The following is a 115,979-nucleotide window of genomic DNA, read 5'->3' on the forward strand; positions in this document are numbered from 1 at the left end:
TGCAAATAAGTCTACAAAAATCAGATATTTTTAAAATTTTGATTTTTCAAGAATTAAAAGACTAATACTTTTTGTGCTTTGTCATTTAAAATTATGTAAAAATTAAAATATTTTTCAACTTTATTAAATTAACTAATACAAAGTGATAATAATTGTTAATAATGATTATTTTTGCATAAAATTATCTTGATAAATTATTTTTATAACACTGTGCAGAAAACTTTTGATTCCCAAAAAGAAAAATTAACTTTAGGAGTAAAATTAATCTTAGTAAAATTTTGAGTGCTTTCTTGACTCAACCATTAGAATCATATTTTCTAGATTGTAACCTACCTAACGTCTCCACATGAAAGGAAATGTTATGTTTGTTCAGGGAAAGAATATTTTTTGTTTCTTCTTCTGGGAAAGTATGTTTTTGTGTCCAATTGTTTAGCTTAAAACATCACCGACTCTATTTGATGAGCATATTTAAGGTCTATTTCCCGACTCATTATGATTGCATGTCAATACGTTAAAATCTGACCAAATACAAACTATACATATAGTCTTTGAATCACAGGTTTAATTTATTCTTCAAAAATAGAGTATCAAAATAAATGGTCACAGCTGTAATGAGTTACTAATTTACCAAATCAAATACATAGCTGTCGACCATTCTGCATTTTGCAGAAGCTTTCTGCATTTTTACTTATTTTAGCTATTTTTCCGCTTTTACATCTTCTGCATTTTACCCGTCCGCCCGATAGCTAGTATTTTCTTTAAGTCAGACTATATTGACTATACCCCACAGCAATGCTGAATGCGAAAGGGTGTTTTCTGTAGTAAAAAAAAATGGGACTCAGTTCCGCTCATTGATGTCTGATGAGACTCTCAAAAAACTTTTAATAATTAAGTCTAAAGAAGGTAGACTTTGTTTTGAAAGAGACTTTTCAAAAGCATTTTTAGTAAAAGGAAAAGGTGCTACTAAAGCATCTTCGCAAAAAAAAATTTTTTTGATGTAATTCTTTTTCCATAATTTCTATTGAGTTTATATATAGTGCATACTATTATAGTGTAATTGAACTAATGTTAATATTAGTCTTAAAATATATATTTTCCTATAATCAAGAATTAATAAATGAATATTGTACCCTCAAGTAGCTGGTCAAAAATTTTTAAATTTTTTTTTCTTTCCTTTTCTTGTTTTAAGGAAAAGGGGAGTATTTTTTAAAATAAATTTATAAGCATGCAGTTGCGAATCTTCTGCATTTTTTTTTCTTTTTGTCTATCTTCTGCATTTTTGTAACTAAAGGTTGGCAGCTATGCAAGTAACTTTCACCTAATGATTTGGCTCGGAAAGCGAAGGGAATACTTTCTCTGAAATGGATGAAACATTCTCAAACTGGTTCACCATTTTAGTTGTCTCATTAGTGATTGTACTCAAACTGGTTCACTATTTTAGTTGTCTGATTAGTGATTGTACTACATTTAAAAACCATTTCGAGACTTTTAGTTATAGGAGGTGAAAATATGACTAAATTAATGAGTTAGTGATTTTTTCCAATGCAAAAATGATACCTGCAGTATAGCTGGTCGGCTCTCTGTTTTTTTTTTTTTTTCAGTATTTGTTGCATACCTCCTAAACGACTGTGGAATTTCCGTAATTTCATAAATTTTGTTTGTTTTGTTAAATACGCCCAGCGTTCTCCTAGGCATTTTTTCCAGCGTGGCTACCCACCCTGTCTACCCTTTTAGAGAGTAAAATGCACCTTTCTTGCCTTTTTTGTATAAACTTTTTTTAATAATATATATATTTTAAATAAATATGTGTTTTTTGCTGAAACTGGATTATTTATTATGCTTCACTTTATTATTATTAAATTTTTAATTGTATTTAAAAATTTCACTTTTAAACATAAAATTTTAATTTTGCTGAAGCTTATATTCTTTTTCTTTTCTATAGATAAGTGTGTACAGTTTACTGAGATGGCACATAAGTAGCAATTTAAAAATCAATAAGCTCTTAGTTTGAACACGTCAAAATAAATCGCACTCATGTGCAGAGCGTCCTTTTAAAAGAATGGTTAATTTTTTCAGAAGAAAGAAAACGGTTCTTTGAACACTGTCTGGCAAGTTTTTTATTTATCGGGATTATTTTACCGAAACAAGATCGTTCTTTCTACCATAAAATTTTTATATCATATATATTTATATTTGGATCTAACTCAAAGTACATTACTTTTTTTATACTGAAGTATAGTTGATAGCAGCAAGAAATACGCATTTGTTTTAAGCAAATATGTACTATCGCTCTTTTCAGATAAGAGTTTTTCACCTTTTCGATCTTATGTAAAAGTAGTTTTATTATAGACAATTTGTTGAGCTGTTTTGTAGAGAGGTTAATAATTTTAGTCTTTTTTTTTCCTTCTACCCTGGCTTCTTTAAAAAATTTAAGCAGATACTATTTGTTTCAATAGAAATTTTATATATCTCCAGATATGCCAACTGCTCCGGACCCGACAAAATAATTAAAAAAATGGTAAATCATTACAAAGTAAATTTTGCAAATATTTGACTATATTTGCTTGCCCATCTTTCTTCGATCTTCTTATCCGTAGTAAGTAACTTATTGTTTTTGTCTCGTACTGCACATTGCGAATTTCGTTTATTTCCTTTTATTTGTTTCACTTTCTGATAGAAAGTACTTATTTGTCCTTTTTGCGCTGCATCTTGAGCCTCAGTGGCAAGGTCTGTGAAATATTTCCTTTTGTCCTTTCTGGCTGACTTTTTTACTTCTCTATCAATTTGACTATACTGCTGTCTATACCGATTAAATAATCTTTCAGACTTTGTAGTTTCCATCTGTATTTTCTTTTTCCTTCTGCTTTCAATTAGTATTAATGTTTCTCCCGTAATCCATTCTTTGCTTTTCTTTCCTTTCTTTTTACCCAACACTTTTTCTGCTACGTCGCAATAAATGTTTTTGATATGTTCCCAAGTCTCTTCAACTTTTTCTTTTACCTCATTTTCTGATTGCTTAGTGTTGCCATGATTTTCTTCTTCCTTTAACAGCTCAAATCTGTTTTTCAACTCGATTGAAAATTCTTGTCTGCACTCTTTGGCTTTTAACTTAGCAATGTCATAGCTTATTCTTTTATGTCCCGTCTTCTTTGGTGATTTTCTTAATTTTAGTTTTAATATTGCAAGAATCAAGTAGTGATCTGATCCAACATCGGCACCTCTCATCGCTCTTACGTCTCTTAGTGAGCTCCTGAACTTGTTATTAATTGCAATATGATCTATTTGATTCTTTGTTCTTCCGTCTGGTGAGGTCCATGTACATTTATGTATCTCTCTATGCTTGAATCTACTCCCACCTATGTTTAAACTATTTAGTTCGCACAGGGAAACAAACAGTTCTCCATTTTCGTTCCTCTCGCCCGGTGATTCGTTTCCCATGGAGGTTTCATCATCACTAATCCGTTTTCCAACCTTAGCATTAAGGTCTCCCATAAGAATTATCATGTCATGTTTTGGAACTCGATTTAAAACACATTGTAGTTGATCATAAAATGTCTCCTTTTCCTCCTCATCAGCATCATTCGTTGGTGCATACACAAATAGTTGTTTACAAGCTATTGTTAGAGCAGTACTATTATATGGCGCAGAAACCTGAAAACAGACTAAGATCGAAATACAAAAATTAGAAACCTTTCAAAACAAATGTTTAAGATTTATTTTTAAAATTTTCTGGCCTTACAAAGTATCAAATCAAAATCTATTAAAGAAAGCTAAAATAAAAACAATCGAAGATGAAATTAAAAAACGAAGATGGAGCTGGCTCGGACATATCCTTAGAATGCCCAAAGAAAAAATTTCATCTGTTGCGCTTACATGGGCCCCTGATGGTAAGAGAACAAGAGGAAGACCCAGACTTACCATCCAGCGCATGTTTTTGGGCGAATTAAAAGAATGTGGAATATCTGGCTGGGAGGAAGCAAGATCTATTGCTAAAGACAGGAGGCGTTGGAGGGATATGCTAGAGGCCTTAAGTGCCCAAGGCACGTAGAGGATAAGTAAGTAAGTAAATTAAATTTATTAAACCAAGAATCACAATTGAAAAACTACCACTTTAAAATATATATTTGCTGTTCGGAGCAAGTTGGCATTTCTGTATCTCATGAAAACAGCATCAAGAAAAAAAAATCTTTCGTGCTTTACTTTTGTACTTTACTTTTAAAAAAAATCTACCGAAGCTCAGTTGTGGAACAATTTACAACCTTTCTCGTGATTATATTAGTTGACTCATAAAACTTATTCGCTATCGCAACGCTCGAAAGCGCCATCTGGGGGAGAAGACCGGTTCCATTTCTTGACCATATCTTCTTCCCTCTTCTCAGTTCTTAATATTTTTCATATTTAATTGTCAAAAGTAATTTTTTTTTTAACTTTCAGGACACTTTCTTTTAGAACTATGTTCAATGTAGTTTTCCATCCCCTCTGCAGAGGATGAAATTTGTGATGGCATGTCTTCGGATCATCCTCAGGGATGTTTCCCAGACCGTCGCCAATATCTTATTGAGCAACTCTAGTGCGACGTAAATGAACTACTACAATGTAGTTTTCAATTCCATTTAGTCTTTTAATCTATTTGAAAATCAAGACAGAAACTAACATATTTCCTTCTTCTATGACTCTCCACAATGGTGAAAGCATGCGAAGTGTAGCCATAGGGAGAGAGTTCTGCTGTACGCCACTTGTAGCCCATTTCGATCGCCAATTGTAAACAGTAGTTACTTCAATAATATATAACAATTAGGACTGGGCTATAAATCGATATATCGCGATATATCGATTTAACGCCTGTATCGGCTGTCCGACACAGCGAATTTCGTTCCAGGCGATGCATCAGAAATTTGATTTAAGCCGTCGAGTAAAGAAGACGAACGATATAGCGATACACGAAACGCAAGGATCTCTTACGTTCCGATGCCAACTCGCACTGGGGACGACGATGTACGTATCGTTATATTGAAACGGCCTCGGTGGATGAGCGGTAGAATTAGAATCAGTTTTGAGAACATATATCGTGATCTTACGTGTTCGTTTCCGCAGCTCTTAGTTTTTTATTCTTCTTTGTCGCGACTTGATATCGTTTCTTGTAGATTATTTTCAGTGGAACTGATCGCCGTCGTTACCTTGTTCTGAACGTAATCTATCAATGAAAAGAATATATAAAGAAGTGTTTCTTAATTATTTAAGTAAATGTTTTTTGAAACAAAACTTTCTTTTTTATTTTTAAATGTGAAAATTAATTTTGATATTATATGTTTAAGTATTATTTTACATTATTGAATTTATTACAAACGGAAATCTAATTTAAGGTGCCCATAAGGAATTAAATTAAAAAGTAATTAAATTTGCTAGGCTATTTTTTACTTTATTTTAATTAACAAAAACTTTTTGGATAAAATAATAATTTAATGGGTTTTTATTACTGATTTTAAATTTATTAATCTTTAGTTGCTTTTATTTTTATAAATAAAATTATAATAAAACTTATTTTTCCTCTTTTGGATTTGGACATAAGTCAATCAACTTTGTTTATTCAAAAAAATTAGTAATGTTTGCGATTGCCACTTCTTTTTTTAAAATCATTTAGCACTTCGTTTTATTGAAGAGTATAATCGTGTTTTTTTAATTTTCTTTCAATATTGTCAGTTGAATATATTATGGAATATCATAATTCTTTTGTTTTTATTTTTAAGAAATTAAACCTTACTTTGTTTTTTCGTTCAGAATTCGGTAATTATTCAATTTAACTTCATTATTTATGTGAAATATTAATGATAAAAAATAGTGTTGTTTTAAGAGTATTTTTTGTTGTTGTTTATTTAGCACTTTGTTTCAAGCATACAAATAATTTTCAACGAACTTATTTTTTAAATTTTCCTTCTGTGTTGTTAGGTAAATATATTGATAAATTTCAATTTTATTTATTTTTTTATTATTTATTTTTAAACTAAGAAATCTCTCGTTATTTGCGCGATCATTTTTAGAAAATATAACATTAATATCTTTCTTAAGCAAAACATATACATCAAATTCATAAATTGATTTAAATCAATCTGAGTATGAAGTTTTGATAGAAATCCGACTTTCTGCGCCTTACAAGCAAATGAATTTCAAAAATACTATATCGCGATACATCGCTATATCGCGATGCAAAACTGACGATGCATCACGATATAAAATTTCTTATATCGCCCAGTCCTAATAACAATACTATTTTGTGGCAAATGACCAAATTAAAACATTTAAAATTTTCAAAAGCTCAATGAAAGAACCTAGTACAAATCTTATGAAAAATAATTATGTGTTAAATTGCTTAAAAATTCAATATGCCGTAGTTAAAAAAAAATTCTGATCAAAAGTTCTCATTGGCGCAAAGTCGAAAATTGTTGCCGGAAATACGAAGCCTCTAACATAAATAGTAACTCGCAATTCTCTAGTACCGTCACGATATTAACCAATGTGCACCACGTGGAGGTTGTCGGATCGGATTTTGCACAGATTATAACCCAAATTAGAGCTGATTGTTTAAGTAAAAAGATACTTGGATGTATACAAATGTATATAGTTATACAAATGAACATAACTAATCATCAATTATTTTGAATATTATTTACATTTTGTTGGGAAGATCAATTCGTTGCATCATGGATACGTTCTATTAAATAGTTTCGTAGAAGGGTACTTGGTGTTATCTCTATACTGTGCATATCCTAAAAACCACATAACACTCGCTATGTTTAAGCAAAGTACCCAATGTCCAATCCTGCTCGCTTCTATACCACTTTTCACCATAGTGACCATTGACTATGTCTCTTATGTTTGAGGCTCCGTATCTTGGAAACTATCCATTTTTGGACTTTGTGTCAATGGAAACTTTTGTTCAGAATGTTTTGATCTACAACATATCAATTTTCGGTTAATTTGACAAGAGAATTAATTTCCATAACATTTTTATGAAATCCTTTCTCTCGACAACTTTTGAATTTTTCTAGACCACAGAAACCCATTTATTAGGAAATAAAAACTCGCATTACTTATAATCCATCCTCCAGATCCAGAGGTTTTCTAAAAGGCGGTTTTTAGCCGCACGCAACAGTAGTGAAAAACTCATTCTTAAATTATTTTAGGGCTACCACGAACTATTAAAAGAAAAAGAAAATTTTTTTTAAATATTTCATTTTGTTTCGTTAATTAAGCACAGCTGTCAACTTGCATAGCAGTTGTGAATTAATTTTTCTAATTGGTAACAACGCTAGCGTTTTGGCATATTAGAATCTCAGGTTTAAAATAATTTTTTAAACTACCACGATGAATCAATAATTTAAATATATATATAAATAATAATTCTCGCTTTGTTATCTGTTGATATGTACTCTCTCTATCTAGACATGAACTCATGAATTATCCTCTGTTCAGGAAATATTCCACACTCCCAGCAAGGGTCATGGCTGAAAGCTCTTATACAGCAAGATGAAAAACTGGTAGGAAAACATTTTATTATAGCATTTTTTCCGAGAAAAATAAAATATCTGTAACTACTAAGATTTCTTTAAGATTTTAACATATATATATATATCTACTTCTTTTCTATAAATATTGTTGAATAGTTTAAAACAGTGATTCTCAACCTTTTTTTTGTTGCGGCACACTTTTAACGATATTTTTACTAGTTATTAAATGTTAGCTTGTTTTCTATAATTATTAACTGTTATTTTTTTGTGATTTCTTGTTAACTAGTTTTTTTGCTAATTATTAATTGTTAGCATAATTTTTGTTAGTTAGCCTTTGTTAATTTGTTTTTTATATATTTGTTTTTTTAGTTATCCTTTGTTTATTAATTGCATAGCTCACTTTAATGATTAGCTCTTAGAACATTTTTTGAAATTGTGAGTCATATACAATTTAAACACTTCCATCTTATTTTAAGCTCGTCAGAGACAATACAATCGCAGAACAAGATGTTCACGCGGTTAAAGCGTGAAAAAATTATAAAAAGTATATGTATTATAAAATTATAAAAAGTATATATATATATATATATATCTGCACTTTTCTTTAATTTAAACTTTAGTCATGATAAAATAATATATTATAATTTTTAATGTATCATTTCGAATATTTGGCGGCACATTTTAAGAATTTGGCGGCCCACAAAAGTGCCGCGGCACAGTTGTTGAGAATCACTGGTTTAAAAAAAGAATAAGTTCCTCCCAAAAACTAGCAATAACTGAAATGGTTTTACTACCAGCCTTTTCTCTTTTCCGTCTCGCTTTCACCGCTGGCAAAGGCCAGTATTTGGCCTCATGAGCCCAGCTGGTTCTCGTTCAATACGGCTGTTGGAGAAGAATCCATAGAAAAGTAAGTAGCAAATTCGTATCGCAACATTTATACTGTGAAGATCGGGACCACATCAGTTCGCTTCACAAGAAATAATGATCACTACAGCAGCGACGCCACACACTTCCTCATCGTAAGAGTCTGACTATAAGTACAAACTTACGTCATCCAGAGATTCCGTTATTTCTCTTGTTTCTTATTAATTAATAACAGTACCTCAGTCGCCCAAGGACTCTACAACATAATGAAGAAGTGGAGTGCCCGCTCCGCCTGCAGAGACTTCGAATCTTCTCTCAGCCTATGTCTATTGTTGTTTAATTTTGCCTATCAATGTCTTAATTTTGTTTTTCAAAAATTCTTCCATATATAATTGTTTTTCTACCACGTTGTAAAATCATTTTCAATGACAGTTCAAGTTGGCAGGTATGCTTATATGTAAGACATAGTCAAAGAAAGTGATAAAGGCTAGTTATCTCATCTAATTAAGTCCCGCAGTGGACTGATCGTTAAGACACGGTTCCCAGCAGATCACCGAAGTCAAGCATCACTGGCTGCGGTCAGTGTGCGGGTGGGTGACCACTTGGATCAATTTGCGTAGGGACCGAGGGTGTGCGGTATTGGTCCTCGTTAAACTGTGCTACCGTAAAGTGCTCGACTTCGCGCGTAGGTCGTCGGGCTACCGAAGCAGGGGTGCCATCCCCACCGCAGAGGATCAAAATTGTGATGGCATGTCTTTGGATCATCCTCCGGGATGTTTCCCAGACCGTCGCCAATAGCACATTGTGCAACTCTAGTGCTATTTAAATTAACAATAACAACAACAACATCATCTAATTAAAAGTAGAAATGAAATAATTTTGATACCAATTCTATTTTTTTCTCTTGGAAAATGTCAGACTTATTACAATTGGTGCTAGCAAATATCTACAAAGGTCAAAACTGCCAACCACCATGATTTTTGGAAAATATATTATAGAATGGTAGTTAATTGTAAACTAAAAGTTTGATAATCGCTGGAGCATTTACCACATCTTTTGCCAGTGTGAACTTGACTACATCCAGCGCCTGACTAAGGCAGGGTCATACGGGGCAATTGCCCTGTACCCCCACGTCAGAGGGAAATCGAATGGTAAGTTTCTTTTACGTTTCCTTCTTTAAAGGACTTTTTTTTTTAAACAAAATATCAGTACAGTGTAAAATCCGTTTTATGTTAGCTTCTTCATTAATCTATCGTATGAACACAAAAAATCTATATTTCGTAGATCCATAAATCCATTGCTTTCCACAGGGCGGAATTCAGCTAAAATTTCTCAATTATGATGGACAAATTTGACCAAACAAAAGCCTGTATTTTAACATATCGCTCATGGGCTGCAATAGCGGCGGCACAACTCAAAAAAATCAAGTTTTGAGATAAGCGGGTTTAAAGTTTTCATTGCTAAGCATAAGAAATGCTTTTGTTAACTTACACGAAGATTACCTTCAAGTTGAATTATGAGTTTTGCGAGTACTGCCGCTGAAAGAATGTGTATTTTCATATTTACACCTGATCTTAGTTCAAAACGCGTGTTTTTTTAGCTGTGCCACTATTTCAGCCCATGAACGATATCGCAAAATGCGATGTGTTTACAAAAATATGGACTTCTGATTGGCTTAATTGAGCTATCGTAATTGCGAAAATTTAATTGAATTTCGCCCTAATGTCGGCAAGGATATGTATTTTTCGCAGCTAGATGACAGTTCGTAGTTAAGTTAAAAATCAGTTATCGGATTTTATACTCCTTTAACTCAGTTAATTAACACATTGAATATCACGCTTATTTAACATGGCTTGCCCGTCTGGCCACATGGTAAATAACTTCAAACTTAATTTGCAAATTTGACAGATTTTGCTAGTTTTTTAAAAGGTATAACATGACATGATTACCATAAAGTGGTGAATTATATAAGCCTACGAATTGTTTAGAAATAATGGTGGAAAAAAATCTACCAAATTGATTTATTAAACCAAGAATTACAATTAATAAACTACCACTTGAAAATATTTATTCGCTGTCCGGAGCAAATTGGCATCTCTGTGTATATAAATAAAACTATTTTTGTGTTTCTATCTTGCATTAATTCCTTCAAACCATTTTAGTAACGATAATAATAAAAAAATATTAAAAATTTACTCAAATTATGTGTTTCTAATAATCTTGGCTTCGCCGGTCACCGGTGACCCCCATGGCATTCAAAGCGTTAAAAGAAAATAATAACTTAGTTAAAATAACATCGCTTTAGATTTTCTAATTATACATTTAAATAGCATTTTTTTCAAATTTTGGCTCATCAGATGTTTTATATATTTTTAATGATGAACATAGAATTGTCAGGAAATCAATAAAATGGACAGAACGATATTTCGCCTGACCATTGAAGAGGAGGGGGCTTTATAGCTATTTTTTATTTTAAGCAATTTTTCCACCTCTACATATCAAAGACTGAAAGTATGATATAAATAGCAACTTTATTCCCCTTAAATCGCGGCCACTCTTTAAAGAGTAGGCGTAATTATCCTTATTCTACAAATTATATTATTTCATTCGCTACCACTTTATTAAAATCGTTACAGAAAGCGGAGAAGTTGGTATCCCTGCTGTTTATTCTTAACTGAAACGATCCGTAATTCAACATTAAATGATATAAAATATTTAAATTTAAAGGTGGTACAGAAAATTCTTTTGTTTTATATTTTTTTACTCAAGAGTATTATTAAAAGCATATTTAGTGTATTCGAGAATTCGACAACTCTGAAATCATACAAATTATAGATTTTCACAATGTCTCCTAAAGCAAAAACTTCTATATTTATTAAAAAAAAAACGTGTCGTATCAATTTTGTATCCGGAAACAAGCAGGAAAAAAAATAGTGCTTGGAGTCCCTCCACGCGGAAGAAGTTAAACTTCGCAACCTGCGACGTTAATTGTAGAAGAATCAGCAGTCGTTGAAGGATCACTAGTTCTATTCAACGACTCTTTCTTCTGCTCCGCTCGTTTCCGTGCTCTGTAATCTCCGTAATATTGCGCATTTTTCCCTCGTGGACCTCTTGAACCAGTGGAAGTGCTTGTGGTTGCCCTTGAAAATGTATTTGTATTATTAATGTATGTGAATGCGTCATAATGTAATTTCAGAAGAGAAAACCTAACAAACAATTGATATTTATACCTTGACATAACCTTAAATCTGTCGCATTGTCCGTGGGATTGTTATCACTCATTTTTTACAATTGTTATCCACTAAATTTGAAAATAAAAAATACTACCCTATTAAATTATATGTGTATCAAAACAAACTAAAAAAATATTTATAGAAAAACAATTCGCGATCGCAACGAACAATAGGGGGCGTTGTTGTATGAGACTAATACCTGCGATTTCTATATGAACAGTCATTCAGTTACTCTAGAGACGTCGTTAATGTAGCACGTAGCATTGCAACGTTCCTTCTTTATTGTGGCTAATTAAATTTAAAAAAGAAAAATGCTTGATATTCTTTCTTATGCAAACGAAAACAAAATGGTATCTCTTTTTATTAGAGAAGGAATATCCAAAACACATCGGAAAAATATTTGTACATTAACAGAAAAAAATATGTATATTCTTATAAGAGTTAAAACCTAATGCCCGAGAAATAGTTTTACTAAATTTAATGATATAACATGAAAGGCCCATTTAAACTTTACATTCTATAGTTTTAAGAATCATATTACTTCAAAAATTAAAATGTACAAAAAGTATACATAAGCCTCATAATTTTATGAAATTTAATTTTGTGAACAAAGTTTTTTGACAACAATTTTTATCAAAAAATTTCAAGTTTCAATAAAAATTATTATTTAGAAACTAAGAAACGTAAAATAAAGAATGCTGACGAAACAAAAGCAAAAAAACAATTCTTTTTTGTCGCCATTTTTAGTGCTACAAAAATTCGTCTTTGGGATTTGCCAAAAACAAAACAAGATGCAATTTTATTTTTTCAGGAGGGAAATATTTTACCGAAAAAACGAAAATGTACCAATTCCCACAACATAAAACTTTATCTTGGTAAACGTACGTTTTGGAAATGTTATTTCATTTGGAATCTTATTTATCAGAGTTCATATGGCGATATGATTGTTTTGAATCTATGCTAAACTCTATATCGGCTCATTTTCCACCGAAATCCGATTGATTATTTTGATTTTAAATAAAGTGTTTTATTTTATGAATTGTCGTAAAAATTTTAAGTGTAGATTAGCGGCACTTAAAAACCGCCAAATCTGTAGCGGCGGTGGAGTTAATACGTAAGTACCGAATTTTTATTCCATACTTTTCTGAATCATATTACTTCAAACATTGGAATATACAAGAAGTATACATAAACACATAATGTTATATCATTTATTTTTCAAAAAAAGTATTTTGAGAACAATTTTTATCAAAAAATTATAAACTAAAAAACGGAAAATAAAGAATTCTTAGGATAAAAAAACGATTTTAAGAATTCTTTACATTGAAATAAAAACTTTCATATTGTTTCTTTTTTTATTATTCTTACAGTTCTTAATCAGACGTAAAAAACCATTCTGTAGAGAACCATCATCAAATGAAAAAAAAATATTTACAAGCAAATTTTTTATTGTAAAAATCATTGCACTTACCTGATTTATATTTCCCGGAAAATTCCAAAATGATAAGTTCCTTGTTTGAAAACTTTATTCTCAAATAATAGATACATAGTTTATCCCTTCATTACTTTTAGATAACATACTACACAGCAAAATTTTATAATATATATGAATTTGAATATGTAGCTAAAAACAGAATAGCTGAATTCTAGTTGAACTTATTCTTTCAAAACTAAAAAATACTTACCAAGAAAACGATTAAAATTAATTAAGAATCAGCACAAATGGCACTATTTCAAGTAACTTGGATAATTTTTTATTGTGATTTTTCGAATTATATGGATACAGAAATATATACTATTCTATAACGAAGAAGAATATGCTATAACTATTACAATTCTGTATGTTCTGAATTCATATTTATTCACTGGAATGACGAAAGCAATGTTGACTTCACTTTAATTCGTAATGAATTGAAGACAGAAGAAATGCATTTTACCTTTATACACACATCTGTAACAGTATCCGAAATCGGAAGTCATCAGTTGCAAGTTTGTTGATAAAAGAAATTAAAAATTATTGAGGAATTTTTCTTCAAATGTTTGGCGTGTTCTGTTCCTGAAAGATTTATTAATATTCTGGAGATTTTTTTCAAGTTCTTCGGCCTTTTCCTTAGGGAAATTTTGTTTCTTATTTGCTGCTAAAAAATGGCGTCTGATTCTGTCAATGATTTCGATGGAACTAGATGAAAACGTGATAAATTAATGTCTGATATTTACAGTCGAGCGTTGCGATCGCGAATACTTTTATTATTTTTATGCAAGTGAGAACCAAAACAATATGGAAATGAATGAGGGAAAACTAGATCATACCACGTGATTTCCCGGTCAATAAAAATGTAGCGTTAAACGTTTAACGCTTCCTTGTTGGAAGTCGCATAAGAAGTATAACTTCTAAATTTTATTACCCGATTTTTCTCTTTGCCGTTGTATGAGCAGCCATGCAAATGAGTGATGGACTTCGATTTGTTAGACTTGCTGAAGTTTTGATACCATGCTATCGTCCGATTGCATGATTCTTAGAAAATCTAATATGATAGAAGAAATTATGCCAAAGAAGCTAAACAACATTTTATATGACATAAAATATTTAAATTTAAAGGTGGTAGGGAAAATTCTTTTATTTTATATATTTTTTTACTCAATAGTATTAATAAAAGCATATTATGTGTATTCGAGAGTTCGACAACTCTGAAGTTATGCAAATTATCGATTTTTCACAATGTCTTCTAAAGCAAGAACTTCTATATTATTTAAAAAAAATCCGGAATTTGTATTTGTATCCGGAAACAAGTAGTAAAAAAAATTTTTATACCCGATTTTTCTCTTTGCCGTTGTATGAGCAGCCATGCAAATATGTGGACATCGATTTGGGAGACTAGCTGTAGTTTTGATACCATGCTTTCGTCTGAATGCATATTTTTTAAAATTTCTGCGAAAAATGGAAATTTAGTAGTATATTAGTAACAAAATAATATTTTGTATAATATAAAATACTTAAATTAAAAGGTGGTAAAAAAAAATTCTTTTATTTTGTACTTTTTTATTCAATAGTATCAACACAAGCCCATTTAGTGTATCCGAGAATTCGGCAACTCTGAAGTTATACAAATTATCAATTTTCACAGTGTCTTCTGGAGCAAAAACTTCTACATAAAAAAAACGTGTATCATTTTTGTATCCGGAAGTAAAAACAATTATATTACCAGATTTTTCTCTTTGCCGTTGTAGGAGCAGACATGCAAATGTGTGGACTTCGACTTGTGCAATCGTCTGAATGCAGACTGTGTACGTCTGACCTGTGTACGTCTGAATGCAGGCTTCGTAAAATTTCTGCATAGGAAGACAACTAACAAGCATTAGCAAGTCCTAGTCCTAGTGTTTAGATTTTACTGGGCACCTGGGCCGCGAAGCGGCCCCTATCCCATTCATCTGGAATTTTTGAACAGTTTTGGTTGAGCAATGAGGTAAGCAGGCAATGGAGTTGCTTTTATGAATGTTTCAAGCTCTTTGCTTGAATAACTAAAAAGGAATCAAAAATAAATTGAGCAGCTTGCTCTAAACTGTGTTTGTTTGATTTTGGAGTTGTTCAGAATTGTATCAGCATGAGTAAACGTTATTTTCAGAAAGGTTGATAAAATTATTTGTTTTGATAGTTATGATATGAGGCGTCGGAGGTGAAATGTGCAGCTATTGGTCTGTAGTTTTTATCTTTGATACAATTTTCAAATTTAAAGATTTCATTAAAATTTGCTGTTTTACATTCTATGGCTTTATCGAAAAAATCTGCGTTTAGCTTGTATATATGCTGTGATAGAGTTGTTATTTTTAGGTCTGCATGTATATTGGTATTCCGGATGAACCATCTTGCACAGGTTATTTTTCTAAGGATCTTGTTTTGGCATTGGTTTAATTTCTTCAGTAGATGTTGAGGTATCGTTGTCCTGGCAGGTGAGGCATAGGTAAGTATTGGGCGGCTCATTGCTGTATATAGTAGCTTCTTCAGTTTAAGTGACATATTCTGATTATATATTAACCCTTTCGCGCCGACTGTCACAAATACGTGACAGCATGAAACTGTATCAATCAGGATAAAAAGATAAAACTGGTAATCAAAGTAATTCTTTAGCAGTTTATTTGTGGGCGGAGTTATAATTGTTTGATTTATTTAAATCACCATTACTTTGTTCAAAATAAAACTATTTAGTTATACTTTGAACTAACATTGATTATATATATGATTAAACTAACAATAATTAAAGAAAAAGCAAAGTAAGTCTGTCAAATTAGCAACGACTGCATTTAAGTTACCGCTTTTTATTTAATTACAACTTGTTTCTGATTTTGTACGAATGCTTTTCTGAATCACCCGTCCCCAAAGGGTTAATGGTTGTATGGCTATTATTGCTGCATTTGCTTTATCTATTGTGCTTTTGATGTGATCATTCCAGGTGAGTTTGCTATTGATTATAAGGCCAAGATAATTTGCTTTTTTAACTATTGGTATTGGTATGTTGAACATTTTTGGTTGAAGTTGTGGAAGTATTTTAATTCTTCTTTTTTGTATAATTAATATTTGTGATTTTCCAGCATTTACTGCAGTTTTCCATTTTAAGCACCAGTCTTCTATTTCGTCTATATGGTCCTGTAGTTTTTGAAGAGCATGATTTGGGTTTCTGGATTTAATAATAATACCGGTATCGTCTGCGTAATAGGCTGTTATAATCGGCTTTGTTTATAGGAAAATCATAAGTGTATAATATGTATAATATCGGTCCCAGAATGCTGCCCTGTGGTACTCCGGCTGTGATGTTTCTCTTTGTGGATTTTTTGTTTTTGATGGTGATTTCAAATGTTCTATTACAAAGATAGCAGGATAGGAGTTTGATTATACCGGGTGGAAAATTCAGCTGTATGAGTTTATATATTGTACCAGTGTGCCATACTTTATCAAATGCTTTGGATATGTCGATCATCAGGAAGGCTATTGTTTCTTTATTTATGATTGCTCTGCCAGTATAGTCTATTATTCGAAGTAACTGTTTGGTGGTATCTAGTTTTTGTCGGAATCCATACTGTTCGTCGGGGAGGGCTGTAAGAAGTGGTTTTATTCTATTGTAGATGATTTTTTCGTATATTTTTCCAAGTATGTTAAGTAGACTGATTGGGCGATAACTCTCAGGGCAGCTTGGGTTCTTATTTTTCTTGAGAAATAGAATGACTGATGCGTTTTTCCAGATTTGTGGGTAGTAATTATGAACAAGGCAGACATTAAAAATATGCGTGATTTTGCAGATGTAGTTGTTTGGTAATAGTTTTATCATCTTATTCTTTATCCCGTCCTCACCTGGAGCTTTATTGTTTTTCAGTTTTTGTATGATGCAGCTAACTTCTTGATTATTGGTTGAATTTATTGTTTCTGGGATGAGGTGTTCAGTTTGAAAATTATCAACTTCTTCTGTGATGATATTGTGATGATTTTGGTCAGAGTTGATATTTGGTGAAAATTGATTTTGAAGTGAATCTGCGAATATTTCGATTTTTTCTGATATAAGCTGTGCCTGATGGTCCATTTATTGGTTTGTCTATTTGAGGAGTTGTTTTCAGTTTCTTGGCCATTTTCCATATAGAGTTGTCGGTAGTGCAGAGGGAGGCGATTTTTGCCTGCCACAGTTGTTTTTTATATTTTTTACTGTGTTTTTTAATCTGGTTATTGAGTTGTTTTATTGCGTCCAGGTGTGCTGGGTCGTAAGTTCTTTGGTACCATTTCCTGTGCGAGTTCCTTAATCTTATTATATTCTTTATTTCAGGTGGTAATCAGTAATGATGGGCAATATACTTGGTTTCTGTGGAAGCGTTTTTAAAAGCATCTGTTATTTCATTCTGGATTTGCTGTATATAGTTTTCTATTGCAGTTTCATTTTCCAAGGATGGTAGGTCTGTTCCATTGATTGTAAGAGTATTTTGAAAATGGTTCCAGTCAGTTTTATAATATGGTTTCTCAGATTGTTCTATGATTTCTCCAACGAGCAGTTGAACTGGCAGATGATCTGATGACAAATGGTTATGAGCGCAGGCGAGCATAGGAACATGCATGTTTGTTATTGCGAAGTCTAGTATGTCCGGACTATGGTTAATCCGATTTGGAATGTAAGTTGGAGTTGTTGGTGCTACTACTGTTAATTGATATTTGCTTATAAGATCTTTCAATTTTGAACCACTGTGATTGAAGTTGTTGCAGCCCCATATTGGATGTTTGGAATTAAAGTCACCTGCTACTATTGTATCTAGGGTGGCTGGAAATAGGAGGTTCATATCATTATCTGTTAATTTATTTTTTGGAGAATTATAAATTCCTGTGATTTTGATGTTCTTGTTTCTGTAGCTTAATAAAATAGAAATTTGCTCATATCCATTATCATCTTTTGAGTTATATTCTGTTGTTAATAAATTGGTTTTTGCTAGAAGTGCTACGCCGCCCCCTCTGTACCTTCTATCACATCTGTAGATTGTATAGTTGGCTATTTTAAGATTTTGGGTTGCATTTAGATGAGTTTCTGTTATTATGAATATATCAGGATTGTGTTCTATTATAAAGTTTTTTAGTTCATGCTGTTTTTCGATTATACCATTAGCGTTCCAAAAATAAATATTGATGGTTGGTTTCAGTGTTGATCTTAGTATTCTGAATCTATTGCTTCTTGTTCTTCTAAGTAAACTGCTTTTTGGATTTTCTTGAACATGTTAAAGCTTTCGTTGCTTTGTAAAAAGTTCACAAAGAGCTTGAGCTCTGATAGTAGTGATTTTGCTTCCTTGATGATGGTTATGTCTGTTTGTAGATTATTGCTGGTATTTGGTTGATATGCTGATTTTACGATTTTTGCATAGCTGTTTGTGCTGCCAGGAGTAATTCTGTTGTTTTGATTGTTGAAGCTGTTGATCTTGAGAGTCGGATATTTTGGGCACTGTTTGTAGTTGGCCGGATGTGGCCCACCACAGTTGGCACATGTAGCTGGAGTATCTTTGGTTTTCTGACAGAGATGAGTTAGGTGCTCCTGACCGCACTTCAAACATTTAGGTGTATGTCTGCAGCTGGCCTGGACGTGGTTATATTGTTGACATCTATGACACTGTGTGAGTCCTCGGCGCCCTTTGTAACTCGTTACTGAGACAACAAGATCCATGAATCGGGTTAGGTAGAAGATATCTTTATTTTGTTCCGTTTTGTCTAATGTGATAATATGTAGAGGTAATTTTGTCCTGCCTTGCTCAGTAAACTTTGTCATCTGCGTAACTTTTTTCGGAGTGAATCCATATAATATGAGGTTTTGCTTCACTTGTTCTTCCGTAATTTCTACCGGAATACTTTTAATGACAACTCTGATTGGCTTTTCTTCATTTAATTGGAAAGTATGGTATTTTATCTGTAAGTCATCTAGTATATCTATGGCACGACGTCTCATATCAATTTCGAAAAAATGTAATTTTAAATATTCTCCTGTGTGTTTACCTTCAAAACTGGTTATTTGCTGGTCTTGAAGCTTCTTCTTTAGGTTTAGCCATTGTACGCTGTTATCTTTTATTATTATCGGTGGAATCTTGGGTTTGCTTGCTCTCTGGTATTGAAAATCTGTTGTTTCTTCCATTGCTTCTTCAATGACGTCATTAGGCTGGTTCAGTTGGTTTCTCCTAGGTTCGGATGTAGCGGGTGGTTCCCCATGCTGGCATTCCTTAGAGGTGGTCGCTATTGATGTCTGCCCTATGGTGGCTCCATCTTGAGCTGCTGTGGTGTTGGCTTGTTGTTTTTGAATTGGAATAAAATTTTTTGCATTGGGAAATTTTTTGTTGGTGGGTTCATCTTCCTCCGAACTGGATGATCTGGTTCTTTTTGTAACTGCTTGTTGTTTTCCTTCGTCACTGATTGTTTTTTTGTTGGTTGTTATTCGTATTGGCTTTTGTTGATGATTTCCTTCGATTTTTGTTTTTCTTTACTGGAGTGGCTATGGATATCGTGGGACTGCTTGGGATTATTATTTCTGACTCTGCATTCAGTTTGTTGATTTTTTGTAGATGTCTATTTTCTTTTTTAATTCATCATTTTCTGCTTGGATCTTATCCATACTTTCTTGCAGTGTGGTGATCTTAGTTTCAAAAACTGTTTTGATGTCATTTATTTGCTGAGATAGAGTTTTGTTGAGTTCGGTTTGTTGTTGAAGTTGTTGCTTTAGTATATCCATAGTGTCCATTACCCAGCTGGGAACAGCACTTTCACTGATTTGAATTGTATTAGACATTATAGTGTTATTGTATGCACAGAAATAATTATAAAGTTTATAAAGTAAATTTATCTGCACTTACTTAAAAATTATAACCTGCAAATAAAATTGTGGTTCAGCATAAACTTTATGCTGACAAGAAAACAAAATTGTCTTAGTGCAACTCGCACTATGAAGCTCTATTTGGTGCCGTGGCCAGGATAAATAAAAGTTTCAGAATGCACAAATGTTTGCAAATAATCACAAATAATCAGCTTTTGTATTCATAAATCACACTATTAATTTATTTCAAGTTTTCGTGAGACTCCCACTATAATTGTTGACGTAAGCACTATTGAAACTGAAATTTGCAATCCAAATCGTAAACACAAATTGTAGAACTTAGCGTGATACGCCCCAATGGCGGTAGTAAACAAATAAGTCTGTTTTCAAATAGGCATCACATTTTGTGGCACAAAACTTTGTCGCTGCAATATCTGGACACAACAATCGTTGTTGTAGATCAAATATAACTTTATCAATTCACTAAGAAAGAAATCATACCTGTAGAATCGTTTTCAGGATCACTTTGTACGAATCGGAAAGCATTAGCAAGAAAAAATAATATGTTATATAATATAAAATATTTAAATTAAAAGGTGGTAAAAATAATTCTTTTATTTCATACTTTTTTATTCAATAGTATCAAAGTGGGGAATAGTATAAGCCTTCGAATTATTTGGAAATAGTGGTAGATAAAAATCTTCTAAATTCATTTTGTTAAACCAGGAATCACAATTGATAAACTACCACTTTGAAAAATATATTTGCTGTCCGGAGCAAGTTGGCATCTCTGGAAGTATATCTAATTTTTTTCTAAATTAATCAGCATTTTTCATAAACTTCAACTCATACCTGCCAACTTTTAATCCCTTCCATTATCATTTTTAAAAGTTGTATTAAAATGGAATTCAAACTTCAATTTTAAGCAAACAAATATGTTGTATTTGAGAAAACTTAAGTAGACAACCATGATAGTAACGCATATTAATATATGGGCTTAATTTTTGTAAGAATAGTGTTGATCAAAATCATTTGAAAATTAAGTTTATAAAAGAAAAAATAGCATATATTTACCACCACTTTAAATATGAAAATAAAATCTTCCGGAAAATCCGGAAGAGTTGGCAGATATGACACGTCTTCTAAAGCATAAATTTTTATAATATTAAAGAAAAAACGTGTCGCATCATATTTGAATCACAAAATATGAGTACCTTGTGTTATTCCCTTCGCAAAACCAAGATTTTGATCTGAATTAAAAAAAAAGAATTTCAATTACATTTTCCCCTAATGTTTCCTTTTAGAAATTTTTAAACAGAAAGAACTAAAAAAACTGAATCTTCTAATTAAATATTGGAAACACCTTTGCCCAAAATCATAAATTCATAAGACACACAGTAAAAGATCTTGCCAAGTCACCATCATAAAGTAGACACTGTCGCAATCTCTATTTACTATGCTCACCTCAACAATTGCAAAAATAGAGAAATAAATAATAAAAAAAATTGTTATAAGGAATGTTTTTCTCGGGTGTCCTCTCAGCTGTTGAAAGTTATCAACGTTTTCATAGAGGTCGCCACTGGTTACAATATGTTGAGGAACAACATTTTTCTCTCTCGATATTAATGATCGCATCCTGCATTGTATCATCTCTTACTAAAGATTTGTTAACTCGAGGCATAATCTGTTTCCGGATTATTTTCGCGATAATCTAGTTGCGGAAATTCAGATTATTGCGAAAAAACATGGTGCATGTGGTGTAAGTTAATTATTTTTCTACATTATTTTCGTTCTATTTATGATTTCTGTTTATATACCTTTGAAAAATTGCAAAGAATGGTAATGATGAATGGCAACACAGTTTTTAAGTTTTTTGTGATATATTTTTCCCGTTGCTAGTAAAATAATTTTAACTTTTTTAAATAATCCTCCATGCTAAGACCATTTGGGATTGTAGCTAATTATTTTTTTTCAATGATAGTGAACTAACGCAGAATTTTTGGAAACAAGTAAAAATTTTTGAAGAAAAAAAGCATTTATAGAATTTGAACTTTCAGTCTATGTGACCTTATATGTATCTGTTTAAGTTACTTGTGTTTAGTGGTGCAAAAAATCTTTTAATTCAAACTTATTAGAATAAATTTACATTATCCTTGCTATCCGCGAGATAAAACATTTTCTGAAACTACGGAAAATCAGTAATATTTGAAGTCTCTGTTCATGTAACTGACGGAGCTTTAACCATTAACTTTAGGGTACTGCATTAGAGTGGCCACAGTCCGGGAAAATTAAAAAGTGGTGGCAAATGTCGTAGATAAGGTTTTAGTAAATCTTTTCTTTATATTTGTAATCTTTCAAGTCGATTTCAGACATTCAGTTGGTTAGATGTAACACAAATATTTAATTATACAAAAATAATGATAACAGAAATATTTAAATTACAAATATTTTTGATCGATAGAAAGTATAGAATAGTTAAATATTTTATTTCTCCGTTGTTTTGCTAACAGTTTATAAATTTTTCTGAAAAGGGGCTATTATGCAATGTTCACAGCATCCGGTAGAAAATAAAAAAGTGGTATCAAATTTACTCAAAAACAGACCTGTTAACTTTTGCTTTTTCCGAGGAATTATTTAACAAGTGATAGTGAAAAATTAATTGTAATGCAAATTATAAATAGAATTAACATTTTTCAATTGCATTGGCTTACACTCATTTTCTTTTCTATAACTTACTCTTATAGATTAAATTGACTTTTTAGCATTTAGTGGTTGTAAAAATTTTATTAAATTGAATATATAAATTCAAGAATTACAACAATTCCTTACGAAATAAAAATGAAGTTAAATATAAAAATGAAATTAAATATGAAACTGAAGTACTATGAACTATCTGCAGTTCTTGACAACTATGTTTAAATTTACAAACAAAAGTTTTAATTTACTTTAATGCTAATAAATACTTAATTTTTGATTCATTTCAACTTAAAACTAAGCGTTGCAATTTTGGAGTTAAATATTATTACTTAAAATTGTTTATATTCCGTGGTAGTCAAAATAGCTCGTTTCATTCAGTTGTAGTTGCTGTAGTTCATTCACGTCGCACTAGAGCTGCTCAATGGGCTATTGGCGACAGTCAGGGAAGCATCCCTGAGGATGATTCGAAGACATGCCATCACAATTTTGATCCTCTGCAGAGGCGATGGCACCCCCGCTTCGGTCGCTCGACGTGCGTGAAGTCGAGCACTTTACAGTAGAACAGTTTGATGAAGACCAATACCGTACACCCTCGGTACCTTCGCAGTTTGATCCAGGAGGTCACCCACCCGCACTCTAACAGCAGTCAGTGATACTTGACTGAGGTGATCTGTTGGGAACCGTGTCTTAACGATCAGTCCACTGCGGGACCGTTTCATTCAGAAATAGGAGGAAAATATCATACTTTTCCAGTACTATTTTATTTTTAATAAGATGCTGTGATCATTGCATTGGTGGCCCATGTCCGAATAAACTGATTTCAAGAATATAATGACTAATAACGCACTTATTTATTTCTTAAAGTTTATCTTGAAAAAAAAAACTAAGCATTCAGGCTTACTATAATTTAGTAATAAAATATACTGCCTATATATTGCATAAACCTATATATTGCAGCATTTGAAACTCGAGTTGCAGTAAACACCAGAAAACATCTAATTGGTATGAATTTGAATTCCTTAGTCATCTATATAGTTTTTACATCACTACAAACTGTTTTGTATTGGCAACAGTGGTCGTTTCCTATTTAAAACTAATAGAAAAGCTCTTGCACTAGTGTTAACACTCTTCGGTGCAGTAGAGCCAGTCTGGTAATGGTAATATTATAAACCACTAGAAATAAAAAAACTAATTGTTTTGAAATGTTTAGCAACCACTATTCTTTAAACATTAAAAATCAGGGTTGTAACGACCAGGAAATAACAAATGAGTAATAGCTAAGATTTTTCAAGACTTTCAGCTTATATTTATCTTTCATTGGAGAATTACGAAATTATTTCCGAATTACATATTGCACCCATATATATTTCCTTCACATTTAATATTTATTAATAGCTAAACGCATCTTGATATATCTTACTTCTGCTAACACTTTAAAAAAATTTCCAGTCCGTGGAAAAGCTGAAAATTTAAAGTATATGTCACATTACATATCTACCAACTACATACGGTTTGTCCGCAATATTTCATTTTTATATTTAAAGTGGTAATAAATCTTTTTAATTCTTTCTATACGATTTTTCTATACGATTTGAGAACCGCCAAACAAGAGATAAAAAGTAGGAGTTTCAAAATTCTGAAGTCTAAGGTAACCCTAATTAGTAATTCAATTATTTTTTCAGTAGTCTATAAATATTTATAAACGTCAAGAAGCTCGTGACGTTTTTTACTAGAATAAGCAAATCAGAAAACAGCGGAATGACCGCCTAAAGACAAGACGTACTGCAATGTTAAACTTTTAGCTGATTATGGCACTGGTTTATAAGGGGGTAAAACAGCACATATTTAAACTAGTCATACTTATGCTAATTATGATTCTTCTAATTGCAAAAGCAATGCATTTATGAAAATTTTGAAAGCTTTAGTTGTTAATAGTCTACCGCTGTTATAAACAGTTCTACCAACAACTACTCTTATTGCAAAATGTTTTATAGAGAGGCAGACAGTTAAAAAAATAAGGGTTTCAGAATTCTTGGTATTTTTACCAACATTGTAAAAGCTTCACCAAGAGAAAGTACGATAAATTAGCCTTTGATATGAAGTTTTGAATCATTTAAATACAGTTGTGTGGAAAATAAGTTTAAAACTAATTTACAAAACCAAGAATCATACATTAAAACATAAACTTAGCTACCTCCGGAAGAAGTTTTTTCAAAAAGCGTTGGAAGAATTTATATCCTATTTTACAGCCCTTTATTAAACATTTTGCAAAAAACATAGTATTTGGCACTTGCTAAATGAGCGTTAAATCTCTCATTCACTTTTTTCTAAAAGATAAAGACTGGTAGTTAAATTATTTCATTTTTAAAATTCATATCTGCAAAACAAAAACATTCGCATTAATCAAAGTATATTAACATAATTATAGTTTTATCTGAAGTAATACATTTACAATATCTGTAAAACTAGTCATGTCAAAAATTATCAACTTAGCTTAAGTGTTAATATTTAACCACTTTTTTTCATTACGGTGCATTTTGCTTTATTACGAAATGTTACGTCCTCGCAAGTCCAACAAAGAAAGAGATGTAATTATTTTTTATTGTTTATCATTAAAGGGAAAACAATTTGAAGAATCGAAAATTGAAATCGTAATTCACTGTTTTCAGTGCAAAATTATTATTATTATTATTATTTATTTTTTTTGAATTTTTGTTTACCGTTAAAACGGCAACTACTTTTCTCACCATTTCATTAACTTCATATTTGAGACAGCAATCTCAACAGACAACAATTAACTTCATATTTGAGACAGCAATCTCAACAAACAACAATTAACTTCACATTTGAGACAGCAATCTCAACAGACAACAATTAACTTCATATTTGAGACAGCAATCTCAACAGACAACAATTAACTTCATATTTGAGACAGCAATCTCAACAGACAACAATTAACTTCACATTTGAGACAGCAATCTCAACAGACAGCAATTAACTTCATATTTGAGACAGCAATCTCAACAACAACAATTAACTTCATATTTGAGACAGCAATCTCAACAGACAGCAATTAACTTCATATTTAAAACTCTTTAAACGTAGATTTTATATTTTAATTTTCAAATAATGCGGCAGAAAGCGCTGAGTGAAAAAATTCCTTTAAAATATAAGACAAAAGTAAAGTATACTTTAATAATTTGAAATACCGTTATGTTATACCATGACCTTAATTTCAGCTTGACCTTAGCGAACAGATGCATAAAAAACGAAACTATTGTAGTAACGGTAGTAAATTTATCTTCTTCTAAAAATGCAATTAAATCGATTGGAGAATTTCAAATATTGCTTTGAAATTAAATAATATTTTTAAGAAATTAATTTATTTCAAGGTTCTTAGACCATTTCTTAATAAATTCGTTGCTTTCTCGAAACTTCATATTTGAGAGAGGAACTTTTTAAACAATGGCTTTATATTGAAATTTTTACATAACGCGACAGAAGAATTTGAAAAAATTCCTTTAAAGTAGAATAAGATGAAATTACGTTATTTAGAAATCAGCACCGTTTTTTCATAAAGGGATAGCTTGAAATTGCCCTGCAATTCAAAGTTATCTCTTCATCGGAATGTATTGTTCTTTTTTTCCTTTTTTTTTTGTAATTTCAGAATAATACGAAACGCATGTCATCATATTTTTGAGCCTGATACAACAGACAGAATTTATTTTCCAACTCAGAATTTAGAAATTGAAAACAAAACAATTTTTTTTTAAACTTTGGTTTATTGTTATTGTAATCGTTTTTTTTTAATGAAAATTAAAACATTAAATTATTCTTCACATAAAATCTGAAATTTGTATTAAACAGTCATATTTTGACACGGTGATATATAATAACAGAAATATTTTGCTGCGTTTAATTATAATATATCGAAAATCATATAACCCATAAATTTAGTTACTTAAATTCAATGTTTCCCGAAGATTAAGAGAAAGGAACAGCGATGTTTTTTAACAGTAAGCATTTACTCTGCTGAGCTCAACAATTCAGTTCTCGATTTTATTACCCAATTTCATTCGAAAACAGTTGCACGCGAAAGCGTTTCGAATGCCAATGGCATTCTTTAGGTTTGATTAATCATACGAAACATTCAATCAAGTGAATCAGTATCCTTTTGACAGTTGAATGAATGTGAATAACGTTTCAATATTTATTTTCAATGAATGAGGAATTTCTCGTGATTGCTTTACATGTCTTGTAGTTAAAGCATAATTCGTTATTAGAATACTATCTTCAAATTTAAACAGTCCCACTATTTACGATATCTTTATGCATGTTTCAAATTTTTATTCAAGAAAAATTTGTGCTTGTTATAAATTGCGGGAATATCTAAGAGCTTGGAAAAAAAAATCTTAAACGAAGTCATTTATATCCTATAATAGATAATTTTTCGACATTTGATGAACTAGACCTGAAAATTTAAATTTTTAGCAGGAAGCCAACCGCCGTTAGACTCTTTTAATTAATAGCTACTTTTTCCTCTATATGGTTAGATCCTTTTCATACGATAGCCACTTTTTAAAAACTTTTTTCTTATTTGGATTAAATTATATTTTTCAAAAAAAATCACATTAGAAATACTCAATGGCTATAAAAAGTTTATTCAATAATAAAAATGTGACAAAATTTAGTTAAATATACTGACTTTATAAGACTCTCCTTCCACATGAGTTGTTCCATCAAAAATTAGTGGATTTTGATGGATCAAAATTTTGAATGGAGATATTGAACTTTTTAATGAAAGTTCTGCTTTCCTGAGTCTTTCTGCATTGATGTACAGTCCGCAAAAAAAAAAAAAAAAAAAAAAAAATTAATCACCCTGAATAACTTTTGTTCTAATGATCGGATTTTCACGAACTAAGTGTCAATCTTAATGGTTCCAGGGGGTGACCTCAAATATGCTAATTAATTAGTGCTAACTATTAATTAAGTTACGAAATCGGACACAAAAAACGTACTTTCTCTGAATAAAAGTTTTTTTTTTACATGTTTGGAATCCTGACACTCAAAATACAGACAAAATTTCGAAAAAATTGGGTCGTGAATTGGATCGCAATAAAGATTTATATATGCTTTTCGCACCTCACTTCGAGTTTCTTAGGAAAGGAAAAACAAATGATCAAGCAAAGGTGGACCTGAAAAAAGATAGCTATTCTGATGCATAATCGTACGATTTTATAAAATTCATGGTATTTATTTTCGATAAAATTGTGAAACTTAGTAAATGTTACATGGCATTTAAATTCCGAAAAAAAGGGAAAAAATTTCTAAAAATATCCGGGAAATAAAAGATATAATCTTTTCATCAGCTCACACGATTATATCCGCAAAAAAAGTGCTTTCTAATATTGTATCAATATAGCCAAAGCAAAATATATCAATACAATAGAGTGAGAAGCACTCAAAAAAATTTTACAAAGAAATTACAACAACTAAAATAAAACACAATAAGTAAAAATATCACGTAAAAACAGAAAATTAAATATGAAGAAAAAAAAGAATAAAACATAATCTATAAAGCGAGTACCGTAAACCAGGGCGAGTCTACCCATTTTTTTCAGTTTGTCAACTTTCAAGTGGTCAAACTTTTGTAAATATTAAAGAAAAAAGGCTTTTAATAGGTGTTTCGGAATCGCTATTTATCCCTCTTTAAAGCTGTGAAATCGATTTTAGAAAATATTAACAGTTACGCTGTTACTGTATATTTTTATAGAACTGCTGACAAATCTCTCGTATGGGGCGAATCTACCCATTCTACTAAAATGAATGTTAACATTGTAAATAATCAAATTTTACTATTAAATTGTTATTTTAGTTACCATATGGGATATATATGAAGTAAAATTCATAACTTTATTATATATTCCATTTTTTTATTCATAAAATAACACAAATTGAGTATTTGATCGATTATCACATTTTGATCACAGTTTTGTTTTTATAATCATTAACATTATAAAATAACATTTTTTTTCTGATTATTGTTGATAAAAATAAATTAAAATTAATATAAATTTACAATTAAATAATTAATAAATAATAATAATTAAAGATTATTAACAAAATCGAAATTCAAACATAGGGAATCATGAAAAATCCTTTCCCCTTTCTTTTGGGAGGTGTGATTTTTCTTACAATGTTTTCTCGTTGAAATATAATATTAAATAAAAAAAGTTAATTTTGAAATATAAAAATTGAAAAAATAGGTAAAATAAACATATTTTATATTTACATTTATATTTAACCTATAATTTTTTTTTATTAATAATAAATTTATCAATGCAGAATTAAAATAATATACTCAAATTCATTTAAAATTACTTAATTTTAATATAAACAAAGTTCTAAATTATATTATTATGCTTTATTAAAACTAAATACGAATGGGTAGACTCGCCCCGCGAATTCTGGCTTTTTGTTCACAACAGCAAAACTTACATTGTTTTTGTTTTTTTTCATATAAAATTAATGTAATCATAGTCTTAGATAAGTTTATCACTTAACCAAAGTGAAAATAGTAATAATAATAATATACTTACGGAGCACCAACTAAAAGTTTGCTGATTTTCAATACAAATCTCTCAAAAGACGTTTGAATAGGTCGGTTAAAAAGACGACAAATAAATAAAAAACGGATCAAACTACTACAGCTCCATCTTCCTTAGAGTCTGAACTAAGTCCTCCGTCGGTAAAAAAAAAATTATTTGCAATTTAAAATAGTGAAAATTATGTAAAACTAAAATGGGTAGACTCGCCCCGGTTTACGGTAGCGAATTCAAATGAACTTACATGAACGGGAAATTTTTCAAGAATGATTTAAAATATTTTCGAAGCAAGATTGGCAGATTACAAAATATGAAACCAACAGCGAAAATGGAGGTAAAAGCGTAAATAGAGGGATTTTGTATTAAAGTGCGTTCGTACTCTGCAGTACTGAAGTGCGTTTGATGTGTTAGTAACCAAAGATGAGCCCGAAAATGGATGCGCGCAAGGTAATATTACACTGGATAATTTAAAAAAGTTGACAATTAATAATTTTAGAAAATTAATATTTATTTAAGGAAAAAAAAATATAAAATAGGATAGAGAAAGAAACATGAATTGCCTGTTTCGCGCCTAATTTTAGCTTCGGATTTGCCCGAAATGGACTTGCACGTGAAAAAATTATGTAAATTAACAAAGAAATTTTTATATAAAGAAATGTTATTATAATGCTTTTTAAATTTATTACTCTGTTTTTGTCGGAGAAAATAGTAACTTCGTTAAGTCATGAAAAGTTCTTGGAATTAGACATGAAAAGTCATGAGTTTGAAAATCTAAAATGTAGAAGATACCCTACCTTGTATTAAGGAAAATAAAATATTTCATTCGAAATCTCTTTTCTTATTCAACATTATTTCATTTTATGCTTTGAAAAATATTAAAACGGTGCGGAGATCAAGGAGGTTTGTAAATAGGAAAATATATTAAAATGCATATTTTAAGTTTAGAACCTTCTTTAATGACACTTGTTAACGAAGGTGCTGTAATGATATTGACAGCATTTCAACCAAAGAAACTAATTCGTTCTGTTTAAAACTATATCTTTTTTTTCTCCGAATGTCACATACCTCCTTTAACTACGTATCCGTACTCCTTCAACTACGATTAAAATAAAACTTTATTTTAAGGAGCAGGTCAAGAATTTGCACTTCATAAGATTTGCAAATGATATTAAGTAAACTTAGTTTGCAGTAAAAAGAGTTGATGTTATTTACACACTCCTTTCGTTAGCTCTTTAAAAAATATAATCTTAAAAAATTAAAAGAAAATTAGGTTTATAATAGCCTTAATTAAACAAGAGTAACAATTGTTACAGTTTTTACAATACTTTTTTAACTCTGACACTCTTTTCATGAGTCTCACTCTTTTTATGTAATTTATACATAAAATGTATAAATTACAAGAATGCGTAAGCTTGTTTTAACTAACAAAAAAAAAGGACAAAATCGTTGGCAAAAGAAGTTATTTCTTTTGCCAACGATTTTGTCTTTTTTTTTTGTTAGTTAAAACAAGCTTACGCATTCTTGTAATTTATACATTTTATGTCTGAAACTTCAATGTCGAAAAACATGTATGAAGTGACCCCTAGTCCAAAGAATCTAAGTTAAATAGTTGTAAGGCCGATTATTGCGAAAACAATTAACTACTCTGGTTCAATGAAACAATTGTAAATGAATCATTAATATTCTTGTTTTTTTATTACGAAATATTGGGAGAAATTTGTATTCATAATTTCTTCAAAACGTGTGTTGAAACTATTTTTTTAGTTATTTAAGTAGAAAAAAGTCAAATGAAGGAAAAGAACAATTTTTGAGATGATGATTCTAAAAATAGCACGTTTTTCGAATTTTTTTACAATTTTTTATTTTAGCAGTTGTTTAACAAAACAAGGCATATCGAATATTTTCCTGATATAGCAATATTTTTTTGTACTGTGCAAAAGTTTAAAATCATATACGCAACTTTTTAAGCAAATATTTTCAACTTTTTAAAACAAAAGGGTAACGCACAAGAATAACTTTGAATGTCGAAATAAAATTGTATGTCCATAGGTTTTTGTTCATTTAAAACACAAAACAATCTGTTGTATTTTTCCGCTGTGCACACATGCGCATTTACTTTTCTTTACTCGAATAAATAAGAAATAATAAAAAAAAGAAAATTATTAATTTATCTTCATTATTCGTAAACAATAGTATTCTTAGTAAACAGTCAGCTATTCTGCATCGAATGATATTGTGTGTGATCAGTAGAAATTTTTAATTCCTTAACAAGATTTAATTCTCAGATAGCTGACAATAATTCTAAGTTTTCTTTCAATAAGAACTTAGCAATAATTTAAAAAGTAATTTTATTTTAAAGGAAAACATAAATTAAAGTACTGAAACGATTGATTAGTATATTATTGGAAAATAATATACATGGTTTCCTAAAAAATAAGATTTTGCTTTAAAATTTAATTAAAAAGATAGAAAAATAATTCTGCGAAACAAGCGAAGACAGATAATTTACAAATTTATTTTAAGATTTAGGCGATATATAAGATGTAAAAAAGTTTTAAGATCATTAAAAATGCTGACTATGTATTTTTATTAATATTTATAAAATATATTTTCAAGAAATTGATAAATATATTATTCCAAATCTAGGAATCTACGTATATTATTAAAATTGTATCAGTTATTTAGAAACAAAATCAAAAAATAAAAAATAATCCCATTAAATAAGCATAATCTGGTGTATAAATCATATTCTGTCAGAAGCAAGATTTTATAAAACTAGACATCCGTTCAATAAGGTGTTTTTTTATTCAAAATGTTTTGATCAAATTTTTTACTAAATTTCAAATAAATTATTAAAGGACTAAAAAAGAAACATCGTATTTTATAATTAGAAAGAAATAAAAAAATAAAAAATTAGCAAATGATAATTAGCGAAAAAAATATGAATGAAATTTGACGCTACTCGCGCGAAGTCAAGTTCCTCGCAAGTTTATCACATTTTAATATTAATCGCCCCATTTAATTATTTCTTTATTGTCGCCAAATTATTTTTTTAAAAATAATTAATTTTAATTTTTCTCAGCTTCTAATAAATAAAAACAGTTGAAACTTTAGATTTTTCAATTGAAAAATGTGTAGATTAATATGGTATAAAAAAATTCATACCTTATAATTCAAAATTTTTTCATCCTCAATTTAATTAAATAATAAAAAATTATTAATAATTATTAAAAATTATTTTTTTCATGAAATTATCTTTGGGTAAATGAGTTTTATGAGTGGGTGCAATTTTTTCTGAATTGCTTTATTAGTTTTAAAAATATGACTAAAAACGCAAAAAGTTAAATTAACATTAAGGGGTACGAAGTTTGGATCGCTCTCCTGACCAAACTATGGGGACCATATTTCCCAGATTGCGGCTACCCCCTATATTTTGAAGGTTAAGAATCCAAATATGTAAAAAAAAATGTTTATTCAGAGAATGTACGTTTTTGTGTCTGGTTTCGTAACTTAATTAATAGTTAGCAGTAATTAATAAACATATTTGAGATCACCCCTGGAACCATAAAGATTGACACTTAGTTCGTGAAAATCCGATCATTAGAACGAAAGTTATTCAAGGTGATTCGTTTTCTTTTTTTTCTTCTTTTTTTTTTTTTTTTTTTTTTGCGGACTGTACTTTCCTCATTAAACAATTATTTTTTTAAAAAAGAAAACGATAAAAGGTGACTGGTTGTTTATTTAATTTAATTCGACACTTTTTTGTCAACTCATCATGTGGCGAGGTGGCGAATGGATATTTTAAGATTTCCCAGTTTATGATGAACTATCATATCTATTTTGCAACAAGACAGACATATTTAAGATATTTATTTTCTTAAAAAATATTTTAAATTTGCGGAAAAAAATTGCTGTTTTATGAAAGAATTGGTGATATGATTCACACATTGCGTTATTATTAAAAAATATGTAAAAACATGTTAAAATTTCAATTTATGCTCTTTCTAACTTTTGAAATACAGCTTTAACCACTTCTAGAAGTATTCTTTTCAATTTATTTACGATATAAATTTTTACATAGCTGACAAAGCTTAAATAAAACTTACTTTCCTTTGGGAAAAAAAAGAAAACATCATTGTTTTGTAAACTTATCCCATGCTGTGATTCTACAGTTACCGCACGTGGGAAGATTTTCACGAACAATAATAACAAAAAAAAGGAGAAAAATTTTAAAACAATGAAGTGTTTCTTTTTTTTGCTAAAAGACTTGTTCAGCTTTCGAAAGCATTTCAAATGAATTAACATTTTTTACAGGCAATAAATAATTATTGAGTATTACCTTTAAGTGAAAAATGTTTTGAGATTTTAAGAAATTTTAGAAACAGTGCTTTTTCCCCCCTTACTTTTAATGAATATTTCGAATGACTTCGCAAGATTCGCATTCTTTGGGTTTTATATATATATATATATATATATATATATACAGAGAATTTTCAACATACATTTGAAGTTGATGAGAATATATATATATATATATATATATATATATATACATATTATCAGAACTTAACTCTTTGACGCAGAATTTTGTGCATATTTAGGTTAAAATAAGTGAAAAAATATTGTGTTTAACATTTTAATAATTATTAAATCTAGCGTTTTCTTTTTCTCAGTTTTTCAAATTTGGTTTTCTTAAATTTTTTTGGTAAAAAACATTTTTTAAAAATCTCTTTAAACTTTCTTTCGCTACCTTTATCGTCTAAAGTTGTTCATTTTTATGGAAAAATAGTTCAAAAATATTTTTATTTTCAAGTCACTAACCTAATATCTATATTACAGCAGCTGTCAGTGGCAAATAAATACTGTATAAAAACAGAGCACGTGTCTAAACTAGCATTGCGTGAAAAATAAATGTTATAAAATAAATTTATGACTCATACGTCTACAGAGATGCCAACTTGCTCCGGACAGCAAATATACATTTTAAAGTGGTAGTTTATCAATTGTGATTCTCGGTTAAATGAATTCAATTTAGTAGATTTTTATCCACCACTATTTCTAAATAATTTGTAGGCTTATGTGATTCCCCACTCTGGAATACTTATGCCATGCTTTACCTTTTAAACAACAAGCAAAAATAGTCAAATATATGCAAAATTTACTTGTAGTTATTTACCGTTTTTTCAGTTATTTCGGCGTGTCCGGAGCAGTTGGCATCTCTGCGTCTACAATATCGGGATAAATTTTATTTTCATTCCTAGAAATTTTAGTCGAAAATACAAAGTTAAATTTAGACAATTATTTGCGAACGGAAAAGAATGTGTTTTAAATCAAACTTAATTCTAAATTTCAAAAATTGAAATAAATTATTCAATCAGTTGTTTTCCTAGATTTTTTTTTATTTTAATACTTTAGCAACTATTAAAGACATTAAATGAATTTTTATCCTTCATTTTATTATTCATACATATTCCTTCATTTTATTATTCATAAGTTTTTTACATGCATAAGAAAATTAAAATTCTGTTTCAAAGTATTTTAATTATTTAAATTAAGAATTAAAGTGGTAGTTAAAGGAATAAATTACGTACATTTTGATCAAATTGAATTTTCAAACCTGCAAACAGTGATTGAACTATAGTTACAAATTGGTTGTAAAACTATAAAAAAAAGGGATCATTTGCGAAGTTCGGAGCTGTTGTAATATAGTAGTAGCTTTAAATATGAGTGACGAAGTTACAACGTCATTGATACTGTCCTTTTTTTTTCCTAGAAGATTATACAAATCTTTCAAGAAGCTGTGAATTTTTTTATGAGTTTTTCATAAATGTATGAACATGTTTTAATTAACTTCAATTACCTAGAGAAATCAATATTGCTTCGTAATCATGGCGATAATATAATTTTAATTTTTTGTATTTAAGTATTTGAAAAGGCATTGTTGACACATACTATAACAGAGATGCCAACTTGCTCCGGACAGCAAATATATATTTTGAAGTGGCAGTTTATCAACTGTGATTCTTGGTTTAATAAATTCAATTTTGTAGATTTTTATCCACCACTATTTCTAAATAATTCGTAGGATTATATAATTCATCACTTTTTGGTAATTATGTCACGTTATATCTTTTAAAAAGCAAGCAAAAATCGTCATATATTTCAAAAATTTACTGTGCTGTTATTTACCGTTTTTTTAATTATTTTGGCTTGTCCGGAGCAGTTGGCATCTCTGCTATAATAGGAATGATTTTAAGTTACCGATTACACTTACCGGCATCTTTCTAAAATAATTTAAAATATTTTCATAACAAGTTTGCCAGATTACAAAATAAAACAGAAGCGTAAATAGAGGGTAGTGTGATCATTTTATGGTGCGTTCTTGCTTGAGTACAGAAGCGCGTTTGATTTGTTAGTTACTTTAGATTGGTCCGAAACTGGATATGCGCTATAAGGTCATAATATTATACTGGATAATTCAAATTTTATATTTAATAAGGTTGAATTTTAATTCTAAAATCTCTATATTGATGATTTTTGAGAAATTATTGCCATTTATTGAAAAACAATTAACAAAATTCGTTATTATATGATAAAAAAAAGTTTAGCCTCGGATTTGTCCGAATAGGTTTTGCACATGGTAAAAATATAAATTTAGTTAGCAATGAAATTTTTAATAAATTTATTAATAATTATAACATACAATTAACTCAGTGATTTTATATAGATTTTAATTTTATAAGTTGGACATCTATTGGTTATTTATCACATTTTGGAAAAGTTCGTCAATTTTTTTTTTGATTAATAAACATTAATATAAATTCTTCTAATTCTATTTATTTGATTAAATATGGTATTTAAGTAAATGTTTTTAGAAACATTAGAATGCCATGTAATTTATTTAAATTAAATTTAAAAGCATTTTTTTAACGTTTAAGTCAACAGTGCAGATACTTTCTTCTTTTTATACTTAATCCAAAAAATTAAAATTAATATTATCGTCATAATTAATAAAGCAAGATTAATTCCTCGGGGTAAATATTATTTAACAAACTTGCATAATTTTGAAAATTAAAGATAATAAAATCATCAATAAATTTAAAAAATTAATTAATTAAGAGTATAACTTTTCCATAATAGTGAAAAAATAAGTTAGTTAAAAGTGATGAAGAAGTAGATCCTTGTGATATTTCATATTTTTGAATGAAATTTATTTTCCGTTGTAAAGGTAATTGTTAAAAAACAAACAAATATTAATTAGAAATGCCCAGTAATCAAAATTGCGATTAAGGATATTTTTATAATCATAGTAATAACTCAAAAGAAAATCTTTTAGTTAAGAAAGAAAATGCAATTGAAGCGATCTTGAAAATCAAAAGTCGCATTGGAATTAATTTTATTTTGTTTCGTAAATTCTTAAATAGGTTGATTATTAGTGATAATCCAAGAAAAACCTTATTTAATAATATAGTTTAAAAAATTTATTTAAGTAGTTAAAGAAAATTATGCCTGGTATAGTTAAATAAGAATTAGACCCATAAGTGATTATTCTAAATTTAATAAAAATTTTAAGAAATTTTGGAATGATTATAAATGATGGAAGTTATATTATATTAATTTTAATTTTTAACCTCTTATAGAAATGTAAAAAAAATTAAGGATAATATTATTATTTAAATTACTAAGCTTAAAATGTTTACAATAAAAATAGAACATAAATTTTTTTTACAGAAGATTGCATATTGTTATCTTTGTCTATGGGGTGCACATAAAATGCTTTTGTAATTGCTTAATTGCTGGATCAATTTTAGAAAAATTTGCTGAATTGTTACTGTTATTTCAATTTTCTTTATTATTAAAAATAAAGTTCTTAAAGTAATAATAAGCAGCCAATTTCCATTTATTAACATACCTTAAGGAAAAGAGAATCTATTTGATATCTTTAAACAAATATTATTGAGATCATTAAGAAGGTATTTTATTAATTGATTTACGGTAAATAGGTCTAAATTTCGTACCTTTTAACTTTAAATTTCTTGGTTCTAAGATTTCTGTAACATTTAAATTACCAGCAATAATATGTTTGTGATGTTGATCAACAAATTCAAAATATTTCTCTTCTTCACAGTGGCATTCATAATTAGGTATAATAATTTTCTCTAAATTTTTGCTAATATCATTATAATTAAAAATAGTTCATTTAAGAGTTTGAGTTTTAATATATTTATGATCATTAAGAAGGTATTTTATTAATTGATTTACGGTAAATAGGTCTAAATTTCGTACCTTTTAACTTTAAATTTCTTGGTTCTAAGATTTCTGTAATATTTAAATTACCAGCAATAATATGTTTGTGATGTTGATCAACAAATTCAAAATATTTCTCTTCTTCACAGTGGCATTCATAATTAGGTATAATAATTTTCTCTAAATTTTTGCTAATATCATTATAATTAAAAATAGTTCATTTAAGAGTTTGAGTTTTAATATATTTATGATCATTAAGAAGGTATTTTATTAATTGATTTACGGTAAATAGGTCTAAATTTCGTACCTTTTAACTTTAAATTTCTTGGTTCTAAGATTTCTGTAATATTTAAATTACCAGCAATAATATGTTTGTGATGTTGATCAACAAATTCAAAATATTTCTCTTCTTCACAGTGGCATTCATAATTAGGTATAATAATTTTCTCTAAATTTTTGCTAATATCATTATAATTAAAAATAGTTCATTTAAGAGTTTGAGTTTTAATATATTTATATTGTTTAATATATTGTTAATAAGCGACAACTACTACTTTTTCGTAAAGCATTTTATATTACTTTCATCACCACAGTAAAACAAAGTGACTTTTTATATATGCCTTCTGAATCATTTACAAGCAGTGGCGAGTGGAATATAATTTTTAAGACAAATAATAATACATTAATAATCTTACTTACCTCTAAAACACTTTTTTCCAAAAAACTTTTTTTTAAACTTTTTTAATGATTATGACTACTACTGTAACTAAATATATATTAAAATTTCGAGAAAAAAAATTAGGAATTAAGTTTTTTAAAAAAAATCTAAGAGTTCTTGGTATAGTAGAACAGAGGCCTAATTACTTTCAATAATTGTTCAGCTTTTAAATTTGAAGTGAAAATCAAATTCATCGTGATAATCAAATTTTTTTAAATAAACTCATTAAACTAAGAATTTGTTAAGAAATCCATTTTGCGAACACTTAAAATATGAAAATAAAATCTAAATAAATATTTCAAAATTTTGTAGATTCACTGTGTCACACATTTCAAATCTGTTTTGATCCTATATAACTTATGTAACTCTTTCCGAATTACACCTGTCATAAAATTACCCAGTTTTCTCAGAACGCATGTTTAAATGGTAGAAACATTACAGTTTATTACGTAAAACATTTTACATTAAATAAACACGATTGGGATACACTTTAAAAACGTAAAAAAATATTAAAAAAAGCTCTAAACTAGTTTTTTTTTATTGCTTTCTTTCAACGACGATATTCTTGAAGCTCTGAAAATAATTTGCTTGATATCACAGAACAATTTTTAAAAACAGTATGAACGACACATTTAGACAATCCTACGCATGTCAACCTTGAAAAGCAGCTGCAACAAGAACTAAAAAATCAACTTTGATTGGAATCCAAACCCCGGTTCTATAAGAACATATTTCCTCTCACAGGTGTGGCTACAGCTTTTTGTTATTAAAAACATCATTTCCATGCATCATGATGTGCTTATGAATTCAATTAATTCATAAGTGCTTATGAATTCAATTAATCCATAAGATAAAACGCTCGATCAATATTAATTATTTTAACCCTTAAAAATGTACCTTAAGACATAATTATTAGAGAGTGCAATTAACTACCATTATTCTTTCACAACAGAATGTTATAAATATTTATATTTAACATATTCACTCATTTTAAATATACTTCAATAGTGTTTTCTTCTGATATAGTTACACACCCTCCAACTTATGAGGATTTTGAAAATAATTCTTTTTAGTGGTAGCGAACCAAAGTAGAAATTTTAAAAGCAAATGGATCTCTCATAAAACTTTTATCAGAACTTATGAATCTAGCCATATGGCCTGCACTTTTATAAGTAATAGCATACCTGCCAACTTTTAATCCTTTCGAGGATAATTTTCCCCAGAGGTAGTAAAATGTAATTTAAATTGAAATTTTAAGCAGAAATATATGCTGTATTTTAAACAAGCTTTAGCGGACTGCCTCAATAGTATTACATATTTATAGATATATTTAATTTTTTTAAAAATAGTGGTGGTCAATTAAATTATAAATTAAGTTTATAAATGCTAGGAATATATAGAAAACATAAATTTTGCTACCACTTTAAATATAGAAATAAAATTTTACGCCAAATGCGTAAAAGTTGGCAGGTATGTAATAGTGGACAAGTTACGCTAAAATTAATTTTTTTTAAATATTAAGACATTAATTTTGCTACCGTCTGAAAAGAAGATTTCTGAAACTACGGAAATTCCGTAGCAGTTGGAGGGTATGTAGTTAAATCAAACTGTTTTAACCGAATACTTATAAGGGTTAAGTAATGATTCGAGCTTGTTGGTTTCAAGCTTGGATAGATAGAAATTGGATTCAAGCTCGTTGAAAGTTGTTTGAGTTGTAAATTTTGTTATCCCATTTCGAAACTTTTTGCTTAACACGTTCACGCCGGGGTGACCCACCGGTAGGTCACGCTAGATTTTCTCATCTTGGCGGCTCACCGGAGTAAAAACTGGTAATATATAAATTTCATGTTTTAGTTTTTTTCCGGGAATAATAAAAATCCATAACTACCAATTGTTTTTAACGGATGCAATTTTTATATTGAATTGCTTCTACGCCGTGATAAATTTCCTTACAGTGAATTGTTATTGTTGAGAATAGATTAACTCCTCCCGAATATTATCTAATATTGAAATAGTTCTTCTTTCTGTACGCACTTTTAAAATAGAATTTGGGTTGATGCGTACAACTTTCTCTTTTTAAATATTCTGCACAGACTACCGATGAAATCCCGTGCGATGGCTTTCTGATGTAAGAGGTGATGGTAAAGACAATGGAATTGAGATTCTATGTTGGTGTTTCGCATAAATTTGGCCAACAATTGAAAAAACAGAAAACAGTTTGACCTGGAAAGTAACTGGGCAAGAAAGGCCAAAACTTTTCTTACCACTTTAAATATAAAATCTTCCGGAAAAACCGTAAGAGTCAGCAGCCATATATTTGCAATAAAGTTGCATTGTATATGAAAAATTCTAAACTTTGATTATGTAGCGGAGAAAAAAAAATCTAAAATGAAATCACGAAACTAAAAATAACTTACATTTGGCTACCTACAGAAAATAATTTTTTTTCATAATAAACCCGAAATTTATTTATAAAAATTACTTTTTGAGAAGAAGTGGTAATTAACGGAGCCGCAAAGAGCAATATTCGTTTGTGAATTTTGGCAACGGTAGACTCTGGTGAAATTCTGTGTCATGTCTTTTAGACTTTTAGAGGTTTCATCTATTCTTTTAACCGTTGTAAAACTTTGAGTGCAAAGGGTTAACCGGTTAACGCCCAGCGTCATATATTTAGGACAGTTCCTTTTTTCAAAAACATTCATTGTGGTGGGAAACTTTTTTCAGTATTTTCATTTATCTGGGTGAATTAAAAGATTTTCTAGGTGAATTAAAAGGTGAATTAAAGATTGATTTATTTTTTCTGATTAGATCTGGAATTATAAAGAGCAAGTACTTTTTGATCTATCAAAGACTTTTTGAATGCTCTGACAGTAGAAAAACCAATTAATTTCGATATTATATTATACCACTTTTTCCATAAAACCACTTTTTGTATCATTTCAATATATAAATTCGGGACATATCGGGTTAACACAGTATGTGTTTGCATTAACGCGTTCACGCCGGGATGTCCCACCGGTGCGTCTCGCCAGATTGTCTCATCTTGGCAGCGCACCGGAGTAAAAACTGGTAGCAATAAATTTCATTTTTTAGTTTTTTTCCGGGAATAATAAAAATTCATAACTACCAATAGTTTTTAACGGATGCAATTTTTATATTGAATTGCTTCTTCGCCGTGATAAATTTCCTTACAGTGAATTCTTATTGTTGAGAATAGATTAACTCCTCCCGAATATTATCTAATATTGAAATAGTTCTTCTACCAGTATTTTCACTTTTCCTGGTGTGAAGGTGTTAAAGTAATGTAACAATTTGTCTAATGTATTACTATTTGTTCTAAATGCCCGTCGTTTTCTTGAACAATTATTATATAAACACCATAAAGCTGAAGTGCTTTCTTTACTCGGAATAAACGATACTTTTCTTCATATTTTACTAGCTCCTGATTTTAGTATTTCAGGTGAAAAGGTAAAAGACCCAACAGAGGCGCAAACATCATGACCCTTTCGCGCCGACTGTCACAAATTAGTGCCAGCATAAAACCGTATCAATCAGGGTAAAAAGATAAAACTGGTAATCAAAGCAGTTTATTTGTGGGCGGAGTTATAATTGTTTGACTTATTTAATTCAGCATTACTTTGTTCAAAATAAAACTATTTAGATATACTTTGAATTAACATTGATTATATATATGATTAAACTAACAATAATTAAAGTAAAAGCAAAGTAAGTCTGTCAAATTAGCAACAACTACATTTAAGTTACCGTTTTTTTTATTTAATTACAACTTGATTCTGATTTTGTGCAAATGCTTTTCTGAATCACCCGTCCCCAAGGGGTTAAGCAACCGAACAACTAGATATAACTATGAATAAACGATTTACTATCGCTAATGGGCTTTCTGTCAAAAAATTTCAGTTCAAATGTTTTGTCCCGAAAAGGGCGACTCATTTTTAACCCATTAATGATTGGACAGTAATAGTGTTCTATGTATTTTTTTTTTAAAAGAAAGAAAAAATTTGCGAAGAGGGGTAAGACATTATTCCCTACATCAGAAAGCCGCCACACGGTTTTTATTAGTAGTCTGCGCAGACTATTTAAAATTTGAACAAGTTGTGTGCGTGAACTCAAATTCGTTTTTAAGAATAATTGAGAGAAATTTATCATACATATTTAAGAATTGAATCTGTAGTGGTTGACAAGTAAATAAGACACCAACCATATTCAAAAATCAAAAAACAAATTTATCATATATTTACCACTATCTTACTTTTACTAGATTTTCTATTAAATGCTTTTTTCGAAAACCTGCGTCGGGTGAGATCGAGTAAGAGACTGTTTGACCCAGACGCTTAGATTTATTTAAGATTTTGATTGTTACGTTAATTTATAACAAAAATAATAAAAACGTATGATATATGTTATCCGTAAAAAAAAATTGTTTTATATAAGTTTTCAATTTTTTTAATATTTATCTGTTTTAATTTTAAATAATAATAGAGATAGGGAATCATATCAGAATTAAATATTTTTTGATAAAAGTATTTTTAAGTTGACTTTGAGAGAAACTGAATATTTAGGAGAATAGCTTCCAAGCCTTTAATTATTATTTCTAGAAACTTACAAATACGAGTAACGCCTTATAATAATAATAAAGGAATAAATAATACAGGTTTAAATTTTTATCAGGTACTTATAACAACATTCACAGGTTTTTTACACAATCGTCTAAAAAATTGAATGACATTTCTAAACAATCATGGATGTCGAACTATTATTTAATGCCAAAAATGGCTGATATTAATATTAACATAAGTTAACAAAATAACTTGGATCAATTTAATCATTACTGAACAAAACGTCTTCTTTAGTCATCTTTTTCCATACTTCTCAAAGTTGTGAGTACCATAAAAAGCAAAGGAAATTACAAAGTCGTGAGAATGACATCATTTACTATGAAGTACTTCCGTTTTCAATTCATCTTTGTCAGAAAAAAATGCCGCCTATACGAAAAACGAGATGTAATACAATTGTTTCATATTCAGATACACTTGACAAAAAGTTATTCATCATCTGAGCTATTAATATACCACTTCAAATATTTGGTGTCTGAAGTAAAGGTACGAAATTAGTAAATCTGTTGAAAAACACTTATTCGACATTTCGTTGTTTTTCTTGTCTTAATATAGAACAAAAAATGAGCCACTCGTATAAACCAATTTAAATTCGTCATGAAGTTATTTTCAAATATTGATTTTTAATGTAAAACTTTTCCTAAAGTTTAATCTGATTTGTGTAATTTAGTTTGCTTTATTTATTTATTTTTGCTAAATACCTCTAACAATTAATTTAATGTGTATATTTAAATTCGATTTTTTTCCTAAGTCTTTCTTTATTTGCAGTTTTTTCTTAATTTTTAAGAGCTACATTAACTTTACTTAACTGAGTTAATTAATTTAGTTTTACTAATTTGGATAGTTATAGAAACCCTATAGTTAACACATTGCTGACCGGCAACTTTTCTGAAAATTACCCCATGTGCCCGGCTATTGTTTTGCAAGCGGATGTGGAAGTAAAACAATATAAATAAACTTTAAAAATGTTTAATTTTTTATGCCGTATGATAAAAAGTATAAGAATCACTTATGTGTATTGGTACACCTTAGACTTGGGCTAAAGTTGGACACTCCACTCCTTCATCAGGGGTGAAAGCGAGACGGAAAAGAGGAAAGGCTGGTAGTAAAACCATTTCAGTTAAAGCTAGTTTTGGGGAGGAGTTTACTTATTCTTTTTTTAAATTTTTCAACAATATCTACTTTATCTTGGAAAAGAAGAAGTTTTATATATATGCCAGAATTATAAAAGAAATCTTGATAGTTACAGATATTTCATTTTTTTCGAAAAAAATGCTGGAATGAAATGTTTTACGTACCAGGTTTTTCTCTCTTCCGTCTTGCTATATAAGGGCTTTCACCCATGTCCTTCATCGTGATGTAGTGCCATCACCTCCTACATCAAGAAGCCTCCACACGGTCTTTTATAAGTAGTTCGCGCAGACTATTTAAAAAGTGAACCAGTTGCGCGCATGAACCCAAAACCTTTTATAAAAGTAATTGAGAGAAATTTATCTTATATATTTGAAAATTGACTCTGTAGTGGTTGACAAGTGAATAAGGCAAACCAATAATATTCATAAATAAAATAAATTTTTAGTCATATATTTGCTACCACTTTCTTATTTTAACTATATTCTGTATTAAATTAGTCGTTCGGTAAGTGGATATCCTTCACAGAGGTCAGATCGGACTAACTGTAAAAAACAGTGTGGAGGCTTTGGTAGCGCCTGTTTTACTGTCGTTAAGTATAGTATTGGTGCACCACAAGTTTTTCAAATATATCCGGTTTCGTAAAGTTATTATAAATTGGTACAGAATTAAATAGTAAAGTTTGAAAAGTAAGGAAAATTACTCCCACTTTTTAAAATAGTCACCACGAGATCACTGTTAACGAAAACACGAGTTAACTCGTGACCGGTCAGCAATGTGTTAAGAACGATTTCGTATCTAATAACAAATATCGAAAAAGGATAGGGTATACTTCAGGTTAAAGCAGGACTGAAAGTCCATGTATATCAAGACGGAAAAAAGTAAAAACTGGGAACAAATAAATTTCATTATTACTTTTTTTTTCGGGAATAATGAAATATCCGTAACTAATACATTTTTTTAACGGATAGAATACATATATTGAATTTCTTCTCCCCCAAGAGAAAGTTAATGGCAGTAAATCGTTTATTGTTAAGAATCGATTTACTCCTCCCGATAACTATCGATTATTGAAAAAGTTCTACTACCAGATTTTCCTCTTTCCCGTCTCGCTTTCAGGCCTGGGTTAAAACAACGCTTCCTATAACTGAAAGCCTCCGCTATGCTAACTCTATGCAAACAATCTTTTTTTTCTTCTTTCTTTTAGAAGCAATTGTTGTGGCAGATTTTACATGGCAAAACTGCGGAAACAATGAAAAACTATGAAGCTTTAAGAAATGGTGTCATTTTTATCCATGCGAAATTCAAATCGATCAAAATAAGGAAAGGAATTGCAATTTTAATATCATTCTGTAGGAGTGTGATATTTATATAAGAATGCTTTTACCGATTTAGAATTATAGCGGTACTGAGCCATCACCTCCTACAGCAAGAAACCTCTACACGGTCTTTTATAAGTAGTCCGCGCAGACTGTTTAAAAAGTGAACCAGTTGTGCACATGTACCCAAAACCTTTTAGAAAAGTAATTGAGAGAAATTTATCTTATATATTTGAGAATTGATTCTGTAGTGGTTGACAAGTGAATAAAGCAAACCAATAATATTCATAAATAAAATAAATTTTCAGTCATATATTTCCTACCACTTTCTAATTTTAACTATATTCTGTATTAAATGACTCGTTCGGTAAGTGGATATCATTCATAGTGGTCAGATCAGACTACCTATAAAAAACCGTGTGGAGACTTTCAGTTACAGGAAGCGTTGACTGAGCGGAATTTCCTAGGCTGTATCTAGGCGAGCTGCAATCTTAGGGTTTTAATAGCATTGTTCAAATTATTTTTATCGGGGCAAAGACAATAGGAGAAAAAAGTACCTACATTCGGCTGGAATTTTAAAGATATTTAAACATCGAAACCACTAGAAATAACATTACACAATTTTAAAAGATGATTCAACCCCTTAAAAAACTTGTTCATATCCGTTCCAACAAATCAGAAGTAAAATTTATGAATTAAATAATCATTTTAGAATCATATTAATCATGAATTAAATAATCATAGTAGGTTAATGAACCATCTTAACATTTCAAGAAGTGATTGTTCATTCCGTAAACAAAATTCGTCATTCGAAGGAAATAAACACTTAGGAAGTACCTGTGAAGAACTCTTAGTAATGAATTACTCCTAAGTGTGCTATTTTTTGCACTTGGTGACACTTTTTTTTTATCTCGCTTCCGTTACGTGAAACCCTTCAATAGAATGGATGTTATTACCGTTACCTAAGCAACCGACTCAGGTGATAAGACAATGCTAAATAATTCATCGAACTTTAAATGGTGCCGATCACATCGGTGCCAAGATCATTTTTCTAAATAAAAAAAAAAGTCAGAAGCTATTAATATTTTTTAAAACTATTGAAGATATTTATGATTGTAGAGTTTAGAACGATTGTAATGTCCGCAAAAATGTCTTCCAAGGCCTATAATTATACTTTGGTGATGGGGTAAGTGATATACGAGAATATGTTTGTTTTTACATCTACAAAAAAACATAATTACATTGCTGACATAGTACTTCAATGAAGTGGAAGGATCTCATATTGATCCTTAAAAGCGATTTGAACTTTTATAGAATTTTTTTGTATAAGTAGTTGTAATAAAAATATTGGTTTAGTGGAAAATATAGTTAGTTAGAATATTGTTGAAATTTGAGTATTGCTTTAAATTTATGAATGAGCGATATAATGAAAAAATAAATTTGTTGTTTACGTCACAAGTTTTTCATGTTAATATGAAGTCTGTCACAACGTCAGTGGCGGATTCAGCGGGGGGGGGGGTCATCTGACCCCCCTCCCCAAATTGAAAAAAAAAATTTTTTAAATTTACCAAAAGAAATCAAATATTTTAAAAATTATTTAAGGGGGCATATATATCTAGGTAGGTCAGAGTAATCAATTTTCTTTTTCCATCTAATTTTGTTCTTCATTGTTTCAAGAATCATAATCCAAAAGGTTAAAACGAAATTCGTCATAGTTTCGTCGATTGATTTGGATGTTGAAAAAATCATTGACAAATTTGCCAAAGTTTCTAAAAAACGCATTCCATTTATTATTTAAAGATTTTGAATACTTGAATTATTTATGTAATGTTCTATTGTTCATTATGAAAAAAATAAATGAGAAGATTAGCATTAAAAACCCTAGTTTTTATTTTTTTTTTCTCAAAAAAAATATTTAAAAAGAAAAATTTTATAAAAAAAATAATTGTGGAGGGGGAATCTGAGCCCATGACCCCCCCCCCCCAGGCAAAATTTCTGGATCCGCCCCTGCACAACGTAGGAAGTACAATTTTTATAAAAAATATTTAAGAAGTTTACCGCTTATGTTTATAAACTTCTGATCTGAAGTTAGATATTTCGCCATTTCAGTTTTTAAGTTTCGCTATTTTTAAAGAAAGAAGTAAAAAATTAGAGTAAGGAAAAAAACATTCTTGTTTTGCTGCAAACTTAAAGCCTGCAAGGTTCTTTTAGAGAAATAAATAATTTTGAGACTGAGTGAAAAATTTATAAATTGTAAGGGATGCTCGAAATACTAGTGACAACCTAAAAAAGTTTTTAGAAACCAATATATTGACTAGTCATCATAATTGTTGATCAAATAAGTATGGAATAATAACATTTGAGAAAAAAAAAAATTTGAAGCATTTATACAAGTCCTTGATCTTACCTTATTCGGATGTAGAGTCTCTAAGTAGTTTTGTTCCGAAAGCTACACATAATTTTCGAAACAGTATTTTCGGTGTAATTTATTTATTTATTGTTCTAATGTACAAGTTCATAAAGAACGTATAAGTTTATATATGCACATACATACACCCTTTTGTGCTTTTTTGAAAAATACCACTTAAGTAGACCTGCCAACTTTTAATCCCTTCCATTATCATTTTTCCCAGTGGTATTAAAACGGAATTTAAACTTCAATTTTAAGCAAACAAATACGTTCTGTTTGAAAAAAATTAAGTTGACAACCATGATAGTAACGCATATTAATATATAAGCTTAATTTTTGTAAGAATAATGGTGATCAAAATCGTTTAAAAATTAAATTTATAAAAGAAAAAATAGTATATATTTACTACCACTTTAAATATGAAAATAAAATCTCCCGCAAAATCCGGGAGAGTCGGCAGGTATGACTTAACCCCTTGGGGACGGGTGATTCAGAAAAGCATTCGTACAAAATCAGAATCAAGTTGTAATTAAATAAAAAACGGTAACTTAAATGTAGGCGTTGCTAATTTAACAGACTTACTTTGCTTTTACTTTAATTATTGTTAGTTTAATCATATATATAATCAATGTTAATTCAAAGTATAACTAAATAGTTTTATTTTGAACAAAGTAATGGTGAATTAAATAAATCAAAAAATTATAACTCCGCCCATAAATAAACTGCTAAAGAAATACTTTGATTACCAGTTTTATCTTCTTACCCTGATTGATACGGTTTTTTGCTGTCACGTATTTGTGACAGTCGGCGCGAAAGGGTTAACCCTTTCGCGCCGACTGTAAACCCTTTCGCGCCGACTGTCACAAATACGTGACAGCAAAAAACCGTATCAATCAGGGTAAGAAGATAAAACTGGTAATCAAAGTATTTCTTTAGCAGTTTATTTATGGGCGGAGTTATAATTTTTTGATTTATTTAATTCACCATTACTTTGTTCAAAATAAAACTATTTAATTATACTTTGAATTAACATTGATTATATATATGATTAAACTAACAATAATTAAAATAAAAGCAAAGTAAGTCTGTCAAATTAGCAAAGACTACATTTAAGTTACCGTTTTTTATTTAATTGCAACTTGATTCTGATTTTGTACGAATGCTTTACTGAATCACCCGTCCCCAAGGGGTTAAGGCTTAAATTCTATCACCTTAACGCATCGCATAATAAACTGAAATGTATTATCGCCATCTTCGTTGCAGCGTAATGCAGTGCACACTTAAAATTAACTCAAGAGAACTTAAAAAAATCCTGCTTAGGAATATAACCCTATATTGCATAAAAACTGCAGCTTTAAGAGAGATGGCATACCTGCCAACTTTTACTCTTTCTGAGCAACAACATACCTGCCAACTAATAATCCTTTCAAGGATGATATTCCCCAGTGGTAGTAAAATAAAATTTATATTACAATTTTAAGCAGAAAAATTCGCTGCATTTTGTACAAGCTTATGCGGATTATTACAACAGGGTTACATATTATTATATATGTTAAAAGTTTTCAGGTATGCAACAATCTTACTCAAAAACATATTTGTATTTTGACTCGGCCAAATTCTGCTAACAGCAATTAGTGTATTTTTATTTATTCGTTGTAATTATTTATATGTAGTGGTGGTCATTTTCATTTATAATTATTATTATAATTGAAACACTCTAATGACATGACATGAGTTTCGGTACCACTTAAAATACGAAATTAAAATCTTCCGGGAAAACCGGAAGAGTTGGCAGCTATGAGATGGTGATAGTAGATTTAAAATAATCTCAGATTGAAGATTAGTTCACAAGTCTTTAACAGAAAAAAAACTTGTTTCACAGTGTAATTGAATATTTGCTCGATGTTATCAGATTTTAGAATAAGGAATTATTATAAGATAATTAACAGCAAAATAACAAGCATTATTTGCAATGCTTGTCATTTTGCTGTTTAATATTCAAAAAACTACGATAAAAATCTGACAGTAATATTTAATGTTCTTTCAAACATAAAAGAGCCCAAAAAAGTTTTGGCCCGCCATTTGACTGGTGCTTTTAATTGCGGCCCCCGGCAACATGTAAGTTGGAAATGTATTAGAAGAAAACCCAATGAAATGTCATTCGATACGTGAAGTGTGATTAATAAACTTAACTATTTTTTTTAAAATGTGTTTCCATAAGTGGCTGAATCATCACGTCCTTTCACATTCTAACTTATTTCAATTGATCAAAACATAGACACATTTTGTAATCATCTCGATTGGTGATAAAGTTGATTTTTTTTTCTTCTTGATGTAGCTCTCATAACTCTTATATCTTTCATTCTTTATCATCCTCTTTCTTTTATGTACTCTAATACTTCCTGAGAACCCGAAAGGGATGACTAAACTTTCAAGAGATGACTCAAATATAACAGCTGCTAACTTTTTTTCGGTTCTATTCGTTGTGATACATAAACTATCGGGCAAGCATTGGTAAAATAAATACTGTGTTTGAAATTCATACAAAGGAAAATAGTGATGTTTAATTTTCAGAAACTGGAAATACTTTATTTGAACAGTTTCTAATTTAAAAATTAAATTACGTTTTAAGCATGAATGAAAAAAAAATTGATTCAAACATCAGAAAGCATTTAAAAAAAAATTTTTAATTTTTCTTGCATTTTTAAAAACTTTTCAATAATGTCAGTATTAAAGCAAGTTAAATCTAAAAATTGATAGAAATTATTATGCATTCTTTTTTATTTTTAATAAGTTATAAGATTCGATTTCTGCAACAAAAAAAAGTTTTATACTTGTCTTGATACGCCTTTGTTACGTTAACACATTGCTGACCGGTCACGAGTTAACTCGTGTTTTCGTGACCAAATGTTGGTGACCGGTTACGAGTTAACTCGTGTTCTCGTTAGCAGTGGGGACATTTTTAAAAGTGGGCGTAATTTTCCTTACTTTTCAAGTTTTACTATTTAATTCTACATCAATTTATTATAACTTTACGGAACCCGATATATTTGTAAAACTTGTGGTGTACCATTACACATAAGTGATTGTTAACTTTTTATCATACGGCAATAAAAATTAAAATTTTTTAAAATTTATTTATACTGTTTTACTTCCACATCCGCTTTCAAAACAATAGCCGGGCACATGGGGTAATTTTGAGAAAAGTTGCCGGTCAGCAGTGTGTTAAGTCGTATTGAGCATTTTAAAAAAAATTGGCAAAATTAACCAAAAATTTGAAAATTTCAGTTTGTGCTTCTAACGTTTTTTAAAATATAGTGGCGAGCCCGGAGCAGTTGGCATCTCTGCAAATGATTTATAATAATTAATGTGTTAAGAATACTGCAAGATTACTAAGAGTGTTAAGAATACTACATTAACTACAAGATAGCTTTATGCGATTAATGGAGGAAGAGTCCTTACAAAATGGGGCGTGGCTTAAGAGAAAAGGAATCCTAATTTTTAAAACTAATTTGGTACTGATTTAAGGAGGAATGCTTGGAAATGAATATTGTTAATTGAGAGCCGTGGTTGCTCAGGGTATAGATCACTCGCCTCCGAATGTGGAGACTCGGGTTCGAACACCAGCGATGGCGGGCTGATACGAATTCCGCACCAGGCTCGCACCGACCACAGTGTTGATTTAAAATGTCCCCAGTGGTTGACGGATCATGGGTAAGAGTCCCCTTGCCGTGGAGCTAACCGTTTGAGGTTTTCGTGGTTTTCCTCTCCATGTGAGACATATGCGGGTAAGTTCCATCAAAAATTCCTCCACGAAGGTTAGTTTCTCCCAATGCTTGATCCTGGAGTTCCTTTGTCTTCTGGGACGGTTCAAAACTACTAGGCTGCGGAGTTGAACATATATAGTTGCAAATTCAAAATTTGATCAACTGTTGAACGCCGGCTATAAAATAAAGTAAAGTTGATTGTATAGCACCTTGAAACAAGGGCGTAGGCAGCGGGGTGCAAGAGGATACATTTTCACCCCCCTGGCTTTTCTTTTAAACAATTAAAAAGATACAGAAAAACAATTTTGTTATAAATTTTTTTATTAAAAATATTTTCATTCAAAAACAAATAATTAAGTAATTATTCATCCAAAACAATTAAAAAATTGCTTAATCAAACAAGAATTGTAATCGTCTTGTTTGCTGTCCAAATCTGTTTATATCTTTTCCAATGAATTCTGAGTCTTCTTTGATTCTTTTCTTATGCACACTGAGCATGCACAAACTTGGGAGATTTCTAAGCTATATTTTTAAATTTCATTTAATAAAATATAAATAATATTATATTTTCTATTAGTTATTTAGTTTAACTAAGGTGTATAACACAAACTGACTTCTCACAACTGTAAAACTTCATCAACACTATAAATACCAATGTTAAAAGCGTGTACAAACACGTTCGTATACGAAACTACTGTTTGTAGTTATTTGTGTTTCAAAGTCAGTAGCTATGCCAACGCCATCAATACAGCTTCTCGTGGCAAAATTTGCAAGTACAATAAATTCATACTTTTTTTTTAAAATATCTTGTTAACAATGAAGAGATGTATCTTGAAAAAATGAACAGATGAAAGTATATGTAATAACTAAGGCCCGGATTTTGATGACATTTGCATTTTTTTTTGCATTTTTGGACATTTTTTGTCTTTTAGAGCATTTTTTTAGATTTATAGGGCATTTTTCTTGAAATTTTGGGGCGTATTTTGCATTTTAATGCATTTTTTAAAGTTTTCTGTTAATTTTTTACAATTTTTATTATTTTTTATCAATTTTCATTATTACACTGGCTTCCAAACAGTAAAGTAACAGGTGAAGCAACATCTTTTCAAATTGAAGAAGAATTGTCAGTAAGTAAGACCGTCTTTTTCAAGTACGCACCTATAACATCAGTAGACGCTGAAAGAAGCTTTTGCAGGAATGAAAATTTACTTTCAGACAAGAGACGCTCGTTTACATTTCAAATTATCAAAAAACATTTAATAATCCAATGTAATTCTGATATTTAGTAATATGGAAGATGGATATGAGATGGAAGTTGCTATATCCATTAAAGTTTCTATACAAAATAAAAATATTTTGGTGCCAATATATTTTCCTTTTTTTTGTTGTTATTTTAGGTTATAAAACATATTTTTCAAACTTTAATGAGCGTAGAACAAGTATTGCATTGCTTTATAACTTTTAAATGACTCATAATAATTTTAAAGAGCAAAAATTTTTTTAATTCAATACTTTTACTTTATTTAAGGCAATTTTTGCATTTTTAAGGGCATTTTTTGCCCTTTTTAAGGGCATTTTTTGCACTTTTTAAGGGCATTAGTTGAGATTTTTTAGGTCATCAAAATCCGGGCTCTAGTAATAACAAAACAAAATGTAATAACAGAATATTTTAATATTTTTTTGGGGGGAAGGGGGGTTTGATAGAGGGTTGCACCCCCTTTTATATTTTTCTCCCGGGGCCCTTGCCTTGAAATCTCTGAAAAATTTTCAAACAAAATCGTAAAATCAGCAGTATTAACAATCAGTTCAAAACTGTTCAAAGGTAGTAACTAATTTGGAAAAGAGAGAGTATATATAAGTGTGAGTGTTTATAAGTGTGAGATAATCTTAAGAGGATGTGTTTAAGCTCTTGCATAATTTTAAAAAAAAATATTTTTCCTGTTATTTTAATTTAGTTTTCAATTTACTACCACTGCTTTAGTTTTCAATTTACTAGCACTGCGGAAAATCATCCACGGAAAAATTAAAAATTGGCATCTTCTATGCCTGTGTATTTTTTTCAGCAATCTTACGCTTGAGCTTAGAAAATCGAAACACAATAATATATTTTTATTTATTTTATAAGAACATTTTAAAGGTTAAATTTGATCTCTTTTTTTTTTTTTTTTTGAAAGTAGTACCAAACAATGGGAGAGTGATGTCACTTTTTAGTAATTTATGAGCCATTTCTTCGAACTATCATACAAAGAATTAAATTCTGCCAGTCTAAAATATCCAATGCCGGATACATTCATCCATTTATTTTGCACCGCAAAAATGTGTCAAAGCTCGTGATAGATCAACGAAATGTGTTTTCAGTTGCCGATGGGATACATGTGTTACATCGTTACAATTGAATGAAATGTCTTCCCTGATACAGAGAACATATGACGTCAAACAGTAAGTCGCTTATTTAAATCGTTTTCACTTAGGAAATTGATCGAAATGCAAGTTAGATTAAAGTTTTAATGCTGGTTCTAGTAGTTTAGAAGTTTGAAATGATGAAAACGATTAGATACTTAATTACAGCTTTTGTTACGGTATGATGTGTTTTAATTCATTTCAAACGTAATTATTTAAAATTGAATTCATTCTTTCATTGTTAGTTTATGAAAATTTAAATCAAAATCGTATACGAATATTATCCTGTGTTCTCACAAACTGTGTTTGTCAATGAAAATTTAATTTGAAATCATAACGAATATTTCTCTGTGTTCTAAATTTACCTTCATCTATAGTTCTGCAATAGTTAAAAATGATACAGATGCTCTTTTATACTTAATGGTGCATTCCAATACTGTATGACAGTGTTTCCCAAACTTATGACTTTTGTGTACCCTTTCTAAATTTTTCGTAACGCTGTGTACCACTAATAAAAAAACGAACGTATTTTTTTAAAAACACGTTTCTTTTTCTTTTTTGGTACTAAATTTTTTAGATACTGACCAGCAATCTATATACTATGTTAGGGATAAAAATTTTATTCTATAAAATCAATCAAAATAAGTAGAATTTATTACAAACCTTTACTATATAAAAATTGCACAAAAGTTAAAAATCACAACTGGCTGTTGACACCACTCATTATTAACTGTTAACTCTGCAAAAAATAACCAATAGAAAAATACGCAATCGTAAATTTTCATGGCTAGCTTTGTTTTTAAATAAAAATTTTTGAAATTTTCGTTTGCTGCAAGATATTTCGCATAAGAACGCGTACCCCAGCTAAACTGTTTCCGTACCCCTGGGGGTACACATACCCCACTATGGGAAACACTGCTGTATGAGTATTTACCGAAAATTTTATTCTAAGTAAATACTTAAAATTTTGAATTAAAAATGCTATTTCTGAAATGCAGAAATCAGTTATTCTACAGATTATCTAAACAACGTGCAAATTAAAACTGTGGTATGATCCTTTAAAGTGCAGAAAATTATTTCATTGCTCAAATTGCCCCGATAATCCACGCATTAACTTCTAGGTACTCGTTAAAGTAAAAATAAGATTTTTGCTAAAACTGCAGCAACATTTCTTTCTGATAAACTAGAATAATGTAATTTATTTATTTTTAGCTATCGAATGAATCAGATTAATACAATCAAAATAGTTGACATATAGAATCACTCAATCAATTTACTAACTATCGTTAAAAGTAATATAAGATCTTTGCTGGAACAGGAGCAAAGCTTGCACTTAAATTAGCATAATATTATTCATTTATTTTTAGCTATCTAAGGAATCAGATTAATACAATCAAAATAGTTGATATGTAGAATCAATCAATCAATTAACTAACTATCGTTAAAAGTAATATAAGATCTTTGCTGGAAGAGGAGCAAAGCTTCTGTGCGCTTAAATTAGCATAATATTATTCATTTATTTTCAGCTATCTAAAGAATCAGATTAATACAATCAAAATAGTTGATATATAGAATCACTCAATCAATAACCTAACTATCGTTAAAAGTAATATAAGATCTTTGCAAGAACAGGAGCAAAGCTTCTGTGCGCTTAAATTAGCATAATACTTTTCATTTATTTTTAGCTATCTAAAGAATCAGATTAATACAATCAAAATAGTTGATATATAGAATCACTCAATCAATAACCTAACTATCGTTAAAAGTAATATAAGATCTTTGCTAGAACAGGAGCAAAGCTTCTGTGCGCTTAAATTAGCATAATACTTTTCATTTATTTTTAGCTATCTAAAGAATCAGATTAATACAATCAAAATAGTTGATATATAGAATCACTCAATCAATAACCTAACTATCGTTAAAAGTAATATAAGATCTTTGCTAGAACAGGAGCAAAGCTTCTGTGCGCTTAAATTAGCATAATATTATTCATTTATTTTTAGCTATCTAAAGAATCAAATTAATACAATCAAAATAGTTGATATGTAGAATCAATCAATCAACTAACGTATTAGAATGCAAAGAATCAGACGGTTTAAAATATAATTACAATTAAATGAGAATTATGAGAACTAAATTAATGAGAATTAAACAGAACATTATTACAAGGAAATAAGAGAAACAAACTTTTGAATTTTAACGCCACAGAAGCCGTTTACATTATCTGAGTAAAAGATGGAAAACCCTTGATTCTACGCTTTAATAGAGAAAATCAGTTAATATGCAGATTAGCTAGGTAATGTGCACTTTTACGGCCTTCGAGCTTTAGTGGTCACATTCGATACAAAATGTACTCTGATTAGAAGAAATGTACTCTGGTTTCCCCCAATGATTAGGAGCCCCCCTAAAATGGATTTTTTGAAAATAAATTTTAAAAAATTAAGAAAAACAATGATTTTTTTAAAAAGAAATCAATTTTAAATATATATTATTAAAATACAATAATTTTTTTACATAATGTTAATCATATTTATTTATTACTTATTTTAGTTATTATTTATAAGTATTATTACATAAATTTAAAAAAAAATGTACAAGAAAAAAATTTAATCTAAGGGCCCCAAAAATTTGAATGGCCTAGGGCCCAGCGAGCGCTGTACTTGGAAATAATTTATATGTCTGTCGTATATCGTTGGCAAAACTTGTGTTTTAGTTTCAACACTATTTGAAATGATAAGGGAAAAATTTTCATACTAGAACACACAGAATTGAGAAATTTTTAAAAATGAATTTTTATATTTTTCTAATAACAAAGTTTAAATTACGGGCAATTCCATATGTGACGGAATGACATTTTGACTTGCAAAATAACAATTAATTGAAGTTCCTATGTATCTAATTTCAAATATAAAAAAAATTTCTCATGCATATCATTATTATTGGCATAATGCGCTTCATAAACTAAAAAAACAGGATTTTCTATCTTTTTTACTTTTAATTTTACGAACTTTTTATTTGCGTGACGGAATGACATTTTGGCAACCAAGCTTTTGGCATGCCGCTTAGAACTGGTAGTTTCTGCGAATTTTGCAGCTATTATTTTTCTAAACTATTTTACACTTTTAGTATAATGTGTAAGCAATGTAAAATGTGAATTTGGAAAATTAACCTCAGGTTGGCTAGCAGTTATTAACATCTATTTGCTGTGACGGAATGACCGTGACGGAATGACAAAAAGTTTAGTAGAAGAAAGCCTTCATTTAAAAAATGTTTTATTAATATGTAAATGATAAACAGAATGTAACAGATAAACAGGATTAATATTTATGTAAGAATTAGTAAAAATTTCAACAGTTTGAAAATTAGGTTGTCTCTGAAGAGGTTTTATTTCTAACTTGCCAATGTCACATCTTATCTTCGTTCTCAGGAAATTTATGCATTATTAAGACATGTGACGGAATGACGTAAAAGAAGTTACTTTTATTTTATATATTAAACTTAAAATGTTTAAATTTTGTTCCATATGCATATTTTTATCAAAATATTGCAAAAGAAGGATACATTTTTTTTGTTTTATAAGTATTTTTCAAGAAAACAATTTGAGCACAAATGCGAACAATTCACTTGTCAGCCATGTGATTACATTAAAATGCTGCCAGATTCAAGAAATTTAAAATTATCAAAAATGAAACGGCAATATGTAGACTTTGGCTATTTTTGAACATATTTTTAAAATTAAAATATGCAATTCATAAAAAAAAAATTTCACTTAAAAGTTGACACTTCCGTGGAATTGCCCTTACATGTAACTTTGTCAATTGAAAATTACTATTAATTAAATATATTTTTCAACAAATATTTCTTAAGAAAATTACATTAAAATTTACTTTTTCATAATAATTCCTTTTTACTGAGCTCTCTGAATATTTTAACACTAATATAACGATAAACATTCAGATAGTTTTGTACTCATATAATCATAAGAATTCTAAATTAAAAATATTTTAAAAGGAACTAGAATTTTATAGTTATCTGTATATAGTAATGAAATTCTTTGCACTACAATCGTAACTAAAATGGACATTCTTTGTAATACAGTTGTGTCCACTGAAATTTACTCACGAAGTTATTTTGATTAAAAAATGCAGGTTTTTAATTAAACATTGGGAAATTTTTATTAATTTATAAAGTATACCATGTAAGGTTATATACACCGAAGAGCCATTACGTTATGACCACCCTGCTAATAACATGTAGGACCTTTAGCCCTCAAAACTGCTAGCATCTGCCGAGTCATTGATTCCACAAGGTGCTGATAGGTAGTCAGAGGTAACTGGTATCAAGTGCTCACCAACTGGTCCTGCAATTCCCTCACATTGCGAGGGAGTAGCGTGGCAGCACGAATTTGGTTTTCCAAGTAGGACCACAAATGCTCTATTGGATTAAGGTCAGTGAATTTGGGGGCCAAGACATGACTTGAAAGTCACTGGAATGTTCCTCGAACCAATCCATGATGATTCGACCCTTATGACATGGTGCATTATCCTGTTGGTAAACACCATCCCCCGCAAGAAAAACTGTTCACATGAATGGGTGAACCTGGTCTGCAACTATGTTCAAGTAGCTTACAGACGTCAGGGATTGTTCTATGAGGATTATGGGTCCTAATGTGCCCCATGGAAACATTGTTCCTGGACGAGAAACCATGAAAACCAGGGAGAGCCCATTGTTATAGATGGAGGGTGGTCATAATGTAATGGCTCTTCGGTGTATGTTATAGCGTGTAAATAAATTATTATATAGTTTTTTTTATACATATGGACTGTTTTTTAAAAATTTTAAATGATCATTTCTTATAAACACGGCTGAGTTTTGTTAATACAGTGTTCAATTTCCTTCTTAAAAACTTGAAAGATTATTGGTCTTTTAACATATACTTTAAACATAAAAAAAGAAAGACACATTGCTTTTAGTTGCATGATTTGAGCAGCCAATTCTAATCATCAAAATATTAAATTATGCGATAATGCCTGGAAATAAAATAATAATTAACTTAAATGACTCAACAATGCTTAAAATATTTCCCAGTATAAAAAACGTTCTATTTCATTATGATGAGCTGTTAGATATTTGGTTCATTCCTTTCGTTGGAAACATTTAATAACACAAATGGTGAAACAGATCGTGCGTGAATTACGAAACACTTATTATGTACTGATAGTTTTCTGTACAATCAATATTTCTTTTGCATAAAACAATGTTTAACGTTTACTAGATAAAAACTTCTAATAGTTTCCTACAATATTGATGCAATTTAATGTTGACGTATCAAAAACTCGTGTCTCATCAACTCAAAGAAAATTTTAAAAAAATAGATGAACCATTTCGACAAATAACTCTATCTAAACTGAGTTCTTTTCGCGTCAATTTTTACAAAGTTTTTGATACATAATCTCTTTGCATATCTACTCAAACTTGTGAATAGTTTGACACCAATATAATCACATCAATCAGATAATTTTATATTAGTAATTCAAAGTTGCCAATTTATTACACTATTTGGGAAAATATTTTCTGTATATAAGTTTTATATTTTTATCTATCATTGTTTGTTTTGTAAAATTGGTTTAAAGTTACTTTCCACACCACTACATGTAAATGATTCAAAATCTCATATGAAACACGATTTTGTTCCCCTTCCCTACTCATGGAAAAGCGCTTGAACAATTTACAAAATTACCAAGAAATTTTTAAAATTGCCATAAATTTTTACGTCTTTACCCTCTGGAAAATATTTTGGAAAAAACGTTGCAGTTGGCTGCTTTGCTAATCTTAATAATTTAAAATTTAACCAAAATTTTAAAGTTTTGTTTCAAAGCAGCTTGTATTTCACAGTTATCTTATTTATCTGTGATGCATGAGCCGCGATGGCTCAGGGGATAGAGCGTTCGCCTTCCAATGAGGTAGATACGAATTCCCAGTAGATACGAATTCCGCATCCGGCTTACACCGACTACAGTGCTGACATGAAATATCCTCAGAGGTAGACGGATCATGGGTTAGAGTGCCCTTGCCGTGAGGCTAACCGTGGGGGGTTCTCGTGGTCTTCCTCTCCATGTAACGCAAATGCGGGTTAGTTCCATCAAAAAGTCCTCCACGAAGGTAAATTTCTCCCAATACTCGATCTAGGAGTTTCCTTGTCTTCTGGATTAGGTTCAAAATTACGATACTACGGAGTTCAACATTAGCAGTCGTAAACCCAAAAATTGGGTCGGCTGTTCAACGACGGTTATAAGATATAAAATATCTATGATGCATAAAAATCGACAATTCAAAACAATCACAACTAAAACAGACATTCTTCAAATATATTTGCTGACAGCTCCAAATTTCTATGTCTTCACATAAAACAAAGTTATGTTTTTACGATCGAAACTTCTAATAGCTTTCAACAATATCGATGCAATTAATTGTTGATATATTAAAAACGTCTATCTCATCAACACAAAGAAGGAAAAAAAACGGAAAATAGATGATCCTTTTAAACAAAGCATGCTGTCAAAACTGGAAAGCTCCAATGAATGAGTTCTTTCATGTCACTTTCTTACTAAGTTTCTGATCTATATAATTAGGACGTCTTATAGTACATCAAGTAAAATGTATCGATTAAAAAATAATAGGTTACTATATTGACATTTGGGGAATAAAAGAATTATAAAGATAAGTTTTTCAATGACATTTTCGCCAAACTATTACAAATTTTGGTGACAATAAAAGACGCTTTATTTGTATAAGTATAATACTTTGGCGATGTTTTGAGTTATTAAGGTTTAGTAAAACCAGGGCGAAACATTCGAAAGCCATGTTAATTCATCCTCTTGAAGAATCTGATAAGAATAAAACAAGTGGAAATGAGAAAGCACTAAAGAGTTTCTTTGAAATAAAGTAAGAAGTAATTTTAGATATTTGGAAGAAAATTTTGTGTTTTAATATTTGAATTAAAATTATTTTTACTTGCACGATATTAAAAATAAATCAAAGACAGATAGGTATGTAAGTCTTGATACATGATTTGATAATGTTAACACGTTGAATGCCACGCTAATTTTAAATAACTACAAACTAAATCTGCAAATATAGACGGATTTTGCAAGTTTGTAAAAGGTTTAGCATGACATAACTGAAAAAAAGGTGAATTACATAAGACTACGAATTGTTTAAAAATAGCGGTGGATAAAAATCTACTAAATTGAATTTATTAAACTAAGAATCACAATAATTAAGTAAATTTTGAATAAATTTTCTGCAATTCCATGAAAGAGTGTAAATTTTATAGTTCTAGATCATATTATACGCTGTCAGCCAGCTGTTTTTCGCGGCCTATGTGAAAGATCAGTGTCAGCAAGCGGTGGCAGACGCAGCCTAAATGTAATTTCGGTGTCAGCCACCGGTGGTTGATGGGGCCTAAAGGGAAAGTCCAGTGTCAGCCACCGTTGGCTGACGCGGCGCTCAACGTGTAAGTAGCCGAACATTTTAAAAGCATTTTCTATCTTATATCATAGTTCAATACCAATTTCATGACTATCAACTTTTAACTTTTGGGGGAGGGATATTTTTCCCTAGTGGTAGTAAAATTAACATGGATTTACAATTATAAGCAGAAACGTATTATTTATTTTTCATGAGTTTAAACACGATATCAGAAGATTATCTTGCATTTATATGTTTAATTTACTTTTAGATTATGATGGTCAAAATTATCTTGAATTGATTTATGAAACCAAAAAATAAATAAAAGCATAAATTTTATTATAACTTTAAATTTAAAAATAAAATTTTACGCAAAAAGCATAAATATAGGCAGTTATGCTCTATAGTTGTTTTCGCATCAATGTTCTATTTCTGGAACATGCCTCTGTTTTCAAAATGGAAATTCAAATCTTTAATTATTGGCAAGCTGAATATTCCTATTTACCAGAATGAAAAATTAAATATCTTATGTTATATATAATCTTATATAAATATCTTGTGTCCCTGTTCTAAAATCAAGCTTTTAACTAAATTAGTTGTTAATTGAACAAAATGACAAAGCAATTTATATGTAAACCTGCTACCATATTTATCATAAAGGTGCTTTTTCATTAAAGAATCTAGCACGTAAATGGTTAAATCATGTGGAAAGCCTGACCTTCCGGGGTGACAGATCTGCTGGTATTTTTTATTTAATATGAAATCATCAGACCACAATTTTTCAACTCTAAAATGGTAATTCGTATTAGAAAATAAACATGTTTAACTCATTTCCTGTTGAGGCATCTCTGCATATGTGTGATTGCCGTGCATATATATGTATGTTTAATCAATTCACAGGGGTAGCGATGATTAAAATCATTCCTAGTTAAATTTGAAAATCCAAGAATAGAAAGAGCCTAAGTTTTACGACTTCCTTAAAGATGAAAATAAAATAGTCCGTTAGAATTGTCAGCTATGCCATCACCTCCTATAACTGAAAACCTCCACACGGTCTTTAATAAGTAGTCCACGCAGAATGTTTAAAAAGTGAACCAGTTGTGCGCATGAACCCAAAACCTTTTATAAAAGTAATTGAGAGAAATTTATCTTATATATTTGAGAATTAAATTTGTAGTGGTTGACAAATGAATAAGGAAAACCAATAATATTCATAAATAAAATAAATTTTTAGTCATATATTTGCTACCACTTTCTTATTTTAACTATATTCTGTATTGAATGACTCGTTCGGTAAGTGGATATCCTTCACAGTGGTCAGATCGGACTACCTGTAAAAAACAGTGTGGAGGTTTTCAGTTATAGGAGGCGTTGGCTATGCAGAGGTGCTAACTTGCTCAAGACAGCGACTAAATATTTTCGAGTAGTATTCTATAAATGCATGTTTTATTTTTAATAAATTAAATTTATCGTGTTCTTACCCACCACTACTTCTAAATAATTCAAAGGTTTATGTAATGCATTTCTTTGGTACAGTTAAGTCGTGTTGAAACTTTTAAAGAGTTGCCAAAATTAACGGAAAGTTTGCAAGGTTTAGTTTGAAGTTCTTTACCGTTTGTTAACTTCATTTGTCGAATCCGGAGCATTTGGCATCTCTGGATATGAATATCAATAGGTGTCACTATTAAAGAAAAGTTGCATTATGGTAGCAAGAAAATAAAAAGAAAAATAACATAAAAATTAAATTAAAAAAGAAATTACATGCATTGTTTGAAATTATGGTTGTGATTTTCTTTTACATAGTGATTAATTCTATTGGAAAATATTTCTATTAATTTATACAGTACATTTCAAGATTATTATTTTAGGTTTTTAGAGTTCTATCGAGTTCAGAGTTTGTATTCTTGATTTTTATTTTTCGGTTGATCAGGATGCACTGCAGGATGACACACAATTGATGAAGTGCAGGATGAATTGAGAAGACTGATGATTCTTACAGTGATTGATGTGAATGACATATCTGACAAAAGTGGTGAATTATATAAGCCTACGAATTGTTTAGAAATAGTGGTGGATAAAAATCTACTAAATTGAATTTATTAAACCAAGAATCACAATAATTATGTAAATTTTGAATAAATTTTCTGCAAGTCTATAAAAGAGTGTAAATTTTATAGTTCTATATCATGTTATACGCTGTCAGCCAGCTGTTTTTCGCGGCCTATGTGAAAGGTCAGAGTCAGCAAGCTGCGGCAGACGCAGCCTAAATGTAATTTCAGTGTCAGCCACCGATAGCTGACGCGGCCTAAATGGAAAGTCCAGTGTCAGCCACCGGTGGCTGGCGCGGCGCTCAACGTGGTGTCTTCTTGTCGTGCCTATTTGGCGAATATCTTCATTTTGCGTAATATCTCGAATGAAAATGTCAACACAAAGTAATATTTTCAATTTAACGTGAAGTGATAAGCCTAACGAGCAAAAATTAAATGCTAAAGTTAAACGTTGACAGCTTGGGAATATTCTAAAATAACAATAGATGTCATCAAACTATTTACTGAGACGTTTTTTCTTTTTCCTTTCAGAAACCCGTTCGGTGCACAAAAATGGAGCTTAGGAGAAAAAGAAAGCCAAAAACTCAGGTAAGAAAAGAATTGATAACAGTGTTTTCTCTGGTAAAATATGCTAGTTAAAAGAAATGCATATTAGTGCTTTAAATGCAATACCAGGATAATATCTAAGAAGAAAATTAAGAGAAACATTTTACTATAAAATTGGAGTACTATAAAATAACATTAAGCTACTCAGTGTTAAAAGTTTATTTAAATATTTCGAAAAATTTCATAAATGTAGGAGGGAAAAGCGGGGCTAGTGGGGACAAATGTAATGTTTCTTTTATTTGTTATTTAAATTTTCTCTTTAAATGTTGTTGTAAAGTTCTGGTTCATTTACGTCGCACTAGAGCTGCACAATGGGCTATTGGCGACGGTCTAGGAAACATCCCTGAGGATGATCCGAAGACATGCCATCACAATTTTGATCCTCTGCAGAGGGGATGGCACCCCCGCTTCGGTAGCCCGACAACCTGCACGCGAAGTCGAGCACTTTACGGTAGAACAGTATAACGAGGATCAATACCGCACACCCTCGGTCCCTACGCAGACTAATCCAAGTGGTCACCCACCCGCACAGTGACAGCAAACGGTGATGCTTGACTTCGGTGATCTGCTGGGAACCATGCCTTAACGATCAGTCCACTGCGGGACCTTTAAATGCTAGTAGATGGGTAAAAATTCGTTACATTTTCTTACGTAGTCGCACTACGAAACGCTAAATTGTTTAAAAGCAAATTTAAAAACAATTTTCATCGTTGAGAAATAACGTCTTAATTAGTAGCGACTCTAGACTACTTTATTTTATCTTTTTCAAAAACACGAGATATATTTTCATTGGCCCTGTTTTAATTAATGGATCATGAGTTGAAACGAACAAATGACGTCACAGGGCAAGGAAGACACCTCTTTGTTTTTAGCATATTATTTTACAAAGTAATAAAGAATTGGGTATAATATGAAAAAAAAACAACTACTTTCACTTCGAAAATTTTACTAGGAATAACATTTACCATTTAGTTTAATTAATAAGCTGAGTTTTAAATATGTTTACTAAATTCATAAACTTAGATAAAACAACAAAATAAATTATTTCAAAAGGAACTAGACTAATACAATTCCAACGTGCCGAGTAGCGACTTATAACAACACACTTCATTTAATTTTTACTTGTTGCTATAAATCAGGTTCGCAGAAAATGCTGTTTCCTAGTTAAATTAAGTAGGAATAACACGAACTGTGACGTAGGCTATAGTATACCCAATTAAAAACTTGCAGAAATTTAATAATTTTTGCCAATGCTTGCTCCAAAGAGCTAACATAAGCACAATACTAACATAACTTGTGAACTTTTTTGCTCCAATATTGCTTGATAGGTCAGCTCTGATAGTATAGGAGCCTTACCTTAGAAGGTTCAGCTCGAAATGGCGTAAACAAAGTGGAGTTTTATTTGAACTTTTGGATTTCGTACTTGCTTTCATCAGTGGACAAATTTACTTTTTATCCCTTTGACGAAGAATTTTTATTAAATATATTTTTCATACTATTTCATTATTTTGCATTAATATAGTTCAAAATAAATGGAAAATATTATATTTAGCATTTTAATAATGTATGGTTATGAAATACAACCATCATAAAAAGCTAGTGTCTTTACCTGCTTTAAAGGTATTGTTTCAAACACAGCTCACTTCCAAACAATATTTTTTAAAATTTGCAGTTATTTAAATCTAAAGGCCTGGTTTCTTAGGACAGGACACCGTCAGCTGGAAATCAGCGCTAACCTCTGATAGGTCCATTTGTGAGTTTGATAGAATACGTCATCGAACGCTCATCTTGAACTACAATTGCCGTCCAACTCAACTGCAGTTGGATTACAACGTGACGTTAACCACAGAAGCAATGGCGGACAACATCCAACAGCACATTGAAATCAGCCAAGATAAACGCAGAGCTATAAGCGATAAGCAGAGAGCTCGCAGCACTTAACTATACTCAATACTCAATACTCAGCCAAGATTTTGATTTTGACATTAAACATAGCTTCTTCGTTAAACATAGTACTCTTCATTTAGCTCAGCTATAATGTGTATTTTCTTGGACAAAGTCATTATTTGTTCCCTAAAACACTGGTCGACAAAAATAAAATCAATACAAATTCAAAATAAATATTTGTTTACGTTATTAACGCATGCGCAATGAGAGATAATGTCTGCGTTCGGGCGACTGCTCACGCTGAGCTAACAAAAAAGTATTTTTTTGGCATCAGCTCTACGTCAACTTTCCGCTGACGCCCAGACAAGGCGCTTGTCCTAAGAAACCAGACCTTTAGAGAAACAATTATACATCGTTGAAATTTCTTTAATTTACAAAGTCAATTACTGATAAATTTTTAACTATGAATAATAAAAAAAAAATTTAAACTAGCTTCTTTTCTTTCTTTCTTTTTTGGATTCAATATTTAAATATAAATATAATTCCGTTAATCTCACAAACTTTTTCAGTAACTATCAGACTATTTTTTTTATAATAAAAAAATACCCAAATATATTTTTCCTTCTCATTAGAATGTCAAACAAGTGTCTCATTTGCGTCAAAGGCTTTTAACAAATTTTCTAAACCAAGAATCATACATCTAAACAAAATGTATGATTCTTGCTCGTACTACAACTGTGAAAATTACTAGTTGCAGTAAATTTACAAAAATGTAATTTTACTACAACTAGTAATTTTTTGTGGAGAAAGTGGACAACTCTGATGTTAATTTTACTCTATTCGGTAAGCATGAAATATTTGATTTTCTCACTTAGTTAACCCAAATAATAATTTGAGTAATTGAGGAACGATACGGTAATAAGTTTCCGTTGCATTGTGTTCCGTTGCATTGTATTTGAGCGATCTGAATAGTCGCTCTTGAAATTTTGCATGGAAAAATAACTTTTAACGGAACTAAATCAAAATACTTTTGTGATAACACATTTATAACTAAACTAAAGTATAGTTATAACTAAATATTTTAACTGACTGCACTTATAACTGAACTGAACTTTTGTTGTTGTTGTCGGCCATTACGGTAAAGGGAGTTCGATCGTTCTTGTTTTCCAGTTGTGTCCCCTATGGCCAAAAAAACGACTTCTGCCACATCTATTGGTCACACCTTTTTATAGGGTGGACCCATTCATACATCCTTTCATTCATTCATCCACAGATCGTAATTTTGACCTGAGCCAGAAAACGATCAATCTCCAATTCTGTACCCCCAGAGGTATTGACTTGTTATGGGATCATGGAGGACTTTGTGACCTGACAGGTTTTACGTGCGCTAGTCACTATTTACTACACGGGAAGTCTTCGGCCGGATGGATTCGAACTCCCGTAATCAACGTCCTGCCAACCAGGCTATTTCGACCAAGTACGGGAACTGAAAAATGCAAATGAAATTAATTTTTAAATTAAAGTTTTAATTGAAAAACTCTTAAGAAACTTATCAGTATTGATAATCACTTAGGTATTTACCGCATACCCATAAATACAAATTTGTCTGCATTAGGAAAACCAGACAAGCTTTAAATTTTAGATTAAAGGATCACAAGGCTGCACACTGTTAGATTTGAAGATAAATTTGACTTTGATAACGCTGGTATTCTTTCCACACATGGCGCAACAGCTCATCTTGATCTCTTGAGTCTTATTTCATTCATAAAAATGCCAGTTCTCTAGCTCAGCAGTTCCCAAATGGTCCGTGGAAGCCTCACAGCGGTTCCGAGAGTTTAAATTTTTTAAACAATCAATCATTTTTTAAACCTATAACTATACTTGTATTCATACAATAAACCACAATTTATTCATATTTTAGTTGTTTTTTTGAAATTATTTATGTAAAATAACAACAACAAAAAGTTTGAAAATTTTGAAATAAAAGTATTTTTTCCAATAACAATATATAAAACGAATTATGAAAAGAACATACATGTATATATAATAGCATTATTATTTCTCCTCAAACTTTTTAATTCCATATAAAATAATTAAATCATAGAATAAAGAATTATATTTCTCTGATAACTATTCTCAACGCATGTAACAGTTCCTTTTTCGAAAACTATAAAGCTGCGTTTTCTGTTCGTTTTCATCTTTTGCAGAAAACAAAAACAGATTCGTATTACTCTAGATGCCACTCCGCACTTGCAAATTAAATTGTTTGCCATAAAAACTTACTGTTTTAAGTTTATCATTGATAAAACAATGACTGAATAAACTGCATTCTTCACATTAAATACGATTAAAATGGTTCCCAGTATTTCTGGCTAGTACATTTACAACTACTAATTTTATTTATCAACATGGGGTTCCACCAAAAGATGTTTTATAAACGTCATTGAAAAGCCTATCCAATTTTGGGTTTATGACAACTAATGTTCACCTTAGTAGCATTGCAATTTTGAACCCAATCTAGAAGACTAGGGAACTCCATGCTCAAGTATTGGGAGAAATTTGCCTTCGTGGAGGACTTATTGATGGAACTAACCCACATGGAGAGATACTTCCTACTGCTAGCATAACCGCAATGGAGTCTAGCCCATGATCTGTCTACCAGTGAGGATATTTTACATCAGTACTGTGGTCGGTAACAGCCGGGCTCGGAATTTGATCGACCAGTCATCGTGGAATTCGAACCCGGTTCACCTCATTGGAAGAAGGACGTTCTATCCCCTGAGCCACCACTTTCTCTGACCGAGGATGTTCGATCAGTTAAGGTTCCGTAGCCGTAAAACATTAGGAACCTCTGCTGTCGCTAATGAGATCAGTTCTACACAAACTCTACATTCTGTATGGAATAACTTTCCCTGATTTGCCTCTTTCGGCCTGCATCTCACCCTCGGTTATAGCCGCTTTATCTTGTTTTGTTTTTGACATTTATTGTCATTTCTTTCCGTTTTTTTCGTTGGTAACATTGAGTTTTATTTTTATTTATTTTTATTTTTCGTCTTAAGACGGAAAAACAGTTATCTTAACCCGATACTTTAATTTCGCATGAATCCTTTATCATTAGATTGCAGAAGTATTTTCCATACTAATTTATTTTTGACAAATACTGAGAGATTTTACAGATTTTATTAATTCAGTTTATCAGTTAAAATTATTTTTCTTCACTAGGAGGCGTCGTCCGCGGTACATTACAGATTGTCACATTCCAAGAATTTCTCGAAAATATCAACGAACTTTTCAAAGATTTATCAAGTAATTGATAGAAATACTTATATTCATTCTAAACATTAGAGCTGTGCTGTCATACTGATTTCAGTTTAAAGCCTTATTGCCCCTTTAGTCAATAATCCTTTAGATTTAAGATATCGTCAACAGTAGTTAGTCTATAAATAGTTTTAGCATTCTAGTGATTCAGCTTTTCCCTTTCCTTAAGCAACGTAAAGTAACTATCTTGTTTAAAAGTTACGTTAAGTCGTTAAATCCACTCTCGACACAGCAAACAGAGCATAGTAGGCTGAAAAAAATTAGACTAGTTAACTGATGGTTATTAATATCCATCATTAAGATGAAGGTAAAAACCTGTAAAATGTAGCTCTCTATTAATGGTTTAAGATTTTTGTCTCTTAAAGCAAAAGAGTCGCAATTTTAAAGTTACAGTACCATTAGTTTAGTCAAGAGACTTAAATTACAAGCGCCTTTTAGAAATTCTTTGTTTTCATTTATTTTAATGGTCATTTATAAAACAGCATAAATTGCATATATATAGTCGGGCACTTCAAAAATGGTGTTTTGGTATTCGAATCGAAATCTATGCGTTTACTAAACCCCTTGGGGCGGGTGATTCATAAAAGCATTCGTACAAACTCAGAATCACATTGTAATTAAATAAAAAACGGTAACTTAAATGTAGTCGTTTCTAATTTGACAGACTTACTTTGCTTTTACTTTAATTATTGTTAGTTTAATCACATATATAATCAATGTTAATTCAAAGTATGACTAAATAGTTTTATTTTGAACAAAGTAATGGTGAATTAAATAAATCAAACAATTATAACTCCGCCCACAAATAAACTGCTAAAGAATTTCTTTGATTACCAGTTTTATCTTTTTACCCTGATTGATACGGTTTTATGCTGGCACGTATTTGTGACAGTCGGCGCGAAAGGGTTAAAGCACAATTTTTTTTTTTTTTTGAACCTAAACGCTTGCCGTCAGAAGCTACTCCATTAAAAAAAAAATTTCTCCGTATTTATTATTACTTCTTTGCGGCAGTCCGTAGGATTTCTTTCATAATCAAATTTTTAGATTTTTGTTGCCCATTTTAATGTTTATTTTAAAATTTAAGTTTTAAAATAACTACTATATTGCTTTTGAAATTTGAAAAAAAACTTTAATTGCAACGAAACCTCTTAGCTAAAACCTTAAGCCAGGATACTTAGGACCAAAGATGCCAACTTGCTCTGCTTTGTGAGAACATTTTTCATACAAGTAGCAAAATTTATGTTCTAATGTATGATTCTGTATGTAGTTAATTTGATTACGAGCTAATTTGCATACTATTACGTATAAATAATTAAAAAGTATACATAAAACGCCACTTTGTATTAGTTTGTTTCCTTACGATAAGCCTTTCACGGTAGTAACGAAATTAACCAAATTTTGGCAACTGTTAATTTGAAATTCTCTGCTACTAGGTAAAATATTTCGCATAAAGCAGACCAATTGGCACACTTGCTGGGACAAAACACTTCATGAATATGTTCTAAGAATTCAAAGTATGCTATTTACTTTTAAGTACCTTAATCAACCTACAAGTTTTACACTTTTTCTTCATACCGTAGCAAAATATTTGTCAATTTATATCCATGACAACAAAAAAAAATATTTCACCTAACACCTTTGATGTTATCTCCAAAGAAGGTCGCAGTTGATATATTTCGTTTTCCTCGGTAGTTACCTACTATGCAATATCCCTATTTTATTTTATAGCCGTCATTGAACATCGGACCCAATTTTTGAGCGTGGGACTACCATATTTAATCTCCGTAGCCTTGTAATTTTGAACTTAATCAAGAAAACATGGGAACTTTTGGGTCAAGAATTGGGAATACTTCGCCTTCGCGGAGGATTTTTTTTGAAGGAACTAACCTGCATTGGCGTTATATGGAGAGGAAAACCACGTAAACCAACCATGGTCATCCTGACGGTAAGGGAATTTTTACCCATGATTCGACTACCACTGAGGTTATTTTACTTCAGCCCTACGGTTGGTACAAGCCAGGTGTAAAATTCTTTGGGATTCGAAACAGGATCACCCAATTAAAAGGCGAGGGCTTTATCCTCTGTGTCACCACGCAATCACCATCGCTATTGCAATCAAAAGCCGCGCGCTTCGTGCACTAAACCAGGAACAATCTAAAACACTCGTGAAAGTTGTGTGAAGACGACAGTAAAAAAACAAACGCGTTCTATAGTCTGTATGTGCTCTGTACGCTCACACTATAGTCTGTAGTGTGAGCTTGTTTGCAAAAGAACCTTTATTGAGTTTGAAGTCATCATTGGAAGGCCTAACTAGATCAATAACGTAATACATTGCCCAATACTGGCAACTACTGTGCTTTTTTGGAAATATTTCATAAAGTGTTAGACAATCAAATACTAAAACTCTCAAAATATTGGTAAATTTTGTCAAAATTTTAAAAGCCTCACCACAAGTTAACTAAAACGAAAGTGGCTTTCAGTACGAACTTTTGAATCACTCACAAGTAGTGGTGTTGAGATTGACTTTAAATAAAAAATTTTAAAGAGAAAATAAAACATTAAAACATAAACTTTGCTAACGCTAAAGAAAAGTATCAACAAAGCGTAGAAAGTTGACAGCCCTGCTATTACGAATGAAGTTTTTTTCTGAAATGGATTGGCACAAAAGCAAAGCTGCTTCTGATATGTTGGTGTGGCCCTCTAAACAAACAACGGTTGAAGCGATCTGCTACGCTTTGTCATTAGCTCTGGTTATATCTGAACAAAGCCATTATATAAAATAAAATATTTACTTCAAAACATAAAATATAGCTAAAACAATTTAGCTAAAAAAATATTTTGAGTCATAAAATATTTTAAAATCTAAAGTATAAATATCTTCATAAAAAAGAGATGTTCTTAATTACTCATGCATCTTTACTTCTCCGTGTATAACTGTTCTTGAACAGCCGATTTAATATTTGCATTTACAGCCTCCGTAGCTTCTTAATTTTGAACCCAATCCAGAAGACAAGAGAACTCCTGGATCAAGTATTTGGAAAAATTTGCCTTCGTGAAGAACTTTTTGATGGAACTAACCCGAACTCGGGTTACATAAAGAGAAAAACCATGGAAACCTCCACGTTTAGCCTGTAGGCAAGAGGAGTCTAACCCATGATCCGTCTACCATTGAGGATATTTTGCATCAGCACTGTGGTCGGTGCTAGCCGGGTGCGGTATTCGATCTAACTGCCATTGCTAGGATTCGAATCCAAGTCACCTAATTAGGAGGCGATCACTCTATCTCCTGCTCCACTGCTCTTACTTCTCTATTGTGATGAAAACATTTAAATCATAAAAAAAAAATTTGAAACAATTATTGTTCATAATAATTTTATAATGCATTGAATAATTTCAAATGCACAATACAGTTCTTAACAGCATCGAAATTGAATTTGCTACTCCAAGGCTGCTAATGATGCTTAATATCTGATCTTTACATGACTTAGCACATTGTACTTTCAAAACAAATGACAGATCTTTTTTCTTCGCAAGAAAATATTCAAACATTTAGTAGAAACAAAGTTCTTCGCAACGTTGAAATTAGAGAGCTTGTGCGTTGCGTTTGTTTGCCTATAAATTTGTAAAAATATATTATATAGGTACGACTACATATTATATAGGTTCTAAATACCCAATATATTATATAGAACCTAAAAATGTTAAATGTAAAAATCGCAATAGCATTGATTTGGAGTTTTGCATTTTAAGAGGATAAAAATCTCGGAAACCCATACATATGACCCATGACTTCAACGCCAGCAGATAGTAACAAGCAAAATGGCGTGTTAAAGTTAAGCTAAGTTCCTCCACATTATTAAAATGTTAATTATCGTGAAGTTAAAAAAATATAGTGCCGGTATTGCATCTTGAATTTGTCGAAATATAATTGTTTCTCGTCTACGTCTTTTACTTAACTTAGATTTATTATTTGTTTGTATATTTTATTGTTACCGTGGTATATTTTTGGTTTGTGTACCTGGCAGCTTCGATGCATAATTAGTTTGTTTATGTTCTGAATAGCCCTGTCTTTGTGTTAAATAAGAAATATATATTGGAATATTTGTGAAAGAATCTTTGTGTAAGGATATGGAATATGTCACTAAAAGAGAATTGATACTTGACGGGTTTGGCTTATTCGAATGGAGAGGAAAGAACAATTGCTAACGTAATCAAATGCCACCTTTCAACAACCAATCATGATCAAGTAATCCACACTACGCCACTTGCAGGTATCCCATTGTAGGTCACTCAGGGTTTTATTTATATTGATTTTACTGTTTCAATAGTGCAGAACATTTTTAAATTGAAAGCTATATTTTGCCCCAGTTTTTTCACGCCAAGTTACACAGAGGCGTACCAAAAAGAAAGTATATTTAACGCCGCTGTAATTACTTTAATTAAATTAAAAATATGAAGGTTAACATTAGTAATGCATAAAAAATAACGTTTCGAAAACAAGAAAGAAATTAGAGAAAGCTAGCGTTAACATTTTGATTATTACTTTTAAATATTATAGAAATCTCGCTGTTTTAGGATGGAGCTCATAATCTTTTACATTTTTCTAAATTTCATAGCATTTTCTGAAGTAGAATTTTCTGAAGTAGAATTTTCTGGAAACGTATTGATAAATAAGAAAAAATGTTGAAGCCTTGAATCTAAAGTATTTTAGTAAGTACTATAGTTAGGAGTACGATTTTTTGTACCCCGCATGTTTTAGGATAATTTCTTGATACTTTTTGGACATTATATATTACATCTGAAATTTTATAATCAATTTACTTTTTGAAGAACTACTTTTCACTTCTTTCTATAAGTTAATTAATATATGTCAATTTAATCGTCAGTATAAAATTTTCATAAAATACACTCCTCTGTCTCAAATTAGTCTCTTCATTTTGGTCGAAACTTTCGTCCCAAATTAGTTGATACATTTCAAGCAGGTGGAGTCGTAAGCATACCTGCCAACATTCACTCTTTTCGAGAGTGGATTTTCCAAGTGGTAGTAAAACAATTACCGAAAATCTATCTTCCTCAAAAATATATTTATATTTTAATCAGGTTGAAATTCGCTATCGTAAGGAATAATATGCTTTTATATATTTGTTGTAATTATTTATATGTAGTGATGGTCAAACTGATTTAAAATTATTATTATAATTCAAAAAGTTTAGTGAAATAACATGAATTTCGCTAGCACTTTAAATATGAAAATAAAATCTTCCGGGAAAACCGAAGAGTTGGCAGCTATGCGTAAGTAACAATAGATCAACACCAGTACAATTATGCTACTACAATGAATATAATAAGGTTTATTAACATATTACTGGTGGAAGAGTTTTTACAAAGTAGGTCATGAATTAAGAGCTTGCGAAAGCTACATTTTAGGGCTACATTTTATGCGAGTGAGGTGATGGGCCTACCTATCAAGAAATGACCAGGTGGTAGAGTTTCAAATTCATCAAACTCCGGTGATAGTGGAGTGAGAGGTCTGGAGTTCAAAACACCTTCGATTTCAGTCAAAATTGTCAAGAATTCTTCTAAAGTTAAATTTTGATTGCCAATTACTCTTTTTAAGTGGAACTTAAACGACTTCACACCAGCCTCCCAAATTCCCCCGAAGTTTGGTGACCTTGGTGGGATAAATTTCCAATCAATCCCTTCGTTAGTAAAATAACTGGCTAACGTCTCATCTGGGCAATTTATCAATTTCCTTAACTTCTTAATCTCAATGTTAGCACCGATAAATGTTTTTGCATTATCGGTCATAATTTTTGCACACTTGCCCCGTCTCCCAAAAAAACGTTTTAGACTGGCAATGAATGATTGAGAAGTTAAATCAGTTACAAAATCTAAGTGTATTGCCTTGGTACACAAGCAAATATAAACAGCAACATAAACCTTATTTGTGACCCCTTTTCTCTGGTTTTTGAACTTTATAGAAAATGGGCCACAAAAATCAATTCCCGTGATGTTAAATGGATAATTAGGTCTTGTACGCTCCCTTGGTAGATCAGCCATTATTTGATTACTCATAACAGGTTTGTTTTTAAAACATGTGATACAACTATGTACAATTTTCCTACAATTATTTCTACCGTTAAGAGGCCAGAACTTTTGTCGAACTTGATATAATAATGCTTGTGGTCCCAAGTGCAAATATTTTAAATGACAATATCTCAAAATTATGGTGGTTAAAGAATTCTTACCCGGTAAAATGATGGGGAACTTAGAATTAACAGGCAAGTCTGACAGAGATAATCTACCACCAACTCTCATCAGCTTATTTTCATCTAGAAAAACACACAATGAAGACAACTTACTGTTCCTCGGAACAGGCTTACCTTTTTCCAAGCTTTTGATTTCCTCTGGGAACTCACTTCGTTGTAAACATTTTAACAACCAAATTTCAGCTGCATTTAATTCACTTACTAACAAGGGACCAATTTTTCTTGCATCTGGATTTTTACAATTGTAAATGAATCTGAAAAGAAAACTCAATACATGAATAATTTTAGTATAATTGTTAGATAAGGTAAGAATTTTCTCAAAAAGGGAAGCATTATCTATAGAAATTAAAGTCACTAAATGGGAATCACAGTTCTTTTTAAGTTCAACTTGGTACTCTTCTTCATGAACAGTTTGCTCCTCATAAGCGTCAGGAATGTTCTCTTTAAGGAAGTCAGGACCAGACCCCCATTTCGCACTGCCAAGAAAAACGTCAGCAGTCACACCTCTGCTTAACATGTCAGCGGGATTGTCTCTACTAGCACAGTGGTGCCATGATGTCTGGGCTGTCAATGCTTGAATCTCTTTTACACGGTTCGCCACAAAAGGTTTCCATCGTTTGGTTGAACTCTGAATCCAGTAGAGTACGATTTTAGCATCAGTCCAGAAAAAGCTTGTTGATTGATGTTTTTGGTCGATTACTTTCTTCACCTCTTTAGCTAATCTTGCTGCTAGCACAGCACCCATGAGTTCCATCCTCGGTAGTGTAATCTTCTTCAAGGGTACAACTCTGGTTTTAGAAGACACAAGATTGGTAATGATTTGATCTTTGACTCGTATTTTTATGTACACGGCGGCTCCATAGGCCTTGATACTAGCGTCTGAAAATGTGTGGATTTCGACACATAAATTCTCATCACCTGTAGGACTCATCACATGTCTAGGAATTTTAAGATCTTTTAGTTGAGAAACTTTTGTACACCACTTCTTCCACGTATTAGCAATGTCGGGTGGCAACTCTTCATCCCAGGTGATTTTCCTCTGCCAGATCTCTTGAAATAAACATTTAAATCTGATGGTGAAGGGAGTGAGAAGACCTAAAGGGTCAAATATTCTTCCTGCAGCCATTAGCAAAAATCGTTTGGTATTTTTATCCTGTTGAAGAAATTCAAGCAAGCTATCTATCTCCACGGTGATAAAGTCACTAAGTGGATTCCAAGAAAGGCCTAGGACTCGAAGCAGATTTCCTTCGAGGTCCTCTGGGTGTAGTAGATCAAATCCTTCATCATTCAATTTTTTCATAAGATTTTCATCATTCGAAACCCACTTTCTTAGGTTCATTCCAGCATCTCCCATGATTTGTTTCGCTCTTTTAGAAATTTCAAAGGCTGCTTCTTCACTGTCCTCTCCAGCTATCAAATCGTCAACGTATAAACAGTCATCAAGTACTTGCACTGTGGATGTAAACTCATCACGATATTTTTCTATATGCTTTTTAATGGTAGCTGCCAACAAAAATGGGCTAGAATTCACTCCAAATATTACTCGCTTGAATCTGTATATCTCTATATGTTTTAGATCTTTTCCAAAAAGAAATCTCACAGCGTCTCTGTCTCTATCATTCAAGGATATCTGGAGGAATGCTTTCTCGATATCAGCCAGAAATGCAATTCTATTTAAACGAAAATGGATCAGAAGATAAAAAATATTTGGATTCAGATTAACCCCTTGAAACAAACAATCATTCAGAGATAATTGTCCGATTCCATGTGCACTAGCATCGAAGACTATTCTCATTTTGGTGGTTAGCCTCTCCTTTTTATTGACAATCAAATGGGGCAGGTAAAACACAGGCTTATCATTTGGTTTTGAATGATCCAATACTCTCTCAATTATTCCTTCTCTCAAATAAATTTTTAAAGTTTCGCAATATTCTAAGTATAGTGAATTATCACGATTCATTCTTTTAATCAGGGAGTCAAGTCTCTTCTTTGCAATGTTGAAATTATCATCTAACTCCTGCCAGTTCCTCTTCCAAGGTAAGGTTACCTCGTACCGCTTGTTTTTAAAGCTCACCGTGTCATTAAAGTTCTTTAGGGCTTCGTTTTCGTCGCTGTTTTCATTCTCGTCATTAATGCCAATGGACTCTAGCTCCCAAAATCTACTAATGGACTTTTCTAATTCCGTGTTATCCTTTATTAATCCGCAGTGAACCCTATCATAATTTCTTGTTGGTATGCTCCCACTTACAACGTAACCGAATACCGTATTTTGTAAAATTAACTTTGTATTAGGGGGTTGTATTTGCCCTATCCTCATAATTTCATAAAAATGTTCCGCGCCTATAAGTATATCAATAGGACCTGGCATGTTAAAACTTAAATCCGCCAATTTCACATCTCTTAATTCTGGGAAACTGCATTGAATTGGTTTAGATGGGGTAAAATCCATTATTCTTGGAACAACTAAAAGGTTTAAATCTAAATTAAAATTTCCCTCCTCATTTGTAATGGTAGTACTCACTCGTGATTTTATTTCTAATGACAATTCATTTAATCCTGACACAGAGGCATTTATTTTTTCTTTCCTTAAATTAAGTCTATCAGATAACCTTTTGCTGATAAAATTCGAATTCGCACCCACATCAAGCAAACCCCGGCAAGGAATTAAATTGTTTACATTATCTTTTATGTAACAAATAATCGTACTAAGCAAAACACATTTTGATTGTATTGAATTCGAATCGAAACTCGCAGCCGCAAAATATTCTTCGTTTTTGTTTTGATTAACTTCCGCACTTCTAGAAGGATTGGTAATAAATTCAGCTGCGGTGGGGGAAAGCACGCTTCGACTAGCAGTCGCCGATGCCTCATACGGTTTTTTCTCAGGAGAGCAATGCAAAGTCACGTGATGACGCCTTTTACAATTCAGGCAAGAATCGAAACTCGCAATTTTCAATTTGATACTCTGTGGTTATTTCCTAAGCAATTAAAGCATAATTTATTAGTTTTAACAACTTCTACTCGATCATTTACGGATAAGTTTTTATAAGCAGGGCAGTTATATAATGGATGATTTTCACTACACGATAAAACACATTTAGAAATTTTAGCATCTGACAAGAATACTCGCGAAGCATTTTTTGAGTGGGGATTTTTTACGTTTTCTAAACTATTGACTAATTTTTTCCCACGCGATGTGTAGTATAGATCGATCTCTTTCGATAATTGAAAGGGTTTGAACCAATCGTCTCCCTGTTTCATACTTATATGGTATGCGGTATCTTTGTCAAGTGTTTGATAGATTTTGTCGGATACGATTAACTCTTTTAATGTTTCGAAATCCGACACCTTCCTTAATTTCAAATAATAATCATAATTTGTTATCAATCGAGACGCGTATTGTACGTGTGTTTCGTTTGGTTGTCGGAATGTATTTTTGAAATGTTCTAAACACGATTGAGGGGTGGGCTCAAATTCTCTTATTACGATTGATTTTACTTTAGAATAATCATTAAACTCGTTATCTTTTATATAAGTAATCACGTTTGTGGCCTTTTCTCCTAATAAATTTAACAGAATTTCTGCCTTGTATTTCTCGGGTACACTTTTAGAGTTAAATGCTCTTTCTAAGGATGAGAAAAAATAACTCCAGCCTTCAGGTCTACTAGGAACTTTAACTGTTAGAGTCCGGACACTTTTGACGAGTGAATCCAGCGATTCAGTACTTTCGGAGTTCTCAAATTTGTTTTCGTTTCGCAGTTTAGCTAGTTCTAATTCTGCTTTTGTTCTCTCAAACTTAAATTTTTCTAACTGTAACAACGATTCCTTTTCTGCTTTTCTATCATTAATTATAGTATTTGCTATGTCAGTAGCAAGTTCTGGCTCTTTAACAAATGTTTCGTTGTTTTTTATTAAGTTCGTTAGCTCAATAATAGTCATAATCTCAGTAACGTTTTCACCTAACTCAATGGCAATTTGCCTTAAATCCTCTTTTTTCGCTCCTTTAAACATAGTTTTTATTTATATAAAGTCAATGCACAATTTATCTCAATCAAATTTCAAAACTGGTACATACCTTTTAAGTGATGAAATTCGTATTTTAATCCATAGGTTCCTCACCTCCGTTCTCGGAGGACCATTTGACCAGTTTGGTCAGATCAATAGCTCACACACAATAATTGGACTGTATTAATTTTATACTCATTTATTTTGTACCAGCATTACGGATTCGCTCGTGAGCCCGTTACTCATACACATTACACATACACTGCTGCTTCCAGCACTCAGTTCTACAATTAAATTCAATTAACGCTTACAGCGCCATCTATATGTTTAATGGGAATTAACACCTAGTGTTAGTTATTGTAATTGCCATCGATTTTTATTCACGACTGGAGTCCACACTGCTGTTGAACATGTCGTAAAATCATGAAGATCTCAAATAAATTTGCGATTAAAACATTATTTTTCTGTCTTGAATCTAATTAATTTTATTGAAGTTAAAAAAGTAAATTTGTTAATACGGAGACTGAGGGAGAAGTAAAAATTGCTTCAGAACTAAAAGATGTAAGAAGCAATCGCTCTAATAAACATTTCATTAGTTACAACTTTTATTGATTTCTTTTGTGCTTCTTGTTTCATAAAGATTTACAGAGGTTGGAAAAACACATGGAAGCATTTCTATAATAACTCCATGTAAACAGTCTTTCTATTAGCAGATTTTTCATGACAAAACTCTTGTCACGATTTGAAGATCTTGTTTCAACCTTTCATATTTACCCATGCAAAATTTGGATCGACAAAAATGAGGAAAGGACGTTAATAAGGTCGTTTACGTTTTAATACCAGCGATTTTGTAAAACATTCTGTAGGATTGCAACATTTTTATTAGATTGCTTTTTGAATTATAGTGGTACTGAAAAATGAAAGAAGATTTTAACATCCTTCGCTCCGTAGTCAAGTAATTTTGAATCCAACCCAGAAGACAAGGGAAGTCTTGGATCAAGTTGAGGACAAACTAGCTTTCGTGGAAGGCTTTTTATGGAACTGACCCGCATTTGAGTTACATTAAGAGGAAAACCGCAAAAACATCCCCTGGTTTGCCCAGCTGCAAAGGGACTCTATCCCATGATCTGACTACCACTGAAGATATTTTAAGTCAGCACTATGCTTGGTGTGAGGTGGAAGCATACTTCGCATCAACCAGCCCCCCGCTGGGATTCGAACCTGAGACACCTCACTGGATGCGAACTCTGTATCCCCTGAACTACCACGCCTTGAGACTTGATTCAACTATTTGCCATACAATGTTTCCCATTTATCAGATATCATGTAACTTTTTGAAATTAAACATCCATACACTCGCAAACATAAGATTGAGTTTTTTCTTTTCTTTTCTTGATTGAGTGCAAAGAGAAATGTAAGTTTAAACTTGCAAATTAAATGTAGGTTTAAACGTACCAACTTAATTAAAGCATAGGTTTCAAAGCTCGAAGCTCCAACTTATAACCGAAAAAAAATTTCATTACATACATTTCTTTCTAATCCTTCAGATATTCACTCATAATGTATCTTAAATAATAATTTAAATTATTTCTTCAAATAAAATGCTTTTGCAATGAGGAATGAAAAACAGCTTTTAAGGTTATTTCAAAATAACTTATAATGTCAAGGTTTTATGAATTATTTAAACAAAGAAAAATAGTTATCTTTTTTTGAGTAATTAGAACAGTCACCACATTATAAATTTTTCCTGGTTTTGTAAAAAGGGAAGGGACTCTTTCGGTATCAGAACATCAGTTCCCCAGGTGCCCATTTTTTGTAAATAAAGTAAAGTGAAGAACATCGGTTCGGTTACAAAGGCGCCAAAAGTTTGGTACTTACAAAAAATTCAACAAAAAAATTTATATAAATGTAGTGGTTTCTTGGGGTGTGACTAAGAATTAATACTCTTAGAATAGTAGCTATCTAATATTTTGATTCAGGTACTCTGACACGGAAATCTTTCCATCATTTATGCTAATTTAAAAAGAAAGAAAAAAACACTGCTGACCGTCAAATATTTCACCTTTGTATATATGTCTTACATTATATGATTTAAATTTCAGACGAAGCCTCACAATCAAAGTAAAAGTGTCCGTTGCTGTTGCTCTTGTACTCTCAACACTAATCATCGCCGTCGTCGTTGTTTGTTTTATTTTACCATCCAACGAAACCACCGAAGATGAAAAACATTGGCTGCCTGAATTTATATCGAGTTCTAAATTGGGAAAATATGACACAGCGGCTGTTTCAACAGATGCAGCACCATGTGCTGTTATTGGAAAGTAAGACTCACCTATTTGATGATATATTTTATTGCCGTATCACTCATCTGTTATTTCAATTACTCTGACTTTTTATTCCATAAATTCAAGGAAAAAATTTAATTTTCATCGAAGTATTTGATTTTTTTAATTCTGTGAATTTAATAATATTCTATTCGATATCAAATTAATCATAATTGATATTTTTAATTGCTGGCCGTAATTTCTTTTGAGAATTCACCCACTACTGTTCGAAAAAACAAAACAAATCAAACCGGAAGTCTTGCGTTCCTCCGTTGACGTCATATCAGGACGTCGTAGCAACGCAGATTAGTGTAACTCAATTCATTTCTATCAGCCAGAGGAAATAGTAAATGCCTCTTATTGTACTGCCATCTGTTGATAATCGAGAGAACCACTGTCGGAAATAAAATGAATAGTTATTTGCCTTGTAAATCTCATCTCAAAATGCAAAGGAACACCTGAACTTTTAGTGTTAACAATGTCCAATTCTCTCTATATTAAAAAATCCACCGATCCTGTTTTAGGTGTTTAACATAACGTTATATTTTGTATTGCAAAGCAAAAACTATAAGACTTAGAAATTTGAAATGATTAAGATGTGTAGAAAAGAGTACAGGAATAACGACAGAATAATAAAAAAAGTATACACTCGATAATCACTTCAAGAATAATTAACTGTTTTTTGGCAGAATTTGTTTATTAACTTAATAGATTGTTTTTTTTTCAAACCTCCAACTTGTTTGAAAGTTATTACAATTTTAAGTGCTTTTTTTTGCAAATTTTTTCTCTCTTTTTTGCTATACGTTACAATTTGCTTTGCTGTTCAAAATATGTAAGACATTAAAACTTGTAATTAAGAAGATGTAGTGTAAATTGTATAAGAGGCTCTATAGAATTAAAAAAAATACGATTCAATTATTGTTTCGAGAATTATTAACTGTTAAACTTGGAGAAAATTCAGTAAGGGTTTCTCAACAGGCCGTATTTGCTTATGATCTTAACACTTTTTTAAAAAATTCTTATTTGTTCGAAAGTTGTTGCGAGTTAAAGTTCTTTTTTGCAAATTTTTTGTCGCTTATTTTGCTCAGCATTACACTAGAAGTAAAAATAACCATCTTGGTTGATCTACTGCAAATGCAAGTACATAGTTAAAACTTTATATGCTGAAAGGAGCATTTTGAATTATAAACTGAACAAGAGTTTCTATTGAAATTCCTATTTGTTCGAAAGTTATTGCGAATTTAAGTATTTTTCTTTTTTTAATTTTTTCCTCTTCAAATAATAATTATTTATCCATTGTTGTAGAAAAATTTCTCTCTCGTGTATTTTCATTTTCTAAACTTACGCTTAACTTCAATAAGTAATAAAAAAAAGTAATAAAAAATTCAAAAGTGATAAAAAGTGAATAAAAATATAAAAGAGAAAATAGATGTTGCCAAACATAAATCTTGTCATTCATATCGAAAATTTTAAAAATATCAAGACTGAAGAAAAAAGGAAAACAGTTTCCAATGTTGAATTATTATACATTAGCATGCGCACATCACCTCTGCGCATTTTGAAGTAAATTTTTGAGAATTTGCCACTTATACTAGGGCTGCCAACTTTTTATGGTTTCTGTAAAAATTTATTCTAGTGGTAGAGCTACATTAATGTTTTAATGTATATTTTTTCCTTATCCATTTTACCCTTTAACGGGCCCTTTATTTCTAGTAAAGGTAAATTAAAGTATTTTTGGAATTGAAATTGTTTTAAGAACAGTAATTGATATATAACAAAAACTCATTTAGTTTATAAAAATGCCATTTTTTTTGGTGGTAAATATATTAACATGACCTATTAGGAGCTTAATGACTTTTATTTTTCTTTATTTATAAAATTAATTCCTCAAATGCTACAAACTTCAAAAGGAATTATGTATTTTATAACTTTTATACGTTTTTTAAATGTGACAAATGGTTACCAATTTTATTCAAACTCACTTCAAGAAAGCTGAAGTTATTGAAAAATGGAAACCTAAATTAAAAGTGGTAAAACGTGGTGGTAAGTATACTTACCACGGCCTTCAAAAGGGTTTAACTTTTTTTCCACGCCACTACATGTAAAAGATTTAAAAGTTCATATCTAACGCCACTATGAACCAGTTCTTTTGTGACGAAGCTTTTAAAATGTTTGCAAAATACCATAAATTCTGAAAGCTTAGGTTTTTGAATGTCTACTACTCTATGAAATATTTTACAAAAAACGTAGTAGTTGGCAGGCCTGCTGTACGCTTCTTTCTTATCACTTCCTTCCTCGGTGTGTGGTCTGCCTTATGTGATGTAAGGTTTTAGTTATATTACTAACACGTTCACGCCGGGTGTTGCGCCTGAAAGCGGGACAGAAAAGAGAAAATACTGGTAGATGAATTATTTCAATATTAGATAATATCCGGGAAGAGTTAATCTATTCTCAACAATAACAATTCACTGTAGGGAAATTAATCACAGCGAAGAAGCAATTCAATATAAAAATTGCATCCGTTAAAAACAATTGGTAGTTATGGATTTTTATTATTCCCGGAAAAAAAACTAAAAAATGAAATTTATTTGTTACCAGTTTTTACTCCGATGCACTGCCAAGATGAGACAATCTGGCGTGACCCACCGGTGGGTCACCCCGGCGTGAACTTGTAATGGTGTCATTAAATCTCTCCATTTCGTTTGTTGTAACTTATTTTTCTGAACTCATACCGCTACTTGCAATACTCAAAATATACCTGATACTATCATGATTTGGTCAAAAGTTTTCGATGCATGCATTTACTTTGTTTTAATATTAGATGTAGGCAAAAGGAATGAAAACATTGATTAAATAAAGTCCTGATTTGAATGGCGGTCCAGCTGCACCTGTGTTGTTTGGAAGTCCATTGAGTGTACTGTTTTTTCTATCCTGTCTGATTTTTAAAGCTCTTTTTTTGACAACAGTTAGCAGGTAGATTTATAGTGCATGAAGTAATTGAATTAATAAAGTAAGAAATTAACTAGTACTAAAACTTTTCAAAAAAATAATCTCCATTAAAAACTTAAAAATGTTGACCCAGCCACAAAAACTAGTCTTCATCAGAAAAATACTTAAGTTAAAGTGGTTGTACGCGTTAAAAGTGGTTGTACGCGTTTGGTTACACCAAGTGCAATTTTTTTCTGTTACTGAAATCTTTATCTTTTAAAATGCACTGTGCACTAATTACAGATTCAGATATAAATATTTATATTGCGGTATACATAATTATATATTTTTGCAAAACAAATCCTAATATTGAAACAATTTCTCTATAGTTCTTTTTTTTCTTTTGTAAAAAAAGGAACTGTCCTTTTAAATGGTCACTAGTCACAAATGGGTTATTTGCTGTCATGAATTTTTATGAAGTCACGAAACCCCGTTTATTTTCGGAAATTTGGAGCTATTTTAAAAAACTTCTTTTCTTCATATGCTAATTTCTGTTTTCTTTCCTACAGGGATCTTCTAGCTAGGAATGGTTCTGCGATTGATGCTGCCATTGGTGTTCTCCTTTGCATGGGTGTTATTAATCCACAAAGCATGGGATTGGGTGGTGGTTTCTTCATGCTTTTTTATAACAAGTAAGATCCGTAGCATTCTTATTCTTGACAATACACACACACACACACATATATATATATATATATATATATATATATATATGAGCAATTCTACAATTAAACGCCAATAATAAAAAATAGGGGCGCGCGTTATTTCTACATGAATTTTCTTCTTCTTTACACCCTAAAAAAGTAAGAAAAAATCGTGAACATGAAATTGTTTCTTTGTGACATACTTTAAATGGCAAAATACCAATTTCAAATTTTTCCGATTTTCTCAATTTACTTTGATTAAATTTTTTTATTTTTTTTATACTAAATCTTAATAATCTTATAGTATGAAATCTCTATAAATACATTTTAGAGAGGCATTATAATAATATTATATTTATATAAAAATCGTTTTATCTGAATAAATGGCTCAAATTTAATCAAAGTTCGCAAATTGAAAAAAACATCGGGAAAAATTTAAAATTGGTATTTTGTCATTTAAAGTATGTCACAAAGAAACAATTTCATGTTCACGATTTTTTCTTACTTTTTTAGGGTGTAAAAAAGAAAAGAATTCATGTAGAAATAGCTTGCTCCCAAAAAAAGTTTTTCTGTTTTGGGCGCCTAAATGGCGTTTATTTGTAGAATTGCTCAGATATATATATATATATATATATATATATATATATATATATATATATATATATATATATATATATATATATATATATATATATAGTTTTATTGAATAAAAAATACAATTTATATAAATGTAAATTCTTACAAAAAGCGTTGAAAATTGGAACTCCTGTTAGCCACTACTCTTTGTATTCTTAGTCTCCCGTAGCAACACTGTATTAGGAGAGTAGGCAGGTGTTGTTATTGTTGTCGGCCATTATGCATAGGGGGTGCGATTGTTCTTGTTTTCAAGTGGCGCCATCTATGGCCAAGAATTCAACTTCTGCCACACCCATACGTCACATCCGTTTATAGGGCAGACCCATTCATAAGCCCACAGATCGTAGTTTTGACCTGAACCAGAGAATGATCAATCTCCATTTCAGCACACCCAGAGGTATCGATTTGTTTTGGGAACGTGGAGGACTTTGTGACCCGAAAAATTTAACGTGCACCAGTCATCTTTTACTACACGGGAGTCTTCGGCCGTCTGGATTCGAACTCCGGTTCACACAAACGTGAGTCCATCTCCCTGCCAACCAGGGTATCCTGGCCAGTAGGCAGGTGTGATCTTATTGTTTGTACACTTGATTTATTAATATCTGGTGGAAGACCATATTATTAATTCCTTGCTTATAAGATTACAAAATAAAAAATAAGCTTGTCTGGGAAATAGTTAGCAAAATTATTATTTTTTTCTTCTTAGAAATTTCATCTATCCTCACTTAACCATAGATGAAGCACCCACATACCAGCTACTCCCAAGCTTCTTTTTTTTATTTCAACGATAATGCCAGCTCGTTCGTTCGCTGTAGTAGAACTGGGCATCTGAGGCCTAAATGGCCCTTAGATAATGCCACCTAACCAGGGCTGAAAATCTATATATATCCAAGACGGAAAAGTGTAAAAACTAGTAACAAATGAATTTTATTTTTACCATTTTTTTAGGGAATAATAAACAGGGTTCCCACGGTCCTTGAGAATTTTAAAAAGTGGTAATAAAAATTAAAGAAGTTTTGATATTTTTAATTCTGTGTAGCCACCACTAAAAATTGTTTTCTAAAAAATATATATATTCACGAAAATTTCAGCACTTTACGATGAAAAACATATTAAAACAAAAAAATATATTGTAGCTCCACCCTAAATTTACTACCACTTTTTAAATATTTCAAGGACAGCGGGAACCCTGATAAAATATTCATAACTACCAATTTTTTTAACGAATACAATCAATATATTGAATTGCTTCCTCTCTGAGAAAATTGAAATAGCAGTGAATTGTTTATTGTTACAGATAAATTTACTTCTCTCAAAAATAATCTAAATTTGAAATAATTCTGCTACCAGTTTTTTCTCTTTTCCGTCTCACTTTAAGATCTGCCGCAAAGTTTTTAAACTAAATAAACATTTCAGACAACATGCACATACATATTCCTCTTTACTGCGAATTGGAGCATAGGACTTCTATCATAGCTTTCTATCTCACTCTATTTGTGACCAGATATTCTGCCTTTCTCCATTCTTTTCTTTTACAATCGTCCTGCACCGAGCATTTTTAAGTCTTCCTCTTTTTCTATTGCCCTGAGGGTTCGAATGGAAAATTTATCTTACACTTAAATTTTTTAGGTTTACGTAGAACATGACCAATCCTTTTCCATTTTCTAATTTCCAGATCAGTCTGTTTCTGTTTTGCTTTTCTAAGCATTTCAGCGTTACAAATTTTATGGAATCACTTCCATGAAATTTTAGAGAAGCTGGTTATAAATCTCACACTTACGTTGAACAGAAATTTATTTTTTTATATTTTAATGAAGCTGAAATTTCTTCAAAAAAATTATCAGTTTATAAGTAAATCTTATCTTAAACAAAGAAACAGCGATTTACAATAAGCTCTTCGTAAGTCCTTAACAAATTTTGCAAGAATTTATTACGCAGTCAAGATAAAGATAACAATTAAGAGTGTGCCATTTACCTGCATAATATACGAATGCAATTAATATCATATCTTTTTATGAAAGTCAGTCAAATCTGCGCATTCAATTTATGTCGTAAACAGTAAATTTATTAGTAGAGGACATTATTATGTGTGATAAATGATAAAATGTTATCTCGAGTTCTTCTTTTTTCTCTCTGAAGTTAATAATTTTATTTTATTTAAAACTGTACATAATTATTCACATTTTGGAATAAATCGTAAATTATAAGATCTATCATCCACCATCATTCTGTTGGTCAGAAAATTGGGAAGCCTTAAACTTCCATTGCTTTTTGTTCCACAGCAAACATTCCAACTACTACGTTTTTTGTAAAATATCTTATAGAGTTGTAGGAAATTAGAAACTAATGATATCTGAATTTTCAAAAATTTTCTAACATTTTAAAAGCTTCATTTTATATAAGCTTTTAACTTGTTGTGGAGAAAATAAATTTAAATCAAAGCATAGAAGACTTTATAATGATCTACAATTAGAAGAAATTTTTCCCTAAAGCGTAAAAATATTCCTTGCTGCAGTAGAAATGCCTTGCATCTTTTTGTGAGCCAAATATGACAAGGACTCTTTTGTTTATTAAAGATCATATTTCGCAGTATTTTTTTTTGTCCAATTAGAATTCATGAAATGATAAAACGGCAATTAACTTTTTTATGGTGCATAGAGGCAAATTAAAAAATTAACAGAAAATTTTAAGTAATAATGCTATATATTGAAAGAATTAAAAAAAAAACACTGTTTAAAGCTGTCTCGATTCTACTATAAAAAATGTAAGAGCCTGTACTAAAGTAGTACTTTTTGTACGTTTATAGTTATTGGATAACTTAATATTATACCCTGACATTTAAACCATGCTTTTTTATTACTATCATTTTATTATAAACACTTTAGAAAGAAAAAACTGCTTACTTTTAACTATTTGACGAAAATGAGACACATGTGTCCCTTTTATACATTTTTTCCGGCACTCTAATAATGACAAAAATATATATTGCTATTTTTTAATTACGAAAAACAGTCTAAAGGTTAATAAAATATCTGCTAAATCGTAGATATTATATTATTACTAAAATATAAATTTTAAAAAAAATTGGAAACAAATTTTCAGATTCCAAAATTTATCAATAATTGATTTTGTAAATTAAAGAAATTTCAATGCTGAATTATTGTTATTCTTTGATTATCTGAAATGAGTGGATCACAATTATAACAAAAATGTATAGATGTATTCACCTCACATGAATGAAACAATTGGTAAGAGTGAAACAAATTCTGAGAATTGAGTGAAACAAATGGTATTTAAATTATTAGTATACTAGATGCCAGAATTATTATGTACATTTTTCAAAAATAAATAAATTAAAATACGCTTAGTAATTTTATTATTTCCTATTTGTTATTATATTGTTTTTTTTCTTAGTATTTAATTAAATAAAAAAAATCAATTAAATATTTTCTTTACAGGGCTCAAGACACTACTCATTTCATAGATGCCCGTGAAGCTGCACCCCGTAAAGCAACTGAAAATATGTTTGAAGGAAACGCTACAGCAGCTAAAATTGGTAGAGCTACATTCATTATTGTCTTTACTACTGTGTACAAATTCCATTTTAGTTTAATGCAAACACATACTGTGTTAGCCCTTTGCACTCAAAGTTTCATCAACGGTTAAAATAACAGATGAAACCTCTAAAAGTCTAAAAGACATGACACAGAATTTCACCAGAGTCTAACGTTGTCAAAATTCACAACCGAATATTGCTCTTTGCGGCTCTGTTAATTACCACTTCTTCTCAAAAACTAATTTTTATAAATAAATTTCGAATTTATTTATTAAAAAAAAATATTTTCGATTGGTAGCAAAATTTAAGTTATTTTTAGTTTCATGATTTCATTTTAAATTATTTTTTCCCCGCTACATAATCAAAGTTTAGAATTTTTCATATACAATGCAACTTTATTGCAGATATAAACCGTAAGATCGAAACCGTAAGACTGCTGACTCTTACGGTTTTTCCGGAAGATTTTATATTTAAAGTGGTAGAAAAATTTTTCGCCTTGGTTGCCCAGTTACACTTTCCAGGCCAACAGTTTTTTTTTAATTGTTGGCTAAATTTATGCGAAACACCAACATACAATCTCAATTCCATTGGCTTTTCCATCACCACCTACATCAGAAAGCCTTCACACGGGATTTCATACGTAGTCTGCGCAGAATATTTAAAAAGCCAAATGCGCAGAATATTTAAAAAGCGAAAGATGTGCGCATCAACCCGAATTCTATTTTAAAAGTACTTGACAGAAATTGTTCATGTATATTTGAGAATTGAATCTGTAGTGGTTTACAAGTAAATAAGAAAAACCAATCATATTCATAAATTAAACAATATTTTGGACATATATTTGCCACCACTTTCTAATTTTTAATAGATTTTCTATTAAATGGCTCCTTTGTATACTGGTTTACCTTCATAGGGGTCTAATCGGACTACCTATAAGAAATCGTGAGGGGGCTTTACCCTACCATTAGGAAAACACCTCTTTGAAAAGCGTAAAAGTTGAGAAGTATGCGTGTAGAGTCTTTAAAAAGGTTAGCAAAATTAACTGAAAATCGGCGAACTTTAGGTTGTAGTTCTCTACCGTTTTTTTTAAATATTTTGTCATATCCGCAGCAGTTGGCATCTCTGCGTTATGGCCTAAGGTTCTTTTTTCAATTTATTTATAGTTACCACAAACATTTTTAGGCTTGTGTGCTCAATTAAGGCTTATAAGCCTTTTTCAAATAGAAGGGCAGTACAATGATACATCCAGGGTAACAGCGGGATTCGAACCCGCTACCTCCACGCTTGGCATAGCGTTTGGCGGGTGGTACCACTCGGCCAGGATGGCCCCTTTATTCACAATAGGATCATCATATATGTTCTTTTTTCACTCTTATAAAGGTATAAATGATTTCTGAAAATGCAATAGAAATCATATTATCCCGACTTCTTTAGTTATTGCTTAATCATTTTTGCAGGCCCTCTGTCTATAGCTGTACCTGGTGAGTTAGCTGGATATGTTTCTGTTCATGACGAATTCGGAAAGCTACCGTGGGAAGATCTTTTTCCTCCAACAATAAAAATGTGTGAAGAAGGCATTACAGTCAACCGTCATTTAGCCAGAGCATTACGTAAATACAGAGAAAAAATACTAGACCGTGAGCATATAAGGTTCATATATTTTACTCTACTTACATTCTTAAATACTTTTTTTAACTGAAAATTTAAAAATGTATCGGTTTTTAATTATTCTATCATTCACATAGATTCCCACTCAAAAATCCCATCTCCAAACGATGTGTAAAATGGTAGCGAATTAACAATTGTGGTTACGCTTGCATGCTCAATTAACCCCTTGGGGACTGGGGATTCAGAAAAGCATTCGTATAAAATCAGAATCAAGTTGTAATTAAATAAAAAACGGTAACTTAAATGTAGTCGTTGCTACTTTGACAGACTTTGCTTTTACTTTAGTTATTGTTAGTTTAATCATATATATAATCAATGTTAATTCAAAGTATAACTAAATAGTTTTATTTTGAACAAAGTAATGGTGAATTAAATAAATCAAACAATTATAACTCCGCCCACAAATAAACGGTTAAAGAATTACTTTGATTACCAGTTTTATCTTTTTTCCCTGATTGATACGGTTTTACGCTGGCACGTATTTGTGACAGTCGGCGCTAAAGGGTTAAGGTCTATAAGCCCCTCTTCTCCATCTTCCATTCAAATGGTCCGTATTCAATCCAACTGATCCATCCTCTTTCAAATGGTATAAGACATGATCAAAACAGTTAATAACAAACGAAATGTTAAAATTAAAAGAAAAAAAAACGGTAGAAACTTAGTAGTATACATATAATGAATAAATACATATAAATATTAATGAAAAAAGAATGGTTCAATTTCTTTTTTACCGTTGCATTAGGTGTGGTTAGGTACACTTTCATTTTGTTTCCACAGCAGTTATAAGTTCTGAGTAATAAAGCGACTTGGTAAGTTGTAAGCAATAGCTTCTATTGTCAAGCCATATAACTTTTTTCCTGCTGGGCTATGTTGAGGATATTATTTTCGTCCTACCTTTACTAACGAATCCAGCCTAGTGCACTGCACTTAGGAATACAAGCTTGTAGCATAACTGCCATCTTTCAAGCTCTTCAAAAAAGTGATTTTGGAATTGTTGTGAAAATCTAATACATTGTAGAATACAATCTAAGTAACATTGAAATTTTTTATACATTGACCAGGGGTGAAAGCGAGTCGGAAAAGAGGAATACCTGGTGGTAAAACCACAGTTAAAGTTAGTTTTCGGGAGGAGTTTACATCTTTTTTTTTAACTATTCAACAATATCTAACTTTATCTATAAAAAAAAGAATCAGTTTTATATATGCTAAAAATATGAAAGAAACCTTGATAGTTACAGATATTTTATTTTTCTCGAAAAAATTGCCGGAATGAAATGCCATTCGCACCATATTATATTTCTCTCTATAAAATTGTTAGAAAGAAATGTTATTTGTACCAATATTTGTTCTCTTCCGTCTTGCTACTTAAGGACTTTCAGCCATGACATTGGCATGCAGACATATATACTTGTTAATTAGCCAACTCCTATACCATATAATATTATACTACTTAAATGTAGTGGTATTCAAAATCAAATAAAATTAAATTTGTTCGAACAAGACTGATTCTTGTAAAATTTTATTTTCATATTTAAAGTGGTAGTAAATATATACTATTTTTTCTTTTATAAACCTAATTTTTAAATGATTTTGATCACCACTATTCTTAAAAAAATTAAGCACATATATTAGTATGCGTTACTATCATGGCTGTCAGCTTAAGTTTTTTCAAACACAACTTATTTTTTTGCTTAAAATTGAAATTTTAATTCCATTTTAATACCAGTGGGAAAAATGATAATAGAAGGGATTAAAAGTTGGCAGGTATGAGAATCAAATAGAAATGTTGCCACCATTTTAAACATTTTTGCGTGTGAACGGAGTTTGGGAACCATTTAGATGTATGCTGTACAACGAGGGTGAGACACATTTAACACTTATAATCCACGTTTAAAAACTTAGAAGCTTCCTCTTTTAATTGGTATGTACATAGTTCGTGTCGAATTTATACTGCCATTATGCATTTTTAAATCATGCATCATGCTATCATGCATTTTTAAATCAACTTACGTATGTGTATCAGTAATATATGTAAAAACAATAAATGCTATGAACATACAAGCATGCTAACAATGCGTTAAAATATTAACACAGTTTTAATATTAACAAAAAAATTAAAAATTGTGAGAATAGCATTTCGAAATATTGTTAACAAGCTAACATTTAGTAAATTTGGCTTTTCGAAATGTGTATTTTATTCCAGGAATGTGTTTGCTAATCCTGAAACTGGAGATGTATACAAAGAAGGAGATGTATACAAAAGATTAGATTTAGCAAAAACTCTAAGAATTATTTCTGAAGAAAAACGGAGTGCTCTTTATGGACAGAGTAACATAACGGATACCTTCTTAACAGATTTGGAAAAAGCAGGTATATTTGGATATAAGTTTTTAAATTTATCTTGATAATGAAAAAATAATAATTTCTAAGTTTAGTATTCTATTAATATTTATTCTATTATATTATTATATAATAATTTTATTCTATTAAAGTTTAAAAAAACGTATGCAATTTTTATTTATAGAAGATTTTCAAAGTGATTTTAACAGTAGGTTTACGGGACGCGTCATTTTGACTCATTGTGAATTTTATAAGAAAAATTACAAAACCCGTTCGCATTTTTATTTTATCTCTTGTAATGACTTTCATCCATTGATTGAGGTAAGTATATATTGAAGTCTACTTTCTTCAAAAGCGTTGAAATATTGGAATTATCTTTGTGGTATACCTATCTCTACGGATATGCGTCAATTTGACGCTATCGTAATTTAGACAAACTTTTGAGTAACGTAACCATGCAAACTTCACATCAATAATAAATAGGAATGTACCGACAATACTTCGATCCGTTATCTCAAATGAAACAAGCGATAAACAACTGTTGCCGATTAGCAATAATAGAAAGAACAAACGCAGAATGTCAATTATGTCAGATTTTGAAGGTTTCAGTTGCTTAGTTCGAGTATTAAAAAATAAAATACTTGAACATTTCATAAATATATATCTCATATTTTTTCCTATAGTATATAATTAAATTGCTTTCCAAGTGCAGATATTTTGCAAATACGAAGCGGTGAAGTATATAAGCCTACGAATTATTTAGAAATAGTGATGGATAAAAATCTACTAAATTGAATTTATTAAACCAAGAATCACAATTGATAAACTACCACTTTAAAATATATATTTGCTGTCAGGAGGAAGTTGGCATCTCTGTAAATGCTGTTATATGTATTGGTTCATGCGTCAAATTGAAGCGTGTTCGTAGAGATAGTTATATAAGAAACATCCATAAACCTAGTGTTAAAAAAAAACTTTTACATTACATTGTTGCTCAAACGTTATGCTATCATTATTTTTAAAACATTTGATATCATCTTTGTACATGCAACATGTGCGTTGTAACATAATAAGGTTGACAACTTTAATTGTTAATGTCTTAACAAATTTATTGTCAGTTTTGCACAACATCTACATACCGTTCAACATTTGAGACTTTCGCGAAACGTTTTTTCCAGTTATAACAAACTAAAGCAATTATTTTAAGCAGATAGCATTCGAAAAACTATTATTTAAGAGCATGATCAATTACACTCTGGAGCAAATTTTTTGTTGCATTTATGAGAGCAATTGATTTTATTTAACTCGGGTCTGTAGATTTAAAATCTGAAATTAGCTTGGTTGAGTAAGCAACAGATTTATTTCAACGCGATTAGTTTAATTTATTTTTTGTCTGAATGTACGAGTTTATAAGGAACCTACGTTTATATACATACATATACACTTGTCGGCTCCTTTGAAAATAACACTTAAGACAAAAACCATATAATATTAACCCACTGACGGTTCTGCACGTAAAAAGTCGTATTTTAACCTTGCAGTCTTCTCCCCATACCGAAACCGGTTTTCCATGTTATTAGATAGGGAAGTGGGGAGAAACCTGCTCCCAGTTTCGCCCATTTGCTAAACTGCCAGTAGGTAAAAGAAATGCATTATAAACTTAACTTTGTTATCACCTTGATCCTACCACTCCCTACGTAGCAAAAAAGTGTGTATACTTAATATTCACTGGAGTGAGCAACGAAAAATCCTGGTTAGGAATATATTATTAAATTGCATAAAAACTGTATCTTGCTGAGAGAAACCGATGACAGATGTAAAATAAGCAAAAATATTTGCCATCTATTCAAAAATCTCATGCACCAGAAATAAAACTTGTTCCCCTGTCTTGTCTAAGTGGCCATTTATATAACTTTTTCAATTATTTATATGTAGTAGTAGACAAAATTCTTTTTATTCTAATTTATTAATTAAATATTAATGCATTAATACTGAGTATTTCATTAATATTTATTAAAATATTAATGCATTATCTTTTTTACCTATAAGAATCATACTTTTTGAAACTTCGGAAATATAGGTATGCATCTACATTGGAATATGAAAACACATACATGTAATTAATTTTAGAATATTTATTTGAAATTATTTTCAAATACAAAATATTTCCATTTACAATACTTTTTGATATCATTCAAAATTATCAGCGTTGTTGCGCATTTCTTTACGAAGAATCACCCAATTTATAAATTTAACAATTCATACTAAGACGTAAAAATGGAGACAATCAGTAAAAGCATCTTGTTTCTTTTAACTAATATCTAGGTAACATATATTTCATCTGTTTCCATTTAACATTTCGCTTTTAACACTTTATTTAGGCAGCATCATCACAAGGAAGGACTTGGAATCTTACATACCAGAACTTAGAGAGCCAACAAAAATAAAACTGCGTGGCAATCTGACACTTTACTCCCCCTCTCTACCCGGGAGTGGAGCTTTATTGTCACTCATGTTGAATGTGTTGGATGGCTATGATGAGTTCCTTCCCAATATAACATATTCTAGAAATGAAACAATATTAGCTCTTCACAGAATCATCGAAACTTTCAAGTTTGCTTATGCCAGTCGAATGCATCTGGAAGATAGCGATTCCCCAGAAACGAAAGAGGTAATCGATAACTTTTACAAGACTCTTTCTGTCATCATATCGCTCATGGGCTACAATCGAGGCACAACTCAAAAAATACGATTTTTGGACTAAGTACACAACTCATAATTCAACTTGAAGGTAATCTTCGTTTAAGCAAACGAAATCATTTCATATGCATTTTCCTAAGGAATGAAAATTTTAAACCCACTTTTCTTAAAACATGATTTTTTTTTAGTTGTGCCGCTATGCAGCCCATGAACGATATGATTTATCACATTTTCCTTTAACTGCTTCCTTGATTATTTTGATGTTTATAAGCAGATTTCCCAACTTTTTATGCTTCTGGGGAAAATTTCTTCTAGTTTTAATACATGATTCGTTTTTTTTTTTTTTTTTTTTTTTAAAAATTTGATGATTGTCTTGGATGATTTTACATGACAATATCGTTTGTGCAATTTGAAAGATCATGCTCGAAGCTTCAAGAAATTGTGTCATTTTGAAACCATGTAAAATTTGCATCGACTAAAATGAGGAGAGGACGTTTAAAGCTTCTTTCCTATTTCAAAACCACTATATACAAGGGCGCCGGCAGCGGGGTGCAAGGTGGTGCACTTGCACCCCCCTGGCTTTATTTATAAACAATTATAGAGTATAAAAAAAATTTTATTAAAAATATTTTTATTCGAAAACAAATAATTAAGTAATTATTGATACGTAATAATTAAAAAAATGTTTTATCAAGCAAGATTTGCAATCGTCTTGTTAGCTGTCCAAATCTGCTTTTGTTCAATGAATTCTGAGTTATCTTTGATTCTCTTCTTATGCACACTGAGCATAACTACTTAATCTCTCGTGAGGCATTGTAGACCGATTCCATATTTTGGTGTGTCGCATTGTACTAAAAGTGCGTTCAATAGTGCAAGTAGTAGCTGAGGCCAAGAGTTAGGCCAATTTTGATTGCCTCCGCTACAGCTAGATAAAACGGTGTGGCCTCAATAACTAAATCGATGTATTCGAGGGATTCATAAGAATTTTCACTATTCCTCCACATTTCGTACCACATAAATTCGTACTTTTTTTAAATATCTTGTTAACAATGAAGAAATGTATCTTGAAAAAAATTAACAGATGAAAGTACATGTAATAACAAAACAAAATGTAATAACAGAATATTTAAAAAAAAATTTGGTGGAGGGGGTAGTTTGTTAGAGGGTTGCACCCCCTTTTATATTATTCTGCCGGCGCTCTTGACTATATAAAAGTATTCTTATATGAAAATAGCGTTCCTATAGAATGATTTTCCTATAGAAAAATTACTGGTATTAAAACTAAAAAAAAATTGTTCTTCTCTCCACACTTTGGTCGTTCCAAATCTTGGAAGAATAAAAGTGAAACCATTTGCAATCTTCATCACTCATTTTGTCACCCATCTGTACAAGCAGGTATATCTTTTACCTACTAAAAAGTAAATAATGGTTCAAAAATGATACATTCAAAACCAAATATTGAAAAAGCTTTCACTTTTAACTCCTTGAGATATCATTTCTTGATATAGAAATAATCTTTGATTGCACTGTAAACAACAACTTGCAACGGATTGTTGAAGACGTCTGAGACACGTCAATTATTGTTTTGACATAAGAAACAAATGACGTCTCCCAGACGTCTTCGTATGTCAAGGGGTTAAGAAATCTAGAAATGAAGTGTTTTACTTCTAGTTCCTTCTCTTTTTCGGGATACAAACAGCCCTGAATAGAAATAATTCCAGCTTAGAATTGTAAAATCAGTTGTATATCGTTACCACCACAAAGAATCTTAACAAGAAAGTTCAGACATAAAAAAGTACTCTCTCTGAATAAATAATCTTTTGCCTCTTTTTATTCTACGAATTTAGATTTTCGACCATCAAAATATTGGGGGGGAGGGGGAGAGAGCTGGAAAATATAAAATTTGAAAAGAACTGTATCTTTTTTAAACTTTCATTTGATCAATTTCATTTAAATTTTATATTCTGTCATTTGAAATTGCACGTTTATAAAAATTTGGTATTAAAATGGTATAAAATGACGAGAATGGTGCAAGATGGTATAAAAATTTGCATTCTTTACATTTCAAAACCTCAAACACTATTAAATAGAATAATAAAAGTAATAGGTAGTTATTAAAAATTATTTTTTCCGTAAAGTTATCTTTAAAAAAAGAAGAATTTTATAAATGTATGCAAAAAATTTTTAATTTCATTTGTGAAAACTGTTGCGGACGCACATTCCACATTGCTGCTATTTTGATGGACAAAAATCCGAATGCGTTATTAAAAGAAATATGTATTTATTCAGAAGGAATACGTTTTTGTGTTAGATTACAAAACTTATTTAATTATTAGCAGGAATTAGTTAACATATTTGAGATAACTCTTTTCAATTATTGGACTGATTGTTCCTGTATTGTTTAACTTAGTTCCTAGTAATCTGATCATTAAAACAAAAGTTATTCTAGATGGTATCATTTATTTACTTATTTCTTCAATTTCCAGAGCACAAAATAAAAATGTTACTAAATAACTTTTAACCTGAATAATCAAATTTTTACTTACCATAATTATATTGTCATGGTTTGAGCAGCCTGCTTAAAATGTGCAAGTAATTAGCTCAGCACATAGTTTAATGAGTCAGGCAAAATCAATCTTATGAAAAAAAGACCATTTAAAAGAACAAAGCAAAATTTTGAAAAACGAACTGAAAAATTTAATTTTGCAAAATAAAATGGTGGCTGTGCAACCAATCATTGATGAGATCTTTCCTTTAAAAAGATGGATCTTCATCTATTTCATATCCCTATAAATATTAGCTTTGTAGTCGATTGAATTAATTTGTTTCAAATAACTCATCTTATTGATCTAAATAAAGATTTTTTTGTGTCTAGCTGATAAAAATGTTAATGAGTAAAGATTATGCCGATGAAGTAAGAGGTAAAATAGATGATTTCCAAACTCATGAACCTGATTATTACGGAGTGAACATAACTGTACAAGATGATCATGGAACTGCGCATTTATCCTTGATTGCACCAAATGGCGATGCAGTATCAGTAACTTCAACTGTAAACCAATAGTAAGTAATTAATGCTTATTTATCACATTTATTCCCAAAACTTTACTTGCTAATGCCAAAATTATATCTTTAGTTATGTTTCGCTTAAAAAAATTATTCATTACATTTTAAAAAAAAATTTTTTTAAAGAAATAAGTAAATAAATAAATAAATCTTGGTTTCTTAGTGCTACTTGTAGCCCTACAAAGCCTTAAATTTTTTAATAACTAAATTTTTTAATTTTAAAAAAGCTTGTAAATATAAAATGTATTGTCTTTGTATCTGAAGTATCTAAAGTGAGAGACGATTTAGAAAATCAATACACGGAAAATGGAAGGAGAAATAAAAATGTTAAATAGTATAATAAATTCAAGAAAGGAATTTACTGTTACTTAAGAAACCAGATATTTATTCCCAAATTTTAACATTAATTCAGAAAGTCATTAATAGTTGGCGCTATTTTTAAAACTATATAAAAATGTTTACAAAATAACTTTTCTTAGCTGCAAGAAAATTAGGTCAAAATTAACAGACACCCTTCAAAATTAACTGAAAATATTTCAGTTGGAATAGTCTAACACAGTGGTTCTTAACCTTTTTAAGCCGCGACCCAAATTTGAGAAATATGTTCATGTCGCGACCCAAAAAAAAGTCAAAATTTTTTTATTGCTTTATTTTAGATCGTATTTTTAAAATATCTTCAATCCTACGATGATGATTTTTTTTAACTTAAAAATTTTTTATTTATTTTTTTAATAATAAAGATAAACAAAAGTACTTTTCGATCCAAGGAAAATTTAATTAATAATCAAGTGTTTTTAATAATTTTCATTGACCAAATTAAAATATATTTATAACTTTATGAAAATAATTTACATTTTAACTTTTTCCTAAAAAAAAAAAAGGAAATATCTATACATATGTTAAGTCTTTTAAATTTTAAATGCAAGTCATACAGTTTTAATGAGAACCTTGTGCTCGAATACATTTTGAAAGACCTCGGTTGAATGCTTGTCAAGGAGCACCTTATATCTATTTCAGGATTTAACTTGTTCCGGTAATTGTTTTTGATTACACACCGAGCCGAAAAACCAGCTTCACACACAGATGTTGTTGAAAAGGGCAATAATACTTTTAGGGCTTCTTTAACAATTATTGGCTTTTCGGTTTTTAATTTTAACCAGAAAGCACATAAAGATTCAGTGTCTTTGTAGAAATTGTATCGAAGTGCTTGGTCACTTTGTATTTCTATTAATTGTTCTTGAAATTGATTAATATTAACAAATTCCTCATGCAAATCACAAAATTACATCAAAATTAAATGGCATTCGAACCCAATTATATTTGAAAACATCGTCTGCAGGGAAATATAGATCAAAGTCTGCTATTAGTTTTTCTAAATGATTAATAATAATTTTCTGTATTTCAAAATCTGTGATATCAATATTATTGTCTTCAACAAGTAAATTAAGAGTCGGGAATGAAGCAAGTTTCTTTACTTCAACCTTATTTCTCCATAATTTGAGTTTATTTTTAAAACATGTAATTTTTTCAGTTAATTCAATAATAGTATGATTACGTCCTTGCATAGACGTATTTAGATTATTTATTTCAAATAAAATATCTGACAAAAAAGTAACTTCAGTAATCCACTTCAACTCGGAGAATTTAGATGCTAATGGGTGTTTCTTTTCTCTCAAAAATAATTCGACTCCTGTCCGTAATGATAATACTCTTTGAACAACTTTGCCCCGGGACAGCCATCTAACTTCAGAATAATATAATAAATGTTCGTATTCTGCTCCAGATTCGAAGCACAGTTCGCGGAAAATTCTACAGTTAAGAGCTCTTGATTTGATAAAATTGACTACCGCAACAATTTCATCCAAAACAATACATAATTCGGGTGATAATTTTTTTGAAGCAAGATTTTCTCTATGTAACAAACAATGAATCGATATAATTTGTGAATTCATTTGTTTTGCTCTTGTCGAAAATCCCTTTTGAGATGCTGTCATGGCAGCTGCACTGTCGGTGCAAATACTGAAACACTAATTCCAATTTAATCCTTCTTCTTTAAAAAACGAATCGACCATAAGAAAAATATCTTCACCTCTAGTTGTTGTTGACATTGGTTTGCAAAGTAAAATGTCCTCCTGTATATCTGTTAAACCTGGATACCGCACGTAACCCAGAGTTGAGCTTCTTTACTTACATCTGTCGTTTCATCCAGTTGAATACTAAATAAACCAGCAATTTTTATAGCAGAAATAAGTTGATTCTTAATATCAAATGACATATCATTAATTCGTAAACAAATTGTATCATTTGATAATGGTATCTTTTGTAATTTCTTTGAACTTTCATCGCCGCACATGATACGTGCCATGTCAATGGCAGCAGGTTTTATAAGTTTTTCTGCAATATTATGGGGTTTCTTTTGTCTTGCAATATGCCAAGCCACATGAAAAGAAGCAAGTGTAGCTTGTTTGGCAGAATTTATAAAACCACTACTACTTGGTGCATCCAAACGCTGTTGGTATTACTTATTATTTGGTGTATTACTAACTTTTTTGGTTCGACTCAGCGCGACCCAAGAAATATGCTTCGCGACCCAATTTTGGGTCGCGACCCATAGGTTAAGAACCACTGGTCTAACATGTAGGAGAAAAACATTGTTTCACAGTTTTCCTAAATTGTCTTCCATATCTTCTTTTTATAGACAATTTTTTCTTATCTATTTCTACTTTCTTTTAAGGATATGTTTGGTGTTTTAAGGCACACATTTTGTTCATCAGTAGAAAACATTGTCTTAGAGCTTTTATATTTCGTAGTGCCATCTGTTGGTAAACTTTGCTACTAATTTCAAAACTCAGTAGGAATAAATAATCTGGTTTCTTAAGCGGAATGCAGCAAATTACGCATTTCTATCTACTTCTGCATTTTTTAATGATTATTTAAATCATCGGCAATTTCTGGTCTTCAGGTAAAATGATTGATTTTAATACTTAACTTGTACCAGTAGGATTTCATAACAAGTACCTATCCAAATTTTTAATAATTTTCTACTGGCATATCTTTTGATTTACCAATTGATTTTTACTGATTATTAAAAAAGTTAGAAAAACTATCTGTGATCGTTTTGAACAAGGAAGTCGAATCAAGCAAATGTTTGTTTTTACACCCAACGTTTCTTTTAAATCTCCAAAATTCATTCCAAAATGGTAATAGTATTAATAAAATGAAATCATTCTCTATTACAGTTTTGGCAGTCTTATCATGAGTCCAAACACTGGAATTCTTTTGAATGATGAAATGGATGACTTCTCATCGCCAAACATTACGAACTACTTCGGTGTTCCACCGACAGGAAAAAATCAAATTAAACCAGGTAAACGTCCCATGTCATCAATGACGCCAGTAATTATCGTCGATGGAGACAAAAATGTGAAATTGGCAGTTGGTGGCAATGGAGGGACTCAAATAACAACTAGTGTGGCACAAGTAATAATACTTTATTATTTCGTTATCAAGCTTTTATTTATTTGTAACGTAATGTAAACAAAAAGAAATATTTAAAAAAATTTTTGTCAAGATTATGATAAACCCTTTTAAAAAAATTACAACAATCACGTTTAAAATAAATGGAACTGAATCTTTAAAGTGTAAAGTATATATATATATACTTTAATAATTTTATCGTGGTAAAATGTTGATTGATAATGATTTTGAAAGCCTTTACATATGAATAATATTAAAAAAGTACCTGTACCAAAACACCACCTGTAACAGGGGTGAAAGCGAGACGGAAAAGAGGAAAGGCTGGTAGTAAAACCATTTCAGTTATAGCTAGATTTGGGGAGGAGTTTACTTATTCTTTTTTTAAATTTTTCAACAATATCTACTTTATCTTGGAAAAGTAGCAGTTTTATATATATGCCAGAATTATAAAAGAAATCTTGATAGTTACAGATACTTCATTTTTTTCGAAAAAAATGCTGGAATGAAATGTTTTACGTACCAGGTTTTTCTCTTTTCCGTCTTGCTATATAAGGGCTTTCACCCATGACCTGTAACCGACATTCATCATACCTGCCAACTTTTAATCCCTTCCATTATTATTTTTCCCAGTGGTATTAAAATGGAATTAAAACTTCAATTTTAAGCATCCAAATACGTTGTATTTGAGAAAACTTAAGTTGACAACCATGACAGAGATGCCAACTTGCTCCGGACAGCAAATATATATTTTAAAGTGGTAGTTTATCAATTGTGATTCTTGGTTTAATAAATTCAATTTAATAGATTTTTATCCACCACTATTTCTAAATAATTCATAGCCTTATATAAATCACCACTTTACAGTACTTACGCCATAATATGCATTTAATATAGCAAGCAAATATAGTCAAATATTTGGAAAATTTACTGTGTAGTTATCTACCGTTTTTTTAATTATTTCGGCGTGTCCGGAGCAGTTGGCATCTCTGCCATGACAGTAATGCATATTAATATATGTGCTTAATTCTTGTAAGAATAGTGGTGATCAATATCATTTAAAAATTAAGATTATAAAAGAAAAAAATAGTATATAATTACTACCACTTTAAATATGAAAATAAAATCTTCCGGCAGGTATGATTCATTGAAATGGCACCATGTAGTCCATGTCTGCAAGATGATTGAAGAACCCTCTGGCGCCCAGATAAATATCTGTGATGATTCTTTAAAAATATTAAGGGTTTGCAAAATTAAAATAAATTTTTGCTAGAAAAAATTTAAATCAGAAAGCTGGATTTTGAACTATCAGGGAACAGAATGAGGCGGAAGAGCTGAAAATAAGACCAGCTCGGTTACAACTTGTTGTTGGGACTTGAGTGGAGTAATTCTATTCCTTTTCTTAAAAACTAATTTAGGATTTCTATAATAACTAACTACTAACTAATCAACTTTTTTCAGAGTACCTATCCATGTATGGATATCTGCTCTTTCATCTAAATTGGATAATATGTGGTGGAAGGGAAGAGAGGTGCTGCGTTAACATTAAGTTAAATCTCAGAATGAACAATAATTGATAAAATCAAGTCTGAGTCATACATAAAAATAAGTCGCAAGCTGATACATAATAAAGGGAACAAATTGAAGATAAAGAAAGAATATTTACACTATTTATCTATAATAACACAGCTAAGTAATTTTAATATATTTTATAATAATAAAAAAATATTGATAGTTACAAATATTCTATTTTTCTCGAAAAAAATGCTAGAATAAAAATGTCTTTCGCACCAGTTTTTGCTTTTTTTCGTCTTCATTTATATAGATTTTCAACCCTGTGGATAATAAAGAATACAGGTGTTATAGTCAAATCTAGATCTGTTACAAACGACATTAATAAATTACAGATATAAAATACATAAATTCAAGACCTGCTGCTCTAACTGGATGGTCAAAATTAATGCACAAAAATCACATTTACTCAATGTTAAAAAAAAGCAGACTTTTTAAAATTAATAATACCTCAACTTTTCTTGGAAATGATATTCCTGTTGTTGATACATAAATTTAAACCTGAACTGGAATGATCATGTTATTAAAATAATTGCCAAAACCACTGGGAGATATAATAAATTAGGATGTCTACTGGGTCGCTACTCTAAAATATTTTTCAAAAACAACGCTACATCTATCTCACTTTCATCAAACCAATAACTACCGATGCATTCCCAGCCAGGTACAATTTTAGTAAAGTACATGCTAAAGAAGCGTAATATATTCCAAAATAAATAACTTAGAAAGATGAATGATGCCCCCTATTTTATTAGAAATAAAGACATACACTGGAATTTTAAATTAAAGACCCTAGAGACATTAATGTCACTTAATACACAATTTTGCAAAAAAGACCAAAAATGCGCAGCTGCTCATTATAACAATATTTTTAAAGCCGAAATGCAAATTGAAGAGGCTAAATCAGGCCCCTATCACACTTTTTTACTAGCTATGGTATCTTTTCTGACAAATTTAATTAATCCTTTACTATTTTCAATCAACTATTGGTACACATAAATTTAATTTATTACACTGCGAGCGATTGGCGCTGCAGTAGACATTCTAATTTCTATTAACTCCGATAATTTTTTTGGCGCTGTGATTGCAACCCATGACGACCATTAAGGATTTTTTTTTTTTTGGGGGGGGGGGTTCTAACTTGAAATATTACTTTAGTCATGTGTGAAAAAGGCTTGAAATAATCCAAAGAGCTTTTAAAAAATGAGTACGTTTTATTTATTTATTTATATTTTGATTTGTAATAACTCTCATTCTACATTCCGCAGGTTATTCTCAGGTACCTGTGGTTGAATGAAACAATAAAAGAAGCTATTGATGCTCCTCGATTCCACCATCAACTTCTGCCAAACTATATTGAACATGAAGAAAACTTCCCACAAGTAAGTACCTAAACACTCATTCGAAATTGTATAATTTGATTAGATAGTGCTTACAGCGAAGGAAGCCTCCTCACATTTTAGTATATACAAATTTTAAATGGGTAAAAACGACACCCTTTCTAAAAGGTTTAATCATAATCCTTTGTTGTTGTTATTTCTAATGCTATTTTCTATACCAGCAAGCCCGCTTGGTGAAACCAAGCGAATTTAAGACATAGGTTGCGCTTCTTATTTTTCAGAGGAACCATCTATAGCCAAGACACTCACGTCACAGCTCATTTATAGGGTTGACCCATTCATACATCCATCCATTCATCTAAATATCTTGATTTTGACCTGAACCAGAGAACGATTAATCTCCAGTTCAGTACCCGCAGATACATGATTTATTATGGGAACATGAAGGAGTTTCTGACCCAACAGATTTAACATGCACCAAGCACCATTTACTACACGGGATTCTTCGGCCGACGGGGATCGAGCTCATGACCCCTTGAACATGGGCCCAGCGCCCTACCAACCAGGCTATCCCGGCCACTCATAACCTTTTAAAATGAGGGAGCAATTTTGCCAAGTGAAATTTTTTAAAGCATTTACAGCTAAATAAAAACTGCACCAAAGAGTTCACGTTATTTTACCCGAATTCTGTATAAATTTCTTCATTCGTCAAATCTTCATTAAAACCAAAAAGTAAAAAACATTTTCAAGATTTTTATTAGAATCTCTTACTTATACACTGGTGGATAAAATTAAGAGATGGAAAGCATTTTCGCATATTCATTCGCACATGCAAGATACCCGCACGCCGCTCCATGTGTTTGACAATGGTTCCGTGAATGCCCAGAGGTACCGGCAGGAGGTCCTAGAGCCCTATGTGCGTCTTTTCAGGGGCGCTGTTGGCCCTGAGTTCATTTTTATGGATGACAATGCGCGATCACATAGGGCTCTTATGGTTGATGAGTATCTGGAAAGCGAGGATATTCAACGAATGGATTGGCCAGCCAAATCCCCTGACCTGAATCCTGTTGAACATGCTTGGGATGCTCTTGGGAGAGCTAATGCGATGAGCCAACTTCCCCCCAGAACCATTCTGGAGTTAAAAATTGCTCTGGTGGAAGAATGGGAGGGTCTTCCACAAGCCCTTCTTAACTCCCTTATTAACAGCATGCATACTCGTTGTGCATGCTGTCTGTCTGTCAGGAGTGACCTTACACCATACTAGAGGCAACACACACTCTACAAGCCTCACTTTTATTGTCATCTTTTATCCTTAAGTTCAGACTACATTGGATTTATTGGCAATAGGTCTTGCCAATAAATGGCACTTTCATTTTTGTTTTGCATACTTTATTATCATAGAATAAGCTATATCCAAACCAAATTTCATTTATTTATCTTCAGTATTTTTTGAGATATTTGGGAAAATGTCTTCCATCTCTTAATTTTTTCCACCAGTGAACATACATATACGAGTTTATGTACGGTTCGTACGATGCTTTAACAGAGATTCCAAATTGCTCCGAACAGCGAAAAAATATTTTCAAGTGATAATCTTTTAATGTATGATTCTTGGTTTAATAAATTCGATTTTTTTTATGTTTTTATTTTATTTTACAACCGCCGTTGAACAGTCGACCCAATTTTTGGGTTTACGACTACAAATGTTCAACGCCGTAGCCTTGTAATTTTGAACCAATCCAGAAGACAAGGAAACTCCTGGATCGGTACCCCCAGAGGTATTGATTTGTTATGGGAACATGGAGGACTTTGAGACTCGACAGATTTAACGTGCATCAGTCACCATTTACTACACGGGGAGTCTTCGACCAGCAGGGACCGAGCCCACGAACTCTTGGACATGGGCCCGGCACCCCACTGACCAGGCTATCCCGGCCTAGTAGCGACAATTTAATTTTACATAGGTTAACTAGCAGCGTTACATTACAGCCACAAAGAATGGATATCGACAATAACAGTACAATATAAAATAGCTAGCCACGTCACAGGTATTTTTTTATTTATTTTTTTTTTATTTTTTTTTTAAACATTTAACATAAATGGCCATCACGGGTAGCTGAAAAGCTCCGGACTCACTGTCTGTCCCCAGGGACTGGGAGCAGGGTCAGTGGTGAGGCTTGTGTGGTATGTATGTTTTGTTTATGTTGTGTTGCGTGTTTTACCTATTTTTCTTATGAGTAGTAGTTGAGGCAGTGTTTTGGCGGATCATGATATAGGTTACTGTTTTTTATTGTGTGTGCGTTTGTAGACAGTTAAGCCATCTCTTGTTTGTGTGGATCGAGCTTGAGTTTTTTTTTTTTTTTAATTTTATTAGCCTCACGGACAACAGCTTGTGTTGACTGACTGCCTGCCAAATGTTTGCTGGTCAGGGGTGGGGCCAGAGTGTGTTTTAATGCTGCAGCAATGGTTTGCCTGGAGCCCTGACACCTCAACATTGTATTTGCTGCCAGTATTTTTACAAAGTTATTATAAGGTTTATAACATATTGTCTGTGATGTTTCTGGTTATGGCTAGAATGTTTATTAATTTTTGCATAATATGCTTGTTTTTGAAACTGTCTGCAAATATCGTTCTGCCTTGTTCATTGGGTTTTTTGAGGTGGTATGATTCAGTTAGTGGGCAGTCATGTAGGTAGTGACTTGGGGTACCTGTGTCATCGCATGGGCATGTGTCTGTGTTTATTCGCTGCATCCTGTGTAAGAATGAGGGGAAGAAGCCATGTCCTGTAAGGATTTGTATTGCTGCTGGATGGCCTATGAGTCGGTCTGTGTCTACTTTAGGATAATATGATTTTGTTGTATAGGCTTTTTCATTTTCGTCCCAGTATGCCTGCCAAAGTTTTTGTGTGATGTTTTTAAGTTTATTTCTTAGGCTCGATGGTGGAAGCAGAACACCGCTGGGAATCCCGTGACCTGCTGCTGCGTCTTTAGCCGCTAAATCCGCTGCTTCATTGCCTATGTTACCTGTGTGCGCTGCCACCCAGTGTATTTGTGTGTTGCATTTTCTGACTAGGTGTTCTAGTTGTCTTTGTGTTGTTGCCACGTGTGGGTCCTTTTGTTTCGTATTTCTAATAGCGTGTATACTAGCCAGACTGTCTTCCAACATAAAATGATGGATTTTTGTTAGGCCATCAAAATCCATTACAACATAATGGAAATTGTTGAATGATGGTTACCATCAAATAGCTTTGGGCCATCAGGAAACTAGCATAAACCATTAAAATATCTTGATGGTCCGATCAAGAATTTTGTACTGGACTATTAATTAATTAACCATATTTAAATTATGGTTCAATATTTTTCTTAATGCATTAAAAAAATTTTAGCCAACTAAATCCTCTTTTTATTTCTAGGATATTTTGGACGACATGAAAAAGAAGGGACACGAATTGAAAAAATTAGGAGAAAATATGCTAGGCATTATAATGGCTGTTGCTCGAGATGAAAGTGGTCAAATATTTGCCAATTCCGATTATAGGAAAGGTGGAGAAGTGGATGGATTTTAAACTAGTCTTTCATTTTGCATTCACAAGATATAGGCGAATTTCCGTCCATTTTGTACAGTTTCTGCAGCTATGTATATAGATTTTCATGATGGTATGTTGTCATGATTTGTGTTGTGTGTGTAACTATCAATGAAGTGATATTGTTATTAGGATGTGTATGGTTGTACTTACGTGTGTGTTTAAATGGAGAAAAAAACTATGGAAAAAAAACTATAGTTATGTTTTGTTTTAAAAATGAATAAATATTCAAAAAAAAACTGAGGAGTTTATTATTTGTTTTACATCGGTTGTTTAAGTGCATGCATGTCATTAACTAATTTTTCGTCAATTCTCATACTCTGTTATAGGGATGTCAACTACTCGGCTTTGGGCAAAATATTTCGTAATGTGGTAAAAATTCAATCATTAAATACTGTAGAATTTCGGACAATTCAGCATATACATTTTATGCCTCATTACATAATAGCTAATTGGACGATGGATCTTGTCTTGTTTGCTCGGTACCAGCCCGAAGGCTCTCTTAGATTTATCTAATATGGCAACAATAGAAGGTGAGAAAAACGTGGTTTGGAATAATCGAATATGGAAAGACAAACATAAAATTTAAAGAAAACAGAAGTTATGTGCAGAAGCACAGATTTAGCATATGAATTGAACAACATATGATTAAATTTAACATTAATAGATACTATTTACAAATTATATACAGGTTATTTAAATACTATTTACCTTAAAATTTTGCAGAGTATTCCATCCGGCAACAGGAAGGTTGCCAGAAGACTATTGAATGAGGTCGTGTAGGAACTCTAGTTTGAAAATATCAATAAAATTTGCTGTGCCACATTTTTTTGCCTTACTTTAGAAACTGGTATTCAGATTAGCAATGAATTTTCTGAAAGGATAATTAGCGTGAGGTCATCTCTTCTTCTTCTTCTTCTCTGTCAGCGCAACAGCCCCTTGCTGGCCTTGGCAGCCTCAACAGCTGACAAACGCAAGCGGCTCCTATCCATGGCAACTCCCTTCCAATTTCTAATCTTTAGGGTTCTCAAATCATTTTCGATCTCGTTGAGCCATCTAGTTGGGGGTTTGCCTCTGGGACGTGACCCCTCTGGGTTCTTAAGGTGACTATTCTCGTGACGCTATTTTTAGGGCCTCTCCATAGATGGCCCAGTCATCTCAGCCCATTACTGCGAATTATTTGTGAAATTTGGGGCTGCTTGTAGAGTCGATAGAACTCGAAGTTATATCTAGCCCTTTCCCTTTCTTGAATTGCATCATTCCCTTTCTTGAATCGCACAAAAGATGGTTCTGAGGATCTTTCTTTCAAAGATGTCTAGTGTCAGCTGTATATCTGAATTTAGGATCCAAGTTTCACTTCCATAAAGTAGCACAGGGAGTATGATAGCACAGGGAGTATAGAGTTTTTACTTCTTTTTTTGGCTGAGAAGATTCGATCTTGAGGTCGCCTCTGACTTTCTGATTTTGAACATAACAGAGGGTCATTTATGACACATTATGTCACATTTTTGTGCCTTACTTTAGAAACTCGGATTCAGATTAGCAATGTATTTTCTGAAAGGACAATTCGTGTGAAGTCCTCTCTGACTGTCTAATTTCTCGGTGACAACACATAGATGTCGCGCTTTGCAACCTGATATTCATGTGAAATTTTGTCAAGGGACAATAGACTACATGGATGCCAACTGCTCCACTTTCTGGAATAGTTTTAATAAAATGGTAGCAAATTATATAGTAAAATTCGCTAAAGAAAAATAGTTACGCCTACTTTTTAATATAGTAAACAGAAGTTCGATGCTTTACCTTTGTAGTTTATATCATACTTATAATTTTTGATATTTAGTGGTGAAAAAATTATTTATAATAAAAAATACTAAAGTAAAAGTAACTTAAATTTCGTTACCACTAGAAAGTACTTTTTTACCAAGTGGAACAAGTTATACGGTGTTAATATTTTGTATTTGATTGCGTTTGCGGGTTTGCGTGGTTCGTATTACGAGCTCATGAAAATAATGTTGATCTAATTTTAGATAAACAACAACAAAAATAATGAATAGCGGATTAATTATTAATTATGCGTTTATTGACAAGAGCGCATTGGTCTATCTCTAGACGCAATGAAATCCAACAAGGAAGTAACTTTTTTTCTAATTAATGTAGGTGGCGCTACTATTACTACATTCAGACCGGCTTCAACATACCGGGCCACCTTGAAACATAGTTTCAAAATTTGCACATAAATTGACAAAAATCAAAATTTAACTATACACATCTAATAAAAGGATAATTATAAAAAACGAATGCAACATACATGAAATTAAAAAATATATATCTTAAACAGATGTATAGATTCCTTGGTATAAACCGGATAACTTTAACACAAAACAAAAAGAAAAAGAAAAGTCTAAAATAAAGAAAGTTAATCGGTCAATAGGTAAAACTGACAGTTTGTGAATGGGTCTTTTATAAGTTCCTAAGCAAGAAATAGATATTTGAGCGGGATTTATTTTTAATTTTAACTTGCTGACACATTCGCGAGTAATAAAGTTTTTCTCAGATCCCGAGTCTAAGAGGATTCGACAGTTAATGGATTCGTTTTGAGAATTTATAACCTTGACTATAGCGGTGCATAAAAGAACAGGAGAATTCCTTTGATTTATGTTATCGCCCAATTGCTCACTATTCGAATAATTCGCACTAACTGTAGACGAAACTTCATTAATAGGCGCGGCTGATGGCGTCGTTGAATTCTGTTCATCTGCTCTGGGTATAAATTCAGGGGCACTTAAAGAGGGAAAAAAGGGTTTCGGTTTCTCATCTCTATGCAAAGAGCTGTGATGTCTGCGATTACACTTAAAACAGGTGTTAGAAGATTTACATTTTTTTATAGTGTGAATTCCTGATAAACAGTTATAACAAAGATTATTATTTTTAACGAAATCAATCTTTTGCTGAACTGGTAAATTACAAAATTTCGAACACTTTGAAATATAATGATTATCTTTACAATATACACATATAGAAAGCGAAACAAAAGAATTCACTTTAGCATTAATAGGTTTTTGAAATTTACTGGACGAACTTTTGCTGTTTTGAAGAGTTCTAGCATAGCTTTTCAAAAATTCTATTAAATCTTTGAGTTTGGGTATTTCAGTATTATTTAATTGGCGCTCCCACCACAATTTAGTGGAACTATCTAACTTTTGCAATATTGAATACAACATTAAAGTGTCACTAAAAGTATCCACTTTTTGGCCTAAAGTTTCTAATGAACGAATAATTTCATTTACATTATCAACCAAGCTCAATAAAGCTGTAGCGGATTCATTATGAATATTCGGAAGATTTAAAAAGCGTTTAATATGAGCGAAAGTTTGTTCTCTCGTATTTGAATACCTTTCGTCTAACAAATTCCAAGCTATTTCAAAATTATTATCTGAAATTGCGATAGATTGAACATCACCTTTTAAAGATGTCTTTAAATACTGAAGCTTTTGCGCGTTTGATAACGATTCATTTTTTGTTACGGTGGCTTTAAATAAATCTTTAAAGGTTAGCCATTCGGTAATATTACCGCTAAAAAAGGGTAAGGAGAGTTTCGGAAGTTTTATAGTTTCACTCGCGTTTCTCTCGAAGTTTGGAGCAGAAAAAACTGACTCATTTCTCGGTTGCTCTTTTAGTTTTTTCTCACCGCGAAATTTCCATACTATAATTTTTTCTTCGTACTCGTTTGCCTTATCTAGTTCGTTGTTCAATTCAGTTTCATCTTCAATAAGATTTTCAACTGCAGAGTTTATCGTTTTTAACTCAGTTTCTTTTACTTTTAATAGCTCTAAGTTTTCCGACAATTCATCAAAATTAATTTCTTCTACAGATAAATTACCTTCTATTTTTTTCAAATAACCAGTTACTGATCTTCGTACAGAAGACAGCTTTGTTTTCAATTTTTGGAGTTCTAATTCTTTTGCCATGTTTAATGTCTAAAATAGTTCAAAATAACTATAAAGTCTACTTACCCCTTCTTTGGGATAAACATTTTGAATATATTACCATATGATGCGTTTGTAATCCAATGCAAGGCGTTGATTATTGTTTAATGCGCAACACTATCTTCACGAGCCATGCTCCGGCTCGACTTCACCATGTTAATATTTTGTATTTGATTGCGTTTGCGGGTTTGCGTGGTTCGTATTACGAGCTCATGAAAATAATGTTGATCTAATTTTAGATAAACAACAACAAAAATAATGAATAGCGGATTAATTATTAATTATGCGTTTATTGACAACAGCGCATTGGTCTATCTCTAGACGCAATGAAATCCAACAAGGAAGTAACTTTTTTTCTAATTAATGTAGGTGGCGCTACTATTACTACATTCAGACCGGCTTCAACATACGGAACCGGTTACATGATAAACTTATCACTAAATATATGCGGACCGCATTGTGTTAATGTTTGATTCCTATGGTTTGGAGCATTTTAAATTGGTCGTAATATTTTATACTGTACGTCGTCAAGTTTACTTAGTAAGTAATCTAGTGCTGTGTATCATGCTGTGTTAGCATAACTTCTGGCACAATCTTATATATTTGTTTTAATTATTCTAAAACAACTTAATTATGTTAAGTATTAAATATTAACTTATATTCTGTTCTGTTTAAACTAGCTGGGCTCCTGAGGCCAATAATGACACTTTTTCCATTCATCCTGTAATGAGAACTTTAGCAAAAACAATAGACAGATTACATGAAATGCAACAATTGAATGGCACATGTTAAGGTAGAGAAAAAAGAATGGCACTTTGCCATGGTAATAAGAAACAAATAATTGAATGTATAGAAAAATACAATACATATTTACAAGTAGGGGAACAATATTTACAAGAAGAATAACTATTTACAAAATATGAGAAGAGTTAACAAAATTCAAGATGAGAGAGGACAAGATCATAAAAAAATTGTACCTCTGTTAAAATAGAGACCAGACCGTCCTGGTTATAACCACTCGTGTCGGATTTATCTCACCCCATACCTGCCAACTCTTCCGGATTTTGCGGAAGATTTTATTTTCATATTTAAAATGGTAGTAAGAATATACTATTTTTTCTTTTATAAACTTAATTTTTAGATGATTTTGATCACCACTATTCTTACAAAAATTAAACACATATATTAATATGCGTTACTATCATGATTGTCAACTTAAGTTTTCTCAAATACAACGCATTTGTTTGCTTAAAACTGAAGTTTTAATTCCATTTTAATGCCACTGGAAAAAATGAAAATGGGAAGGATTAAAACACCCTGATCAGACCCACAGGGGGTTGCTTTTTCACAGGGTTTCAACAATCTGTGTGTTTATACCATGGGTGAAAGCCCTTATATAGCAAGACGGAAAAGAGAAAAACCTGGTACGTAAAACATTTCATTCCAGCATTTTTTTCGAAAAAAATGAAATATCTGTAACTATCAAGATTTCTTTTATAATTCTGGCATATATATAAAACTGCTTCTTTTCCCAGACAAAGTACAAGCACATGAAGTCAACAAACAGAAAAGTAACAGCAGGAGTGCCCCAAGGAAGCATTCTTGGGCCCATATTATTTATATTATTTACCCACGACTTTCCTGTCGACAAACAAGATTTTAACAGCATCACAGCACTTTTCGCAGATGACACTGGAATCGTAGTGAAGTCAAAAAACCCCAACATTGCCCTACAAAAACTCCAAGGAAAACTGAAGGAAATCGAAACATGGTGTCTAGACTGGAAATTCAAAGTAAACGGACAAAAATCAAAACTACTACTCATTCAGCATAAAAGAAAAACCATCCTCCCCAAAAATCAAATTGTTCTCTTTAATGAAATTATTCCCATAGTCAAAAGCGCAAAATACCTTGGTCTGGTCATTAACAGTAAATTTAATTGGAAAGATCACATCAAAACAGTTATCAACAAAGCACAAGCAGCCTGCCACAGATTACAAATCCTTCTTCAAAACCCCGAAATGGAACTTAGACTCAAACGAACACTCTACATCTCAATGATCCGTCCCATCCTGACTTATGCATCTCCAGCTTGGTGCAACATCACCACATCACTCCTTAAAAAACTCAAAACATGCCAGAACAAAATCCTCAGGAAAATAACAAAAGCAAGATGGTTTATCAGAAATAAAAACATACATCGCGACCTCAACATAGATTCTTTAGATCATCACATAACAAAGTTAAATTTCAGATTTTTTGAAAAAACCATTAATTGTGACACCGCAGGATTCAACGAAATTTTTACTTTTGAAAACTTAAGAGAAGACATAAACCTCAGACCGATGGCAGCTCATTTTTGTAGTGACGTAATTTTATCTAAAATTCAAAATATTTAATTTCCTTTTACTTCAATTGCATTCCAATTACCAGAAAGAACCACCCCAAAGATCAAAATTCAAGACGAATGGGAAAAAGGCCGCTAACGGCCTCAGGCGCCCAGATAAATGTTGATGATGATGATGATGAAGACAAAGTACATATTCTTGAAAAATTTTTAAAAAGAATAAGTAAACTCCTCCCCTAAACTAGCTATAACTGAAATGGTTTTACTACCAGCCTTTCCTCTTTTCCGTCTCGCTTTCACCCCT

The 115,979-nt window shown here is 31.1% G+C and overlaps 3 protein-coding genes across 8 annotated transcripts in view; 1 reads left to right on the forward strand and 2 right to left on the reverse strand.

The window, feature by feature from the left end:
- LOC147809400 (uncharacterized) overlaps positions 1 to 3,504 on the reverse strand; it is a 3,915-nt gene extending 411 nt beyond the window's left edge. The window contains exon 1 of the mRNA XM_087162791.1: positions 2,685 to 3,504. Within this exon, the coding sequence (XP_087018917.1) occupies positions 2,685 to 3,504 (820 nt within the window). The remainder of the gene's footprint in view (positions 1 to 2,684) is intronic.
- A 17,802-nt stretch (positions 3,505 to 21,306) lies between these two features.
- LOC107437355 (scoloptoxin SSD14) lies at positions 21,307 to 109,410 on the forward strand. 6 transcript variants are annotated; one of them, XM_087163997.1, is made up of 13 exons: positions 21,522 to 21,676; positions 63,895 to 63,951; positions 69,079 to 69,162; positions 81,551 to 81,769; positions 85,270 to 85,392; positions 89,499 to 89,596; positions 91,054 to 91,246; positions 93,468 to 93,634; positions 95,986 to 96,275; positions 99,180 to 99,367; positions 102,610 to 102,850; positions 105,685 to 105,798; positions 109,169 to 109,410. In XM_087163997.1, exons 1-13 carry the CDS (start codon positions 21,663 to 21,665, stop codon positions 109,319 to 109,321), a joined length of 1,941 nt encoding a protein of 646 aa, XP_087020123.1. In that variant the 5' UTR covers positions 21,522 to 21,662; the 3' UTR covers positions 109,322 to 109,410. The 6 variants fall into 6 exon arrangements, with proteins under 6 accessions (XP_087020126.1, XP_087020123.1, XP_087020121.1 ...); XM_087163995.1 differs by lacking the exon at positions 21,522 to 21,676 and adding an exon at positions 46,246 to 46,454; XM_087163996.1 differs by lacking the exon at positions 21,522 to 21,676 and adding an exon at positions 53,832 to 53,884.
- Positions 109,411 to 110,678: 1,268 nt separating this feature from the next.
- On the reverse strand, positions 110,679 to 113,310 carry LOC147809401 (uncharacterized). Its single transcript, XM_087162792.1, has 2 exons — positions 111,864 to 113,310; positions 110,679 to 110,797 (listed from the first exon to the last, which is right to left on the reverse strand). The coding sequence occupies exons 1-2, from the start codon at positions 113,308 to 113,310 to the stop codon at positions 110,679 to 110,681; spliced, it is 1,566 nt and encodes a 521-aa protein (XP_087018918.1).
- Positions 113,311 to 115,979: the final 2,669 nt, after the last annotated feature.

This window comes from Parasteatoda tepidariorum, chromosome 5, assembly GCF_982258835.1.
Source record: "Parasteatoda tepidariorum strain Cologne lab strain chromosome 5, Ptep-v5.0, whole genome shotgun sequence".
Lineage (NCBI taxonomy): Eukaryota > Metazoa > Arthropoda > Arachnida > Araneae > Theridiidae > Parasteatoda > Parasteatoda tepidariorum.

Excerpts from the sequence above, each read along its gene's own strand:
- LOC107437355 (XM_087163995.1), top strand. The coding sequence starts at position 46,378 with ATGATTGTAGAGTTTAGAACGATTGTAATGTCCGCAAAAATGTCTTCC. Across the intron at positions 81,770-85,269 it reads CCATGTGCTGTTATTGGAAA|GGATCTTCTAGCTAGGAATG; the intron begins GTAAGACTCACC and ends TCTTTCCTACAG. Across the intron at positions 102,851-105,684 it reads TAACAACTAGTGTGGCACAA|GTTATTCTCAGGTACCTGTG; the intron begins GTAATAATACTT and ends TACATTCCGCAG.
- LOC147809401 (XM_087162792.1), bottom strand. The coding sequence starts at position 113,310 with ATGGCAAAAGAATTAGAACTCCAAAAATTGAAAACAAAGCTGTCTTCT. Across the intron at positions 110,798-111,863 it reads TATTACTCGCGAATGTGTCA|AAAGTCAGAGGCGACCTCAA; the intron begins GCAAGTTAAAAT and ends GTTCAAAATCAG.